Below are 144,179 nucleotides of genomic sequence, written 5' to 3' on the forward strand. Positions count from 1 at the left end.
ATTAATAAACAATGCATAATTGTGTTTGATATATACATCAAAACCCTGCATCTACAAGTAGATCTGAGCCAATGAAAAAAACCTCAAGGTAATTGATATGTTCATTGCAAATTTATATTGGAAATAAAATAGTTGGTTGCTAAATATTTATATTAGCCAAGGTGAAATTTTATGTTACCAGTGCTAAAACAACTGGAAACTCAGCAAAGAAATTAATAGGTAATCTTTAAAGAGAATATATCAAATGTCAGTACCTCCTAAAACAACCCTATCAATCTATAGCTATCTGTCTATCTATCTATCTATCTATCTATCTATCTATCTATCTGTATTTCTATTTATCTATGCTAGTGATGGGCGAACCTGAACTGTAACATTTGGGGTCTGAACCAGATACCTAGTGTCCATGCACAGACATTGAACATGGACTTCTCAGGGAAATCCATGTAACTGTTCGAGTTCGGCCACCTGGATAATGATTAGAGTTGAGCGCGGTTCGTGGTTCGTGGTTCTCCAGTTCTAGGCTCGAGTGATTTTGGGGCATGTTCTAGATCGAACTAGAACTCGAGCTTTTTGCAAAAGCTCGATAGTTCTAGAAACGTTCGAGAACGGTTCTAGCAGCAAAAAAACAGCTAAATCATAGCTTGGTTTCTGCTGTAATAGTGTAAGTCACTCTGTGAATCACACTATTATGACATTTCAGTGTATAGTGTGCGTGAACAGCGCCTTCAGATCACTGCTGTTTCTATAATGGCGATCGCCATTTTTTTTTTCTTGTCTTCCTTCCCTAAGCACGCGCGTGTAGTGGGGAGGGCCAGCATGTCAGCCAATCCCAGACACACACACAGCTAAGTGGACTTTTAGCCAGAGAAGCAACGGCATGTGTGATAGGATGTCCATGTCACATGTCCCTGCATTATAAAAACGGACATTTTCCTCCAGGACGCCATTATCTCTTCTGCGTCTTTGGTGTCAGACATCACTGTCGCAGCTCCGTCTTGAGTCCTATCGCTGATACAGCTGTATGCGCTCCATACACAGCGCTGGACAGCATAGGGATAGCACTTTCTAGCAGTCCTTTTAAGGGCTCAAACCGGCAGGGTCAGAGTTAAGGTGACAGGTCCTGAAAACAGAGACAGCGTCTGTGTAGCCAAGGTCAGGGATTTCCTCCCTGCATTTCCCTATTAGGAGGGATAGAAAGGCAGGCTTCCATTCCTCTACCCAGAGCCCCAAAATCCTGGCACTGTACCCTCCTGTCCTCTGCACACTCCAACTCATGATAACTAAGCCATTATACTAGCAAACACTCAGTGTACCTAGTGGCATCCTATACGTGGCTATTGGACTTTGCTATAGTCACACTAGTGCAAAGACATTTGCAGAGCGCGTCTGCCTGCATTGCACACTCCAACTCATGATAACTAAGCCATCAAGCACACCACTCAGTGATAACTACAGTCTAGAACCACTCCACTATACTAGTGGCACCTACACGCTTGGACTTTGCTATAGTCACACTAGTGCAAAGACATTTGCAGCACCTCTACACTGCATTGCACACTCCAACTCATATAACTAAGCCATTATACTAGCAAACACTCAGTGAACCTAGTGGCATCCTATACGTGGCTATTGGACTTTGCTATAGTCACACTAGTGCAAAGACATTTGCAGCACCTCTACCTGCATTGCACACTCCAACTCATTATAACTAAGCCATTATACTAGCAAACACTCAGTGTACCTAGTGGCATCCTATACGTGGCTATTGGACTTTGCTATAGTCACACTAGTGCAAAGACATTTGCAGAGCGCGTCTGCCTGCATTGCACACTCCAACTAATTATAACTAAGCCATTATACTAGCACACACTCAGTGTACCTAGTGGCATCCTATACGTGGCTATTGGACTTTGCTATAGTCACACTAGTGCAAAGACATTTGCAGAGCGCGTCTGCCTGCATTGCACACTCCAACTCATTAGAACTAAGCCATTATACTAGCAAACACTCAGTGTACCTAGTGGCATCCTATACGTGGCTATTGGACTTTGCTATAGTCACACTAGTGCAAAGACATTTGCAGCACCTCTACCTGCATTGCACACTCCAACTCATGATAACTAAGCCATTATACTAGCAAACACTCAGTGTACCTAGTGGCATCCTATACGTGGCTATTGGACTTTGCTATAGTCACACTAGTGCAAAGACATTTGCAGAGCGCGTCTGCCTGCATTGCACACTCCAACTCATTAGAACTAAGCCATTATACTAGCAAACACTCAGTGTACCTAGTGGCATCCTATACGTGGCTATTGGACTTTGCTATAGTCACACTAGTGCAAAGACATTTGCAGAGCGCGTCTGCCTGCATTGCACACTCCAACTCATTAGAACTAAGCCATTATACTAGCAAACACTCAGTGTACCTAGTGGCATCCTATACGTGGCTATTGGACTTTGCTATAGTCACACTAGTGCAAAGACATTTGCAGAGCGCGTCTGCCTGCATTGCACACTCCAACTCATGATAACTAAGCCATTATACTAGCAAACACTCAGTGTACCTAGTGGCATCCTATACGTGGCTATTGGACTTTGCTATAGTCACACTAGTGCAAAGACATTTGCAGCACCTCTACCTGCATTGCACACTCCAACTCATTATAACTAAGCCATTATACTAGCAAACACTCAGTGTACCTAGTGGCATCCTATACGTGGCTATTGGACTTTGCTATAGTCACACTAGTGCAAAGACATTTGCAGCACCTCTACCTGCATTGCACACTCCAACTCATGATAACTAAGCCATTATACTAGCAAACACTCAGTGTACCTAGTGGCATCCTATACGTGGCTATTGGACTTTGCTATAGTCACACTAGTGCAAAGACATTTGGAGAGCGCGTCTGCCTGCATTGCACACTCCAACTCATTATAACTAAGCCATTATACTAGCAAACACTCAGTGTACCTAGTGGCATCCTATACGTGGCTATTGGACTTTGCTATAGTCACACTAGTGCAAAGACATTTGCAGCACCTCTACCTGCATTGCACACTCCAACTCATGATAACTAAGCCATTATACTAGCAAACACTCAGTGTACCTAGTGGCATCCTATACGTGGCTATTGGACTTTGCTATAGTCACACTAGTGCAAAGACATTTGGAGAGCGCGTCTGCCTGCATTGCACACTCCAACTCATTAGAACTAAGCCATTATACTAGCAAACACTCAGTGTACCTAGTGGCATCCTATACGTGGCTATTGGACTTTGCTATAGTCACACTAGTGCAAAGACATTTGCAGCACCTCTACCTGCATTGCACACTCCAACTCATGATAACTAAGCCATTATACTAGCAAACACTCAGTGTACCTAGTGGCATCCTATACGTGGCTATTGGACTTTGCTATAGTCACACTAGTGCAAAGACATTTGCAGAGCGCGTCTGCCTGCATTGCACACTCCAACTCATTATAACTAAGCCATTATACTAGTATTTTTGCTGCCAGTTTAAGGGCTGTAGTTGCATTGTCAGGGATATTTATTCTTTATTATTCTGCTGTTAATAAAGCTAGACCACCACTGCAATCTACACCACCTCTCAATTTTTACTACCACATTTTCAGTGCGCAATCTTGTCGCAATCAACATGAGTGGCAAAATGACAGATGCTGGTGGAAAGGGGAAGAGGCGTGGTGGAAAAGGCAAAAAAGGTTTTGTCCGTGGGGAAGGTGGCAAAGCTCCATTATCATCTGCTGAAGATAGACCATCTACCAGCAAAAGTAAGATGTCTACTACTTACCGTGGACAATCCGATGTGCTCCCTTTTTTACGGACACGAACAACAGGAACAAAGGTAGATGATGGCCAAAAAAGGAAAATGCTTGAATGGATCTCAAGTGGTCCAACAAGTGCCCTCTCAGCCACTTTAAGTACCGCATTCAAAAAACACCAGTCCTCTGAGTTGTCATCCCAATCAAACTTGCTTTCTCCCAGCTCTGAAGTCTCCATCAGCCCTGCACAGTATGGTGGAACTGAGATGGCTGAGTCTGCAGAGCTGTTCAGTCACACTATAGCCTGGGAATCAGAGGTCTGCTCCCAAGCTACAGTGAGTACAGAACAGGAAATGGTCTGCAGTGATGCCCAGAACCTTTGTGACTCTGATTCAGGCCGTGAGGACCAAGTTTCTGAGCATAATGTTGACCCTTTGTCACAAACTGTAACACCTGTGGTTATAGACAATGAGGAACATACTGATGAAGATGAGACGCAGATACCCGATTGGGATGACAACTTAAATATTCGGTCAGGGCAAGAAGAGGCTCGGTCTGAGGGGGAGGGGAGTGCAAACACAACAATTGATGATGAAGTTCTAGATCCCACCTACTGTCAACCCACAGTCAGGCACTCGAGGAGGTCAACAGAGGTGGTGGAGGAGGATGCAACTGATGACGAAGTTACCTTGCGCCTTCCTGGACACAGTCGGAGTACTGGTAGCACGTCTACAACTGCATCCTCAGCCACCACTCTGCCTCTGAGAATTATTCGGGGTGGATCAACAGGTCGCATGGCCTCTAAGCCTTGCCTAGCCTGGTCCTTTTTTGACATAGAAAAAGATCGCCCAAATTATGTGATCTGTAAAATTTGTCATGGTTCTCTTAGTAGAGGTCAAAACCTCAGCAGTTTGACAACTTCTTCCATGAATCGTCACATGAATAAATATCATATGGCCCGGTGGGAAGCTCACCGTGCTGCAATGCGGCCTAGCGGAGCGAACCATCCACCGCCTGCCCCTTTCAGTGCATCCGCGCGCTCGTCATCTTCTAGGCTGTCACACCTGTTTTTCCACCCACAACTTCCACCACTGTAACCGCAACAGGCAGTTTGCTTGGTAGGTCGTCAGTTGGTTTGGAAGGGGAAACAAGTGAGTGTGTACAGCTCTCTCAGACATCGATAGCACCAACGTTGGATGAAGGCAACATCATGACTCCGCCTGCACTTTCCTCACAAACCTGCATTTTTCCAGGGACACCCTACTCAACACCGTCTACACACAGCAGCCAGATCTCTGTCCCTCAGATGTGGTCAAATAAAAGGCCACTTCCTGCGACCCATGACAAAGCTAAGAGGTTGACTCTATCCCTCTGTAAGCTCTTGGCTACCGAAATGCTGCCTTTCCGCCTAGTGGACACACAGGATTTTAGAGACCTTATGTCTGTCGCTGTGCCCCAGTACCAGATGCCTAGTCGCCACTACTTCTCTAAGAAAGGTGTGCCCGCGCTACACCAGCATGTCGCACACAACATCACCGCTTCCTTGAGAAACTCTGTGTGTCAACGGGTGCATTTCACCACCGATACTTGGACCAGTAAGCATGGACAGGGACGTTACATGTCGCTGACTGGGCACTGGGTAACTATGGTGATAGATGGTGAAGGGTCTGCTGCACAAGGTTGCCGTCCCCACGACTTGTGTGTCAATCCTCTGTCTGTCCAAGTTCCGCCACTGCTTCTGCATCCTCCACCTCATCTGGGTCCTCCACCTCCGCCCCAAGCCTGCCTGGTCAGGCCAACAGCGTTCTCACTGCGCAGAAGGAATCACGCACCCCTCATTACTATGCTGGCAGCAGAGCACAACGGCATCAGGCGGTCTTTTGCTTGACATGTCTTGGGAATAAGAGTCACACAGCTGAGGAGTTGTGGTCAGCTCTGCGGTCCGAGTTTAATAAATGGTTGTCTCCACTTAACCTGCAGCCTGGTAAGGCCGTGTGCGACAATGCTGCAAACCTGGGTGCGGCCCTTCGCCTGGGCAAGGTGACACACGTACCTTGTATGGCTCACGTGTTGAACCTTGTCGTGCAGCAATTTTTAACACACTATCCCGGCCTAGATGGCCTTCTGACCAGGGCACGAAAACTGTCTGCTCACTTCCGCCGTTCAAGCGCCGCAGCTGAGCGACTTGCATCGCTCCAGAAGTCTTTCGGCCTGCCGGTTCATCGTCTGAAATGCGATGTGGCGACACGCTGGAATTCGACTCTCCACATGTTACAGCGACTGTGGCAGCACCGCCGAGCCCTGGTGCAATACGTCATGACGTATAGCCTGGGCCAACGAGATGCAGAGGTGGGGCAGATCACCCTGATGGAGTGGTCTCAGATCAAGGACCTATGCACCCTTCTGCACAGTTTCGACATGGCGACGAATATGTTTAGCGCTGACAATGCCATTATCAGCATGACGATTCCAGTCATTTACATGCTGGAGCAGACGCTAAACACTATTCGGAGTCAGGGGGTGGGACAACAGGAAGGGGAGGAACTACAGGAGGATTCACATGCGCAAGACACAACAACATCACCAAGGTCCAGACGTTCATCATCACCAAGGCGCCAGGCATGGGACCATGGGGGACAGGGATCAACAAGGGCGCATGGTAGCAGGCGAGATGTTGAGGAAGGTGCAGGAGGACATGAAGAAATGGAGGACGAAGTGTCCATGGACATGGAAGACTCAGCAGATGAGGGAGAACTTGGTCAAATTTCAGTTGAAAGAGGTTGGGGGGAGATGTCAGAGGAAGAAAGAACGGTTAGCACCTCTATGCCACAAACGAAGCGTGGACTTGGTCCGCATGGCTGCGCAAGACACATGAGTGCCTTCTTGTTGCACTACCTCCAACATGACCCTCGTATTGTCAAAATTAGAAGTGATGATGACCACTGGCTTGCCACACTATTAGATCCCCGGTACAAGTCCAAATTTTGTGACATAATTCCAGCCATAGAAAGGGACGCACGTATACAGGAGTATCAGCAGAAGCTGTTACTCGATCTTAGATCGGCTTTTCCACCAAACAACCGTGCAGGTGCAGGGAGTTGATATAGAAGGGTTAATAGTTTCTCTATTTCTTCATTAAAGATTTATTGTTATTAGTAAGTATATCTGATGGTAGTTCATAGTCATGGAGCCTACGGAATAAGAGACAGGCTCAAGGATTATTATGGTCTCTAAATGTTCTTCTTATCTTCTTCTTATCTCATATGCATGACTCTACATTTTTGTTTTGCTAAAACTTAAAGGTCATATGAGCAACTAGTAAAGTTCAGCTAGAAGTTTTTTTCTTTTTCTTTTGCAATATCACATTGATCTGTAAATGGTATAAATAAACTGTACTTTCATTAAATAAACAGAGAAAAGACCAGCATCCACATGGATGCTGGTCTTTTCTCTCCGAGCGCTCGATCTGGATTAAGGTCTGAAGAGGCCTAATTCAGAGGACCTCACTGGTGATCCCATAAGCTGACTTGTGACAAAACAGAACAGCTACAACAGTTTTTGGTGCCCAACGTGGAGCCGTGGCCAACCAGCCTATTCGGAAGAAGTTTTGGGGACTCTTGAGACAGTGAAATTTCAGCTGCAGCAAGGTGAGAAGCTTTATTCTTACACTTTATTTCACTCTCTCTGATTTCCCGAATATTCTGGGTAAGGCTGTACACACGGTTCAAGAACTCTGGCATCACCAGTGAGTATTGTTTTTTCATGCATGTCTGAATGAGAGTTGAAATATAGAGTAATAAGATAATCTGTTGTCCGTCCAGTAACTGATTGCATAGATTGCATAGCACGGAATTTGGGACAGTCTCTGTATAATTACATTTGCTGTGTTGCTGTGTTTTGTGTTTTGCTTTGGTCATCTTTGCATCTTTGATGGGCAATACACTGGTCTAGGGATATGTGTTCATAAGTGGTTTCATATTAATGCCTGGATAAAGTAGGCAGGCAATAGGTTGTTGTATATTGATGAGAAGCCTCTGAATAACAAAGTGACAAGTAATTGAGATAAGAGACTTGGTGAAATAATATGTATGTATAAGTTTAATGGTTATAGGCTATACTGTGGACTGTGAAAAGATGTTCTGGTTGTGACATGTCACAGGGCATAGCCATATAGAGTATTTGAGTGGATACCTGACATATGTATTTTTTCCCATCAGTGTCCCAGTTGTAACTTTACAAACATGGGACGGTCTCGTCATCTTCAACAGTCTACCCGTACCAGTAGGACCGTATCTGGTGCTGGTAACAGCAATTTTATGGAATCTTTTCATAATTTTTTTTATGCCCTCCTTTGCAAGGCCACCAGAGACAACAAGTCTGACACATAGTCAACGGCTGGAGAGGATGATACAGGAGTATCTCCAAATGAACATCGATGCCATGACTTTGCAAATGGAGCCTTGCTCCTTTTGGGCTTCAAATCTAGAAAAATGGCCAGAGCTCTCCAGTTACGCCTTGGAGATTTTGTCGTGTCCAGCTGCCAGCGTTGTCTCTGAACGTGTCTTCAGTGCTGCTGGGTGTGTGCTGACAGATAAGCGCACGCGTCTGTCCAGTGACAATGTGGACACACTGACGTTCATCAAAATGAACAAGTCATGGATCCAGAAGGAATTTACTACCCCTGTGTCATCCTGGGGAGAGTAAATGCTTGTGGATTTGGAATGTGCTTGATGCAAATCAAAACATCCTGTTTGCAACTAGGGCACAAGTGCTGCCACTGAATGGGTGGGTGTGTGTGGGGCCCAATTTTTGGAAAAAAGGGAGACTCCGCTTGGAGTAACCCTTGCTTGATGTGTTTTTAAATGAAGCCAAGATGAACAGAGCTGGGATCAGGAAAGACTTTGCTACCTACCCCGGTGTCATCCTGGGGACGGATAAGAATGGCGTATTTTTGAATGTGCTTGATGCAAATCTAGCTGTGAAGTGTACAACTGGGGCACAACTGCTGCCACTGAAGGGGTGGGTGTGTGTGGGGCCCAATTTTTGGAAAAAAAGGGAGACTCCGCTTGGAGTAACCCTTGCTTGATGTGTTTTTAAAAGAAGCCAAGATGAACAGAGCTGGGATCAGGAAAGACTTTGCTACCTACTCCGGTGTCATCCTGGGGACGGATAAGAATGGCGTATTTTTGAATGTGCTTGATGCAAATCTAGCTGTGAAGTGTACAACTGGGGCACAACTGCTGCCACTGAAGGGGTGGGTGTGTGTGGGGCCCAATTTTTGGAAAAAAGGGAGACTCCGCTTGGAGTAACCCTTGCTTGATGTGTTTTTAAAAGAAGCCAAGATGAACAGAGCTGGGATCAGGAAAGACTTTGCTACCTACCCCGGTGTCATCCTGGGGACGGATAAGAATGGCGTATTTTTGAATGTGCTTGATGCAAATCTAGCTGTGAAGTGTACAACTGGGGCACAACTGCTGCCACTGAAGGGGTGGGTGTGTGTGGGGCCCAATTTTTGGAAAAAAGGGAGACTCCGCTTGGAGTAACCCTTGCTTGCTGTGTTTTTAAAAGAAGCCAAGATGAACAGAGCTGGGATCAGGAAAGACTTTGCTACCTACCCCGGTGTCATCCTGGGGACGGATAAGAATGACGTATTTTTGAATGTGCTTGATGCAAATCTAGCTGTGAAGTGTACAACTGGGGCACAACTGCTGCCACTGAAGGGGTGGGTGTGTGTGGGGCCAGGGCCGTATTTGCCACTAGGCACCCGTGGTCCCGTGCCTAGGGCGGCACGTTGCGGGGGGGCGGCACTTTCTGGCAGCAAAAAAAAAAAAAAAAAAATATATATAAATTTTTTTTTTTTATACATCCCCGCCTCCCGCCCCCCACCCCCCGCCCCCCGCCCCTCCCTCCGTTGCACTTCGCTGTGTTCTCGGGGGGGAGGGGGGGGTTGAGAGGGAGAGGAAAGGCGCACTTCTGTCTCTTTAAATACACGGAGGGCGCCAGGCATAGTGAGCTGATTAACCCCGGAAGTTCCATCGTCTGCACTTCCGGGTCAGAGGCGCGCGGGCGCGCCAATCATCTCACTGCCCCGTGCTGCAGCGTCCAATTCTGCAGACATCACACGCCGCGGAGGAGGACGCGACTGGAGCTGGAGCCAGCCGGCAGAGGATAATAGCAGAGCAGGGCAGCAGGCACCGGAGCAGGTATTCGTAAGGCAGAGCCTAGAATGTATGGGCACCTTACAGGTTAGTTGATGATCGTTGCGATGCCTCTTTTTGGCTGGGGGGAGGCTGGGAAAAGAGAGAGGCTGGGAAAAGAGAGAGGCTGGGGGGAGGCTGGGAAAAGAGAGAGGCTGGGGGAGGCTGGGAAGAGAGAGGCTGAGGCTGGGGGGGAGGCTGGGAAGAGAGAGAGGCTGGGGGGAGGCTGGGAAAAGAGAGAGGCTGGGGGGAGGCTGGGAAAAGAGAGAGGCTGGGGGGAGGCTGGGAAAAGAGAGAGGCTGGGGGGAGGCTGGGAAAAGAGAGAGGCTGGGGGGAGGCTGGGAAAAGAGAGAGGCTGAGGCTGGGGGGAGAGAGAGGCTGAGGCTGGGGGGGAGGCTGGGGGGAGAGAGAGGCTGAGGCTGGGGGGAGGCTGGGGGGAGAGAAAGGCTGAGGCTGGGGGGGAGGCTGGGGGGAGAGAGAGGCTGAGGCTGGGGGGGAGGCTGGGGGGAGAGAGAGGCTGAGGCTGGGGGGGAGGCTGGGGGGAGAGAGAGGCTGAGGCTGGGGGGGAGGCTGGGGGGAGAGAGAGGCTGAGGCTGGGGGGGAGGCTGGGGGGAGAGAGAGGCTGAGGCTGGGGGGGAGGCTGGGGGGAGAGAGAGGCTGAGGCTGGGGGGGAGGCTGGGGGGAGAGAGAGGCTGAGGCTGGGGGGGAGGCTGGGGGGAGAGAGAGGCTGAGGGGGAGGCTGGGGGGAGAGAGAGGCTGAGGCTGGGGGGGAGGCTGGGGGGAGAGAGAGGCTGAGGCTGGGGGGGAGGCTGGGGGGAGAGAGAGGCTGAGGCTGGGGGGGAGGCTGGGGGGAGAGAGAGGCTGAGGCTGGGGGGGAGGCTGGGGGGAGAGAGAGGCTGAGGCTGGGGGGGAGGCTGGGGGGAGAGAGAGGCTGAGGCTGGGGGGGAGGCTGGGGGGAGAGAGAGGCTGAGGCTGGGGGGGAGGCTGGGGGGAGAGAGAGGCTGAGGCTGGGGGGGAGGCTGGGGGGAGAGAGAGGCTGAGGCTGGGGGGGAGGCTGGGGGGAGAGAGAGGCTGAGGCTGGGGGGGAGGCGGGGGGGAGAGAGAGGCTGAGGCTGGGGGGGAGGCGGGGGGGAGAGAGAGGCTGAGGCTGGGGGGGAGGCTGGGGGGAGAGAGAGGCTGAGGCTGGGGGGGAGGCTGGGGGGAGAGAGAGGCTGAGGCTGGGGGGGAGGCTGGGGGGAGAGAGAGGCTGAGGCTGGGGGGGAGGCTGGGGGGAGAGAGAGGCTGAGGCTGGGGGGAGGCTGGGGGGAGAGAGAGGCTGAGGCTGGGGGGGAGGCTGGGGGGAGAGAGAGGCTGAGGCTGGGGGGGAGGCTGGGGGGAGAGAGAGGCTGAGGCTGGGGGGGAGGCTGGGGGGAGAGAGAGGCTGAGGCTGGGGGGGAGGCTGGGGGGAGAGAGAGGCTGAGGCTGGGGGGGAGGCTGGGGGGAGAGAGAGGCTGAGGCTGGGGGGGAGGCTGGGGGGAGAGAGAGGCTGAGGCTGGGGGGGAGGCTGGGGGGAGAGAGAGGCTGAGGCTGGGGGGGAGGCTGGGGGAGAGAGAGGCTGAGGCTGGGGGGAGGCTGGGGGGAGAGAGAGGCTGAGGCTGGGGGGGAGGCTGGGGGGAGAGAGAGGCTGAGGCTGGGGGGGAGGCTGGGGGGAGAGAGAGGCTGAGGCTGGGGGGGAGGCTGGGGGGAGAGAGAGGCTGAGGCTGGGGGGGAGGCTGGGGGGAGAGAGAGGCTGAGGCTGGGGGGGAGGCTGGGGGGAGAGAGAGGCTGAGGCTGGGGGGGAGGCTGGGGGAGAGAGAGGCTGAGGCTGGGGGGGAGGCTGGGGGGAGAGAGAGGCTGGGGGGGAGGCTGGGGGGAGAGAGAGGCTGGGGGGGAGGCTGGGGGGAGAGAGAGGCTGGGGGGGAGGCTGGGGGGAGAGAGAGGCTGAGGCTGGGGGTGAGGCTGGGGGGAGAGAGAGGCTGGGGGGGGAGGCTGGGGGGAGAGAGAGGCTGGGGGGGAGGCTGGGGGGAGAGAGAGGCTGGGGGGGAGGCTGGGGGGAGAGAGAGGCTGGGGGGGAGGCTGGGGGAGAGAGAGGCTGGGGGGGAGGCTGGGGGGAGAGAGCGGCTGGGGGGGAGGCTGGGGGGAGAGAGAGGCTGAGGCTGGGGGGGAGGCTGGGGGGAGAGAGAGGCTGAGGCTGGGGGGGAGGCTGGGGGGAGAGAGAGGCTGAGGCTGGGGGGGAGGCTGGGGGGAGAGAGAGGCTGAGGCTGGGGGGGAGGCTGGGGGGAGAGAGAGGCTGAGGCTGGGGGGGAGGCTGGGGGGAGAGAGAGGCTGAGGCTGGGGGGGAGGCTGGGGGGAGAGAGAGGCTGAGGCTGGGGGGGAGGCTGGGGGGAGAGAGAGGCTGAGGCTGGGGGGGAGGCTGGGGGGAGAGAGAGGCTGAGGCTGGGGGGGAGGCTGGGGGGAGAGAGAGGCTGAGGGGGAGGCTGGGGGGAGAGAGAGGCTGAGGCTGGGGGGGAGGCTGGGGGGAGAGAGAGGCTGAGGCTGGGGGGGAGGCTGGGGGGAGAGAGAGGCTGAGGCTGGGGGGGAGGCTGGGGGGAGAGAGAGGCTGAGGCTGGGGGGGAGGCTGGGGGGAGAGAGAGGCTGAGGCTGGGGGGGAGGCTGGGGGGAGAGAGAGGCTGAGGCTGGGGGGGAGGCTGGGGGGAGAGAGAGGCTGAGGCTGGGGGGGAGGCTGGGGGGAGAGAGAGGCTGAGGCTGGGGGGGAGGCTGGGGGGAGAGAGAGGCTGAGGCTGGGGGGGAGGCTGGGGGGAGAGAGAGGCTGAGGCTGGGGGGGAGGCGGGGGGGAGAGAGAGGCTGAGGCTGGGGGGGAGGCGGGGGGGAGAGAGAGGCTGAGGCTGGGGGGGAGGCGGGGGGGAGAGAGAGGCTGAGGCTGGGGGGGAGGCTGGGGGGAGAGAGAGGCTGAGGCTGGGGGGGAGGCTGGGGGGAGAGAGAGGCTGAGGCTGGGGGGGAGGCTGGGGGGAGAGAGAGGCTGAGGCTGGGGGGGAGGCTGGGGGGAGAGAGAGGCTGAGGCTGGGGGGGAGGCTGGGGGGAGAGAGAGGCTGAGGCTGGGGGGGAGGCTGGGGGGAGAGAGAGGCTGAGGCTGGGGGGGAGGCTGGGGGGAGAGAGAGGCTGAGGCTGGGGGGGAGGCTGGGGGGAGAGAGAGGCTGAGGCTGGGGGGGAGGCTGGGGGGAGAGAGAGGCTGAGGCTGGGGGGGAGGCTGGGGGGAGAGAGAGGCTGAGGCTGGGGGGGAGGCTGGGGGGAGAGAGAGGCTGAGGCTGGGGGGGAGGCTGGGGGGAGAGAGAGGCTGAGGCTGGGGGGGAGGCTGGAGGGAGAGAGAGGCTGAGGCTGGGGGGGAGGCTGGGGGAGAGAGAGGCTGAGGCTGGGGGGGAGGCTGGGGGGAGAGAGAGGCTGAGGCTGGGGGGGAGGCTGGGGGGAGAGAGAGGCTGAGGCTGGGGGGGAGGCTGGGGGGAGAGAGAGGCTGAGGCTGGGGGGGAGGCTGGGGGGAGAGAGAGGCTGAGGCTGGGGGGGAGGCTGGGGGGAGAGAGAGGCTGAGGCTGGGGGGGAGGCTGGGGGGAGAGAGAGGCTGAGGCTGGGGGGGAGGCTGGGGGAGAGAGAGGCTGAGGCTGGGGGGGAGGCTGGGGGGAGAGAGAGGCTGGGGGGGGAGGCTGGGGGGAGAGAGAGGCTGGGGGGGAGGCTGGGGGGAGAGAGAGGCTGGGGGGGAGGCTGGGGGGAGAGAGAGGCTGAGGCTGGGGGAGAGGCTGGGGGGAGAGAGAGGCTGAGGCTGGGGGTGAGGCTGGGGGGAGAGAGAGGCTGGGGGGGAGGCTGGGGGGAGAGAGAGGCTGGGGGGGAGGCGAGGCTGGGGGGAGAGAGAGGCTGGGGGGGAGGCTGGGGGGAGAGAGCGGCTGGGGGGGAGGCTGGGGGGAGAGAGCTGAGGCTGGGGGGCGAGGCTGGGCTTTGAGAGAGAGGCTGGGGGGGAGGCTGGGGGGAGAGAGAGGCTGGGGGGGCTGGGGGAGAGAGGCTGGGGGGAGGCTGGGGGAGAGAGAGGCTGGGGGGGAGGCTGGGGGGAGAGAGAGGCTGGGGGGGAGGCTGGGGGGAGAGAGAGGCTGGGGGGAGGCTGGGGGAGAGAGAGAGGCTGGGGGGGAGGCTGGGGGGAGAGAGAGGCTGGGGGGGAGGCTGGGGGGGAGGCTGGGGGGAGAGAGAGGCTGGGGGGGAGGCTGGGGGGAGAGAGGCTGGGGGGGAGGCTGGGGGGAGAGAGAGGCTGGGGGGGAGGCTGGGGGGAGAGAGAGGCTGGGGGGAGAGAGAGGCTGGGGGGGAGGCTGGGGGGAGAGAGAGGCTGGGGGGGAGGCTGGGGGGAGAGAGAGGCTGGGGGAGAAGCTGGGGGGAGAGAGAGGCTGGGGGGGAGGCTGGGGGGAGAGAGAGGCTGGGGGGGAGGCTGGGGGGGAGAGAGAGGCTGGGGGGGAGGCTGGGGGGAGAGAGAGGCTGGGGGGGAGGCTGGGGGGAGAGAGAGGCTGGGGGGAGAAAGAGGCTGGGGGGAGGCTGGGGGGAGAGAGAGGCTGGGGGGGAGGCTGGGGGGAGAGAGAGGCTGGGGGGAGAGAGAGGCTGGGGGGGAGGCTGGGGGGGAGAGAGGCTGGGGGGGAGGCTGGGGGAGAGGCTGGGGGGAGAGAGAGGCTGGGGGGGAGGCTGGGGGGAGAGAGAGGCTGGGGGGGGAGGCTGGGGGGGAGAGAGAGGCTGGGGGGGAGGCTGGGGGGAGAGAGAGGCTGGGGGGGAGGCTGGGGGGAGAGAGAGGCTGGGGGGAGAAAGAGGCTGGGGGGAGGCTGGGGGGAGAGAGAGGCTGGGGGGGAGGCTGGGGGGAGAGAGAGGCTGGGGGGGAGGCTGGGGGGGAGAGAGAGGCTGGGGGGAGGCTGGGGGGGAGAGAGAGGCTGGGGGGGAGGCTGGGGGGAGAGGGAGGCTGGGGGGAGAGAGAGGCTGGGGGGAGAGGGAGGCTGGGGGGAGAGAGAGGCTGGGGGGGAGGCTGGGGGGAGAGAGAGGGGGAGGCTGGGGGGGAGGCTGGGGGGAGAGAGAGGCTGAGGCTGGGGGGGAGGCTGGGGGGAGAGAGAGGCTGAGGCTGGGGGAGAGAGAGGCTGAGGCTGGGGGAGGCTGGGGGAGAGAGAGGCTGAGGCTGGGGGAGGCTGGGGGAGAGAGAGGCTGAGGCTGGGGGAGGCTGGGGGAGAGAGAGGCTGAGGCTGGGGGAGGCTGGGGGAGAGAGAGGCTGGGGGGAGAAAGAGGCTGGGGTGAGGCTGGGGGGAGAGAGAGGCTGGGGGGAGGCTGGGGGGAGAGAGAGGCTAGGGGGGAGGCTGGGGGGGAGGCTGGGGGGAGAGGGAGGCTGGGGGGAGAGAGAGGCTGGGGGGAGAGGGAGGCTGGGGGGAGAGAGAGGCTGGGGGGAGAGAGAGGCTGGGGGGGAGGCTGGGGGAAGAGAGAGGGGGAGGCTGGGGGGGAGGCTGGGGGGAGAGAGAGGCTGAGGCTGGGGGGGAGGCTGGGGGGAGAGAGAGGCTGAGGCTGGGGGAGAGAGAGGCTGAGGCTGGGGGAGGCTGAAGGAGAGAGAGGCTGAGGCTGGGGGAGGCTGGGGGAGAGAGAGGCTGAGGCTGGGGGAGGCTGGGGGAGAGAGAGGCTGAGGCTGGGGGAGGCTGGGGGAGAGAGAGGCTGGGGGAGGCTGGGGGGAGAGAGGCTGAGGCTGGGGGAGGCTGGGGGGAGAGAGGCTGAGGCTGGGGGAGGCTGGGGGGAGAGAGGCTGAGGCTGGGGGAGGCTGGGGGGAGAGAGGCTGAGGCTGGGGGAGGCTGGGGGAGAGAGGCTGAGGCTGGGGGAGGCTGGGGGAGAGAGGCTGAGGCTGGGGGAGAGAGAGGCTGAGGCTGGGGGAGGCTGGGGAGGCTGGGGGAGAGAGAGGCTGAGGCTGGGGGAGGCTGGAGGAGAGAGAGGCTGAGGCTGGGGGAGAGAGAGGATGATGCTGGGGGAGGCTGCGGGAGAGAGAGGCTGATGCTGGGGGAGGCTGGGGGAGAGAGAGGCTGATGCTGAAGGCGGGGGAGAGAGGCTGCTGCTGGGGGAATGGGAGAGAGGGGCTAATGCTAGAGACAGAGGACAAGGGTTGAGGGATAGTGCAATGACAAAATCGATGGGGGGAGTGTAAGGACTCAGAATGAGAGGGGGCAGCATGTGTGGGCTCAGTATGGAGTGGAGCAATGTAGGGGAGTCAATATCAAGAGTGGGGTAGTGTGTGTGTGTGTGGGGGGGGTCTCAGCATAAGCGCTAGTGTGGTGGTCTTAGTATGATGAATGGGGCAGCATGGAGGTGTCATTATGGAAAAGAGTAAGGCAGCATTAGGAGCTCATGGAGAGGGGCAGCATGCATGGGACACTGTGAGGAGGGGGCAGCATGCATGGGACATTGTGAGGAGGGGGCAGCATGCATGGGACATTGTGAGGAGGGGGCAGCATGCATGGGACATTGTGAGGAGGGGGAAGCATGCATGGGACATTGTGAGGAGGGGGCAGCATGCATGGGACATTGTGAGGATGGAGCAGCATGCATGGGACACTGTGAGGAGGGGGCAGCATGCATGGGACACTGTGAGGAGGGGGCAGCATGCATGGGACACTGTGAGGAGGGGGCAGCATGCATGGGACATTGTGATGAGGGGGCAGCATGCATGGGACACTGTGAGGATGGAGCAGCATGCATGGGACACTGTGAGGAGGGGGCAGCATGCATGGGACACTGTGAGGAGGGGGCAGCATGCATGGGACATTGTGAGGAGGGGGCAGCATGCATGGGACATTGTGATGAGGAGCTGCATGCATGGGACATTGTGAGGAGGGGCAGCATGCATGGGACATTGTGAGGCGGGGGCAGCATGCATGGGACATTGTGAGGAGGGGGCAGCATGCATGGGACATTGTAAGGAGGGGGCAGCATGCATGGGGCATTGTGAGGAGGGGGCAGCATGCATGGGGCATTGTGAGGAGGGGACAGCATGCATGGGACATTGTGAGGCGGGGGCAGCATGCATGGGACATTGTGAGGAGGGGGCAGCATGCATGGGACATTGTGAGGAGGGGGCAGCATGCATGGGACATTGTGAGGAGGGGGCAGCATGCATGGGACATTGTGAGGAGGGGGCAGCATGCATGGGACATTGTGAGGAGGGGGCAGCATGCATGGGACATTGTGAGGAGGGGGCAGCATGCATGGAACATTGTGAGGAGGGGGCAGCATGCATGGGACATTGTGAGGAGGGCGCAGCATGCATGGGACACTGTGAGGAGGGCGCAGTATGCATGGGACACTGTGAGGAGGGGGCAGCATGTATGGGACACTGTGAGGAGGGGGCAGCATGCATGGGACATTGTGAGGAGGGGGCAGCATGCATGGGACATTGTGATGAGGAGCTGCATGCATGGGACATTGTGAGGAGGGGCAGCATGCATGGGACATTGTGAGGCGGGGGCAGCATGCATGGGACATTGTGAGGAGGGGGCAGCATGCATGGGACATTGTAAGGAGGGGGCAGCATGCATGGGGCATTGTGAGGAGGGGGCAGCATGCATGGGGCATTGTGAGGAGGGGACAGCATGCATGGGACATTGTGAGGCGGGGGCAGCATGCATGGGACATTGTGAGGAGGGGGCAGCATGCATGGGACATTGTGAGGAGGGGGCAGCATGCATGGGACATTGTGAGGAGGGGGCAGCATGCATGGGACATTGTGAGGAGGGGGCAGCATGCATGGGACATTGTGAGGAGGGGGCAGCATGCATGGGACATTGTGAGGAGGGGGCAGCATGCATGGAACATTGTGAGGAGGGGGCAGCATGCATGGGACATTGTGAGGAGGGCGCAGCATGCATGGGACACTGTGAGGAGGGCGCAGTATGCATGGGACACTGTGAGGAGGGGGCAGCATGTATGGGACACTGTGAGGAGGGGGCAGCATGCATGGGACATTGTGAGGAGGGGGCAGCATGCATGGGACATTGTGAGGAGGGGGCAGCATGATGTGAGGACAATGTGCAGATCATATTTCATAATTGAGGAAGGTGTGGTGGGTATAATTTATAAGGGAGGGCAGTGTGTAGTTTATTAGGGGCAGTGTGACAGTCACAGTATATAAGTGGGGACGGTGGGAATATTTTATACTCATGCTATGTTTTGATGTGCCTGTGGTGATCCCCATTGGGGGGGGGTTAGTGCCCTTTGTTTCTCATTTATACTTTTTAAAGTGTTTTACAAAGTAGATCTGCCTTAAACAGATGTCGAGTGCGAAAACTCAGTTTTACGTTGTCACTAAGGGGCGCGACCACTTAAAGTGCCTAGGGCAGCATGAAGGCAAAATACAGCCCTGTGTGGGGCCCAATTTTTGGAAAAAAGGGAGACTCCGCTTGGAATCACCTTGCGGTGTTTTACATGACTTTAGAAGGGCGTGCCATGCCTATATCTGTGTGTCCTCCTCTTTTTCCTTGTCCAGCTGTTTTGTTTTCGAATGAGTATATGTCCTTGTCACTTTCCCATGTGTTTGTGTTGTGTTGTGAGTTGTTTGTCACCTTTTGGACACCTTTGAGGGTGTTTTCTAGGTGTTTTTATGTGTTTGTGATTGCCTGCCATTGTTTCCTATGCAGTTCGAGTTCGGTTCGTCGAACGTTCGACGAACCGAACTCGAACGGGACCTCCGTACGGCGAACCGACCTCGAGCCGAACCGGGACCGGTTCGCTCATCTCTAATAATGATAGAAGTGAAAGAAAAAGAATAATAAAGAAAATAAGGAATAAAGCAGGAGCATTATACTTAGTCTCCCTCCCCGCGGCTGTCACACTGCTTCCAGGTCTGCTCAATAACCCTCATATATATTCACTGCTTCCACGGTTAGTCCCAATGTCTGTGATTGGTTGCAGTGAGACTGCGCCCCCACTCTGTGTGACAGCGTCTGTGATTGATTGGAATCACACACACTGTCTGCATCCCTATTGTGGTGTAAAACTAAATAAATTAATAAATTGGCATTGGAACCCCTGGATATTGGGTTACCCAGCACAGATAAAGCATACAGCTAAAGGCTTCAGCCCCAATCCGTGTGCTTATCTTGGCTGTGTATCAAAATTAGGGTCCCTATGCTGCTTTTTTTAAAAAATTTTAAATAAATAATTTAAAAAAGCAGCATGCATCCCCCCCAATTTTAATATCCAGCCAAGATAAAACCGATAGCTTGGGGCTGGTATTCTGATGCTGGGCAGACCCATGGTTATTGGGCCTTCCCAGCCTAAAAATAGTAACCTGCAGCCGCTCAGAATTGTTGCATCCATTAGATGCGACAATCCCAGCACTTTTCCCAACTCATCCCAATTGCCCTGGTGTTGTGGCAATCAGAGTAATATATAGGGCTAATGACAGCTCACAGCTGCCACTAAGCCCTAGATTAGTAATGGGTAGGGTCTATGAGACCACCACATTACTAATCCTGTAAGTGAAAAGAAATAAACACAAACACCAAAGCACAGGCTAGATGAGTCTAGGAACAAGGACAGGTCAGGTACAGGATTACAGGCTGGATGGATCCAGTAACACGAACAGGTCAGTTACAATGTATGCAATCAGCCATATCTCATATTAGTATAACAACAAACTGTATAAAGCTGTACCACAGCATGTCTAGCCTTTTATGGGGTCATACTGTGCCTTCACATACTTCCAATGTACGGACTTGCTGAATACAAATGAGTTAATTACTTTGGAAAAATCTGAGCTCCTCTAACTTGGCCACTATTTTTCATTTTGCGCTGCCTCACTCCATTGCAGAGATATTCACTTTTTTTTCTTATGGAGCACGCTATGGGAAATCTCTGCTCTGCAGTCCAACTGGGCACTTCTTCAGAGTCTTCTCTGTGGCATGTGATTTAACTCCTCCCTGACAGTCATTGCCAAACACAACTTGGCAACTTATATAGAAGCTATCAGTGTCAGACACTACTGAGGTGCAATTAGCAGTATCTTTGAGAGAGGGGTTAAAGCTTGTGTCTGCAGAGATGACTGAAGAAATGCCCAATTGGATTGCAAAGCAGAGATTCCATGCTACACTAGAAAAAAATCTGAATATCTCTGTAAGAAAGTAATGCAAAATGCAAGAGAGCGGCGGAATCCAGGGAGCTCAGGGATTTTTATGATATATTTAAACTAATTTTTATAAACAAGTGACAACTCTTCTTTAAAGGGGTATTCCCATCTCCAAAATCCTATACTAATATATAATAATAATATTAGCAAATGCCTCCAATTAGAAATGTAATATATTTCTCCTGATATAGTCATGTCTCTTACCACATGTGCAGGGCATTCTAGCTTAGGTATCTATGATCACAACAACGAGCAACTAACTGACTGTCACTATATGAGTGGACATAACCATGGATACCTAAGCTGCAATGCCCTGCTCATGAGGTGAGAGGCATGGCTATATCAGGAGAACTACATTTCTAATTTCAGGTATTTGCTAATGTATTTACACCTAATACATAGTGGGATACGATCTTGGAGATGGGAATAACCCTTTAAAGTTTATCATATGAGATTTTGCTACTGTCCCCCAAAACCAAGGCCTTCTTAGAGAGAATCACCCATAATACAGTGGCATATGGAGCACAATATGGTTCTTCTGTGTGGACGAGACTTTCCATCTCCTATATCATGTCTATGATTACCTTAATATTTTACAGCTCCAAGGGATAATATAACAGTGCAAGGTTATCTCAATAATACTATTACTTATTGTTACCTCAGCATGTTTCATTCTCAAATGGTACAACAGATGTTCAGGATATTTCTTGTATTACAAATGCCCAGTTTAGCTTCTAAAAGATTAATTACCTTAAAAGTATACATCCACCATTAAACCGTCAGTAGTGAGGTAAATGTAACAGATCAGCACAAAAATTTCAAGAATTCCCTTTGATGGTTTGCAATTACACTGAACAAAAATATAAACGTAATGTGGCGCCCTGGACAGGCCAGGTCATCACAGAACAACACCAACACACCCCACACTCCCGGTCAGGCACACCGAAGTCAGACAAAAACCCTTGTTGCCTCCCTCCAGGGGCTGATGTCCACACCAGGAGGTGGGCCAGGTGGTTGGTCCCGCCCACCGAGGAGTTCACAGTCCTGGAGGCAGGAAGAGGAGTGCAGTTTAGGAGAGATAGAGTTTGGAAGTGAAAGTGAGAGGAAGTAAAGTGGTAAAGGAGCAGACAGAAAGTGGTCCGGGTGTGTGGCCCGGACGGATCAGCAAGGTTGGCAGACGGTGGTGACCGTCTGCAGGAGAGGACTATTGGAGCTAGCCGTAAGGACCGTGGACGGGCGGTGGCCCGGCGGTACCGGACCGGTACGCAAAGAGAAGCCAGCACCATTTGGCAGGGGCTTACGGACCCCGGCAAGGCTAGGAGTCGCCGTGAATTTGTCAAATCTGTTAGCGAAGGGAACCTCCTGGGTTTCCCAGCAGCCAAGTCCTGACAGAAGGCAACCGTCCAACCGAGAGAGGGAAACACAGTCAACGCCAAGGCTAAAGTTCCCAGGGCCAGAGCCTGCGGGCAAAAAGGGCTCCTTCAGCAACCTTCAAGCTGGGGAGCGGGTTACCGGTTGGAACCCATTGGAACCGTTACACTACAGAGGTGCAGGGAAAGGCAGTCACCATCAACCTGCCGGGAGGAGAAACACCGCAGCCGTCTGTGGGACCCGTCCATCCAGCCGTTTGTTTTACCGATGACTTTGTGTACATCATTGGCTGAGTGAGTACCACCGTGCCGTGCGGCACAGCGCTGCCCCCGCGACCCTGCATCGCGCCAGGCCCCGTAACCCGCCTGCCATCCATCCCCACCCCATCACCGGGCCCCGGGACAACCAACCCCCCTACCCACGGAGGGGAGAACTAACATCCAGGCTGCTCCCTGTCATCGCTCCCGGGATCCCCGTCCAGAGCAGCGGTGGTGTCACCAATCTCACCACAACCGTGGGTGGCGTCACGGACAATATCCAAATCCCCACAATCAATCCCCACCCTTTTCACTCACGAGCGAGGAATGCCGCTCGAGTCCCCTGGATCCGGCCCACCGCTCGAGCCACCACCGAGCAGCAGCCGCAGCGGCCGGACCCAAGCAGTGGGAGAGCGCAGCGTCCCCTCCTCTGCCCGCGACAGTAACACTTCTGTTTTTGCTCCCATTTTTCATGAGCTGAACACTAAGGGGCCCTTTTCACACTACGACATCACAAGCCGATGCTGTGATGCCGAGCACGATAGTCCCCGCCCCCGTCGCAGCTGCGATATCTTGTGATAGCTGGCGTAGCGTAGCGAAAATTATCGCTACAGCATCTCCACATGCACTTACCTGCCCTGCGACGTCGCTCTGGCTGGCGACTCGCCTCCTTCCAAAGGGGGTGAGTCGTGTGGCGTCACAGTGACGTCACACGGCAGGCGGCCAATAGAAGCGGAGGGGCGGAGATGAGCGGGACGTAAACGTCCCGCCCACCTTCTTCCTTCCTCATTGCAGACGGGACGCAGGTAGGAGATGTTCCTCGCTCCTGTGACTTCATACACAGCGATGTGTGCTGCCGCAGGAACGAGGAACAACATCGTACCGTCGCAGCAGCCAAAATAATAAAAATCACCAACACTACACCGATCATACGATACCGACGCTTTTGCGCTCAGTAATCGTAGTTAAAACGATTTACACACTACAATGTCGAGAGCAAAAGTGTGTCACTTTCGATTTCACCCCACTGACATCTCACCTGCGATGTCGTAGTGTGAAAAGGGCCCCTTAGATCTGAGGCTTTTTCTACTGTATGTACACAAAAAACCTTTTTCTCTCAAATATTGTTCACAAGCTTTAGTGAGCACTTCTGCTTTGTGGAGATAATCTATCAATCTCACAGGTGTGACATATCATGATGCTGATTAGCCAGAATGATTATTGCACAGGTGTGCCATAGGCTGGTCACTATAAAAGACCACTGTAAAATGATACAGGTAAAGTATATCTTTGTACTCTAAAATGGGCAGTTTTGCAGTATTGTGATGGTCTGGGGGGTTAGAAAATCAGTCAGCATCTGGTGTGACCACCTTTTTGCCTCACACAGTGCCACACATTTCCTTCACATAGAGTTGATCAGGTTGTTGTTTGTGGCCTGTGAAATGTTGTTCCAATCCTTTTCAATATATGTGCTAAGTTGCATTTTCACAGGAACTTGTACACGCTGTTGTATACGCCAATGCAGAGCATCCCAAACATGCTCAATAGGTGATATGTCTGGTGTGTAGCTGGCCATGCTAGAATTGAGATGTTTTCAGCTTCCAGAAATGGTGTACAGATCCTTACAACATGGGGCCATGTATTATCAGGCTGCAACATGAGGGGATGGTTGAGGATGAATGGCACAAAAATGGGTCTTAAGATCTTGTCACGTTATCTCTAAATAGCATCAATTAAATGCACCTGTGTTTGTTGTCCATAATATACACCTGCCCATACCATAACCCCCCCCCACCTGGGGGCCACTTGATTCACAACATTGACATCAGGCAAACCGCTCACCCACGCCATACATGTACATGTACACCATACATATATATACATATATATATATATATATATACATACATGTACGCCATACATGTAGTCTGCCATCTGCTCTGTACAGTGAAAATCGAGCTCAGGTGTCACATTCTGAACTGCCTCTGGATGTTTTATCCACTAAATGCCCCGACCAATAGCAAATACAGCATTAACCGCTTCATGACCTTCCGATTTTGCGCTTTCCGTTTTTTTTTGCCTTTCTTCCGAGAGACATAACTTTTTTAGTTTTCAGTCAATATGGTCATGTAAGGGCTTGTTTTTTGTGAAACAAGCTGTGCTTTTAAATGAAACCAAGAGTTTGACCATATAGTGTACTGGAAAACAGCAAAAATCAGGATAATTCATTCCTAGAGCGGAAAAATTGCAAAAAAAGTGCGATTGCACTATTGTTTTGATATATTTTATTCACACTATATGGTAAAACTGATCACTGTGATGCCTCAGGTCAGTGCGAGTTCATAGACATCAAATATGGATAGGTTTACTTTTATCTAAGGGGTTAAAAAAAATCTGAAGTTTGTCCAAAAAAAGTGGTGTACGTTTTGCGCCATTTTGAACGACCGTAGCGTTCTCATTTTTTGGGATCTTTGGCTCAGTGATGGTTTATTTTTTGCATCTTGAGCTTACATTTTTAATGATACCATTTTTGTGCAGATGCTACGTTTTGATAACCTGTTTTTGCATTTTGCGCAAAATTTGTGGCAACCAAAAAAATTTAATTTTGGCATTTGGAATTCTTTTGCCACTACGCCATTTACTGATCAGAGTAATTGATTTTATATTTTGATAGATCATGCGTGTCTCAATGTGGCGATACCAAATGTGTGTATAATTTTTTTTTAACCCTTTAATTTTCAATGTGTCAAAAGAAAGTTGATTTGAACGTTTAAGTTTTTTTATTTTTTTTTTTATTTTTTAAAACTTTTTTTAAACTTTTTTTTTTATTTCACTAGATTCCCTAGGGGACTATAACGATAAGCAGTCTGATCTTTCATTCATTTCCCCCGATCAGAGCACTATCGCTCAGACCGGGAGAAATGGTCAACTCTTGTAACAGCCAGTACTCGGCTTTGTTTACAGTACCTTAGTCATGTGAGCACAGAAGTTATCACATGATCCTGTGCTACCATGACAACCACCGGAAGTCACGTGATCACATCACGTGACTTTCAGTATCAGCCTATAAGTAAATTTTCACTTATTGACAGCGCCATTTGAGGGTTAAAAGGCACATGTGGATAACGATTCCGCTCGTGCCTGGCAGGCACACATGTCAGCTGTAGAAATCAACTGAGATGTGCGACGATCTCCCCCGACTGCTGCTATTACCACTATGACCGCTAGGATGTAATTTTACCACCCGCAGTCATTAAGTGGCTAAGGAAGCTGGGAGAGGGAGGATCCCACCAGATCGGCACCTCTGGAACGTAATTTTGGGCTGTCACACCTGAGGTCAACTAATGACCTACAGGCATGCCTGCAATGGCGGCCTGTTAAACCATGCCAAGAGCATTGTCTAAAAGGTGATCTGTCAGTGAAATAATGAAAGGTATAATGCATTGCAATACATGTGCATCACAAAGCACTATACCAGCAATCAGACCAATTAAAAGTTAATGTCCCATATAGGGACAAAATAAAAAAGTGAAAAAAGAATGTAGAAAATCATAAAATAAAGAACAAAAAAAAAGAAAAAAAATTATACTCATAAATAGTGATGGGCGATCCCGAACTGTAAAGATCGGGGTTGGTATCGAACACATAGTGATGTGTGGTGCCCCTGACTGTCAGGTGCCACTGGGTACTGCATCCAACCTCGGTTTTCTGGAAGACCAGTGCTGGTAAAACACCACTAAAACACCACAAACAAACACCACAACACACACACAAACCACGCCCATTTCTCCAGACTGGGTAACAGGCTAGAGATGGACTTGACGGGTGGTCACATAGAGGCTAGGATGCATCCAATCCACTAGTCAGAAACTTGGGAATGGGAGGGGCTAGTCAGTGAGTGGACGGACTACAGACATCTTGTCAGTTAGGAAGTGGAGTAGTAACCAGACACCAAGTCAGTCAGAAGTTAACATGCTGACCGGAAAGTGAGAAGTGACTACTGAGTAAAAAGGAGTACAGTTGCCAGGGAGAGTACGGAGAAGTACTCACTAGACCGAGCACCGGTGAACTACAGAGCCCTAGTTCAGGAAGATGCTTTATGGTCACCTGATAACAATCTGCCTGGTGAGGGGACCATCAAGGACCTCACTGACGTTAGTGTCCGGGGCACAGCAGCAGAGAGGGAACCTGCGAATGGGGACAGAGGTCCGACCCACCAGAGGTTTAAGCTGCCTGCCGTATGGGCCAAGACGGAGACAACAAGAGGGGACCCCAAAACTGCTTCAAGCTACGGAGACTCACCGACTACTACGGGATGCAAGGAGGTAAAGCTCACCAGTTCACTACACCAGCACTGGAACAAAGGGAATACCTAATTGGTAAAGACCAGCACAAACCGGGTGGCAGCAACTCCAAACCAGTAAGTAAAGCACAAGTTAACCTGCAGCACCTGTGTCATCTGAGGTCTTCCTACACGTCCGCACCCGTATACTACAACCACCATCATCCTCCTCTGGGGCCTAGCTTTACTTGTGGAGAGCCATTACACCTAAGCTACCCCATACCACCAGCCCCAGCAGTGAGAAACTTAGCAGTGGCAGTTCTCTACATATAACCGCACACTGAAGTCTCGAAAAACTATTTTTATTTTATTATTCTCCCCTGTAAATACCCCTTTTAAGCGACCCCCAGGGTCACGGAACCGGGCAACGGCCACCCAGTGAACTGTCCCAGTAAAGATACTGCCCGGGACCGAGTACCCCAAAGCCCTGGGGTGTGTCGGATCGTGTACACGATGCCGAACATGAGCTTTCCTGGGAAGCTCGTGTTACAGTTCGGGTCAAGTTCGGGTCCAGGGGCTGTAAAAAAAAAGCACATTATTAAAAAATATTATGATCATACTTACAGGTCCCACTGTGCATCCTGCAGACTCTGTTTCCCGGCCGCTTCTGCTTCCATGTCCGGTCATTGCTGTGCCCCCGGAAAGCACCATTGATTAAAGGAACTTCCATGACATGATAGCCATGTGACCAGTGTGAATATTGTACAGACATTGGCTTACAGACTGGTCACATGGCTATGACGTCATCGAAGGTCCTGTTAACTGAACTTTGACTGTTACTGTGCGAGTGTCGCATCGGCATCACCCAGTATGGCCGCACACTCTCTTGACAGCAGCGGTTGGCCTCATGTATTTCCATGCAGCTGAGGCGCTTGTGTCCGGAGAGTGTCAGTCTATGCAGGGTGATGCCGATGCGAGACTGCATGAGTCATACACAAGTGGAATTCCGGCCTCAGTGTCAGCCTGCTCTCACTCTGTATAGACGCTGTCTGTACAGAGTGATAAAGCAGAGCTGACATTGCTCTACCTGTTGACTGCTTCGGACTAAGGATTTTTTTATAATAAAGATGGAGTCTCTAAATGTTTTGTTAAAACATTTTTTTTTTGGTGTATTTTTTTTTATTGTTTACAAGAAATTCATGGTGGCCATGTCTAATTTGGTGTGACACCATGAATTTCGAGCTAAGTACCAGCAGAGAATACAAAGCTGGTATTAACACCTGTATTACCCAGCGTGCTACCGCCATCAGGGCCGCTGGATGAGCTGGGTAAAGCGCCTGGAAATGGCGCTAAGAAACAATGCGCCATATCCAGGGGCGGCTGCGGGCTGCCGAGAATCCCAGACCCCTGTGATCAAAATATGGCGGGAGCCCACATATTTTTTTAATTCTATTTTTAAATAATTGAAGAAAAAACTTAACGGCTTTTCTGTATTTTGCTTGGCAGCCAGGGAAGATGTGAGTGGCAGCCCATAGCCATCTGCTTTATCTGCGCTGAGAATCAAAAATACTGCGGAGCGCTATTTCATTTTTTTTAATGATTTTTTTATCTTTATAGTACTGTGATGTCAGGCAATCACAGACCCGGCACAGAGAATGGGCGTCTGTGATTGCCTATTGGATAAAGAGAAAAATAAAGAGAAAAATCAGAAAAACTGAAAATTTTGCAGTGGTCTCTTAATTTTCTCCAGAGCTGTATATATATATATATATATATATATATATATATATATATATATATAAATAAAATGTACACAATATATAGTTGTATAAAAATAAATAAATAGTTTGAAAAATGACGTAGTGCTTCACAGTATTTTTGATTCTCAGCGCAGATAAAGGGGATGGCTATGGGCTGCCACCCCCACCCATCTGCCTGGCTTTACCTTGGCTGGCAATCAAAATACAGGGATGTCCATTATATATTTTTTAATTATTTAAAAAAATAATAAGAAAAAATGCGTTGGCTCCCGCCGTATTTTGATCGCCAGTCAGGTAAAACCAGGGAGCTGGGGGCTGGGATTCTCAGCGTGATAAGGCCCAAGTGTTTGGGGTCCCCCATGCTAAAAATCATTGCCTTCAGAAGCCCCTGGAAATTGCGCATTGTTTCTTAGCACCATTTCAAGGCTCTTTACCTGGCTCATCCAGCGGCCCTGATAGCGGTGACACGCTGGGTAATAAAGGGGTTAATATTAGCTTTGTATTCTCAAATGGTACTAAGCCCGAAATTCATGGTGTCATGACAATTTAGATATGGCCATCATATTTTTCTAATAAACATTAAAAAAACACAACACAATTCTTTTTTTTAATAGAAATAAAACAAAAAATGTAGAGACTCCATCTTTATTATAAAAAAAACCCTTAGTCCGACATAGTTCACAGGTAGAGCCTTGTCAGCATTGCTTCATCTCTCTGTACAGACAGACATCTCTATAGAAAGAGAGGCAGTGAGAGCCATGTCAGCTCTGCTTCATCGAGTAGCAGGCTGACAGTGAAGGGATGATTCCACTTGCATCTCGCATTGGTATCAGCCGGTACGGCCTGATGCTCTCCGGACAGGAGCACCTCAGCTGCATATATTTACACCGCTCCTGTCAGGAGAGTGTGTGGCCGTACCAGGTGATGCCGATGGGACACTCGCACAGTGACAGTCAAAGTTCAGTTAACAGGACTTTTGATGACGTCATAGCCATGTGACCAGTCTGTAAGCTAATGTCTGTACAGCATTCACACCAGACTGGTCACATGGCTATGATGTCAAGGAAGGTCCTTTAGGCAGTGGCGCTTACCAGAGGGCACAGCAATGATCGGATGCGGAAGCAGAAGTGACTGAGAGACAGAGTTTGGAGGACGCGTTGCGGGACTTGTACTATAATGAGAATGTTTATTATTAATTATATTCTTTATTTTACAGCCCCCCCCTCAACATCCCATAACTGTAAAGCCCAAGTTCGGTGTTCGTACGCAAGTTTGCGTTATCTCGATCCCGATCTCGATCTTTAGAAAACGTTCGGGCAAGGCTCCCGATCCCGAACTTTAGGGGGATTACCCATCACTACTCATAAATATATATGTACATTTATGTAAAAATTAAAGAAACAAAAAAATACACATATGTGGTATTGCTGCATCCAGAACAACTCGATTTATAAAACTCACATTTTTTAAACTATTCAGTGATAACCATAAAAAATAACTATAAAATGTGGCAAAAAACTATACTTTTTCATCATACCTCAGAAAAAAGTGGAATAAAACTCAATCAAAGAGTCGCATGTGAATAAAAATATTACTGAAAATTTAATTTTCTCCTACAAAATGCAAGTTCATAGATTTTGAACGCACACTGTAAATGAAAAGCAATAAAGACAAACACCAAAAATAGTTCAAGTTACCTGTGATCACAGGTGGAGGACCATGGGAAGCTCCATCTGTGATCGCAGATAACCTGAGTGTTGTCACAACTCATTGCGCTGCTCAGTCTCTGCCTGAAGCTCACAGCACACAGTTATGTTCTATTGCACTCGCTGTCACTTCAGATGTAGCAGAGCTGGGATCGTCATTGGACCTGGGTGTTTGAGGGTTTAAAAAAGAGATCTTTTCGGTGTTTGTCTTTTTTTCTTTTCACTTATAGTATTAGCAATGGGTCAGTTTCATAGACCCTCCCCATTACAAATCTAGGGCTCAGTAGCAGCTGTGAGCTGTCATTAAGCCATTATTACCCCAATTGTAACCGCACCAGGGCAATCAGGAAGAGCCGGGTAAAGTACCTAGACTGTCACATCTAATGGATTTGACAATCCTGGACAGCTGCAGGCTGCTATTTTTAGGCTGGGGGTCCAAGAAGCATCTGTCCTCCCAGCTTTAGAATACCAGCCCCCAACTGTCAGGTTTTATAATGGCTGGGTATCAAAATTGGGGGGCACAACTCGCCGATTTTTAAAATGATTTATTTAAAAAAAAAATGCCGCAAGTGATTCCTCTTATTTTGATACACAGCCAAGATAAGCGCATGGCTGATGATTGAAGCTTGTAGCCTTATGCTTTCTCTGTGCTGGGTTTCACAATATGCGGGACCCTATACCAATTTATTTTATTTATTTATTTTTACACCAATCTAGTCTCAGATACGGTCTGTGATTGGTTGCAGTCAGACACGCTGTCACATAGGGTGTGGGCGCATCTAACTGCAACCCATCACAGACACCAGGAGTACCGGTGGGTGGGTATAAGCAGTGAATATGGATGAGTGATAATAAGCAGCACCGGAAGTAGAATGAGTAGCCACCGTAGCAGTTACAGCCACATGGAGACTCAGTAAGTATATTGCTCTTGCTCCAATCCACCTATCACTGCTACCACCATTTCTAAGCGTCGGATTCTCACCCCCATAGACTTATATGGGGACCAGCATTTGGCCAGATATCTGGCATCAATTCCAGTGTCGGGTTGATGGCGTGGTGGCTTCTTTCTCCTGCACCTTTCTCAAGTTGGTGTGTCCCCATGGCTTGGAGCTTCTGGGGGTCACGTCATGTTAGTCTCTCAGTCTCTGGTCTATACGGTGGGCAGTGTGAACCCTGTAGGATCGGTATTCTGTTCCAGTCCCTGGTTCTCCCGGTACTGCTGGTGCCTCCGGACTTCTAAAGTCAGTGAGGTACTGGATGTTCCCCTCACTATGCAGATGTTATCAGGTCTGCCTGGAACGTTTGCCTGACCTAGGGCTCTGTACCCTATCGGTGATATGGTTCCTGGAGTTCTCCACCGTACTCCACCGGCAACCACACGCCTGGGCCCTCAGATCACCATTACACTACCGTCTCAGTGCAGTTACGTCCGTCTCCTCTTACTTCCATGTACTAATTGTCTAACTGTCCATCCCCTCCCACCTGGTTGTCGTCTAGTGGACTGGATCGGCTTCACCCCTGGGTGGCCATCCATTGGGTCCAACTCTAGTCTGTCACCAGTCTGTGAATGGAGAAAACTGGGATTTTAATGTATTTTGCTATTACCGACACTGGTCTGCCAGGTTCCTGGGGGTAGGCCCTGCATCTTTGACAAGATGTAGTACTTTGTAGTGCCCTGATGGGTTCAGGGGTGCTACAACAGTCCTCTACTATTCAGCAAAATGGTGGCTGCAGCTGGCCACCAATTGGTGAACTTGTGAGGTCCCAATTAGAAAAAATCTGTATTTTCAAGGATACTCTGTAAGTACACCAGGCATACAGCTGATTTTGTCAGCAGAAGCCCCACATGGCCAAGAATTTATATTGCTGCAGCCTCTGCAGAAGAAATGTCGTACAGTATTACAGAGCAGACATTGAACAAACCAAACCCTTTCATAATGAATGACTAAAAACTTGCACTTTACATGTCTAATTTAACATAACAGCACAAAGATAATTTTTTTACATGTCTTATATTTAACATGATAGTACAAAGCCCATTATTTTGCCGTTTGGTTGCTTTTTTGTCAGCATGTCTTATTAGAATTTTTTGGTTTTAGTTCTTTAATGAACTTAATTGACCTTTTTACTTAATCATCTAAATATCTCTGTAGCTAAATTCTGCTTAATTTGTCTTAATATGTAGAACATAATATATTAACATACTCAACATCTGAACTTCGAAGTTACCAAAAGTTTAAAACTAAAAATGTACCTTACTATGCATTATTTCATAAACACTTGCTTTCTTGTAACCCCCCCCTCCCCAAAAAAAAAAAAATCTAGTTTTTGGATGATAGCTGCCTTTTCTAGCAAATAATGATTGTGCAGAGTTGATCTGTCTAAGCTATTAATGATACCCTCTTGAGTTTTTAATTATTCCTCCTGCAGTGTGTTACTCAATGAATTATGCATGGCTTAAACATACAGTTACATTTTGCATTTTAATGTATGCTGATCAAAAAGGTTTCCATCTGCATCCCAATTACTGAAGATACCTAATCAGGGTAAATGTGTATGTTGATTTATAAAGCATAAATGTTTTTTAAAGGTTTTTAAAGAATTAGAATTTTCTTAATATGAGATAGTTGTGATATAGTTTACTTTACTACATCTCTAAATGTAAGTTAAAGGAGTTGTATGGTTCAACTAATAAGATAAAAACGGACTTAGCTGACAATCTTAAGGGGGCTTTACACGCAGCAATATCGCTAGCGATATCGCTGGTGAAAGCACCTGCCCCCGTTGTTTGTGCATCACGGGCAAATCGCTGCTAGTGGCGCACAAAATCGTTAGGAGCCGTCACACGGACTTACCTTCCTAGCGTCGTCGCTGCTGCCGGAGAACTGCCTCCTTTCTAAGGGGACGGTTCATGCGGCGTCACAGCGGCATCACTTACCGGCCGCCCAATAGAATCGGAGGGGCGGATATGAGCGGCCGTAACATCCCGCCCACCTTTTTCCTTCCGCATTGCCGGCGGCCGCAGGTAAGCTGTAGTTCGTCGTTCCTGAGGTGTCACACGTAGCGATGTGTGCTGCCTCGGGAACGACGAACAACCTGCGTCCTCAACAATCAACGATTTTTTGAAAATGAACGACGTGTCAACGATCAACGATAAGATGAGTATTTTTGATCGTTAACGGCCGTTCATTGGTGTCACACGCAACGACGTCGCTAACGATGCCGGATGTGCGTCACAGAATCCGTGACCCCGGCGATATATCGTTAGATACGTCATTGTGTGTAATGGGGCCTTGTAATGTTCATAGGAGCCTCAGACAATTTATTGTTAGAGGAACTATTCAACTAATTATTGTCTCCAGGGGTAAGCCACCAATTGACATGCCTTGTGACTTCTCGTTCATTGAGACCACAGGAGTGCTCAACGAACTGAGCATTCCTTTGTATAGGAGAGTTACCCGAGATGGGTGACATCCATACAATTGGTAGAACCATTGTTTGGCCAACAACCATCTAGTGTTTATGGTGGGCTTAAGTGAGTTACCCAATACAAAAAATGATCTGTATATACATATCTATTTTTAAACTCTAACCAACTTTGTAATTTGCTTTATTTGAAAATACACTGATGAGTAAAAGGGTAACAATGTTTAGCCCCTTTGACATTCAGGCTCACTATCTCACCATCCACTACAACTTAGAACGTGAAACTACCATTATTTTATAAACAAGCACCTTGGCTATCTCATATATACAGTGCCTTGCAAAAGTATTCGGCTCCCTTGAATTTTTAAACCTTTTCCCACATTTCAGGCTTCAAATATAAAGGTAAAAATTTTAATGTTATGGTGAAGAATCAACAACAAGTGGGACACAATTGTGAAGTTGAAAAAAAGGTATTGCTTATTTTAAATTTCAAAAAAAAAAATAACTGAAAAGTGGGGCGTGCAATATTATTCATCCCCTTTACTTTCAGTGCAGCAAACTCACTCCAGAAGTTCATTGAGGATCTCTGAATGCTCCAATGTGGTCCTAAATGACTGATGATGATAAATATTATCCACCTGTGTATAATCAAGTATCCGTATAAATACACCTGCTCTGTGATAGTCTCAGTGTTCTGTTTAAAGCACAGCGAGCATCATGAAGAACAACAAAAACAACAGGCAGGTCTGTGATATTGTTGTGGAGAAGTTTAAAGACAGATTTGATTACAAAAATATTTCTAAAACTTTAAACATCCCAAGGAGCACTGTGTAAGCGATCATATTGAAATGGAAGAAGTATCATACCACTGCAAATCTACCAAGACCCGGCCGTCCATCCAAACTTTCATCTCAAACAAGGAGAAAACTGATCAGAGATGCAGCCAAGAGGCCCATGATCACTCTGGATGAACTGCAGAGATCTACAGCTGAGGTGGGAGAGTCAGTCCATAGGATAACAATCAGTCGTACACAGCACAAATCTGGCCTTTATGGAAGAGTGGCAAGGAGAAAGCCATTTCTCAAAGATATCCATAAAAAGTGCCATTTAAAGTTTGCCACAAGCCACCTGGGAGACACACCAAACATGTGGAAGAAGGTGCTCTGGTCAGATGAAACCAAAATCGAACTATTTGAACACAATGCCAAACGATATATTTGGCGTAAAAGAAACACAGCTTATCACCCTGAACACACCATCCCAACTGTCAAACATGGTGGTGGCAGCATCATGGTTTGGGCCTCGGACAGGGAAGATGGTTAAAATTGATGGGAAGATGGATGGAGCCAAATACAGGACCATTCTTGAAGAAAACCTGTTGGAGTCTGCAAAAGACCTGAGACTGGGATGGAGATTTTTCTTCCAACAAGACAATGATCCCAAACATAAAGCAAAATCTACTTTGGAATGGTTCACGAATAAACATATCCAGGTGTTAGAATGGCCAAGTCAAAGTTCAGACCTGGATCCAATCGAGAATCTGTGGAAAGAGCTGAAAACTGCTGTTCACAAATGCTCTCCATCCAACCTCACTCAGCCCCAGCTTTTTGCAAAGGAAGAATGAGCAATAAATTTCGTTCAACTTCACAAATGTGTCCCACTTGTTGTTGTTTCTTCACCATAACATTAAAATTGTTATCTTTATGTTTGAAGCCTGAAATGTGGGAAAAGGTTGAAAAATTCTAGGGAGCCGAATACTTTTGCAAGGCACTGTACAATTGACTTACAACTATTTAGCAGATTCTTGTCATGTCACTCCATTGTCACTGTTTTGCGTTTTGGTGGTTGGAAAAATCTTTTGCCTCCTGTATACTGCAAATTAAAATCTGTTCTCACATTCCCTAACAGCTCAATGTGTTATTAGGTTGATTCCCAAGTGAAAGGTCACTGGTTCAAATCAAGGAGCAGCCATAAAGATTTCCCAAGAAGAGTGAAATAGCCTCTTCCATCTCATCGATAGTGGTCTCATGAGCCAAACTTCATCATATGAGGGCCATTACATTTGATAGAGTATGAAATGAAGTCTGTCCTTCTATTCAAAAGAATAGAAGTGGACGTCCAGGCAAAATATCAGAGTCAACAAGTCAGCTTATCACAATGTCTATCAGTTCTGGGGCGATAACATATCTGTGGAGGTGGCTTGTATGCTTCATAATAGTGATATCACAAGCATCTATGCCCGCAACATGCGATGCACATTACACAAGTCTGGAATGGTGGCCCAAAAAAAGGTGAAGAAGCCTCGACTTCAATATTGTCATAAGAAGAGTTGGCTTGAGTTTGCCATAAAGCAGACAGTAGAAGATTGGAAATTAGTGATTTGGAGTGATGAGACTAAAGTTAATAGACTAGGCACTGATGGATGCAAATTGGTCTGGAAGAAACAAGGAAAAAAAGGGCTAAGGGATCGAGTAATTGAAGGAACTGTCAAGTTCAGTGGAAGAAATTTGATAATATGGGGTTGTTTTCACAGCCAAAGGCGTTGGATACTTAACCAGGATCAATGGTGGTCTCAATGCTGACCAATACGTGAGTATCCCACAAGATTAATTACTTTATACACTTGATTACTAGGGGTATCCAATCGAACACTTATATTTAAAGTTGATGAAAAAGTTGTACATACCCAAGTGAGTGGAAGAGTATACACCAAAATTGGGAGCGTGCAAAAGAGACCTGGGATCAGATTTCATTTGAGATATGCTTGAATCTGATTGAGAGCATACCCAGAACAATTCAGGCAGTGGTGAAAGTCAAAGGTGGATTTACATATTAAAATAATTTAAATTTAAATTTTTCAAAGCAAAACAGTAACAATGCAGTGACATGATTAGAATCTGCATATCTGATCATATGATAATTAGTGGCAAGTCAAATTTACATATGATAGAGCCAAGATGATTATCTATAAAATTAAGGTAATCTCACATTCGAAGCTGTACTGGATGTTGACATATGAAGCCTGAAATTCAAAAGTTTGAAACATTGTTACCCTTTTGATCATCAGTGTACCTTACAATTCTCTCTATATATCTAATTTCAATATCTGTTGTTTTACCTTACTTCTTGTCACGTTGGGTTCGAGTCTCAGCATTCAGTAGGATTCTCAGATGGGATATCTTCAGGATGATGGCCTTGCAGTTACCCTTTCTGGAAAAGGACATCATCAAGGGGCATACAATGTGGTCACTCCCCTTGATTCTATCTCTGATACCCCTGATGACATCCCATTTCAGCTCTGTAAAAGAAGCTGTGGGGCTGTGCTGTGGTCACATTTTCCTAATTCTGTGAATGCGATTGATTCCAGATATCATCTGGGGGCAGCAGTGAAAGAAGTTGTGAGGAATGACCACAGGGCCATTCTCCTGATGATGTCAAATTACAAAAATGGTTAAGGTTTAAAAATATATATTTATACAAGGTATTTTATGTATTGGACAACCACATTATGTCTGCTTCATGGTAATTTTTAAATAAATCACATTGTACATACTGAAGAGTTTATGCATATGAACCACTGTGAGAGGCTTTTTGAGTGATGAGCAGACTCACAGATAACTGGGACCAGCTGATCCCGGTGATCCAGTTTCTAAAATCTCATTCCAGGCCGGATTCCGGTCCCCATATAAGTCTATGGAGACCAGAATCTGTCTATTAAATATGTTAAAATGCTGGTAGAAAGGATAGGGGGATGGGAGCAAGCACGCTGTACTTACCGAGGCTCTGGCATGACTGTACACTGTTCCCAAGCCCAGCATTTACTTCCGATGCCGTGAATTAGGCTTATTGAATATGTACTGCTTTTCCCCCCCACCGGCATCTGTGATTCGTGGTAGACACGCAACCTCCCTGAGTGACAGCCTGTCTGAAGCTTCCAATCACAGATGCTGTGTGCATTTATCGTAGTATACAAATAAATAAAACAAATATCGTAGGGTCCCCCCATATTATGATACCAGCACAGATAAAGCATATGGCTACAGGCTGCAGCCCCCAGCTTATCTTGGCTGTGTATCAAAATCAGAAGAACTGCATGCGTCTTTTTTTTTTTTTTTTTTTTTTTTTATTAAATTAATAAATAAATAATGGAAAAAACTGGTGCGGTCCCCCCCAATTTTGATACACAGCAAAGATAAAGCCCAACAGCTGGGGGCTGGTATTCTCAGGCTGGGGAGACTCAGCCAAAAAATTGCAGCCTACAACCTCCCGGGATTGTCGCATCCATTAGATGTGACAAGCTCGGTGTTTTACTCAGCTCTTCCCGACTGCCCTGGTGTGGTGGCAATCGGGGTAATATAAGAGGTTAATTGCAGCCCACAGCGGCCACTAAGCTCTAGAGTAATAATAGCAGGCATCTATGAGACCCCCCATCACTAATTTGTAACTGAAAGTAAATAATTCCACGATACTGACCCATGGACAGCACCTGTGATTAATTGCAGTCAGATGCTGTCACACAGGCTGGGAGTGCGTCTGAGTGCAACCAATCACAGAAGCCATAATGGCCGGTGGGCGGGGAAAACAGTGAATATAGATGAGCAATAATTAGCGGCCCAGGAAGTGAAGGAGAGGCTGCGGGAGCAACGTACAGCCATGCCGGAGCCTCAGTAAGTATGAAGCGCTTGCTTCATTCTTATTTTCTTTATTTTCTTTTTCATTTTCCCAGTGCTAGATCTGGATCAATACCCGGAATCCCAGGCCTGGATCCGGCACCTGGGTACCTTTGAAACGGCGCCGATCCAGAGTTTTACAGTATGGACCTGCCCATCGCTAGAAATTTAGGGATGTACTACATGTAACTGAAGAAAAAGTGCATACACATTTATGGATCCTTTAAAATATACATTGAAAGATTATTTTAATTCGGCTGTAGCTATGTGCTCCGTATATTAAAGGGATTCTGTCACCAACTTTTTGCTACCCCATCTGAGAGCAGCATAATGTAGAGACAGAGACCCTGATTCCAGCGATTTGTCACTGAGCTGTTTGCTGTCATTTTGATAATATCAGTGTTTTCTCTTCTGCAGATCTTGTTGATTCTTGCTTGGTCCTGAATAAGGGGACTGGATCCCTGAAACGCGTTGAACTATGGAATAAAAGAATTATTAATCAACAATCTTTCTTATTGGCGATAGCGTGGTGTTAACCCCGATTCTCCTCCTCCTCGCCAGCACCGAACATTAACCCATGTAGGGTTGTAGCAGTGGCCGTCATCTTTTATGATTTCATAGGGGTTGTGACTTTCACAACCTTGCTAGGTGAGTGTTATTTCGTACCCACCACTATTTTTAATCTGGTAAGACCCTATTTGTGAGAGTAGCATAATAAAGAAACAGAGACCCTGATTACAGCAATGTGTCACTTACTGTGTTGTTTGCTGTCATTTTGATAAAATCAATGTTTTCTCTGCTGCAGATCAAGCTATTGTACAGCGCTCATAAATATGCTGGAGTACCTGGCAGCAGGTCAAGTAGTCCTCTAATGATAATCTATTGGTGATTAAATCGTGATTTTTATTAAACCTACACTAAGCAGCCCAGTAAGTGAAACACTGCTGGAATCAGGGTTTCTGGTGACAGATTTTCTTTAAAGGTTTTCATGCTGTCATTTTGATACAATCACTGTTTTCTCTGCCGCAGATCTAGCAGAGATTAGAATGCTGAGCCCTGAATTACCCCATCCAAAACTACTGAATGGCAGTTTTCTGTGTACGTTGTTCATAGACTGACAAGACACTTCTGGAACTCTTGAACTTTACTAGGCCCGGGGCTTGGAGCATGAGCTAACCTAACTGCTGAGGGGGACATCCTAGCAAAAGGACACTCTCTTTCTCTTGGGATTATCCGGAGCCCACGACGGCAGAGACCAGCACCTGGGTGCAGCTGTAAATCAGTGAGTAAAAGAACCGCAGTTGCCGACTCAGACTCTGATTAGCATACCTCCCAACTTTTAAAAGAAAGTAAAGAGGGACAAAGTGTGCAGATTTTGACCACGCCCCTACCCACACCCCTAGCCACGCCCATTTGGAAGTAAGGGTCATTAAGCAGATGCCCCGGATTGTTAATTCAAAAAAACATACCACAAATACGCAATAATCAGAGAAAATTGTTATTGCGCTCGTGCTACGAACACCTGCAGAAAAACCGCAGCATTTATGCTATATTTTTATTACATTTTTTATGGGTTTTAACAAAGAAAAATGATAAATTGCGACATTTTTTTACGCCATTTACCCATCCCCATCAATAGTCTGATCACTCTGTTGTTCGGGTCGTTACGATTACAGGGACACCAAATATGTCCATGTTATTTGCTGATTTGTGATGTTTATTATTTTATAAAAAAGTGTAATAAAATTACATTATTCTTTTTTTTTTTTAATTCTTTTTAGTAATTTTATTAGAAGAGAAAAGAACCTCTTTTCATCTCCCTCTAGAATACAGGACACAGAGATGCTGCTCTGTACAGAGGTGTTCTATGTAATCTGCTATGTAATCAGAGGCTTCATTGTAGGTTAATTTATGTAAAATCCTCCCTCTGACATCATCAATCCTAGTGGCTCCACAGCTAGGAAAGCTAGGAGCGCTCCTGGGCACATGTTTGAATCCAAGGTGGTGTAATAAAGAATTTTTTTTATAAATATAGTTGTATTTTTTTTTTTCATTTCTTTATAGTAGTTTTATGGGTACAAATGAATCTGACTCTTTCCTTCACCTTCAAAGTGATGCAGTATCTATCTATCCCTCTATCTATCTATCTAACCCTCTATCTATCTATCTATCTATCCATGTATCTATCTATTATATATCTATCCCTCTGTCTATTTTTTATCTATTATATATCTATCATGTATCTATCTATCCGTCTTTCTATCTATCCCTCTATCTATCTCTCTATCTATCCCTCCCTCTATCTATTATATATCTATCTATCATGTATCTATTTATCTATGTATCTAGATATCTATCCCTCTATCTATCATGTATCTATTTATCTATCTATTATCTATCATGTATCTATCTATCTATCCCTCTATCTATTTATCTATTAATCTATCTATCATGTATCTAGCTCCCTCCCTCTATCTATTACAAATCTATCTATCATGTATCATCTATCTATCATGTATCTATTTGTCTACGTATATATCTGTCCCTCTATCTATCTATCATGTATCTATTTATCTATGTATCTATCTATCCATCTATCTATCTATCTATCTATCATGTATCTATTTATCTATAATCTATCACCCGCTCTGCCTGTGGGGAGTGACACCATCCCAGCTGCCATAATATCTGCCCCGGTGAGGAATTCTGCAGCATCGGCTACTCCCTGGCCGCATACCACAGGCGGCATCATGACAAACTTTCCCCAATCACCCCGTTTTCCCTTCATTTACTGCACGCCTCTGGGCAGCTGAACCGGGCAAGGCTGCCCGTGTAATCGCCTGACCCGATCCTCAACGGCCCGGCAACGAGTAGTTTAACCACCTGCTCCATGGAGGCTGCAGATACATCAAGCAACAGTGGAAGTCTGGACCAAGAAGACGAATGACACCAGGGAGGGAGATACAAGAGGCAAACTACAAGGCAAAAATAGAAAAAAATGGTCTGTTATATATAATTTGGAGGTGTGCTTTGGATCATTGTCCTGTTGTAGTATGAAATTGGCTCTAAGCAAGCGCTGTCCACAGGGTATGGCATGGCGTTGCAAAATGAAGTGATAGCCTTCCTTATTCAAAATCCCTTTTACCTTGTACAAATCTCCCACTTTACCAGCACCAAAGCAACCCCAGACCATCACATTACCTGCACCATACTTGACAGATGGCGTCAGGCACTCTTCCTGTATCTTTTCAGTTGTTCTGCATCTCACAAATATTCTTCTGTGTGATCCAAACACCTCAAACTCCGATTTGTTTGTCCATAACACTTTTTTTCCAATCTTCCTCTGTCCAATGTCTGTGTTATTTTGCCCATATTAATCTTTTCTTTTTATTAGCCAGTCTCAGATATGGCTTTTTCTTTGCCACTCTGCTCTGAAGGCCAGCATCCCTGACTTGCCTCTTCACTGTAGACATTGACACTGGCATTTTGTGGGTACTATTTAATGAAGCTGCCAGTTAAGGACCTATGAGGCATCGATTTCTCAAACTAGAGACTCTAATGTACTTGTCTTGTTCCCAGTTGTGCATCGGGGCCTCCCACTTCTCTTTCTACTCTGGCTAGAGCCTGTTTGTGCTCTCCTCTGAAGGGAGTAGTACACACCGTTGTAGGAAATCTTGTTTCTTGGCAATTTCTCTCATGAAATATCCTTCATTTCAAAGAACAAGAATAGACTGTCGAGTTTCACATGAAATTTCTTTTTTTCTGTCCATTTTGAGAGTTTAACGGAACCAACAAATGTAATGCTCCAGATTCTCAACTAGCTCAAAGGAAGGTCAGTTTTATAGCTTCTCTAATCAGCAAAACTGTTTTCAGCTGTGCTAACATACTTGCGCAAGGGTTTTCAAGGGATCTCTAAACATCAATTAGCCTTCAAACACATTTAGCAAACACAATGTACCATTAGAACACTGAAGTGGTGGTTGTTGGAAATGGACCTCTATACACCTATGAAGATATAGCATTAAAAACCAGACGTTTGAAGCTAGAAGAGTCATTTACCACATTAACAATGTATAGAATGTATTTCTGTTTAATTTAATGTTAGCTTCATTGAAAAAAAAATGTGCTTTTCTTTCAAAAATAAGGAAATATCTGAGTGACCCTAAACTTTTCAACTGTAGTGTAAAGATAAGAGAAGTACTGATGAAAAGCAGCTGACAGGTTGAGGATATCCACAGAGTCCTTAAGAGAAAGGGATAAAAACCAAGCAGAAATAATAGAAGGTCAACGAGCAGTTTTTGCAGCGAAACATTGTGACATTCTATGGCTGGACACCACAGGACTGTCTGTCACCCATTGCACCTGTTCAGCTGCAACTTCAGTAATTTTTGGCAGTTGGACAGGAGTCCTGTTAAATGATTCTCACCTGACAGCAATGCTGGTTACTCTTTTTATTTAGCGGCTTTGTGAAAATCATTGCAAATGTGATGTTGCACCAGGCTAACTAATCAAAAGAAGAGCAAACGATTCAGGCAGGAATTAAGTGCTCCTCAGGGTTCAGATGGTCACAAATTATTGGTCTAGTTACTGGATTGTGTTCTTTCAATGGATTTGCACCATCTTTAGTTTCTTTAACACTAGAAGTCCCAGAGAGGGGAGAAAGGAACATTTCTACCTTTGGAACCCAGAGACGGGTCGAATGAAATGAAGGATTTTAGCTAACATCCTATAATCACCGTCTTTTGTTCTGTAATTAAGGCCATTACTGTCGCACCACAGGAGGTTGTTGTTTTCCATTCAGTTTAGCCATTTAGTTTCTAGTTGGTTCTGTTCAGTTTGGACTAAGGGTCATTTGACCCTCTTTCGGGACTTCAGGGTGAGCTCGAAATTTCTGGGACTTCTAGTGTTAATATCATGGAGAGGTGCGGGAAAAATGGCTGTAATTGCTGAGAACAGCACCCGACGAGCATACTTCACAAATGTACCCTATCATGCTGACCACTCAAATGAATGTAAAGTTAAACTTGCACAAGAGCCTCCCAAAAAGAGAGAAAGCGTCTCTATTTCATGAAGTTTAAAAATAAATAAATAAATAAATAAAATGTAAAAGTACATTTTTTTATCATAAAATGAAGGAGCTGAAAAAATAGAGAATAAAATAAGTTAATACCAGGAATATTAATAGCTATTTTTCCAATAAAATGATAAATGTAATTATACTATTCTGTTGCAAATAACTTATCAGCTTTCTTTAAAGCGTCTGACACTATTTTATGTAATTAACATATAGTTAAAATAGGATATTTAAAGATTAATATGACCTTCTGCTGGCATCTTATGAGTAGAATAAAAAAGATCAATACATACAAGGATATCTTTTGAAATGCTGCAATTTTCATATCTCAAATGGTATGTAATTACAACTTGAAACCTTTTATTAAGCAAAGAATTTGTCCAAGAGTTAAAAGGGTCAGTAATAGATCATAAAATTATCTGAAGGAAGCGTTTAAATGATTTTTCCTAATTATTTGACTGTCTTATTTTTCATGTAGTGCTCATCACATTATTTACCAAAAGCAAGTATCAGAAATTGTTGAACAGAGGTCACATTAGGGCTTTGCTGAAATGAGCAAAATTTAACTGATTACCCATACATGACAAGACCAGAATCACTTTCAAGATATAAGGATATTCTCCATTCCACATTGCATATATGGGATAATGCACTTCTGTAAAGTCAGATATTAACAGTCATTAAGGGGTAACCCATCAATTGAGAAAACGTGGCCTCAGACTACTTAGGATATATTCAATTTGAGTGTCTAGAGGGAAGTTGCTAGCTGTTGTATAAAGTTTGTGATTACAGAAACCTCACAGAAGTTAAACCCTTAAAGCAAATCTGTCAGCAGGTTTTTGTTCTATAATCTAAGGCGGGCTTTGCACACTACGACATCGCAGGTGCGATGTCGGTGGGGTCAAATTGAAAATGACGTACTTCCGGCATCGCATGCGACATCGTAGTGTGTAAAGGCTCGATGATATGATTAACGAGCGCAAAAGCGTCGTAATCGTATCATCGGTGCAGCGTCGGCGTAATCCATGATTACGCTGACGCGACGGTCCGATGTTGTTCCTCGTTCCTGCGGCAGCACACATCGCTGTGTGTGAAGCCGCAGGAGCGAGGAACATCTCCTACCGGCGTCACTGCGGCTTCCGTAGGATATGCGGAAGAAGGAGGTGGGCGGGATGTTTACATCCCCGCTCATCTCCGCCCCTCCGCTCCTATTGGCCGCCTACCGTGTGACGTCGCAGTGACGCCATACAACCCGCCCCCTTAATAAGGAGGCGGATCGCCGGCCAGAGCGACGGTCGCAGGACAGGTGAGTCCATGTGAAGCTGCCGTAGCGATAATGTTCGCTATGGCAGTTATCACAAGGATATCACAGCTGTGACGGGGGCGGGGACTATCGCGCTCGGCATCGCAGCATCAGCCTGTGATGTCGCAGCGTGCAAAGTACCCCTAAAAGCAGTATAATGTAGGGGTTGATAATCTGATTTTAGTGATATGTCATAGCCATTTAAAAAAAGTGCTTTATCAGCAGGACATTATCACTACAGGACTAATTGTTTCATGCAATTTAGTCCTCCTGCTCTGCATAACCCCACCACTGATTAGTAGCTTTCTGAACTATGGTCCCGACTTGTCTGACTGTATGTGAGTGTCATGCGCCTACTTCTACTTCTGAGGTGCAGTACCCTGTGGCGACCAGAGCCTCATGAGCGCCACGTATCCATTTTCTCTTGTGTAGTAGTCCCTCCTAAAAAAATCATAAGCAATTTTTTATAAGCAGCAGAGTGCAACAGCATATGATCACCATTCACACTGATGCGATTTTCCCGTGATTTAGATGAATCACTTTCAGAATCCCCAAATCTAGCTTTATGGAAACCATTTTCTTCCTCTCCTCTGACCATGTACTAAACCACATAAAATCAATGCTTTTAGAAATAATGGAATCTTATTGTGGGCATTATTGTTAATGAAATGATTGTATATAATTGGAGTTTAATCTAATTGATTTTGTGTTTTAGTACCTGATGGCAGTATTGGTTATGGGTCACATGTTGTTATAAGGACTGAGATGAATGAAGAGTGCAGACTTGAGAAAGGGGGAGGTCCCCCAAAACATTCCTGATTGCCGGTAAAGTGCCTCCGCCTCCTTTTTAACCTCCCTCAGTCTTTGTCCGCATATGGATTGCCCATACCATGAGTCTGACTGCAGCACGGAGGCTTGTTGAGGCCCGTATTGCACCACAGTCTGGATGTCTGACTTCACAGTCATGAATATAATGTAACAAAATGCCAAGTTACTGGATGTATATAAAGAAAATGAAATGATGTGCCATCTTTTGTATAGTGCAATACTTTGTACATACTTTTCTTATTGTTTGTATGTATGATATGAGCTGATCCTAAGGGCTCTTCTAACGGAATCCTCCTTACTAAATATGGAATTCTTTGCAGGATAAAAGCACAGCATGAATATTTAATAATCCCATCTATATTCCCTGGGCTGCTGTAAATATTTAAATGACAGAATAACTGGTGGTATGCATTACTCAGAAACAGAGGTTATCAATGTTATGTTGGGAATAAAATCATCTGAGCTATTGATCAATACTAATTGTTTGCAGTATGAGGCTTTCCATTTGAAATGACCAATGCTGGTAAGTAGCTTTCAAAAGTATTTGTTTGAGAGAACTGGATTCAGGAGTAACCATAATGGACTGGTCTTCAAATGCATTGTAACAACTGACTGTTTAATGGCACTTTACATTTTAAGTCCATTAAGAAGTTAATGAATCCCTGCTTTCTTCCTTCCTACATATGGGACACAGTAATTGAAAGAGTACCAAACTAAATAACCATCATGGTCTGCAATCAGCATAAAACAGTAACAGTTGTCCCTATATTTCTCATTTAAAGGGAATCCCCTACTGTGGAAAGCTTCAAGAGGAATCTCAAGACCCCTCTTTTCCAACAAGCCTACAACCTACAATAACCCTCAGTCCAGTACACGACTGAGCAACCACCTGTGTCCTCACCTATTGTACCCTCACCGATTCCCTGTAGACTGTGAGCCCTCGAGGGCAGGGTCCTCTCTCCTCCTATACCAGTCTGTTTTGTATTGTTAATAATTGTTGTACATATTATTATTATTATTATTATTATTATTTATTATTATAGCGCCATTTATTCCATGGCGCTTTACAAGTGAAAGAGGGTATACGTACAACAATCATTAACAGTACAAGACAGACTGGTATAGGAGGAGAGAGGACCCTGCCCGCGAGGGCTCACAGTCTACAGGGAATGGGTGATGGTACAATAGGTGAGGACAGAGCTGGTTGCGCAGTGGTCTACTGGGCTGAGGGCTATTGTAGGTTGTAGGCTTGTTGGAAGATATGGAACATATACCCTCGTTCACTTTTAAAGCGCCATGGAATAAATGGCGCTATAATAATAAATAATAATAATATTCTGTCAGCAGGTTTTTGCTATCTCATCTGCGAGCAGCATACTGTAGGCAAAGAGATCCTGAATCCAATGATGTATCAGTTAGATTACTGGGTGCAGCCTTTCTGACACAATCAACATTTTTAGATTTAGCCATTTAGCCATCTAATAGAGCTGAGAGAGCTGTCCTGATCACAACAGGCTCTCTATAGAGATTGTACATTGACAGTGAGGTTTTAATGTGAAGAGGAGGAGGCATGCCGGACTGTCCTACCATTGACTTTGTGGTCTCAGCAATCATAACGGTCCTGCTGCTTAAACAAATATACTGTAGCAAATGAACAACAGATTGGACTTTAACAAGACAGGCATTCCTGAATTCTCTGTTTTAATCCTTGTAGCATGCTGTATTCAGCTTACATAGCAAAAACCTGCTGACAGATTCCCTTAGGGTGCGTGCCCACCATCAGTATTTGCAGCAGTTTGGATGTAGCATACTTCAGCTGCATCCAAAATGCTGGGGTATACAGTACAAGAATAGTGGACGGAATTTCTAGAAATTCCGTGCCCACTGTGCTTTTTTCCGCAGCAAACACTGACCTGCAATGCATGTTTCTAGACTGCAGTATGTCAATTGTTTGCTGCGGATTCGCATGCGTCCTCCATAGCGAAAACACAAGCAGGAGACAGCAGCGCACTGAACACTGATGGTGCATACAAGCAGCTGAGGTCTCCTGCGTTCTCCTGTAGAGGAGATGTGCGGCCCCGCGGGTCAGGACCCACTGTGCTCTGAATGCAGTTAATCCTGATCGTGGGCACATACCCTTATATTTCCAGTTACACAGTGCCCTCATAACATTGTCAAGCATACAGTGCTTATTTAGTAGTGCTGGCCTCCTGATGACCTACATTACTATGCCAACCACTTTTCTCTAAAACCATGTGAGCCACTAAGCCTCTCATACCAGTATCAGGCACACAATACATTAGTATGTATATGCATGGCATACCACTCCTCTCTGACAAAGCAAAGATGAATGTGATTGTTGGTGGTAGAATGAATCAAGTAACTGCCAAAACTCACTATAATGATCGCACCCACATTACTTACATAAGTGATATCCCATTTACTTTGTAAGAGGAGTGGCTGTAGAAATATTGTGAGCACTGAGGCACAATTTATTACCAATGTTGCACACCAGCTGTCATGATGGTACTTGCTACATTATCATATGTTTTCCAAGAACTGTACTGTTGAGAATAGAGCAGAATTCTATGTTCTCTGCATCAAAATACACAAACGTGTCAGAGTTATGAAGGTTGAAGGCCGAATAAATTTCTCATCTGCTTTAAAGTCTCAAATATACTCACTTCAGACTCTTTAATATTAAACAAAGTGGAGTCACAAGCTCTTAAATAGCCTTCCTGAAATTATTTCTTATCTCTAGTTGGAAGACATACAACCTGTAAAGGGATTAAAAGATAAAAGAAACATTTTACTCACTTCTTCCTTCAAGAATTCTTGTGCTGTAGGTCCCTGCCCAGACCTTGGCTAGATCGCTTTCCCCCACCTGCTCCAGTCCTCTCTTTTGTCTTAAGTCATTGGCACTTTCTTCCCCTGGGTCTTCTGGTGGGAACAGACACTTTCTGGGTCTCATGTGTTCACTTTGGATCCAACACAAGTCATTGACATGTGTTGTGCCCCACTTGACTGTATGGAGCTTAGACAGTGGTGGGGCCCAAAACAAGACACCTGGAAGAAAAAGAGAGAAGTGGAGCCCGCTGGGAAAATGCAGAAGCACAGGCATAGGAAGGGTCAATGAGAAGTGAGTATAACATTTTATTATTTTTATAAATGATTCTCCAACTATTTGAAACCAACAAAATGGCAGCTGGACAGACATAATTTTGCTGGTTTTGTGCAAAGTGAATTATCTAAAATCCGCATTCACCTGAATTCTTGAATATTGGAAAATACTAAAAAAAATCTAAATGTTTAGCATCAACTCACTCTCACAAATTTCTTTAAAGATTTACAAACATTGAATAAAACAGCAAAATACCAGATCTGATATTCCCATTATTGGTGTATGTTCTCTACATTCTGTGTTATTCTTTACAAAGCTCAGAACGTCTTTATAAATAAGTATTACCATTTTTAAAAACTCTTTGTTAAACGTTATTAATTTTCCCACAATTTAATAGCAGTACAAAATCATAAAACATATGTCTTTTTTTTCCAACTGTACATAGATATAGAAGGAACTTGCCTTATTTACCAGCTGGAGTAAGATGCCTAATAAGCCACATGGGGTAGTGCACATCATTGCACAGACATGTGTCTCCCCCATTTAACTACATGAGGCTTACTTAGGAAGATACTGCCTAAAAAACAATCTGAAAACTGAACCAAAGTGAATGAAGGATCACTATATGGCATTAAGACTTAAGACAAATAAGGGTCTAAGACACATGAGTATAATATTTTCTCATCTTACCCCCACTCTAGTGTCTGTCAGAGACAGTAGGCTAAAAAAGGTTACCTTGGTCAGAATTTGTGCTAGACAGTAGACACTCTATCAGGCAGATTTCAGATGGACCATGGCCTTCACTCTTTAACCCCTGTAAAATTCCTGGTTATTTGTTGGATATCATTGCTAATTCTAGAGTGAACTGCAAGGACAGAATCATGAGACTCCTGGAGTACTAATAGTTAAAACAGGAGAGAAGCAAATACATTTGAAAAGAAGTATTGAAAAGGGCTAACTATTGAGGGTTACATATCTTTTTAACAAGATCTAAAGAAACAGAGTAGACAGCTATACCCTCAGGTAAACTAAAAACTTGTTTTAAGCACTCAGTTTGAGATGGGTGGAAAGTATAGGAGAGAACATTGGCTTTCATGCTTTTAGTACCAGGTCTAAATGTTACCACAAAGTCAAACATAGAAAAGAACCAAGCCCATTTAGCTTGCCTAGGGTTTAGTCTCAAGAAATGTAAGGTTTTTGTATAGTGTGGTAGCAGTGATTTATGTCTGGCATTGGCCGACATCAATTCTGACTCTGTTAATAGTATTGGTGTCCTCAGGATGTCAATACTGTTAACAGCTGTGGCAAAGCTCGGAGCCAGTATCACTTACTATGGCAGGCTTCAGGATATGTCACTGGATTGTGCCACTCACGTTCACTACAAGGATTGAAGAGGAAATAGCAGATGCACTAGATGCAGAGGCTTAATTAAGTGAGTAAATAGGCTTTTTGTTTTGTTTTTTTAATATACTTCACCACATTGTGGGTGAGTGGAGTCTTATCAATAACAGTAACTTTCATTAAAAAAACCATAAACTTAGCAAGGGTAAACCAAGAATTTTAGCTACTTTGGTATCCACAAAATTTGCTATACAAACAATAAATGCCTTAAGGTCCAGTCACACTAAGCAACTTACCAGCGATCCCAACAACGATAGGGATCGCTGGTAAGTTGCTAGGAGGTTGCTGGTGAGATGTCACACTGCGACGCTCCAGCGATCCCACCAGCAACCTGACCTGGCAGGGATCGCTGGAGCGTCGCTACACGAGTTGCTGGTGAGCTCACCAGCAACCAGTGACCAGCCCCCAGCGCCGCGTGGAAGATGCTGCGCTTGGTAACTAAGGTAAATATCGGGTAACCAACCCGATATTTACCTTGGTTACCAGCGCATGGAGCTACACGTGCAGAGAGCAGGGAGCAGCGCACACTGAGCGCTGGCTCCCTGCTCTCCTAGTTACAGCACACATCGGGTTAATTACCCGATGTGTGCTGCAGCTAAATGTGCACAGAGCAGGAAGCTGCGCACACCGCTTAGCGCTGGCTCCCTGCTCTCCTAGTTACAGCACACATCGGGTTAATTAACCCGATGTGTGCTGCAGCTAAATGTGCACAGAGCAGGAGCCGGCACTGACAGTGAGAGCGGCGGAGGCTGGTAACAAAGGTAAATATCGGGTAACCAAGGACAGGGCTTCTTGGTTACCCGATGTTTACTGTGGTTACCAGCCTCCGCAGAAGCCGGCTCCTGCTGCCTGCACATTTAATTGTTGCTGTCTCGCTGTCACACACAGCGATGTGTGCTTCACAGCGGGACAGCAACAACTAAAAAATGGCCCAGGACATTCAGCAACAACCAACGACCTCACAGCAGGGGCCAGGTTGTTGCTGGATGTCACACACAGCAACATCGCTAGCAACGTCACAAAAGTTGTTCGTTAGCAGCGATGTTGCTAGCGATGTTGCTTAGTGTGACGGGGCCTTTAAGCTACACAGATTTTCCTAGATAAGATAAAGAAACAGAAAGCAACAGTTTTGCAGGATCATAAGAAAATGTATGTGTGCCTAGGTAGGCATCCACAGACCCACCTAGGCATTGGCATATTTATGGCAGTGGTTGTAATGAGTAGGCATGCATCTAAAGTCCAGACTAATATAGAAGGGTTAACATTTTTCTCAGTCCTATATATTTTTTTTAAATAACTAATCTCATTTTGTTTAAGAGTTGTCCAGGTTTCATATTTAGTCTAATATTTTCTCATCTTATGGCCAAGTTCAACATTTGATCAGTATTTTATAAGTGCATCTCAATAAATTACAATATTATCAAAAAGTTAATTTATTTCAGTAATTCAATACAAAAAGAGAAACACATATTACATACATTACACACAGAGTGATCTATTTCAAGTGTTTATTTCTGTTAATATTGATGATTATGGCTTACAGCCAATGAAAACCCAAAAGTCATTAGCCAAGATCAGGAGTGGAACAATCAATCAAAAAAGTATGATAGAAACACGGGCATCACTTCTGTTTTTATCATCCACTACTGATTTTGGATTACCAACACTGATGTAAAATACTGACCAAATACTGAACGTGAACGTGGCCAATGAGCAGTTCTGAGAAACTGTGTGTTGTGGGTAGTATATTGGAAAAGTCATGCAAAAACACTGAAAAGAGTCAGAGCAGAAATTGTTATATGTGTAATGTGTAAGAGCACATTCACACTGCTGCCATTTCACAGACAAACCCTAGAAAAAAACCAAAATGAGCATATACCCTGTAATAAGTAAAAAAAGTAAACAATAATAGTATGTGTAAATAATATAAGGTACTTTGGTAATACAATTTTGATCAAAAGCATAAAAGCCATCCCAAGGTGATGAGATGTACCCAATCAGGACGGTACTATCTTGTCTTTAGTATTAAAGCCTCTCCCGCTGACGAAGCTACCAATGAGTAGTGATACGGATGGGGACTCTTTTACTACCAGACAATTCGTTTACTCATTTTGTGTAAATTTTCTTTGTTTCCTATTGATAGATCTTTTTTTGTGTATCATTGGTCTCTATCCTCCTTATAGGAACATTTTATTATCATTACTGTCCAACTCATCTGCACTTTATGCAATCTTCATGTGGTTGAATGACATTGAGACACACATTTGCACAAATATTTACTATTGCTGTATATTTATACATTACTATTTAGTGTGCACTATAAAATATTTTCTGCGCAGCTTTACCTCCTTTGTTCATACAATAGCTTCCTGTTGTTTTGCTTTGTGCTCCTTACTGGCCACAGTAATTTGTATTGTATTTCTCCAGTGAAGAGTGTGCCCCTATAACTTTCTATGGTTTCTGGAACACCACATCTCGAGATTAATTCCTTCAATAATTTCTCTGCAGTTGTTTTAACATTGGCACTTTTTACTGGGTAGGCTTCAGGCTAATGTGTAAAGCGATATACACATGCCAGGATATATACAAATACTCTTACCTTAGATAGTTGTATGAAGTCAATCTGCAGTCTCTGAAACAGGTAGAGTGGCTTGGGTGTTGTTTTCTTAGGGACTTTTACTATTTTTGCTGGGTTGCATTGTGCACAGATGAGGCAGGATAGTATCTGTTTGGAAGCAATGTGAATGAAATCAGCTGTGATTCAGAGGGAAGTTACCAAGTCACAGAATCGTTTTTATGACGTGTGAATTTTGTAGGCTCCCATATTCCCCTAGTGCTGGAGGGATTTTAAGAGATCTAGGATGACCATGACTGGGACTTGCTTACTCGCTGCCACCATCCTTTGTTCCACAGGCTACATTGACGTTGTTTCAGCAGACTCATTTGGCCTTCTGCTGCACTTGACCTCTAGGGATTAACCTTTTGTGTGTGCCTTCACCTAGATTATGCTGAGCTGAACTGGTAAAAACAAAGTCCCTATTTGCACTTTATCAGTATTATCTTTTGCCAGTCTACATGTTTCAGGGAGTGCCTTTAGCTCTGCCTCCTGCACTAGCACTAACCGTCCATCCAGATAGTATCTGGAGCCACCTACAAAGAACTTAAGATCTTCATTAGCAAGTGGTTGATCACTAACATGACACAATCCTACTGTTTCCTATTCCATTACTGCTAGACAATCCCACACTTGCTATACTTCAAATGTGTCATCTTTACTGGCTTCTAGCTGTGATAAAATACCACATTTTGGACCCATAGGAAACACAGGAAGCTGAATTCAAAACATTTCATCAGAATCAGATAAGATGGTAGAAGCATGTGCAGTTTTTTTTTGTTTTTTGTTTTTTTTTTTAAATCTAAGCAGGTGAAATCACACTTGCCACCCGATTGCAGGGTACACATTTGTGACTGTGTTTCTGATGTCCTATGGTAAGGATGGCAGAAAATCAATATTTTCCTTTCTATGGATTTTGAACTGTAATGTCCCATTTCACTACAGTTTCTAGGTCACAAGGTTTTGCTTGAGTTCCTTGTGCCAGAGCATACTTTACCAATCAATTTATTCCTGTGATTCAATTCTTTTAGTTACTTTCAAAAGGTCTTTTGGGTCCATGATTCTCCATTAAGGTCTGACTGTCTATTCTACATTCCATAATGCAAAACTTTATTCATACGTCAATGAATGCATGCATCAGTATATTAACATCCAGGGCTCACTGGGTTTGTACCCTATCTTTTCCCACCTTAGCTGTAATAACCGAAAGAATGTTTACACTATTTCTTTTTCTTTTGCTGTGTCATGTAGGTCAGCAATGAAGACTGCTCTGTTTGTTTCAATGTAGCCTATTCTTTCAGCACTTTACAGTACATCTCTCCAGACTGCACAGGCTGCTCATTTATTGAGTGCATTTGATCATCTGTCACGTCCATATCACTTCTGATTATCTGTCTAACTACATCACCTGCCTTTGCAGTCACCAGACTCTAGGTGTGCAGTACGGTACCCTTTACACTGATCCGTAAATTGTTCCATCTTCAAGATACTATCTCAATATGTTGTAGGCATATGTGCGAATTCACTTATTCATGGATATGGGTCACTCACTTGGCTGCATCTCAGAGGTTTCACACAAGAACGCACTTATTAAAAGTTCAGTTTATTAAGAGATACATAAACTGCTTCCTCAGGAACACAATATATCATGGATTTATGGTCCGTTACCTTTGCGGTATGCCCGGACAGGTTTGGATACACTACTCAAGCATGCCACTGACCCTGGCTAGTATTCCTACATGGAATTCAAGTTCAGTATCTCAAAGTATGCCTGCACAGGTTCGGATACAGTCCTCCACAGTAGTATCCCACTGACCCCAGCTAGTATACATAAACATGGATTTCAAGTCCATTACCTCGCTGTACTCCCTCAAAGGCTCAGCTATAGTCCTCAAGTTTCCTAGTAGACCTATGTCTGGCTCCACTCACAGACCCCGGCCAGTCTCAGGGAACCCTCTCTTCTCCCAGGGGGTACCTTCAGAGAGGCTTCAATATCTCTCTCCACAGTTTAGCAGCTTCTTCATACAGACTCATGTCATTGAACACATTCTCTTAGAGGCTGCTTCTCACAGACTGTGACACATTCATAGGTCAAGGTATGAAGATCATCAGACTCACCCGTGTCTCTAGCTGTTTTTAAACTTGACTATGTGAATATTTTAACAAAAACATAGGGCATTAGAAGTACCAGAGTGGACCTCAAGGTTTACACCATGTCGTTGTAGCTAGTTGCCATCTTACTGGGTATTAATAATATTAGCAAAAACCTAAAATTAAAAATGTAATATACTTTTCCTGATATAATCATGTCAATCACCTTATTTGCAGGGCATTGCAGCTTAGGTATCCATGGTTACATCCACTCACATAGTGAAAGTTATTTAGTTGCTCATGGTATAAATAATAGATACCTAAGCTGCAATGCCCTGCGCATGAGGGAATAAACATGGCTATACTAGGAGAACTATACTACATTTCTAATTTTAGGTATTTGCTAATATTATTATTACACCTACTACATATTGGGATAGGATCATGGAGATGGAAATACCACTTTAGCTATGCTCTACTCCGACAAGAACTAGGTACAACGATGCTACCATCGCCACAGAGGTACTGTACCTCAGCCAGCATCATAACCTACCATCATAGACTTTTCATATTTCCAACGGTTGTGCCGGAGTCCCGCTCCACCTGTGGGGAGTGAGAACACCTCAGCTGCACCATCACCACCTGCCCCGGGGAACACGCAGCGCAGCGGCGGCCCACATAACTGCAAAACCACAGGTGGCGTCACAAACTTTATTTTATTGTAAATATAACTCCCATCATCATCCCCTTTATTGAAGAAAGACACCGCCAGGGTCACGGAGTCGGGCCCCGCCACCGCTGACATCCCCAGACAAGTCCAGCCTGGTACCAAGTATCACTTAAGGCCCTGGGGCTGGGCGCATCAACTTTGGCGTCATGAACAGGATGTTCTTGCCCGCTATCACCAGGTACTGTGCGCCTAGATACTGAGTGTGGAGACACGAGGCTCAGTGGGTGCTCTTGTCCACTGGCCCAGCCACCTTTAGAAAGACAGCGTGGCTCAGGGCTCATCCCAACTGAACGCACGACCTCCTTAACCGTGGGCGGAACACTACTCAGACAACACAGGGTGAGGGAATCACAATATTAAGACTTTATTGGATCCCCAAAATATTAACGGCACATAACACATAACCAGCAAAACACACAAATGTAACAGGCAACAGAGTCTCACCCTTCCGCTGGCTCACCAGGGATTTAGAATGTCCATGCCTCAGAGGTTCCAGGGCTATTTACTCCAATCCAGCAGCACCAAGCTTTCGGCGGGCACCCACCGAGACTGGAATAACGCCAGATTTAGGAAGCTGTTTGAGGTCTGCAAAGTCTGTACCAGGTGACTGGATTGTCCCAACCTGGGTTTCTTCCTTAGGTAGTCCTTGGTATCACAGCCGAATCCTTGCATTCGATGCTGAAGTCAATGTAGTGATATAATCCAGGTTATTGCTTGCCAATCGGATCCGCAGGTCCTAGATTGGTAAGCATGTAGCAATAGTCTCCTTGAGCAATGGACAGTCCTCCTTCTTATACCCCTGAGCTCTCCATTCAGACCATTGGGGTCTTTAGGATTGGTGGAAAAGATCTTAATCTTAATCTGATTTTAATAAGACCAAATCTTATTGGCTAGATTTCAAGCTATATTCAAATATCCAAAGACAAGGGTGAGACAGGTATGTTACATCACATCTAGCAATTCACTTAGTAATACAATGGGAAGTTTGCATAATTGAGTTATCTGGGTGTCTGTCCTTCAGTGGCGAATACAATTACATGAGTCAACAAGAGTCTTGTAGAAACAATGAGGGATTATCCCCCATCTATAAACAAACTATCTTCATGTCTGGCTGGATTTTAAGAAATTTAACCCTTGCTAAGCATTGACAGAGTCCAGGTCGCCACATTCCTCCCACTTCTTAATATTAGCCAGACATGATAGGCTTCCGATCATCCTTCTCCACCTGTCGGGAAAGCCCATCCGCATTTCCATGGTTCTTGCCTTGTTTATGGGAGATGGAAAAATTGTAAGATTGTAATGCCAGACTCCACTTGAGCAAGCGTCCATTGTCCCCGGCAGTGCGATTTAGCCAACTCAATGCATTGTGGTCAGTGAGAACTGTAAACTCATTGCCATAGAGGTAGGGCTGCCTTTTTTTCAGGGTCCAGACTATGGCCAGGCATTCTTTTTCTATGGTGGCGTAAGCCCTCTCTCGGTCTAACAGTTTCCGGGAGAGGTAAGCTATCGGATGTTCCTCACCGTTGTCCCCCACTTGGCTAAGTATAGCTCCTAGTCCTGTGTCCGATGCGTCTGTTTGGACGATGAATCTGCGACGGAAGTCAGGAGCAGTCAGGTCTGGGCTTTTGGCTAGCCGGTCTTTCAATTGGAGGAACACAGTTTCACATTCTGGAGCCAGATAAGGTTACGGGCATATCTTTTGGTTGTAAGGTCAGTGAGCGGTTTTGCTACGGTACCGTAATTGGGGATAAACTTACGATAATAGTTTGCGGTTCCTAGAAACGCGCAGACCTGTTTTTGATTGACTGGGCGTGGCCACTGGGTAATGGCTTCTACTTTTGCAGGTTCGGGACGAATGCACCCACTTCCCCCCCCCCCCGATGTCCTAGGTATAGCATTTCGGCCATCCCCATTTGGCATTTGTCAGGTCGGATGGTGAGCTGGGCTTTGGCTACCCTCTGCAGCACCTGGGACACGTGCTGAGCATGCTCTTCCCAAGTGTCACTGAAGATAGCGATGTCATCCAAATAGGCCTGGGCATATCCCTGACATCCCTCTAGTAAATGGTCTACCATCCTCTGGACAGTGGCCGGGGCATTTTTCATCCCAAAAGGCACGCTGGTAAACTCAAATAGGCCAGAAGGGGTTATGAAGGCCGATTTCTCTTGAGCCTCTTTTGTGAGTGGGATCTGCCAGTATCCCTTGCTCAAATCAAGGGTAGATACAAACCGAGACCCCCCCTAACCTATCTAGTAGTTCATCCACCCGGGGCATGGGGTAAGCATCTGTAATCGTGACCTCATTGAGCCGTCTATAGTCCACACAGAAACGAGTACTCTTGTCCTTTTTTGGCACCAACACAACACTGGCAGCCCATGGGCTATGGGAGGGAACTATGACTCCCATATTTAACATGTCATCCACCTCGGTCTTCATCATTGCCAACACAGGAGGTGTCACCCGGTAGGCGGGTTGTCTTAGTGGGGTGGCTGCCCCTGTGTTGACATGATGCTGGACCAGGGGGGTTCTTCCAGGCTGACTTGTGAACAGGGATTCATACGTTCCAAGTATGTCTGATATCTGTCGCTTCTGTGATGGACAAAGCTGCTCCCACAGTGATACATCTTTTACCCCCATTTCCCTTTTGGAGTCCACTAATAGGTCTGGGATCTGGTCCAACTCTGGATCATCTAACTCTGGACAACAAACTGCTAAATTGGTGACCTCTCGTTCCTCATAAGCTTTTAGCCTGTTGATGTGGTAGGTACGGTCACAAACACCTGCTCAATCCAGGGCCACGGTGTAGTCAGTATTGCCACATTTCTTGGTAATGGTGAATGGACCCGCCCACATGGCTTGCAGCTTGTTTTTCCGTACCGGTACTAGTACTAGAACCTTCTGTCCACAGGCAAATTCTCGGAGTCGGGCAGTGCGGTCGTAACATCGTTTTTGCCTTTCCTGAGCCACTTCTAAATTCCCGTGGGCTAACGCCATGAGGTGCCTCATCCTTTCCCTAAACTTTTGAACATAGTCCAGTATGGGAACCTCTTCTATGGGGAAGGTGCCCTCCCGACTCTCTCGTACCAGCTCTAGGGGCCCTCGTACTTTTCGGCCGTACAGCAATTCAAAGGGGGAGAACCCAGTGGAGTCCTGCGGCACATCCCGGTAAGCAAAAAGGAGCTGCTGCAGGTTTTTCTCCCAGTCCCCCCCCCTCGGACTCCACATAACAGCTAATGAGCTGTTTGAGCGTTTTGTTGAAGCGCTCACACAATCCATTTGTTTCAGGATGGTAGGGGATTGTGCGCATGGGGCGGACTTCATGTTTCTCCCACAGGGTTTGAATCAGTTCACTTTGGAACTGTGCCCCCTGGTCAGTCAATACTTCCTGTGGAAACCCTACCCGGCTAAAGATGTCCAGTAGAGCTTGAGCCACGTGCTCTGCATCTATGGAGGTTAAAGCAACAGCTTCTGGGTAACGGGTGGCAAAGTCTACCAAGGTGAGGATGAATCTTTTTCCACTGCGGCTGGGGATGGCTAATGGGCCCACTATATCAATGGCAACTCTCTGGAATGGTTCTCCTATCAAGGACATGGGTTGAAGTGGGGCACGACATGGGGCTCCCCCCATACGCTGACACACTGAGCAAGAGGCTCTGTATTTTTGCACTTCTTGAGTGACCTTTGGCCAGAAAAAACTACGCAACAGGCGGGCCCGAGTCTTTTTGGTCCCCATGTGCCCAGCCGCAGGAACATCATGAGCTAAACACAATAGTTGGGGTCGGTATTTATGGGGTACCACAAGCTGATGTACACGGGTCCAGGGTTTTTCTGGGCAGGATGCGGGCTTCTCCCGATATAAGAGGCCTTTTTCCCATCTATACACCTCCCCCTGATTTCTTGCCCCAGGTTGGGCGACCGCACTACGGATAAGCTCTAGGGTGGGGTCTGACAGTTGGGCTTCCCTGAATTCCTTACGATCTATCTCCCCCCAGTCAATTGCCACAGTTGGGTCTGATGTACTCACATTTGTTGGCTCTGATGAGGAGGCTGAAGATTAAGGAGGAGGGTTCTCCTCTGATGGGTTGGAAGAAAGACCTGCACCAGGATGGTGTTTGGTTTGGCTGCGGGTGATAGCAGTGACAAACTGGCTGGATAGTCCTTGTCCTAGGTCATTTCCCAAAATTACAGACGTGGGGAGGCCATCCATGAGCCCCACTTCAACCTCCCCTTGGTCAGTTCCCCAGTCCAGCTGCACTCGTGCCAGAGGGATGTTCGAGCGCTGGCCCCCAGCAAGGGTGATGGTCACTTGGCGGCCAGGTAAATGATGTTCTGTGGGAACAGTATCTGGGCTGACCAGGGTGATGGAAGATCCAGTGTCTCGAAGTCCCTGAGCCTGTATATCACCGACCTTGACCGTCTGGATGTGGGGATGGAGGTTGGCTGGTGTACGGTTTCCGGCCTGCCGTAGGGTGTGGACTGGGTAAACCACTTCCTCAGCTGTTGGGGGTTCTCGGGAGTAGCATTCCTCAGGTCTCGTTGGTTCATCTCGGCATATGTTGACTGGTTGGACTGGCAGATGGGCTCCAGGCATGGGGCCCCGGCTTTGAAGACACTCTTTGGCCATGTGTCCAAGGCGCCCACATGTATAACAGTGCCGTGGGTTAGACAAGTCCCCGGCCCTGTTGGTAAACCTTTGTCTTGTTGGGGCTTCTGTGGGGTAATGAGTTAGTCCAGCACGTGAGTCTGGGGGTTGCTTGGGCCTCCAGCTGGGTCGGTTGGCTGTAAATTTGTCAGCCAATCGCGCTGCTTGCTCTGGGGTTTCGGGCTTCCTGTCAGCTACCATTCTCGGATTTCTGGGTCCATCTTCTCCAGCAGCTGTTCGAGCATGATCACATCCCGGAGGGCAGCAGCGGAGTGGGCAGCCCGACTATCGAGCCAGTGGTTACAGTGTCGTCGGAGTTGACTGCCAAATTCGACATACGAGACACCCTGGCGAGACATAGTTCGGAACTTAGTGCGATGTATCTCGGGTATTATGGTAAAAAGGGCCAACAAAGTGTCCTTAATAATTCCGTAGTCCAAGCAGTCCTGAGGCCCAAGTGATCGGAAAGCCTCCTGGGCCCGGACAGGCAAGCTTGTCCAGGTATTTGGACCACTCAGCTGTGGGCACCAGGTGCATACGCATTAGCACCTCAAAGTTTTGCAAGTGTTCATCTATCTCAGTGCTGGAATCATTAAACACTGTTACGTCCCTGTAACGAAGATGACTTCCTTGGTGGTGGTCTATCCTGGAGGTAGGTGCTGGTGGTAAGGAAATTGGAAATCCAAACACGAATTGCAGAACACCAGCCCTCTCTTCCCTTGAAGCTTCAGGCCCCAATGCAGTCAACAATTCCTTGACTCGGTCTGCTTGGGCTTGGTTTGTTTCCAGACTGTCACTGGATCTAGGATGAGATACAGGGTTTACCTCCTCTGATACCACATCGGCAGTGTCCTCATCATCCTCTGCATCATTCTGGGCATCCCAACAGACTAATTTCCGGATCAAGTCTGACCGAGTGTCAGGGTTCCTGTAGTCAATCTTTCGCATCTGGCACAAATCCTGTAGCATCCATTTACTGCTGCGGTCGTAAGTCCTCTCTGGTCCTTGTCCCATGGCTGAGCTGGTGGGGTTGGACATGGCAGTGTCCGAAACCTGAACGCCTCCCTTATGGCCCGCTGGGTATGCTTATGTGCCTCCCTGGTTGTTGAGCCCTGGATGGTGTCCGAGAACACCAGTCCTCTGCAGCTCCTCTGGATAACCCAGGCTGAGTAGTATCCCACTGCTGCCACCAATTGTGGAGACATGAGGCTCAGTGGGTGCTCTTGTCCGCTGGCCCAGCCACCTTTAGAAAGACAGCTGTTACGCTCACTGAGGAGCGGCGAGCGTCTGGAGGTGGACTCACTGGACCATGCACCAGACTCCCCTGAGAAGGCGACCAGCAGCGAACCCCTATACAGGGACTGTGCGGCGCCTCCCCAGAAGGCCTAAATGCATGGCAGCTAGGAACCGGTGTTAGGAGTCTCTGTACGGCCAGGCGTAGCTCGGGTACAATGTCCGCAGCAGGCAGGACACGGGTGTGGCACCGGAGATGATCACAGCAGGTGCGCCAGAGACGTTCACTGCGGGTATGTATAGATAGTGTCCACGGCAGGTATGGCACGGTAACGTCCACGGTAGGTATAAGTGGTGACGTCCACAGCCGGAATGGTATAGATGGCACTACGGTGAGACAAAGGATTAGAACCAGGTATCAAATGCACGGATATCAAATAATAGCACAAACGGGTCTGGACACTGGCAATGCACTAATAGAGGTGTTGCTCGGGCGCCTGCTGCCAGGGGAGGTGAACATAAATACCATATGGCAACAGGTGACCTCTGAGGTCACTTCCAGGTAATTGGGCGCTACCACTTTAAGAAAGGGGGCGTGGCCTCACGCGCAGCCTAGAATCAGACACTGCAAAACTGTGTGTGCTCTGCAGACAGGAAGAGGCTGAAGCAGCCCCAGGAGCATGATGTCCGACCCGGGAGTGTGCAGGAGCAGAGTCATGAGACCGGTAAGAGGAGGAACGTCGCTGCCGGAGGGGTGCAGGTGGGGGCCATGCTGGGGCTGGGCAGATGTGAGGAAGAGCGCCCCCCTCAGACTCTGGCGAATCAGGCGCTACAACAGCGTGGCTCAGGGCTCATCCCAACTGAACGCGCGACCTCCTTAACTGTGTGCGGAACACTACTCAGACAACACAGGGTGAGGGAATCACAATATTAAAACTTTATTGGATCCCCAAAATATTAACGGCACATAACACGTAACCAGCAAAACACACAAATGTAACAGGCAACAGAGTCTCACCCTTCCGCTGGCTCACCAGGGATTTAGAATGTCCATGCCTCAGAGGTTCCAGGGCTATTTACTCCAATCCAGCAGCACCAAGCTTTCGGCGGGCACCCACCGAGACTGGAATAACGCCAGATTTTGGAAGCTGTCTGAGGTCTGCAAAGTCTGTACCAGGTGACTGGATTGTCCCAACCTGGGTTTCTTCCTTAGGTAGTCCTTGGTATCACAGCCGAATCCTTGCATTCGATGTTGAAGTCAATGTAGTGATATAATCCAGGTTATTGCTTGCCAATCGGATCCGCAGGTCCTAGATTGGTAAGCATGTAGCAATAGTCTCTTTGAGCAATGGACAGTCCTCCTTCTTATACCCCTGAGCTCTCCATTCAAACCATTGGGGTCTTCACGATTGGTGGAAAAGACTGGGCTCTTATTGGCTAGATTTCAAGCTATATTCAAATATCCAGAGACAAGGGTGAGACAGGTATGTTACATCACATCTAGCAATTCACTTAGTAATACAATGGAAAGTTTGCATAATTCAGTTATCTGGGTGTCTGTCCTTCAGTGGCGAAAACAATTACATGAGTCAACAAGAGTTTTGTAGAAACAATGAAGGCTTAACCCCCATCTATAAACAAACTATCTTCATGTCTGACTGGATTTTAAGACATTTAACCCTTGCTAAGCATTGACAGAGTCCAGGTCGTCACACTGAGTGCTAATGAACTGGACCTGATAAACTTTGCATAGTGGCAGCCATTGAAAAACAACAGGTGCCCTGTGTGGGCCAAGAGTCGGAGGGCGTCCACCCTTCGTTGGCGGGAACACAGCTTGTCGCCAAAGAGCTGTGCCCGCCTCAAAGAAAGAAAAATGAAACTTAGGTGTGTGGCCGGGAGTTCCGTCAAGCTGATGGCTGGTCAGGAGAACTCCAGAGAGGAGAAAATTGAGAAAGGCATGGGGAGCAGTGAACCAGACCAAGGAGAAGTGGCTCTGAGTGCCCCCGGATGACCGGAGGACATGCCGGCACCGCTGCTGGTCCTGGACCTCGACTTCCTGGGAGAGGAGGTGAGGCTGCTGGGGCAGCGGTTGATGGTACCGCAATCCAATGAGGTGCAGGAGATGGCAGAACTGGGACATGTGCCCGAAGACCAGGCAGTGTCCAGCGCCACAGAAGAAGTGGCAGCAGATACCAGTGAACTGATATCCCCAGTTACCCCACTAGAAAAAGGCACCCTGGTGGGGCCCTTTCTGTGTCCCCCGGCCTGTGCACCTGAGAAGACATGGCCTCAAGCAAATTGGGATGGTTTACTGGTCAGCGGGAGAAACCTGGCCACCCCATTGCAACCCGTTCCCACGTTGCTATTGAGCAACACTGCAGGCAGCATTTGGCCCAGTACCGGTTGGAGCAGGAATGGCGGGAGGCACAGTTGGTAGAAATGGAGGCCCGAAACCTAGCCTCCAGTAAAGTGCTCCTAAAGTCCCGATCTACTGAAAGGGGTCCATGGAGACAAGGGAAAATCATCACATTCAACATAGACAAGGGTCGGGGATTCATTCGCGAACCCAGCCTAAATAAAGACATTTTCATGTCCCGAAGGGATATTGAATTTTACCTGCAGGAGGGTTACCCAGGACGGAATGCATACCCGGGCGATGTGGTGAAATATACCCGGCACCGGGGAAAACATGGGTGGTACACCCTGTATGTGATCATCCAGCATAAAGTAAATCCAACGCATGAGGATACAACATCTGCCAGATCTTGTCATCAGGGAACGCAGACAACCCTGACAACGGCTTACCTGGTACCCGGAGCCATTCCAGGATAGGATTCCAACATCTAAGTGAATTTTTGGAAATGCTAAAAAATATTTTTCTTTGCCATAATGTTTTCATTCCAGGTGATTAAGTTCATGGACAACTAGGTCACTGGACTATAGATGACCAGAACTTTGTTTGTTTATAATTAGCACCCGTTGTGCTCCACACCAGAATTAAAATACCACAGAATAAAAACCCATCCGGCTGGCAGAAGTCATGGTCAACGAATGCTCTGTCGCCAGCCCAGAGCCTATGTGGGGGAATTGTTGGAGGCGGGTCCCCCAAGGACTTATCTACACCTGGAGCAGTGTGATGGACACCCGGTTCAGGGATCACCCTGGACTGTCAAGAATATTAAGAATTTTTATTTCCTATTTTTGAGTTAAGTAACGTTCAAGTAATGCCTAAGTGACATCACAGCTGACAGCGTGACTCACTTCAGTTGCTGCGTGGAGCTGACAGAGAGCGGTCGTGGTCTGTGGCTGCTCCTGTCAGCTTCATGTAGCAGAGCTGAAAGCGTCGTGGGACCTCGTGTGGATTACATCAGACCTGAAGGGCTGTTTGGGGATTAATAAAGTAGTGAATTTATAATAATTAATAAAGTGGTTTATTCCAAATAAAGGATTTTTTGGGTGTATGTGTTTATTTTCTTTAACTTACAGGTTAATCATGGGGGGTGTCTCATAGACACCTGCTATGATTAACCTAGGACTTAGTGGCAGCTATGGGCTGCCAATAACTCCTTATTACCCCAATTGCCACCGCACCAGGGCAATTCGGGATGAGCCGGGTAGAGACCCGGGACTGTCGGATCTATTGGATGCGGCAATTCCGGGCAGCTGCTGGCTTATATTGTTAGGGTGGTGGGCTCCCCATAGCATGGCGCTCACCATCCTGACAATACCAGCCTCCAGCCGTGTAGCTTTATCTTGGCTGGTATCAAAAAAGGGGGGAACCGCAGGTTTTTTTTTAATTATTTATTTATTTATTTTACAGCACGATATAGACCCGCCCGCTGGCGGCTGTGATTGGTTGCAGTGTGACAGCTGTCCGGGTGGCTGCTTGCTGATATTTTTAGGCTGGGGGGCTCCCCATAATGTGGGGCTTCCCATCCTGAAAATACCAGCTTTCAGCCATTTGGCTTTACCTTGGCTGATACTGGTGTCAAAATTGTGGGGGACCACTCGCCGTGTTTTTAAAATTATTTATTTATTTATTTTACTGCACTGTATAGACCCGCCCACCGGTGGCTGTGATTGGTTGCAGTGAGACAGCTGTCACTCAGCGTGGGGGCTCGTTTGAATGTAACCAATCATAGGCATCGGTGGGCGGGGGAAGCTGTGAATACGAGATGGAATAATGAGCGACTGGCATTTTCAAAAGCAGGAGAAGCAGCCGCAGTATGATAGCTGTGCAGCACCACACCGGAGATCGGTGATTGGTGAATATGAAGGAGGGAGAGAGAGGGAGAGACCGACAGAGAGAAAGATAGAGATGAGAGAGAGACCGACCAACCGACAGAGAGAGAGACCGACGGACAGACAGAGAGAGACCGACATGGATAGAGAGAGAGAGAGACCGACATCGACAGACAGAGAGAGACCGAAATACCTGTGTTCTGTTTGTCAAAAAAGCATACAGAACACAACAAAAATGCAGTGCAAGCGCATTTTGGTTGTGTTTTGACACACCTCATTGATTTCAATGGGTTGAAAATGCAACAAAAACACACAAAAGTAGTAACATGCTGCTTTTTTAAACACATCAATTTTGTCAAATATTTGGCATCCAAAACGGGGAAGCATAACGCATGCATTTACACTGCTGTTTTAAACGCTGCGTAAATGCGAGAAAAAACGCAACATATGCACCACCTAAGAGTGAATCACTGTCTTATTCCAGCCTAGCTGCTCCTGCCTATCTAGAATTTCTCCCACACTACACAATGGTGGGTTATTTATAAGTTTCCATAATGTTTTAAGGATTTTCCTTTTTTATGGAATTTTTAATAAAACACCGATTTCATTGGGATGGGTGTGCCGCATATTTGCTTTTCTTTTGGTCTATGTGTTATGGGTAGTATATTAGGAAAGGCATGATAGCTAAAACTTATCATAACAAACATTTGAGAATTGGATGGCTGGTGGAACTTTCCAATACAAACTTAGCATCGAGTATTATTTGGTCTATAAATATTATAAAAAACACTGTTGGGCATCAAAAGGAATACCTAATGCTCACAGCCAGTGTGCAATCTTTTCTCTGAGTGCTCTGAGTGCTCATGAAAAGAAGGACTAGTGGCACAATTAAAGGGAACCTATCAGGTCCAATATGCACCCAGAACCACGAGCCGTTCTGGTTGCATATTGGTAATCCCTGCCTAACCGTCTCTGTATACACATAGATAAATACCGTATGTTAATGAGTGAGGGAACTAGTCCACTGGGTGTTAGTTCCCTTGCCAGTCGCCCCACTAGCATATTAGCTATGAAGCCGGGTGTACGCGTCCTGGTTTCAAACGAAAGTAGTGCGCATGACCCAAACTGCAGAGTCATGCACACTGAGCCGAAATTTCCCTTTGGACGCGATATGCAATATGCACCCAGAACTGCTCGTGGTTCTGGGTGCATATTGGACCTGACAGGTTCCCTTTAAACTTCACTGGTGATCAAGTTGTCTGATTTCAGGTTGGAGCAAAATAGGTACAACAAGACTCTCCACAGTTGTTAGCCAGATTCAGTTTTTGCTGTTTGGCTTTTTGTTGTTGATACGAGTGAGTTATGAAGATTGGACTCCACAGTAAAGTTAATAGAGCTGGAATCATCGTAGGACCTCGTTTGGATTTTGTTGGAACTGAAGAGGTGTTTTGGGGATTAATAAAGTGGTGAAAGAGGGTGTTTTTTTGTCTTTTATTTGAAATAGCTGTACTACCCGGCTTCGCCCGGGTTAATAACTGCTGTTAACAAAATAGAATGTATTAACAAAAATGTATTCTGCACACAAAAACCACAAAACAAATAGAAATGTAATTATTCAAAGGCAAAAACTAAGCTAATAGAAACATTTCTCAACATATATTTCAACATCCAAGATATTCCACACAGATTTAACCAAATTGGCCAAGTAATGTGCTCCATCTGTCTCTTTCCAGGTCTGTCGCTTTCCCTGTCTGTCTCTTTCCCCGTCTGTCTCTTTTCATGTGTCTCTTTCCAGGTCTGTCTCTTTCCAGGTCTGCCTCTTTCCAGGTCTGCCTCTTTCCTAGTCTGTCTCTTTCTCCGTCTGTCTCTTTCCCTGTCTGTCTCTGTCTCTTTCCCTGTCTGTCTCTGTCTGTCTCTTTCCCCATCTGTCTCTTTCCCGTCTGTCTCTTTCCCCGTCTGTCTCTCTCTCCATCTGTCTCTTTCCCCATCTGTCTCTTTCCCCATCTGCTTGTCTCTGTCTGTCTCTTATTTTGTCTGTCTCTATCTCTCTGTTTCTTTCCCCATCTGTCTCTTTCCAGGTCTGTCTCTTTCCCTGGCTGTCTCCCTGTCTCTTTGTTTGTGTCTTTTCCTGTCTGTCTCTTTCCCTGTCTGCTTGTCTCTGTCTGTCTCTTTCCTTGTCTGTCTCTATTTCTCTGTCTCTTTCCCCGTCTTTCTCTATCAAGGTCTGTGTCTTTCCCCATCTATCTTTGTCTGTCTCTCTGGCTGTCTCCTCCTTCCCTGTCTGCTTGTCTCTTTCCCTGTCTGCATGTCTGTCTGTCTCTTTCCCCATCTGTCTGTTTCCCTATCTGTCTCTTTCCAGGTCTGTCTCTTTCCAGGTCTGTCTCTGTCTGTCTCTTTCACCGTCTGTCTCTGTCTCTTTCACCGTTTGTCTCTGTCTGTCTCTTTACCTGTCTGTCTCTATCTCTCTGTCTCTTTCCTGTCTGTCTCTCTCTCTGTCTGTCTCTCTCTGTCTCTCTCTATCCGTCTCCCCACCGACATCTTATTACCTCACATATAAGCTTCTTATACTATGAATGTCTTTTGTTCCTATAGCAACCATTCACAGCTCCTACTAATAACCTGTAGTTCCAGAATCCATTTACTTTAATGGAGGCATGTTTTTTGGAGCATAACTGTAAAACGCGGGGTTAAATTTTCCTGTCAAAACATAGTCTCCGATGTTCCCTGGGTCACATGAGGTGTCTGTGCAAAATTTCGTGATTGTAAATGCGACGGTGCGGTTACACTTTTCGTTTCACTTTTTCCCCATTATGTAGATAGGGGCAAAATTGATTGGTAAATTGGAACGTGCGAGGTTCAAATTTCACCTCACAACATAGCCTATGACGCTCTCGAGGTCCAGACGTGTGAGTGGGCAAAATTTTGTGGCTGTAGCTGCGACGATGCAGATGCCAATCCCGGACATACACACACACACACACACACACACACACACACACACACACACATTCAGCTTTATATATTAGATAAGGGATTATTTTGGTGTTAGTGCTTATTTATTTTCACTTACAGATTAGTAATGGGAGGTCTCATAGATGCCTCCCATTACTAATCTAGGTCTTGGTGGCAGCTGTGAGCTGCGATTAACCCCTTATTACCCCAATTGCCACTGCACCAGGGCAATCATGAAGAGTTGGTAGAGTGCTGGGATTGTCGCATCTAATGGATGTGGCAATCTTGGGTGGCTGCAGGCTGCTATTTTTAGGGTGTGGGGCCCAATAACCATGGGTCTCCCCAGCCTGAGAATCAAAGCCCCCTTCTGTTGGGCTTTATCATGGCTGGGTATCAAAATTGAGGGGGATCACACACTGCTATTTTATATTATTTGTTTAACTAAATAATTTAAAGGAAAAAAAAGAAAGCCGCATGTGGTTCCTCTTATTTTGGTACACAGCCAAGATAAGTGCATAGCTGAGGGCTGGAGCATGTAGACGTATGCTTTATCTGTGCTGGTTATCATGATATGGGTGGACCCTATGACAATTTATATTATTTATTTTTACTGTACGATATAGAGCTGCAGACAGAGTCTGTGATTGGAAGCGTCAGACGCTGTTACTCAGCGTGTAGCGCGTCTGACTGCAACCGATCACAGACGCCGGTGGGCGTGGAAAGCATTGCCTATGCAATGAGGTAATGAGCGGTGAATTAGCTGCTGCAAAAACAGTTACAGCCATGCTAGTGACTCGGTAAGTATAGCCCGCTTGCTTTTTTATTTTTTTCTGTATTTTTTTTATTTTTTTCTTTTACCTGAGTGCCGGGTCTAGATCAAAACCCGGAATTCCCTGAGAATAACTGGCCTTAACTTGGCACTTGGGTACCTTTGAATCTGCACAGTCCAGCTCTGCCCATCACTAATCATTACGAAACTGATAATCAAGGGCCTGGTCATCTCATTGTGAGTCAAGGGCCCCAGCCAAAAAACGTAATGCAGTAGTCCTCAACCATACATTGCCTCTGGCATTGGTCTGTTAATTTGCTTTCAGCAAAAGCTACTCTGTCAGGTTCATCATATAGGAGCCCTAAAGCCTCATGAAATGAGGGGAGAGTTCTTGAGCATCAAGACGTAGAGAAAAAACCCAAGACTGAGGGGGGCTGACTTGTTCTCAGAACCAGAAAAATGTGGCCAGATTATGAAATTCAGGCGACAGTTTTCCCTAAAGGAAAAAAAAATTCTTATGGTCATCTGAAAATCTGTCAGGCAAGTTAACTTTGGGTTTACATATTGTCAAAGAGGGGTACTGCAAAGGCTTGGTCCTGAGCAATTTCAGAGTGTTGCAACCACTTGAAATAACTGTAAAATCTTGGAAATACCGGGCCAGGTCATGCATTTGATCTACCACCACATGGAGAAGATCCATAAATGGGACAATTAAAAGAATTCTGTCAGCAGGTTTTTGTACCTGATTTGAGAGCAGCATGATATAGGCAAAGAGACCCTGAATTCAACTATGTAGCACTAAAATTACAGAGTACAGCCATACTAACACAATCAAAATTTTCAGATTTAGCATGTAGCAGAGCTCAGAAAGATGCCACCACCCCAGAGATGCTTTCAGTGTAAAATACGTGTACACAGAATACCTCCCAACCGTCCAGGATTCTGCGGGACTGCCCCAATTTTAGAATCCGGTCCCGCAATTCCGCGGCTCACAGCTGATGTCCCGGCTCCTCTCTTCAGTGTAGTGAATAAGTTAAATTCTCATCTGCTCTGGATTATCGGGGTGGCCAGGACTTGAACAGTGAGCTCTTTGTCCATAGGCAGAAGCTCTAACACAGAGCCACTGCCTGTATAGGAAAGCATAGGAAGATTTGGTAATCTTGACCTCTGTATTGCAGTTGAGAAATCAGAAGCAGATTATTCAGCTGCAAAGATGGAGGGCTAGATGGAGGAATGGAGGGATGGAGGGAAGGAGGGAGGAATGGAGGAATTGAGGGATGGAGGGATGGAGGTATAGATATATGATAGATACATACATGATAGATAGATAGACAGACATATAGATAGATGGATAGATAAATGATAGATCGATAATAGACAGAGGGATAGATATATAATAGATAGATACTGCATCTCTTTGTAGGTGAAGGAAAGAGTCAGATTCATTTGTTCCCATGAAACAACTATGAAGAAATAAATACAATTTTTGTTTTTTTTCACCACTTTGGATTCAAACCAGCAACTTTCAAACATGTGTCCAGCAGCTCTCCTCACTTTTCTAGCAGATCTAAGCTGTTGAGCCACTAGGAATGTTGACATCAGAGCGAGGATTTTATATAGATGAACCTACAATGCAGCCTCTGATTACACAGGCCATAGAGCTCCATTGTACAGAGCATCATCTCTATGTCCTGTATTCTAGATGAAGAAGAAAAGAGATTTTTTTCTTCTAATAAAATTACTAAAAATAATAAAAGAAATAGAATAATGTAATTTTATTACACTTTTTTATAAAATAATAAACATCACAAATCAGCAAATAATATGGACATATTTGGTGTCCCTGTAATCGTAACGACCCGAACAACAAAGCGATCAGATTATTTATGGGGATCGGTAAATGGCATAAAAAAATGGCGCAATTTATTATTTTTCTTTATTAAGACCCATAAAAACTGTAATAAAAATGTATTGTTGAGGCCATGTTCACACGTAGCGTAAATGCTGCGTTTGTTTCTGCAGGTATCTGCATCACGAGTGCAATAACTTTTTTCTCTGATTATTGCGTGTCTGCGGTATTTTTTATGCATTGTCCCCTTATTTGATGCAAGTTTGTTGCAGATGTGAATCCTGAAGCTTATAAAGAAAAAAACACCAAAACCACAGAGTTCAGCAGCGTCTTTACACGCAAAAAGGGCGGAGATTTCATGACGTCTCATCCACTTTGCTTGGACAATTAGTCCATGTTCACACGTAGTATAAATGCTGCATTTTTTTCTGCTGTTTTTTGCACATGTATTCTTCTGTGTTTAATTATCCAAGCAAAGTGGATGTGATTCCATGAAAAGAGGTCGCTGAACTCTACAGTTTTGGTGCTTTTTTTTCTCTGGAAGTTTCTATGTGGAACTTAAAAAAACGCAGGAAAAAGCTTCTCTGTACAATAAAACACGTAAAACCGCAGATTCACATCTGAACCAAAAACGCATTAAATAATGGAGAAAAGGCATAAAAAATGCAGCAAAAATGGAATAATCAGAGAAGATTGTTATTGTGTAGTTTAGTGCAGACAGCAGCAGAAACAAAAAACACAGAATTTATGCAACGTGTGAACACAGCCTTAGGCCCGTTTCACACGTCAGTGAAAAACAGTGACGTTTTTCACTGGCGTGTAAAACACGCACATGTCCCTGCGTGTGCCGAAAATCACGGCACACGTGGGTTGTCTAAGTGCAATCCGGGCTCCGTTCTCCGTGGCCCGTGATTGCACTTAGAGATTCACTCACCTGCGCCCGCTCCCGCTGTCCATGGTGCTGATCGCTCCCGCGATGCAGCATCCGGCCGGCGGTGACCCCCGCAGCAGCTGCTTCCGGGTCGGCTGTGTCGCGCATAACGAATATGCGCGACAGTAATCAGCCGGCACAGAAGGAGCAGGGAGAACGGGCTGCAGAGAGCGCGCCTGAAGCCGGGTGAGTTAAAATGTTTTTTATTTTAAAAGTACGTTTTTTTCTGGCACGTGTTTCACGGACCACACCACTGCGTGGTCCGTGGAACATCAGTGATGCCAGAAAAAAATGGACATGTCTCCGTGCAGCAATCACGCACACGCGGGTACGCTGCAGGAAGACACGTGCAGTGACAAATCACTGACGTGTGAGCAGACCCATTCATTATAATGGGTCTGCGTATGTCAGTGATTCTGGTACGTTTAAAAAAAAGCACAAACGTACCAGAATCACTGACGTGTGAAAGGGGCCTTATAGGCACAAATAAGCAATGTCATATAATGACACATAAATATAAGAAAATTCTGGCTGCTATGACTATTAACGACCAGTCCGTGACATCTGCTGAATGACCCTTACTGCCAAATGGGTTTGGCTAGGGGTTTGGCTAGGGGCATGGTCGCATACTTTGTCCCTCTTTCCTTTCTTCAAAAGTTGTGAGGTATAGTACACAGTTATCTGCTAATCAAAGTAGGGCAGGGTTCCCCAACTCCAGTCCTCAAGGGCCGCCAACAGTGCATGTTTTCAGGATTTCCTTAGTATTGCACATGTGATAATTTAATCACCTGCACAGGTGATGATTCCAACACCCATGCAATGCTAAGGAAGTCCTGAAAACATGCACTGCTGGCGGCCCTCGAGGACTGGAGTTAGGTAACCCTGAACTACTGAGCGCTAACCTAGTCATAGGCAATGGTTATCTCCTGCATCACAAACAAACATTGCAGGTAAACAACAGCAAACAGTGTGATAAGAGAAGCATCCCTGAAACCTCTGTGTTAACCCCTAAGGCATACTATCTTCAGAATACAGAGCATAGCCTGCTGACATTTTATATTATAACCTCTGTCAGAGCCAATAGATTTAAAAAGGCTACTTCATGCAGACTCAGTCAGTGCTAGCCACTTCATGTTGCAGATTGCAGGGAAACCAGGCCTTCACCCTTTAATCCATGTCAGGCATCTGGTGTTATAATAGGGTCCACTTGAACAGAAATGAGACTACTTGTAGTCAAAGTAACTGAGTCAGTATCAGGCAACACAGTCCAGGCACAAAAGAAGACAAAGAATGGTCAGGAAAATGTCCACATCATTCCACATCATACAACAGGTATTCATGCTAGAAAACGCAGATAGCACAAGACAGAGCCTCAGAAGAGAAACTTTAACAGGCAGTTAGATTCAGGGGTTCAAGGGATTAAAGAGACCTGTCAACGTGATTTGGTAATGCAAAGTAAAGATGGGGTTGTAATGGCGCTGTGATACTGATTAAAGTGATAGCTTTAGTGAATAAATTTGCTTTGTTGCTTTTCTGTAGGCTATGTTTTCAAGTTGCATTTTTTCAGCTTTTTTTTGCTGCTTAGTTTCTGCAAATTAAATGCTGCTTTTTACAGTACTAGCCAAAGCTATGAGTTGTCAGAAATCTCATGTACATGACTGTTTGTTTTTTTTTTTGACTGATTTGGAAAACTGCTGCGTTTTTGAAAGCAGTAGTATGTCATTTTAGAGGTTTTGCAACAATTTTTGACCATAAAAAGCAACGGTAAACTGCAAACATGCTGTCAAAAATGTAGCCATGCATGTTTTCTGTGTTTTTGGTGAATAAAACTAATGTTACTAAACATATTCTACAGACACATGACACATATAATATGCACCAAAAAAATAAACAAAAAAACGCAGAAAAAAATGACGAAAATCCTGCTGTTAGTAAGCAGCTTCTTTACTGCCAAGAGAGTAAGTTTTGTCTGCTGAAATAACGACATCAAAAAAGCAATGTGTGAACACAAACTTCATCAGCGTTAGAAAAGAAAAAGCTTATTAAATTTTGGTGCACAGGTACGGACTGTTAACTGGGCCTTTTCCTCACTATGTGTGATTTCCCAGTTCTTCATCCCATCTCCGGTCTTTGAATGACAGGTCACTGTTTTTTCTGTAACCTGCCACCTCTTCTTGAAGAGGAGATATCAAACAGAGGTGACAGGTCACTGAAAAAAACAGCGCACTAAAATCTAATTAGCAAAAAATTTCACTACCATACATGGATATGGCATGTTCAAAATGCTGATATCTTATTACCTAAATAAAAGAAAATAGCACTTCCTACAGAATCAAATTAATAAGCAGGTACTAGATACAATACAAATGCAAACACGAAATGTTACCATAGTCTGCAAACACCAAATACAAGGTGGCCATAAAATAACCTAAGGTGTTTGGAGGCGTGTGCAGACTGACCCAGTGAACAGAATTGGCTGAAAATTGATATGTATGCTATTCAAGGCATGGGGAAACAGAAGGCATCTTAAGAAATGTTTTATACCAAAACTCACCACCAGGTGAAAAAGTGGTGCTGTACAGTGAGCGCGCCTTGCAAGTCAGTCTGCAAGATGCCTGTTACGGGGGGGCTGTCTGATAACCTAAAGGAGTATCAGACAGTCAGGGTCCACCGTGCAAAGACCCTGCTGCAGACTATGGCAGAGTGCAATACCTCTGTTAACTCACAGAAGGATATAATAAGTAAGTAAAGCAATTCCTCCCTTACTTGGAGGGTGTGTGGAATGATCTCTGTTAATAATCACAGAGACAAAGGCAATGTGTGCGAAATGGCACCTACCTAGGTCCGCTCTTCTAGTGGTGCAAAAGAGACGAACAGCAGCGTAAGCCGCACAAAGCTCCTACCTGCGTTCGCTCCACTAGTGTGCGAGGACACGAACCACTAGATATGGCACCTGCCTAGGTCCGCTCTTCTAGTGGTGCAAAAGAGACGAACAGCAGCGTAAGCCGCACAAAGCTCCTACCTCTGTTCGCTCCCCTAGTGTGCGAGGATACGAACAACTGCCAGACGCAGTATAAGGAACGTTACCCTAGCAGCAACGTCCACCTACGAGTCGAACCACAAGGCCCAGCCAGACCATGTGCCTCAGGCACCTGCCTATGTCCGCTCCCCTAAGAGGTAAGGATACGGACAGCAGCCGAAGCTGTAAGGTATAAGAACGCTACCCTGCCGGTAGCGCTCACCTAGCATAGACAGAGGAATGCCTAGAGGAACACGCACAGAGCGTCTACTCTTATGCATGAACCAAGAGGACTGAGCGCCATGCGGCATGTGTCAGGGTCTTATATAGACTCTGTGCCTCATCCAAGATGGAGGACACCAGAGCCAATCTGCTGCCAGAACGACAGGAGTGACGTCATGCTGGCCTATCACCGAGCACGACATCACAAGCACATGACCAGCGACCAATCGGCATAGAAGGTGTCAGAGACATGTGACCTCGTGTCAGCGATGATGTCACCCGCACATGTGCAATGGCTCCAAGATAGGACTTAGTCTCCGGCGCTCGCACATGTGCAGTAGCAAGAAATCTGGACTTAGTCTCCAGCGCTCGCACATGTGCAGTAGCAAGAAATCTGAACTTAGTCTCCAGCGCTCGCACATGTGCAGTAGTAAGAAATCTGGACTTAGTCTCCAGTGCTCGCAGCAACCGTAACAGTACCTCCCCCTCAAGGGCCCCCCTCCCGGCGACGCAGGTAATCGGCAACTAAGTCAGGAGCATGGACAGCCTCCTCAGGCTCCCAAGAGCGATGTTCCGGGCCGTAACCCTCCCAATCTATCAAGAAGAACCTGCGCCCTCTAACCATCTTAGAACCAACTATGGCTCGTACCTCATAGCTAGAGCGAGAGGAATCAGAGGCAGGAGAGTGCACTTCACGAGCGTGAGGTAAAATAGCCGGCTTTAGCAGTGAGACATGGAATTTGTCATGAATCTTAAGATGGACGGGTAACTTCAATTGGTAGACTACAGGATTTACCTGTCGAAGAACCTCATAAGGACCCAGGAAGCGAGGAGCAAATTTGACAGAGCTCACTCTAAGTCTCACGTGTTTTGCAGAGAGCCACACAAAGTCCCCTGGAGAAAAGACAGGAGCCGGGCGACGAAACCGATCGGACACCGTCTTCATACGGTCCTTAGCTGCTTGGATCGACTCTTCAGTCCGATCCCAAACCTCTCTGGCATTAGTTGCCCAGTCGGCCACAAGAGGAGGAGGTGCAGCAGCGGGAAACGGTACCGGTACCCTAGGGTGTTGCCCATTATTGAGTACGAACGGTGTCTGCCCAGTGGCCTCAGCCAGCGAATTGTTAAGGGCAAATTCTGCCCAGGGTAGGAGGGAGGACCAGTTATCGTGGTTCTCAGCAACAAAGTGTCGAAGGTATATAATCATAGATTGATTGGTACGCTCAACCAAACCATTGGTCTCCGGATGGTATGCCGAAGAGAGATTCAACTCAATTTGCAGAAGGCTACAAAGATCTCGCCAGAAACGGGAAGTAAATTGCGGGCCTCTATCACAAATGATACGATCTGGCATCCCGTGAAGCCTAAAGACATGCTTGAGGAATAGTTTGGCTAGTACCCTGGAAGATGGGATTCTCGATAACGGTACGAGATGAACCATCCGGGAGAAATGGTCCATAATGACCCACACAAATCTATGTCCCTGTGAACATGGAAGATCACCCACAAAGTCCATGCCTACCACCTCCCATGGTCTATCTGGCACTGGTAAAGGATGCAAGAGTCCAGCCGGTCTCTGCCGTAATGGACGGTTGCGAGCACACGAGTAGCAGGAACCGACATATCTCTTGACGTGGCTGGCTAAGTGTGGCCACCAATACCACCTCTCCAGTAACTCTCGTGTCCGCCTAATACCAAAATGCCCACCCACCTTTGAGGTGTGGGCCCATGACAGTATATCATTCTGTCGATCAGGCGGAACAAAGGTCTTGCCCGGTGGGATTTGGTCTAACGTCACAGGGGAGAGCGTATGAAAAACCCTGGAGGGAAGGATAAGACGAGGTTCGTCAATCTCCTCCTGGGTAGAAAGCATAGAGCGAGACAGGGCGTCTGCCTTGTTATTCTTACTCCCAGACAGATAGTTGATGGAGAAGTGAAAGCGGGAGAAAAACAAGGACCAGCGGGCTTGGCGAGGATTCAGACGCTGAGCGGTTTGTAAGTACGTCAGATTCTTATGGTCTGTATAGACCTGGAAAGGATGTTTCGCTCCTTCCAGCAAGTGACGCCACTCCTCCAAGGCTAATCTCAAGGCGAGCAGTTCCCTATCCCCAATGGTATAGTTTCTCTCTGCTGGTGAAAAGGTTTTCGCAAAGAAGAAACACGGCCTTTTTCTACCTGCACCGTTCTTTTGATACAAGACCGCACCAGCACCCACTGAAGAGGCATCAACCTCTAAGAGGAAGGGCTTACTCTCATCGGGTCTTTGAAGAACGGGAGCAGTTGAAAAGTGTCTTTTTACTGCCTCAAAAGCCTGAGATGTCTCAGTAGACCAGGCTTTGGGATTAGCACCTTTCTTAGTCAAGGCCACCAAAGGGGCCACCAAAGTAGAAAAATGGGGTATGAACTGCCTGTAATAATTTATGAATCCTAAGAAGCGTTGCACCGCCTTCAAGGAATGAGGTTCGGACCATTGCAGGACAGCAGAGAGCTTCGCAGGATCCATAGCCAGGCCCTCTTGTGAGATAATGTAACCCAAAAAAGGCAATGAGGACTGCTCGAATACACATTTCTCGAGTTTAGCAAACAATGAGTGCTCCTTTAAACGGGAAAGGACACGAACAACATCCTGACGATGAGTCTCCAGATCAGGAGAAAAAATCAGGATGTCGTCCAGATACACCACTACTGAGGATAACAGTAAATCCCTGAACACATCGTTTACGAAGTCCTGAAATACTGCGGGTGCATTACATAACCCAAAAGGCATGACGAGGTATTCATAGTGACCGTCTCGGGTGTTAAAAGTGGTCTTCCATTCGTCACCCTTTCGAATTCGTACCAAGTTATACGCACCCCGCAGATCCAATTTTGTAAAAACTTGAGCTCCTCTCAATCTATCAAAGAGCTCCGAAATTAAAGGTAATGGGTATTTGTTCTTTATTGTGATTGCGTTGAGACCCCTGTAATCTATGCAGGGACGCAAATCACCCTCTTTCTTCCGAACAAAGAAAAACCCAGCTCCCGCGGGAGAGACAGACTTACGAATGAACCCCTTCTCTAAACTCTCTCTTATATAGGTCGACATGGCCTCCGACTCAGGTATCGACAGGGGGTAAACCCTGCCTTTAGGTGGAACCGAACCTGGGATAAGGTCTATGGCACAGTCATACGGCCTATGGGGTGGAAGAACCTCAGCACCCTGTTTGGAGAACACGTCAGCGAAATCCAGATAGGGTGTAGGTATGGGAGAGAGATCAGTAGATGCAACCGCAATGACCTTAGGTGGTAAGGGAAGACATCGGGACTGACATTTCGAACCCCAACTAATAATGCTGTCAGACTCCCAGTCAATGTGAGGAGCATGAGTCCGAAGCCATGGGAGACCCAGAAGGATGTCGTCTATACCCTCAGGCAAAACAAGAAAAGAAATCTCCTCTATGTGACCCTGAGACAGGGAAAGGCGCAAGGGAACTGTCCTCAATGTAATGGAGTCAGACAACATAGTTCCATTAACAACACGGACAGGAATAGGCGCCTCTAACATGATAGAGGGAATATTGTGTCCCTTTACAAATCCTGAGGACACAAAAGTCCTGTCAGCTCCGGAATCCACAAAAGCCATAATAGGCCATGTATTCTCAGATAACGAGAGCTGACCTGGGATACAACACTTAGAGGGTGCAGAAGACGTCTCTAGTAACCCCCCTCTAATGGTTACTAGGCCAGGGAGTTTCCCTGACGACTAGGACACTTGTTGGCATAGTGCCCAGCCTGACGACATACGTAACATATAGGAGGACCAGACTTGCGTAGTCTGGAAGACGTATGACCTAACTCCATAGGAGTGGGAGATGTTTCAGATGCTGAGGAAGATGGTAGTGGACCCTCAACAACTGGAATAGCCCGATGCTTAGGGCGTGAGGAAGAGACCTCGAGTCTACGTTCCTTATGGCGTACATCGATCCTCGTTGCTACTGTGATCAAGTCCTCCAGAGAAGCAGGGACTTCACGAGTAGCAAGAGCATCCTTGACATAGCCTGCCAACCCTCTCCAGAAGATAGGAATCAACACCTTCTCTGGCCAATCTAGTTCTGCCACCAGAGTTCTAAAAGCAATGGCATAAGAACTAGGGGATAACGAACCCTGAGATAGATCTAAGAGTCTCAGGGCCGCATCATGGGTAACCTGCGGACCCATGAATACCGCCTTAAGAGCATCAAGAAAGTCTTGATGTCTCAGAGTAACCACATCAGAGCGCTCCCATAGGGGAGTCGCCCATTCTAAGGCTTTGTCCTGAAGTAAGGAGATGATAAAGCCTACTCTGGACCTCTCCGTAGAGAAGCGAGAAGAGTTGATCTCTAGGTGTATCTGACACTGACTAATGAAACCACGACATGATCTGGCATCGCCAGAATATCTGTTTGGCAGAGCAAGTCGAGGATCATGTGCAGATGTCACCATGGTCTGAGGTTTATCCTCTATACTCTTGAGCCGTGACTCAAGTACTTGTATGTAACGGTGTAACTGCTGATATTCTGCCATAACTGCCAGACCCTTGGCTCAGTCCTAATGTTACGGGGGGCTGTCTGATAACCTAAAGGAGTATCAGACAGTCAGGGTCCACCGTGCAAAGACCCTGCTGCAGACTATGGCAGAGTGCAATACCTCTGTTAACTCACAGAAGGATATAATAAGTAAGTAAAGCAATTCCTCCCTTACTTGGAGGGTGTGTGGAATGATCTCTGTTAATAATCACAGAGACAAAGGCAATGTGTGCGAAATGGCACCTACCTAGGTCCGCTCTTCTAGTGGTGCAAAAGAGACGAACAGCAGCGTAAGCCGCACAAAGCTCCTACCTGCGTTCGCTCCACTAGTGTGCGAGGACACGAACCACTAGATATGGCACCTGCCTAGGTCCGCTCTTCTAGTGGTGCAAAAGAGACGAACAGCAGCGTAAGCCGCACAAAGCTCCTACCTCTGTTCGCTCCCATAGTGTGCGAGGATACGAACAACTGCCAGACGCAGTATAAGGAACGTTACCCTAGCGGCAACGTCCACCTACGAGTCGAACCACAAGGCCCAGCCAGACCATGTGCCTCAGGCACCTGCCTATGTCCGCTCCCCTAAGAGGTAAGGATACGGACAGCAGCCGAAGCTGTAAGGTATAAGAACGCTACCCTGCCGGTAGCGCTCACCTAGCATAGACAGAGGAATGCCTAGAGGAACGCGCACAGAGCGTCTACTCTTATGCATGAACCAAGAGGACTGAGCGCCATGCGGCATGTGTCAGGGTCTTATATAGACTCTGTGCCTCATCCAAGATGGAGGACACCAGAGCCAATCTGCTGCCAGAACGACAGGAGTGACGTCATGCTGGCCTATCACCGAGCACGGCATCACAAGCACATGACCAGCGACCAATCGGCATAGAAGGTGTCAGAGACATGTGACCTCGTGTCAGCGATGATGTCACCCGCACATGTGCAATGGCTCCAAGATAGGACTTAGTCTCCGGCGCTCGCACATGTGCAGTAGCAAGAAATCTGGACTTAGTCTCCAGCACTCGCACATGTGCAGTAGCAAGAAATCTGGACTTAGTCTCCAGCGCTCGCACATGTGCAGTAGTAAGAAATCTGGACTTAGTCTCCAGTGCTCGCAGCAACCGTAACAATGCCTGTAACTTTGCTGGATCGAGCGCTGTTAGCGCGGCTGTTTTATGAGAATGCCAGCAATGCTACAGCTGCAATGAGAGCCTTTCGTCGTTTGAAAGACCTTCACACGGGTAGCGGTCCAATGGCTGTCAATTCGCTGAGACAGATGATATATTTTGAGGCAACAAGGTTACTGAGTGTTCAGCCAGGGTGCAGGCGACGACCGGTAAGCAGAGAGGTTGTGCAGGACATTGCCACTGCCGTCGTGGAACAACCCTGCAGAGAACAGCAGTGCACGCAGTGTTTCTAGGAAATTGGGGCTCCCGTATAGCACAGTGTGGAAAGTTCTCCAAATGGTTTTGCAGGCATAACCATACAAAATTAGCCATCATTAACAACTCTTCCACGTGACAATGATGCCTGCATGACATTTGCATTCATGTTTTCATGACTGGAAGTAGATTCTAATTGGCCTTGGAATGTTCTGTGGTGCGTCAAAGCGTATTTTTACCTCAATGGAACGGTGAACATACAAAACTGTTGTATATGGGCTACGGAAAATTTGCATGTGGTCAAAGGGGTTCCACTGCATTTGCAAATTGTAACCGTTTGGTGTGGCTTCACCTCATCATTCATCCTCAGACCATTCTTTTACGAAGACATGAGGCCAACTAGGGTTGCTACCTGTTTCGTAACAGCAGCGAGATACCAGGCAATGCTAGAAACAACAGTGACAGAGGCTTCAGACGACCACCAACTCCAAAGCGGCAGAGGCTTTAGACAACCACCTTCATGCATGATGGAGCACCTCCTCACATCGCAAAACGTGTGAAGAACGTTCTGCATGCACATTTTCCTGATGACAGGAGTTTGAGCCGCTCCTTCCCTAACGCATAACTACCGCGTTAGCCGGATCTCAATCTTTGTGATTTCTGGTTGTGGTGACACTTGAAAGAGCGTGTTTATCGGGGAAATGTTGACACCCTGGCTGACCTCAAAGATTGCATCATTTTGAGCACATTTGTTTCCATTGAGCACATTTGTGATGTCATTGGTTGGAAATGGCAAAGTTAGCTGCCAGCAGCTTGATGCTTTGTATGACCAATTGCATTTAGCATAGCAAAACATTCCTCAGACAACAATTAATGACCTCCTTGATAGCATGCAAAGGTGTGTGAGTGTATTTCTGGTGGTCATTCTTAATACTGAAAAACATGTAGATATTTTGAAAATTTTATTCCATAAATTAATTTCCAGAGGGTTGTAATTTCTAAAATATGGTCACTTCAGGGGGTTTCTGCTGTTCTTGCACTTAGGGGCTCTGCAAATGAAGTTTGCAAACTATTTTGCCACATTCAGGAGAAATTGCATAAAACATTTTGGATCTGTTTTGACCTATTTACCTTGTGAAAATTTGAAACCTGGGACTACAAGAACATTTTAGTGGTAAAAATGTAATTAGTTTTTTCTTCACCGCCCAATAGTATTAAATTTAGTGACACACCTGTAGTGTCAAGATACTCACTGCATCTCTAGATGAATTTATTGAGGGATGTAGTTTGTAAACGGGGTCAATAATGGAGGGGCTCTGCTTTCATGGCATGTCAGGGGCTCTGCCAATGTGATATAGCATCTGCAAACCATTCTAAGTAAATCTGCACTCCAAAATGTCACTCATTCTCTTCTGAAATTTACACTGTGCCTCAAAACCACATATGGGTTATTGGCGAACTCAGAAGAAATTTTGTAACGTTTTCTCCTGTTACCCATTTTGAAAATTAAATCTTTGGGTAAAAACATTTTAGCGGCAAAATGCTAATTTTTATTATTCACAGCACAGTGTTATACAATTCCATAAATCACCTGAGGGTTAAAATTGCTCACTGTACCCCATGATAAATTCTACAGGTGTAGTTTCCACAATGGTTCTCTTGGGGGGATAATTTTGCTATTTTGGCATGTCATGGGATATTCAAATTTGATACTGCGTCTACAGTCTGTTACAGACAAAATAGCGCTCCTTCCCTTCTGTGTGCCCAAACAGTAGCTTTCCACCACATATGGAATATCTCTCTACTAAGGAAAAATTGCACAACAAATAGTATGGTGCACCTTCTCCTGTTACCCTTGAGAAAATGAAAAAAATTGAGATTAAAGCAACATTTTATTGGTAAAAATGTATTTTTCTCATTTTCATGGCTCAACTTTATAAAATTCTGTGGGTTCAAGGTGCTCTTGATACCTCTAGATAATCTTCTTGAAGAGTGTAGTTTCTAAAATGGGGTGAATTGTGTTTTTTTGAACTGTTTAGGCTCATCAGGAACTCTGCAAATGCCACATGATGTCCTTCCCTTGGTAAGCTCTGCCATGCGTCCAAACAGCAGTTTAGCACCATATATGGAGTATTACTGTGCTCAGGAGAAATTGCACAGTAAATTACCATTGTAAAAATGAAAAAATGTGGAGGTAAAGCAACATTTGTGAGGTTAAAAAAATAATTTTTTTCATCTTAATGGAGCAATGGTATAAAATTCTGTGAAGCACTTTGGGGTTCGAATTGTTCACCACACATCTAGATAAAGTCCTTGAGGGGTCTAGTTTAAAAAATGGGGTCACTTGTGGAGGGGTGCCACAGTCAGATCAATGCATCTGCTGCCGAGACACCCCATCCTGTGACCGTCCTGAGCTGTTCCACTGCTCCTTCAGTATGGCTGACCCTTCATCCTATGACCCCGCTCCACCACTACCACCTTGATAAGCCATATGTGGCTTGTAAGAGGCGCCCCCATTTTACCCCCAGTTTTGGGGGGTAAAAAGTGTGTCTTATAATCTGGAAAATACGGTATGTAAAATAAAGTACTTTCCTCTTTACCCCTCTACCTCCTCCCCCCTTATTTTCCCCATGTTTCCCTACACTTTCCACATTGGACTAACAAGTTTGACATTTGTACTTCTAAGCTCAATATATTGAAATGTGCTTTCCATATTGTTTTCTCGTAAAGTTAAAAGTTTCAATTAAAAAGATATTTAAAAAAAATACTATAATGCGCACAGCATAATTCATAAAATATTCATCTAGTATAGTCAGTAGCAAACTACTCAGCAGCCTGAGGAATAACTTATTCCATTCATTTAAAAAAACATGCAAACATATAAAGGATACATTAATAGTCTATGTGCAGTAAATGGAGGGTGCACCCTTCTAACATACAGATATAGAGCATCAAGAGGACAGCAGAGCTGAGTGACAATGATTGAAAGCTCAAATTGGCAGCTGCTTCATTCATGCAAAAGGGAGACACAGCCAGTTTGGTTAATTGAATACCAATTAGTAATGATTTACAGTACTAGGCAGAAAATGTCATCTATTTCTGGAGCAGACAGTTTAAAAAGACCATCTGAATGTATCCACATAAACATGTAGCAAATATATATTTGATAAAAAAAATTCTATCCTCTTTTTCTTTAAAGGGAAACTGGGACATGATTCATCACGGGCAGTATAAATCAAAGACTAGCTCCCTCATACAATCGAAGCTAGGACTAAACAATCACTTTGGCAGCAACACCTGTTGTGAGACCGGTTTGCTAGGTGTCTACTAGTGATGAGCGAGTACTAAAAAGCTCGGGTGCTCGAGGCTCGGGCCGAGCATCCCAAGATACTCGTGTACTCGGCCCGAGCACCGAGCCCAATGTTATCCTATGGGGGACCCGAGTATTATTCTGAAATGACCACCGGCAGCATGTAGAAACCATAAAACTGTAAATTAAAAAAAAAAACGTGCGTGTGTGTGTAAGCGTGCATATATATATACACGCGGAGTGGAGTGCGGGAGGGGCCGTAGCCGAGCGGGGAAGTGTCGGGCTAAAGGCACGGTCATGCTGTGAGGGCCGGCCAATCACTGCAATTCCACAACAGGGCTGTGGCATTGCAGTGGTCTGCCAGCCAATCCCTGCATAAGGGCTGGCTCTAAAAAGAGCGCCAACATGAAGACCACGAGTACAGCACGAGTATTGCGAGATTACTCGGTCCCCGCCGAGTAGCCCGAGTACAGTGATACTCGTGCGAGTACCGAGTAGTAACAAGCATACTCGCTCATCACTAGTGTCTACGCTACATCGCATTCCAATATCAAATGAATGAGGTTGCATTGACACTTCCACGGTACTGCACTGACAACAAGTTAGCCTACCCTGAGGATAGCAGTTAACCTAAATTGTACTTCAATATAGATGAAACACCTAGAAAACTTTTGTCCCACAATAGGGTTCACAACCAAGTCACCATGTAGTTCTGTAAAGGAATGGATAACTTTTTAGCACCTCCTCTAAAGATTTATTGTATAATGTATATTGACCGGTTATTTGGATGTGTTCAAATCTCATGTGGGCTGTTGCATTCTAGTAAGTCTATCACTGATGGTTAACAATTGGGCCAGCCCATGGTTTTGGAGCCAAAGTGGGTTTTAGAAAGTTAGTTCCTTTTTTAGATGCTTGTAATAAAGTTCTGAAGGAGATGGTTTTCTATTGCAAACCAGTAGTGATGGGCGAGCATTACAATGCTTAGGTGCTTGGTACTCGTGAAGGAAGGTACAGATGCTGGGCATTGAGGGCTCTACACTCCTTCGCCCAAGAGAGCAAGTGCTTGTAGACTGCTTTGGGCGGGGTATGCTACACTTACTTTACTCTTCAGGGTAGCGTCTTTCACCCTGAGGCTGGTCGCATCTTGGATATATTAGATAGACAAAGGACACTAGAGAATTCTTGCCAAAATAATTGTAAACCCTTTATTAATTCTTCCACCTGCATGACAAACATAGCCACACTTTTCCGATGCTGCTGCCGCTGTTTACTGAGATACTCCGTCTGACCAATCCCGCTTTATGGGACCTAGTACTCCACTTTCCACCTGTTCTTTTCTCTGCAGGTACCCATGGTCTGTAGGCTCCTTGGAGGATACTTTTGAGTTCCCCTATGGACCCAAGTTACAAGGTCACATCCTCACTCCAATAACCCCTTTGCAGAACTCCTCACTTACAGGCTTGTCTCTACAACCAACCCACAGGCCATCTGTTACTCCTCTCACCTTTGGTCTCAGATCCTACTGTGACCAGGAAGTATCTGATACTGCTGTATCTATTGTTAAAAAAGTCTACCTACATAACATTCATACACTTTACCTTACACTACATCCTACTTAACATTCTCCACTCTGCTACTCTAACAACCCATGTTCTACGCTACAGCTTATCTGCCTAATACACTTTACCACACATTGCTAACACATTAATAACATAACATAACAGATTGCTCTTTTAATTACCATATACACTGGAGATCAAAATTAGAGAACAATGTATGATCAGTTGCTTTTTTCAGAAAAAATGTAATCTACTTTGATGAACATTTGAAGGTTTTTTGTAAGGGGTACACCATGCCAATAGTGTTTTACAAAAGATCCAAAATTTATCCACATAAAACCTTTATTTTAATCAAAATATGATGATCATAATTGGAGAATAGCAATGACTAGCACAGGGAAAGATTATAAGTAAATTTTATGAAGGTAACAACTGTCAGCAATCAGTAGGAAGTGTACAGGGCTTTGCTTTGAATGACTTCAACACATCTGTGGCCAGCGTCGGACTGGCCCAGCGGAGCACTGGAGAATCCTCCGGTGAGCCCCCGGGGCCTCCACGCTTTATATGGTGTGGGGTACCACGGGCTTGTTACCGTGGGCTGGGTGGGCAGGGATGTTTAGCAGGCAGACTGGGCCCCCATGCTCTGATGAGCCCCTAGCCTTTCCATCATAAATTGCAGTGATCGCACAGAGTAATTTGTGTGATCTCTGCAGTTTCCGTGGTTTTAGCAGGACCTGTGGTGACATCACAGTCATGTGTCTCACCACAGGTCCTTTCAGTGTGTGAGTCATCAGGCCTGCACAAAATGAGGTGCGCACAGGAACTGCAGACTGCGCCTCTCATATTCAAATGTACGCGCGTCTTGTAGGCACGCGTTCATTTGAACAGTGTGGTGCCAGGACTGAGGCAGAGGAGTTCCTCAGCACCGTTCCGGCATCCGTCATCACCGGTGCCACACGGAAGAAGAAGACACGCATGCACCGGGTAAGGGCTTCTGCCTCCCTCTGCTGTGAGCCTCCCCTTACAGTGAGCCTCCCCCTTGCTGTGAGCTTCCCCCTCGCTGTGAGCCTCCCCCTTGCTGTGAGCCTCTCCTTTGCTGTGAGCCCCCCCTGCTGTGAGCCTCCCCTTGCTGTGAGCCTCCCCCTGCAGTGAGATTCCTGCCTCCCCCTGCTGTGAGCCTGCCGCTGCTGTGAGCCTCTTCCTGCAGTGAGCCTCCCCCTGCAGTAAGCCTCCTGCCTCCCCCTGCTGTAAGCCTCCCCATGCTGTGAGCCTCCTGCCTCCCCCTTGCTGTGAGCCTCCCCCTGCAGTGAGACTCCCTCTGAAGAGATACTCCCCTTGCTGGGAGCCTCCTACCTCCCCCTGCCTTGCTGTGAGCCTCCCCTTTGCTGTGAGCCTCAACCTGCAGTGAGCCTCTACCTGCAGTGAGTCTCCCCCTGCAGTGAGCATCACCTGCAGTGAGCCTCCTGCCTCCTGCTCCTATGAGCCTCCTGCCTCCCGCTGCTATGAGCTTCCTGCCTCCCGCTGCTGTGAGCCTCCTGCCTCCCGCTGCTGTGAGCCTCCTGCCTCCCGCTGCTGTGAGCCTCCTGCCTCCCGCTGCTGTGAGCCTCCTGCCTCCCGCTGCTGTGAGCCTCCTGCCTCCCACTGCTGTGAGCCTCCTGCCACTGTGCCACCCATGGTGTAGAAATTGGGGGAAAAGTGAGGAATGTGCTCTGGGAGTGATGAGCTATAGGTGACTGTGTTTTTTTTTCTCTATCAATAAAGGGAAGATTATTTCCAGTAAAGCTTAAATACTTCAATATTTAACCCCTCCCTGTCCTGTGACTATTACACTGCAGCAAATATGCTGAGTAATCACCTATTCTAAGACCATGTGCCCATGTTGGATATTTGGTCAATATTTTACCTCAGTATTTCTAGCCAAAACCAGGAGTGGCAAAATCAGACGAAAAGTCTAATAGAAACACCTCTGCATTTTTAACACACTTCTAGTATTGGCTTAGAATTACTGATGTAACAAACTGACCAAATACTGAGCGTGTGAACGTGGCCTAATGATAAGTGATAACTTATTCATCTGTGGGGACCAATTGCTCGACAAGCACCGATCGTGCAACTTTTATCCCCTTGAAAGTGGAGCTGATGTCCGACTCGTCCCCGGATCCATTCTTTCAATAAGTGATCACCTACCTAACCTGTGGACCGGTGATCACTTGTTTTCACCAAAGATCCCCCTTACTGCAAACTACTGTAACAGTACATCAGTTATTGTGTGTGCACAGGAGATGTACAGGAGCCGCCTGTGTTTCACAGTCAATGCTCCATTATAATGGGGATATTGGCTAACAAGTATTTGCATATCGCTTTCGGGTTGGCCCCAGGAGTCAACTCCTCTGATGGGCCCCAGACACCCCAGTCCGACGCTGTCTATGGCCACAGGACATCACTAGTCTCTCACACTTATCTGATGTGATTTTGGTCCACTCTTCCTCCTTAGTTCTATGACTTTTGTGGGTTTCTTAGCCATAACTTTGTCACCAAGGATTTTCCAGAGGTTTTCTATTGGGTTTAGATCAGGACTCTGGGCTGGCCATTTCATTGTCTCAATGTTTTTTGTTTCCAAGAACTGCTTTACCCGTTTTTCTGTGTGTCATGGGGCATTGTCCTGCATGAAAATTGCTGGCTGCTTGAGTAATGAAAGCAAGTAAGGAACCATATGTTGTGGAAGAAGGTTCTGATACACACTTGCATTCACTCTGCTATGTAGCTGTATGAGATGTCCAACTCCTGCTGCAGAAAACATTTTCCAAACCATGACACTTCCTCCACCACCTTTCACTGACTTCTTAACACACTTATATTCTTTCCTGTATAATGACTTGTATATAAAAAAAAATTAACTGGAGAGATAAACTGCCTTCTCCAATCCTTAAGGCTGCTTTACATGCAGCGACATCGCTAGTAATGTCGCTCGTGAAAGCACCCGCCCCCGTCGTTTGTGCATCATGGGCAAATCACTGCCCATGGTGCACAATATTGCTAGGCCTCCATCACACATACTTACCTTCCTAGCGACGTCACTGTGGCCGGCAAACTGCCTCTTTTCTAAGGAGGCGGTTTGTGCGGCGTCACAGCAACGTCACATGGCAGGCATCCAATCGAAGCGGAGGGGTGGAGACCAGCCGCATTATTGAAACGCCTACCTCGTTGCCGGAGGATGCAGGTAAGCTGTTGTTCGTCATTCCCGGGGTGTCACACGTAGCGATGTGTGCTGCATCAGAAATGACGAACAACCTACGTCCAAAATGACCAACGAGATCTTTAAAATGAACGACGTGTCAACGATCAACGATTAGGTGAGTATTTTTGATCGTTAGCACTCACTCGGAGCTGTTATACGCAACGACGTCGCTAACGACGCCGGATGTGCGTTACGAATTCCGTGACCCCGACGACATATTGTTAGCGATATCGTTGTGTAAATGGGCCTTTAGGCCATGTTCACAAATAGTGCTATTACTACAATTTTGCACTCTCATTGCTTTCAATGGTCAAAAAATACTGGAAAAAACGCTGCAGGAATGATGAAAGCATTTACACGCTTTTTCTTTCAAAAATGCAGCATTTTTCCATTTTAGTAAGGAAAAAAAGGAATTGTGTACATGAAATATCTATATTTTTTACCAATTTGCAAGTGTTAAGGGGGCCATAAATTTACAGTGATGCAATCTAATTGTGCATCTACCTTAACCCCGTCTGCATCCAAATCATGACTCATTTGTTAGTAGCATGCATACTATTCTTCCATACAGACCAGAGAAATGACACGGATCTGCATACAAGATATGATTGGTTTAATTACGGAAGTAGACAAACATTTAAAAGGAATCAGTTGGCTGGGGGCCAATAATACGTAACACGTCTCCTATTGGGTAAACTATCATAGAGCTTATTCTGTGATATACAATATACTGTAATGTACAATGCATTTCCTCATTTATATTAAGCTATGTCAGCATGATTCACTTGTCACATGAAAGTCCAGACTGTCTGGCGAGTCATATGATGTCTGAATGCAGATATAGGTGTGGTACACAGTTCAAGTACTTATCTTAAATCCTGGTTTTTGAATATCTTCATATAACTCTTATATACTCTTAATACTCATAATCCTTGTCCATAAGACAAGGAGTGGGACTACTAAACTGGTGAAGCCTATGCAAGGCCTATCAAAAAATTGAAAGCAGGGATTGCAATACACCCTTGAATACATGTAAAGGATAATCTCAGAATACATTTTTCCCCAATTAGCAGGATTTGGACTTTAAGACTGGTAAAGTGTATGCACTATGTGCAAGGTTAATGAAAAATTATAAGGGGAAAAATCAATACACCCTTGAAAAAACGTGGAGTAGGGCTTCTGAAAACATTTACATTTCAGAGTGGACCTTTTTTGGCCAACAACCAGGAGTTCCGGAAGCACTACTCAGAATGCCAGTGGCACAACAAGGACCTTCAGACATCTCACTCCAGTTTCGCTCCAACTAAGATGGGCAGCAGTTCCTCCTGTGCTGGCTCAGTGCATCAGAAAGCCCCAAGGCATCAAGTAGATTGAAGTAGTGGTTTTCAAACTGTTTTTTATCTCCTTGGATACCTTTGCCAATGAAAATGTATGAACCATGTAGGGGAAACTTCTCCAACACATTCGGGAGGAACGAACACCACAAGTCCTAAGTCCATTTATTCACACAAGAGGTAAATGTGGGCCTTTCTCCTGTTGTATGAATGCATCTTTCTTTTCTTCACATTCAATTGAGATATATGTGACACTTAAACCTTAAGATTAGAATGACCAGATCCATATTATACTTGTTACATAAACTTTTTTACTATGGTCCCCAACATTACTATAAACCTACAATCGACTCATGTTACATATAAAGAAAAATAATCTCCAAGTGGATTTATTATATCACATTATTAATAGAAAAATTATTTTTTTATGGATACACAAGTGCAGATAGTGCTATATAAAAACAAACTGTACGTTTAAGGTGAACAACACACAGGGCAGTGTGACCTAGGATCCACACATGGCAAATTCATTAGACCAATATTATTCATACATATGGTGGAAAATTGTTCAACACCCATAGAGCAACATAATTATATATACACACAGTAATATACAGTATTTGGGTCAATAAATTTACAAATAAATAATTAGATAAAGTGCTTGTTTATAGTGCTTCATTACCAGTCTCATGTACTGTCATATTGCACATTTATCATATTGCACACATCCCAAATGTTATTCAAAATTGTTATCATAGATCATCCACAATCACAATTGTGTGTATATATTACACATAAAATAGCCCAATTTCTAAACTGGTGCTCAGATCCTGAATACACTCTCCAAAATTCCACTGTTAAACATAAAGATGGCTCATTATAACAGATTCAGTGGGTAGAATACAGTGTATATGGGCAATCTCAATCAGCCCAGCAGTATCCCCATTCAACCTGCTATTAAAAACAATATGGGGAATCTCACCCCTCAAGATAAACACCTGATGTTGCCATGCCCGGTCTCTGGTCACACCGCCCCGCACCCCAACGTGTTTCGTCGCGACACTTGCAGGCATCAATTACTGCTCCTTCCTTGTTTAAGTTGATTCCATGGGTTTTTAGTGCCACAGGGGTCACAATAACAATTTTTAGAGGGCAATCAGCCAGACCTTACTTGATGTTTTTTTGAGGGCCAGCAACCAGCCCTTGGTACTTGTTCCCTAGCTGCCACTTTTAATCTCGGTGTGCTGTCCCCGCCTTACACCAGCACATGTCCCATACCGTCACCTGTGCCCTCACCAAAGCAGTCACTGGGAAGGTCCACTTAACCAATGACACATGGACAAGTGCTCGTGGCCAGAGATGCTGCAGTGCTTTATGGCACACTGGGTAAACCTTGTGGAGGCTGGGACAGAGTCAGGCCCTGGTTCGGCATACATGCTACTGATGCCGAGGATAGAGGGCTTTAGCTCCCTGCGAGTTTTCCCAGCCTCCTACATCAGTAGCTGTACCCCGCCTCCTCCTCTTCCACCATCTGTGAGTCGTTATCTACAAGTATGTCCTCCATATAATTCACAAGCTGTAAGCACTGCAGCACTTGCTGAAGCAGCAGCAGGGTATGGTGAAACTACTTAGGTGAAAAACAGCACACTGCCACAGGGTTGAAAGTTATAACAGACCAGACAGAACCGTGACTCTCGCTGATTAACCCACAACCAGGCATGATCGTGTGCGATAATGGCCATAACGTGGTGGTGAATCTGAAGCTTATCAGGCTGCATATGTACCTGGCCTAGCCATTGTTGCTCACCTTGGTGGTTCAGTGCTTTCTGAAAACATACCCAGATTTGCCTGAGCTACTTGTAAAGGTACGCTGCATGTGCAGCTCAATTCTGTCTTACAGCCTTTCCTGTGACCCTCACGTTATACACATTTTGACCTACACTAACTACTGGTTCTTCACCCTTCTCGACCAACTCTAAAAGGAGAACTTTCCATCTCTCCTTCCTGAGGGGGAGGGGCTAGTAAAATGGTACAATAACAGAAGGCCCTAGTTGAACAATTTGCACAAAAATTTACCATCTGACAATTCAGTCGGCAGAGGTTATAGTTCCTTGGGCAACTAAGAAAGAGAGATGAGGGAGACACACTAGGTCCCACAGAGGCAAGGGAACACAATCAAAGGATAGGGAAAGTTTCATTAGATCCTCCCAGCACCCAAGCCTTGATGTGAGGTGTATTCTGTCAAGGAGGGAAACGTTTCTGAAGATGATGAAGGAGAACCTAGCCGACCACACCAGGGTGCTCTGTGATTCCTCTGTGCCATGCAAATATTTATTAACCATGCTGGACACAAGGCATGAACTGGCACCTCTATGCCTTGAAGGTGAATGATTATGATAATCAGCATAACCGTTTTGCTTATTTCTCCACTCAAACGCTCACTGCTCAAAATGAAAGAGTAAGCTATGCATGTGGACCTTATGTAGATGAAGAAAGTACAGTACACTGCGTGCTATGTGCTTACATTTCCTGACTGCTTATCCTGGAAATGTTGTTATTTAGGCTTGCAGAATAAAAATTGTATAGGGGCTATAGCCCCTATTAAAAAATTTAAAATCTACATCTGCGTTATGCAGAGAATGTTTCTTCATAAATACTTGGAAGGTGTGCCGGTTGCTAGATCACCAAGTGGGTGTGTGTAATGTATCTACTGCTGTTTTTGCATGCAGCCACCTCCTTCTTTCTTGATTGACAGGGCTGATTAGCACAGAGTGAGTATGAGCACTCTGTGCACAGAGGAAAGAGCAGTGTGCATGTATGGTCTAGACCTCAGACAATAAATACATGAAGAGTATTCTATAGGATCTTCCATTCTGTCAATCAAAAGAGAGGGAGACAGCCACATAAAAATACCAGTGGTAGGAAAGGTTTATTGAGCCTCTCTGCTATGCAAGGGTACACCTTCACAACCAACCAAGGAAATGCACTGGATAAATATATTTAGTTCACAAAATGTTTATTAGAGATTAAAAATTAATAGGGATGATTGAATACCAAAATATTCGACTTCGCGAATATCCGACGAATAGGTCGCCACTATTCGACTATTCGCAAATATTCGATGCACAATGTAAGTCTATGGGAAACCCAAATAATTTCACATTGGACCTAACGGCGAGCTGTGGTGACTAAGGAAAAGGCTGAAATGGATGGGAAAAGGCAGAAACAGTATGGGCACAGCGTGTAGAAGATGCGTGACTGCATTTCTGGTGTCTTGGAATAACATGCTCAAAGCAGCACGCGGCTTTAACGTAGTCGCCAGAACAGCTCTCAAACCAAAGTAAAAGAGGGGAAATTGATAAGAAACAGTTTGTAGTGCCTAATCACTTTAAGGGTATGTGCGCACATTGCGTTCTGGCGAGACGAATAAAAAGCAGCGTTTTGTCACTGCATGTGCATTTCAAAAAGCATCCAAAACGCTGCATTTTAGATGCATTTTGAATGCATTTTGGATGCATTATTGACAGTGCGGTCACACTCGGCTCTGCTACATCCCCATAGAGCATGGCTGACTGCGAGACAGAGCCGCACGATCAGAATGAACTCGGATGAACTTCACCCGACTTCATTGTCATCGCATGGCTCTGTCTGTGTGCCACGGCCTGATTTGCGATCGCAGGTGAAGGACTCACCGATGACCGCATATCCCCTGAGTGACTGAAGTGAGCCGTGCAATCAGCGGTGCCATCACTCAGGTTACCCACTGCCACCGCTCTCAGGTGGAAGACTCCAGCTGGCCACGGGTAACCTGCGTGATGGCACCGCTGATCGCACGGCTCACTTCAGTTGCTGCATGGAGCTCACAGTGAGCGGTGGTGTTCTACGGCCGCTCCTTTTAGCTTCATGTAGTAGAGCTGAAAGCGTCGTGGGACCTCATGGGGATTACGCCGGATCTGGAGGGGTGTTTGGAGATTTTAATGAAATGGTGAAAGAGGGGTGTTTTTTTTTTGTCTTATATTCCAAATAAAGGATTTTTTTCGGGTATATGTGTTTATTTACTTTCACTTACAGGTTAATCATGGGGGGGTCTCATAGATGCCTGCCATGATTGACCTAGGACTTAGTGGCAGCTATGGACTGCCATTAACTCCTTTAGTACCCCGAATGCCACCGCGCCAGGGCAATTCGGGATGAGAAGGGTAGAGTCCTGGGACTGTCGTATCTAATGGATGCGGCAATTCTGGGCGGCTGCTGGCTGATATTTTTAGGCTGGAGGGCTCCCCATAATGTGGGGCTCCCCAGCCTGAGAATACCACCTTTCAGCCGTGTGGCTTTACCTTGGCTGGTATCAAAATTGGGGGGACCGCACGCCATTTTTTTTAAATTTCTTATTTATTTATTTTACTCCACTACATAGACCTACCCACCGGCGACTGTGATTAGTTGTAGTGAGACAGCTGTCACTCAGTGTGGGGGCTCGTCAATACGAGATGGAATAATGAGGGGCCGGCATTTTCTAAAGCAGGAGAAGCCGCTGGAGCTTTGTGACAGCTGTGCAGTGCTGCGCTGGTGATCGGTCAGTTATCGATGGGAGTATGAGAGGGGGGAAGAGAGGGAGAGACTGAAAGACCTGCATTCTGTTTGTCAAAAAAGCATGCAGAACGCAACAAAAATGCAGTGTACGCGCACTAACAAAGCACTGCACTAACACTGGTCTTATAGCTGGGTCCGCATTCACTGTTTTGCAGCCTGGTGATTTATGGAGCTGATAGCAGCTACAGACTACTGTCTTCAGCCCTTAGAAGGACTATTTAGGAGTTTGCAGCATGAACGCTATCACTGCACTGTCACTGGCCCTATAGCTGGGTCCGCATTCACAGATTTGCGGTCTGGCAATTTATAGACCTGCTAGCAGCTACTGGACACTGTCTTCAGCCCTTAGAAGGACTATTTATTAGTTGGATCTACGAACACTCCCCCGCACACAATACAGTCTATCTACACCGCCAGCTCCCCAATGACTGCATGTTCACAAAATAGCCGCTGGCTTATATAGCCCCTATGACGCAGTGCGACCAATCACAGTAACATCACATTACTGTAAGGGCAAGCAACGTCAGATGTGCTCATTGGCTGGAAGACAGGCGCCAGGAAGTCAGAAATGAAACTGAAATTATCTGAGCGGATGCTGTTTTATTCGTCGGATACTGAATGGTGCGAATAGCCTGCTATCAGTCGGATACTGAATAGTGGCGAATACATTCGCTCATCCCTAAAAATTAATTAAAATATCATACAACGAAGATATTAGAATGGAGAGAGTATACAAGTGAAAAAATTCCCTCGGTTAGTCCCATTAAAATTCATTACATTGTTAATGTGATATACATAATATAGAGGAAATAATTTAGTCCATATAAGTAATTGGTATAGCGTCAAATTCAATCATGTAAGGGATCAGGTCTAATTCATTATGAATATAAATATTAAATAAATAAATTGATAATTATATCGTGCTGTAGATTAGTATTATAATACCGGATAGAACCCCATATCAATTGTATACAGTTGTTTAAAGGGATTATTCAGATTATGAATAAGAAGATCTATGCAATGTATTATTCTATATAAAATGGGTCTTGTCAGGTGAAATTAAATATAATTTCATATAACAATAAAGTGCAAAGTGCTAATATTCAGTATAAAATTGCTATAAAAAGATACACATACAGACCATACAGGATTAGAGAATACATTGTGTATGACATAAGCCAGAATAATCAAATGAATAGTAAATATTTAACATCACTAAAGATTGCCGTAAGGTTTTAGTACATACCAGGGACCCCAGGGAAGCTCCCAAAGTGCGTTTCACTGTCTTTCTTAAGGGAAAACTAAAATGACCAAGTGGGTGTGTGTAATGTACCTGCTACTGGTTTTTGCATGCAGCCGCCTCCCCCTTTCTTGATTGGCAGGGCTGACTTGCACAGAGTGAGTATCAGCACTCTGTGCAGAGACGAAAGAGCAGTGTGGATGTATGGTCTAGACCCCAGGCAATAAGTACATGAAGAGCATTCTACAGGATCTTCCCTTCTGTCAATCAAAAGAGAGGGAGAGAGCTGCATGCAAATACCAGTGGGAGGAAAGATTTACTGAGCCTCTCTGCTATGCAAGGGTACACCTTCATTAGCATTTGTAAAAAAAAAAGTGGATATTCTGGATTTTCAATTTTCAAAGCAAATGGACGGTTTTATAAGGGCTATACACCCTATAGTAGAATCTGTTTAGTTTAATATTAAGTTCTGGGTGACAGACTCAATTTAATATAGATACTTAGAAATATGTTTAGCTATATACTTGTATAAATAAAATATAAGGCGCTGCAACAAAATCCACTAAGCTCCATCATTTATTTAAGATCATTTAAGAGATGAACACTCATCAGGGATATTTGTGATTTAAGGAAGCCTTGCTTGACATTTGGTTATTGACATTTTAAACTGTTACTGATGGATAAGTCAGCTGGAAAGGTACCTTGAATTGACATTGAGAAGAATAAGTCAACCATAAGTGAACTTGTAGACTGACAATTTGGTGTTCTATATGGAATTTTTAAGGAGGGTTAATCCAGGTTGTAAACAAATGCTGTTTAAGCAATATTGAATTAATGATTGTCCATAAGCCAAAGGGATTGAAAGAGTATAGCTGAATAAACTGCCAAGGTCATTTACTGAAGAAATTAAATCTGAAAACCTTAACTGCGAAAAAAATCAGGAAAATAAAAGAAACATCATTAAAATAAAACAGAAATGAATAAACAAATCCCCAATTATAATGCATATTTATTGGAGAAATAGAAATTGAAATTTTAGCCATGTCTATGACACTTGCTGGCAGAAGAATTTTAAATAAGTTAATAATACCTTAACCCCTTCACGAACTTTGACGTACATGGTATTAGTAAAAAGTCAGCTCAGGGTGCAAAAAATAAGCCCTTACACTGAAAAAAAAAAATACATAAGTTTGATATCTGCACTAGTGTACCGACCTGGAGATTCATATTGGCAGATCAGTTTTCCTTATAGTAAACACGGTAAGTAAAGAAAAACTTACAATGTGGAATTGCACTTATTTTACAATTTTAGTGCAGTTGGAGGTTTTTTTCCTGCTTTTCAGTGCATGACATGTTAAAATGAATGATGTCATTCAAAAATACAACTTGTCTCACAAAAAACAAGCCATCATTTGGCTATATGGACAAGGGCAATAGGTAAGAGCATGGCAAAGTGCCAGAATTTACGCATTTGACGGATGCACCACATCTGAGCACGTTACAGGCTACTCTTTTTAGGCTGGGAAGGGCCAAATAATCATGGGCCTTCACAATCTATTAAAAGCAGCCTCCAGCTGTCTGCTTTACCTTGGATAGTTATCACAATAGGCGGTACTCTTTTTTTTTTTTTTTTTAATTATGTAAATAAAAAATGTTAAAAAAGGGAATGGGTATCCTTTATTTTTGACAACCAGACAAGACAAAGCAGTCAGCTGAGGGCTGCAGCCCTTAGCTGTCTGCTTTACCTATGCTGGCTGTCAAAAATAAGCAGGACTCCACATCTTTTTTTTTAATATATTGTTCACAGCAGAGTACATGCATCTTCCCCATGCTATAAAGTTTGTTGATTGTCTGCACTGCATCCTTTCAGTAAACTTTATTAGTATATGAACAGTACCTAAGCTCAGACACACTTTTTTTTTAAAAGTCCGTGTTCGTGTTCGAGCCACCAACACCCTGTGTCTGGTATGAACCCCAAACTTTGCTCTTCAGATTCGCTCATCCCTAATCATGAATCCTTCCCGACTGATCAATGTCTTCACAGCAAATGATCTAGGTCCTGATACAAACCTTGGCCCTGATTCATCTTTTGTGTTTTTTCAAATCACATTTCTTTTTTGTTTTGTGGTATTTGCTGACATTTGATGCGCCAAATAAATCAAAATAACACGCATGATTCATGGATTTAGCATAGACTTAAACATGGACTTTTTCCTGTCATGTATAATTTTTACGGCATTTTGAACAAAAATTCGCAACTTTTTCAAAATGTCCCAAAAAGATACAACTTTTTGATTAAGTGTAGGCTATAAGGTAGTACAGTTCGCCAAATGTTTAAAAATGTGCAATTGATGAATAAGAGGAAAACATCTGGAATTGCTAGACCTCACACACAAAGCGAAAAAAATTAACAAACAGGTGAACACATATGAAACAAATTTAAAAAAGGCGCAAATTGAAAAATGAATTATTAACAAATAAAATAAAGGCACAAAACACTGAAAACTCGACAAAAAGGTACAAAGCAAATGATAAATCGGTACCTTTGCATTAGATCTATAGGTTTATAAGGTTCAAGCTTCTTTTCAATACAAAATGTTCCAGATATTACGGTAATATGCTCACTGCATTAAATGTTGTGGGCCTCGTTGTAGAGGATAAATCATCTTAATGTAAGTCCTATGTTTGAGTTCAAGCCCCAATAGTGATTTCTGTTGTTGGACTCAGAGTACTCAGTTACAGTACGTACTTGACTAGGGGAAGATTTCGCAAAAAAAGAAGAGATCTATTCAAGAATACAGTAAATGAAAACCACAATAAGTCCGGATAACCTATGATATTTTGCACTATACCATGTGCATCATGAGTGTAGACTCTAATAATAATAATAATAATAATAATAATAATAATAATAATAAAAGATAAAAAATCACAAGGTGCCACCAAAATTAGACTTAGTAACAAACTTCTTGTAAAAAGAGAAATATCAACAAAAAAGCGTCAGCTACTAGTCATGATCCCTATGATATCTGTCTTTTTATGTTTTTTTTAAAATCCTCACTTTTAAATTATACCATATCTAATATATTTCCTCTTGCTCCAGCAGTTGACATAATAATCTCATCTGGTCTTCAGTGCAGAATTTAGTATCCCAGGTAACTTTATTCTGGAAATCATGACAGTAGCGTGTCTAGAAGTTCTATATCTTTTTAATCAGTTAGTTTTTCTTAACATTTTTTAAAAAGAAGGCTACAGTTTAAAATATATATACAGTATATATAAAATCAGTGGTGTACCATGAATGGTGGTAAACCACGGGGTCTGCTAGGGAGCCCACGAAACAGGGGAGTCCGGTGCCAGCACCAGTAAGAGGCCCCCTCATTACTCGGCATCACACTTTCAACTGTATCAACATCGCAAATGCCGAACAGTTGAAATTGATAGAAGAGGGAGCCATCTGCTCCCTCCTCCATCATTCTTCCTCTGTGTCCGGGCTCTGACATCTCAGTAGTGTGCATGATAACATCACTATATCATGCCCACTCCGGTAAGATGTGCAGCACTTCAGACTTCACGTTGCAAAGACCTGCACAGAGAGGGAACGAGGAGAGGTTAGCTTTTTTTTTTCTTCAAATCAATGAGTACACTGTGGGGACCATTTTACTGATTGCAGCACTGGAAGGCAATGTTGGGCACATTATACTGTATGACACGCACCGTGAGGCACATTATACCATATGGAAGGCTACATGGGGGCCATTATGCTGTATGGAAGGCTATGTAGATCCCATTATACCATATGGAAGGAAATGTTGGGCCCATAATATTGTATTGAAGTCAATGTGGGGCCCATTATACTGTATGGAAGGCAATGTGGGGTGCATTAAACTGTACGGAAGGCAATGTGTGGTGTATTATACCATATGGAGAGCAATATGGGGTACATTATACCATACTGAAGACAATGTGAGGGTCATTATGCAGTAAGAAAGGGAATGAGGCGCAGTTACCATATGGAGAGAAATGTTGGTGCATTATGCCATGTGGAGGGCACTGTTAAGTGCATGACACCATATGGAAGGCTATGTGGGGCACATTATACTATATGGAAGGTTCTGTGGGTTGTATTATACCATATGGAAGACAATGTGAGGTTGATAATGCAGTATGAAGGGCAATATAATACGCATTATATCATATGGAGGGCACTGTTAGGTGTATGATACCATATGGAAGTCTATATGGGCCCATTACACTACATGGAAGGCTCTGTGGGGCCCACTACATTACATGGAAAGTATATGGTGCTGATTATACTATATGGAAGGCTATGTGGGGCCCAATATACAATTTGTAAGGCTATGTGGAGGCCATTATATTATTTGGAGGGCTATGTGGGGGACAGTATACTACACTGAGAGCAATGTGGAGGCCATTATACTATATGAAGGGCTATGTGGGGGCAATTGTACTGTTTGGAGGGTTATGTGTGGCCATTATACTAATTGCAGTGCTATGTGAGAGCTCTAATTGTTTATGGAGGGCTATGTTGCGGCCAATATACTGTTTGGAGGATTACTGGGGCCATTATACTGCTGCAATCAATTATACAGTGTGAAGGTTTGCGTGGAGTTCATCATACTGTTTGGAGAGCTGTGTAGGAGCTATTATGCTATTTGGAGGGCTGTTTGGGGGCCATTATTTTGTTTTGATGGCTGTTTGGGGGGGCATTATGCTGTTTGGAGGACTGAGTAGGGGCAATTATATTGTTGAAAGGGCTAGTGGGGGCCAATATATTGTTTGCCTGGCTAGCGGGGTCCATCAGGCAATGTGGAGGGCTGTGTTGTTGCCATCATACTGTGTGGGAGATTGTGTTGGTGCCATCATACTGTGTGGAGGAAGGTGTTGGGGTTATCATACTGTATGGAGAGCCTTACACTGTATGGATACTTCATGGGGGAAATGGAAGGAGTAATTAGGGGCTTAAATGGGAGGAAAATTACTTTGTAAGGCCCTGTGCGCACTGGAAAATGGAATTTTCTTAAAATTCCGCAGGGTCTGAAAGATTACCGCACCCGCGGTAAAAAAAGCGGCAAACCGCACCCAAAAACCGCATGCGGTTTGCTGCGGTTTTACCGCGGTATTGTTCGTGGTATTGCCGCGGTTTTGCTGCATGCGGGTTGGTACATGTGTTTTATTGCATTCAATGCAATAAAGGACATTGAAAAAAAAAAAAAATAATGATTTCCTTCTGAGATAGATAGTAGATAGATAAATAGACAAATAGAAGAATAGATAGCGGGATAGATAGATAGGGGACAGATCGCTGCATTTCTCCCGAGCGGTAGTGAGTTCACATTACCGGCCGTGGGAAATGCCCTGTGGTTACCTCTGCTGTCTCGCTGCGAGGCTGCATTCAGCAGTGTGTCAGTGTCAGTCGCGGCTGGGAGGGGGTTAATAAAAGGGTGAACGAGGAGGCTTATTTGTGTTTTATTTAAAATAAAGGATTTTTCGGTGTCTGTTTTTTCACTTTACTTACGGGTTGATCATGTCAGCTGTCACATAGACGCTGCCATGATCAAGCCTGGACTTAGTGGCGGCGATCCGCCACCATTAACTCCTTATTACCCTGATTTGCCACTGCATCACGGCAACAGGAAGAGCCGGGGACACTCCGGTACTGCCGCATAATGGATGCGACAGTCCCGGGGCAGCGGCGGGCTGATATTCTCGGCTGCGGGATGGGGGGCATTAACCCTGCACCTCGCCCTCCCCAGCCTGAGAATACCGGGCCACGGCTGTGTGCTTACCTCGGCTGGACGGTAAAAATACAGCGGATCCCACGTGTTTTTTTTTTCTATATTTCCGTTTGATTTGTATGTGTATTCTATATGTCTGTGTCTGTGTGTGAGTGCGATCTGTGTGTATTGTGTCTGTGATCTCTGTGTGTTTACTCTCTGCTCCGCTTCCTCTTCCTGTCATAATGACATCACTTCCTTGCAAACCGCAGGGCAGTGCTGAACATTACCGCAGGTAAACCGCGAAATACCGGAGGGAATAACGCAGGAAAATGCAATGAACCGCACAGAATTTGCTGCCTGCGTTATTCCCTGTGGGATTTCACGTTTACATTGCAGTCAATGGAGTGAAATGCCGCAGCGACGTGCGGAAAAGAAGTGACATGCAATTGTTTTTGCTGCGGGAATCCCGCAGCAAAACATGCAGCTGTCAAAATCTGCATAGTGCGCACAGCATTTTTTTTTTCCCATAGGTTTTGCTGGTGATTCACTGCAGAGATGTTATGAACATTTTCTGCAGCAAAACTGCAGAAAATCCGCAGCAAAAACTGGCAAGTGCGCACAGGGCCTAATAATAATATTTGGTATGGTCACAGAAGAGCATGTCTCACAACTTTGCAACCCTTATTTTGTTTTTATGGGAGGCAATTAGTACCTCTGCTATGGGGCCTCATGATTGCTATGTATGCCCTTGAACAAATCCTAAATCACCTCTACCTCAAATATAGTATTGGAATTTTACACAGAATAAAAAATTGTAATACCGTAAATACTGTATATCTCAAACATAGAAATCAATAAATTAAATATTTTAAAATTAATTTACCATTCAAATATCCTATGTGCTTCTTTATGGTCATAAACGAAAGAATAGGAAGCATATAGTTCAATGGTGACTTAAAGGAGGAAAAAGCTTTGTCTACTACTTTAGTTTAAATAGAAATCAATACAGCTGCCAGCTTATAAATCATAACTGCACTATAAGACAGGCAAGTGTGCGGAAAGACGTTTTAGATTTTCTTTTAATTAAAAATGAACATTTTATTTTTTTGACTGTTCAATGACGCAACACTTTTTTTTTCCCGGAAACCCATAACATTTTTATTTTTATTTTTACATGGCATTCACTGTACAGGAGCTTGTTTGCAGGTTGACTTGAAATTTTTAACCCCTTAAGATATGGTTTATTTACGATTTTATCTATTCTCTCTTTTTTCTTTGCATTCCAAAAGTTATTTTTTTATCCTTGTACTCCTATGAGAGTCTGTTTTTTCCCAAACGTGATGTAGTATGGAATGCCACCATATTGGATGCATATATCTTACTAATAAACTTTTATTAACTGTTTATGGAGAGAATGATTAAAAGAGCAATTCTGCCATAATTCTGTCCTGAACGTACACTAGTACAGGAGGAATCAGCTGCCGGGGAAGGAAAAAGCCCAGCACTGAAGCTGGGACAGGTGAATAACAAATGTATACTGTATGTATTAAGCGAGGCCACATATGTTTAGTTGTCATGTGACTGCTTGTATGCAAATCACATATCTGTGGTTTCTTTCCGCCTGCACCAGCTCTCACGCGCTGTGATTGTTCACGTCTGCGGTCATTTAATTACAAACTTTGACAACTCCTTCAATGCTCTTAAAATAAATACAAATGTAATAACAATTAACTTGTCAGACGGCATAATTCATGTTATTATTAATGTAGCCATGTATCACCTAATCTTACAAGTTATAAATTGTTACATGTGTACAGGATCAGAGCCAATCACAGCAAAAGAATTTATGACCTGAAGCACTATCAGTAAATAAATACATTACCAGATGCACCAGCAGTACAGAAATATATCATTAGAACCCTCATCAGTATAGAAGCAAAGCACAAAAACCCTCATCAGTACATAAATACAGCACCAAGACAACCACCACACAATGGTGAGCAAAAGAGTAACAATGTTTTGAACTTTTTATTTTCAGGCTCCATATCTTACTATTGACTACATCTTTGCGTGTGAGACTACCTTAATTTTATAGACAATCACCTTGACTATCTCATATATAAATGTGACTTCTAACTATTTAGCATATGATTAGTTATGCGGTTTCTTGTCATGTTACTGTATTGTCACCGTTTTGCTCCTGATGTTTAATTTTTTTTTCTTTTTTTATACTATAAATTACAACCTGTTCTCACATTCCCTAATAGCTCAGTGTGTTATTAAGTTGATTCCCAAGCAAAAAGTCACTGATTCAAATCAAGGAGCAGCCACAATTTCCCAAGAAAGGAGAAATGGCATCTTCTAGCTCATCGATAGAGATATATTATTTTTGTGCCTTATGTCCTTATGTAGGGAGCCGAGCTCCTGAAACGCGTAGACTCAAGCTACAATAAAGGAACATTAAATATCTTCCCGTCCTTGTGCCTGGTGAATAGCGCGGCAGAAAACCCCTTCTCCATTATTACTCTCTGTTATCTACCACGGGGGCTGCAGCAGAATTCAATTAAATACCACATGCCTATATAGGAGTTGTGACTGGCACAACTCTTTGAGGACAGTGCAAATCTTCCACTTCTCTTGGTATATATCGGGTAAGACCCTATTGCTATTTCTATTTCCACAGTTTTTTCTAAGGATGACAAACATGACATAGGAGGTGGCTTGTATACTTCATAATAGCAAGATCACAGATGTTCATGTAAGCACTGTGCGATGCCTGTTACACAAGTCTGTAATGGTGGCCCAATAAAAGATGAAGAATCCTCGACTACAATATCTTCATAAGAAGCTTCGACTGTAGTTTGCAAAAAAACACAAAAAGTAGACATTAGACGATTTGAAATGGTTGATTTGGAGTAATGAAATAAAAGTCCATAGATTGGGCTCTGATGGGTACAAATGGGTCTGTAAGAAACAAGGGGAAAAGGGGGCCAACGGATCTAGAAATTGAAAGAACTGTCAGGTTTGGTGGAGGAAGCCTGATGATATGAGGCTGTTTCATTGCCAAAGGCGCTGGATACCTGACCAGGATCAATGGTTGTCTCAATGTTGAGCTATATGTGAGTATCCTACAAGACAAATTACTTTGTACACTTGAGAACTATGGGTTTGAAAAGCATGACAGTGTTTCAGCAGGACAACGACTAGAAACATACGTTGAGATTGGTGAAGAAATGGCAATGACAATGAAGTAGAGGTGCTGGATTGGCCCCCACAGTCCCCAGACTGCAGCCTAATCGAACCCTTGTAGGTAGAGCTGAAGAAAAAGCTGAATACATACCCAAGTGAGTTGACTAGTATGCACCAACATTGGAAAGTGTAGAAATGTCCTGGGATCAGATTTTGATCAAGAGATGCTTGAGTCTGATCTAAAACATGGTCAGGATTCAGGCCAAAGGTGGATTTACAAAATAATAATAAAATAATAAAAATTGTAATCTAGATTTTTTAGGGAAAAACAGTAATAATGCAGTGACATAACAATAATCTGCATAACTACTTATAGTCAAAATAACTGCAAGTCAAATTTATGTATGCGATAGCAAGATGATTGTCTCTAAGATGAAGACAGTCTCACACCCAAAACTGTAGTGAAAGGTGAGATATGGAGCATGAAAGTCAAAAGTTCAAAACATTGCTACCCTTTTGCTTGTTGGTGGATGTCACCAGAACCCCCATCAGTACAAGAATACATCATAAGAACCACCATTAGTACAGAAATAGTGTATATCACCAGAACCTTCATCATTCTACTGTATGAGTAAATCACCAGAAGCACCTTCAGTACATGAATACATCAGCATGACCACCATCAGTGCATGAATACATCACCGGAATTACCATTAGTATTTATTTATTGTTTTTTATTTTAAAGACATACAGTGCCTACAAGTAGTATTCAACCCCCTGCAGATTTAGCAGGTTTGATAAGATGCAAATAAGTTAGAGCCTGCAAATTTCAAACACGAGCAGGATTTATTAACAGATGCATAAATCTTACAAACCAACAAGTTATGTTGCTCAGTTAAATTTTAATACATTTTCAACATAAAAGTGTGGATCAATTATTATTCAACCCCTAGGTTTAATATTTTGTGGAATAACCTTGTTTGCAATTACAGCTATTAATCGTCTTTTATTAGACCTGATCAAGCCGGCACAGGTAACTGAGACTTCAAGACTTTAATCTTGAGCTCCTTCCACAAGTTTTCAATTGGGTTAAGGTCAGGAGACTGACTAGGCCACTGCAACACCTTGATTTTTTCCCTCTTGAACCAGGCCTTGGTTTTCTTGGCTGTGTGCTTTGGGTCGTTGTCTTGTTGGAAGATGAAATGACGACCTATCTTAAGATCCTTGATGGAGGAGCGGAGGTTCTTGGCCAAAATCTCCAGGTAGGCCGTGCTATCCATCTTCCCATGGATGCGGACCAGATGGCCAGGCCCCTTGGCTGAGAAACAGCCCCACAGCATGATGCTGCCACCACCATGCTTGACTGTAGGGATGGTATTCTTGGGGTCGTATGCAGTGCCATCCAGTCTCCAAACGTCACGTGTGTGGTTGGCACCAAAGATCTCTATCTTGGTCTCATCAGACCAGAGAACCTTGAACCAGTCTGTCTCAGAGTCCTCCAAGTGATCATGAGCAAACTGTAGACGAGCCTTGACATGACACTTTGAAAGTAAAGGTACCTTACGGGCTCGTCTGGAACGGAGACCATTGCGGTGGAGTACGTTACTTATGGTATTGACTGAAACCAATGTCCCCACAGCCATGAGATCTTCCCGGAGCTCCTTCTTTGTTGTCCTTGGGTTAGCCTTGACTCTTCGGACAAGCCTGGCCTCGGCACGGGTAGAAACTTTCAAAGGCTGTCCAGGCCATGGAAGGCTAACAGTAGTTCCATAAGCCTTCCACTTACGGATGATGCTCCCAACAGTAGAGACAGGTAGGCCCAACTCCTTGGAAAGGGTTTTGTACCTCTTGCCGGCCTTGTGACCCTCCACGATCTTGTCTCTGATGGCCTTGGAATGCTCCTTTGTCTTTCCCATGTTGACCAAGTATGAGTGCTGTTCACAAGTTTGGGGAGGGTCTTAATTAGTCAGAAAAGGCTGGAAAAAGAGATAATTAATCCAAACATGTGAAGCTCATTGTTCTTTGTGCCTGAAATACTTCTTAATACTTTAGGGGAACCAAACAGAATTCTGGTGGTTTGAGGGGTTGAATAATAAATGACCCTCTGAATAAACTTTTCACAATTTAAAAAAAAAAAAAAAAAAGAAATAACATTCTTTTTTGCTGCAGTGCATTTCACACTTCCAGGCTGATCTACAGTCCAAATGTCACAATGCCAAGTTAATTCCGAATGTGTAAACCTGCTTAATCTGCAGGGGGTTGAATACTACTTGTAGGCACTGTATATAGTGTCATCATATTCCACAGTGCTTTTCAGGCATCATAATCACTGTCCTTATTGGGGCTCACAATCTAAATTCCCTTTCATTCCGTCTTTTCACATCAGAACTATAATCATTAAATGACTAAATCATCAGTACTACCACCAGTACATGAATATATCACTAGGACCACTATCCAAACATGAGTTCAACATTCAACGATCCGTCATGGTAAACAATTGTAATGTCAGACCCATAAATATTTGAATCGCATAAATCTACAACTCTCAATAAGTCCTTAACAATAGTAAGGAGATAGTGGGAGTTGCTGCTATCAGACATATGACTGCGGACTATATAGGAGCCACAGTATTGCAGTATCACCAATAAATATTTACTGTACATCCAAGTACCTTATAGATGACAACTTCTCTGATTGGAGTTGTTCTTTCTTTACCTCATCTTGTCCAAATGTCATGATGACTTTTTACATCCACAGCATGCCCTCCCCTTTCCATACTGGACCCACTCTTCACACTGTCCTCTCACAGTGTCCCCCTCATATAATGCCAAATATCTATAGTGCACTCCCCCTTCTTGGCTATCCATGCCTTGCTGTGCCTTCACACTGTCTCCTATGCTACCCTGTCTCTTTTCTGTGCCCACTCTCACATTTCCTTCCAGACTTTTTTCACATTGTTCTCCTTAGTAGTCTCCTCATACTTTCCCTCCTCCCTCATACTTCCTGCTCACACATCCGCCTTCTTACCATACTGTTTGTGCACCCATTCCCCCTTGATCCTCATACTGTTTCCTCACACATTTCTTCCCCCTTGCTCTTCATACTACATCCATAACCATCCTGCCCTTGATCACAATACTGATTTCTCACATCTTCACCCTCAATTTCCATACTGTTGCTTCATACATCCCCCTTCCCTGTACTGTTTCCACACTCATTCTGACCCCTCACTCCTCAAATTGTTTCCTCACACATTGCCCCATCCACTTGCTCCCCATATTGTGTTCATAATTCCCATCCCCGCCACACTCACCATAATGTTTCCTCAAACATTTCCCCCTCGCTCGCCATGCTATGTCTGCACCCAGTCCCCCATATGCTCACTATCATGATTCATCACACATTCACCCTCACTTTCATACTGTATCCTCCTACATCTCCGCTCCTCATACTGTTTTCTCACCCATCCCCCCTTGCTCCTCATACTGTTTTTTCACCTATTCCCCACTTTGCTTACCATACTGTCACTTTAAACACCCCCTCTCATTCCTCATATGTTGTCGGCACCCATTCCAACCCCTTGGTCACAATAATGATTCCTCACACATTCCCCCTCACTTTTCACACTGTTTTCTCATACATCCCCCCTTCCATATACTGTGTCCACACTTATTCCTCCCCCTCGCTCACCATACTGTTTCCTCATACATCCCCCCTACCTTGCTACCCACATAATTTACTCATTTCTTACTCCCTAGCTCACCATACTGCTTCCTCACAAATTCCTCGCTCACTTTCTATAACATCTCCCCTGTCAATAATGTTAACAAACACATTCCCCAGCTGCTTCCTATACTGCTTTCTTATACATCGCCTTACGCTCCCCATAATGTGTCTACACTCATTACTCCTTCCCCTAGCTCACCATACTGTTTCCTTATACATTCCCTCCCTTTCACTACATATACTGTGTCCATACCCATTCTCCCCTGCTCGCCATACTGTTTTCTCATATATCTTATCTCACTATGTTCACTTAGATTCCCCCGTTCCATACTGTTTCCTCATACTATACATTCCCCTCTCACACCCCATACTGTGTTTGCTTCCTTTGGATGCTGCACCCATGCCAAATGCCCCACATGCCCCCCCAGATGTGCCCCTGGCCTCAGTGTACCCTATGTGATGCATATACAGTAGTCTTCTATGTGGTGTAAATACATCAACCCTAGTGTCTCTTATGTCTGACTAGATGGGCGCAGACTTACTTCTATTGTATGGAGTGAAGCTGCACTTATCTAGTCAGATTCTGTCCAGCAGAATGCATATGACATATTTGCGGACACGTGTTCGCCGTTACCAGCTTTGACAGCAGAGAATCCTCACAGCCCACAGTGCAGGTGATTATGAGGATTCACAAGTCTGCAGTCACAGAGTGGCTCTAGATTTGTCATTTTAGACCAGACAATCCCTTTAACACATGCAACATTTCCTACCAGATCCCCATTTCTTTTTATAAGTTTATACATTACTTCCTTTGCATTGTGCCCTTGTGCTTATTTTCAGCAGTTCCTTCCATTGTCATATTGGGATACATTGCACTCTTTTGGCTGGTTTGATTCTATTTTGTATGTATATTTATTTGCACTTGCACTTTGAATTGATTTGTATATTTTTGGTGACTATCCCTTCACTAGTACTGTATAGTAGTGATTGCTTGTTTCTAAGAAAAAAAGAGGAGCTCACCACTTGATATTAAATTTGACTGAAAGGAATCATCAATGGTGGATGCATCTGTCGCGCCCCAGGGCAGCCGGGCTGCTCGCATCTGGACGGTCCGTGGCTCAAGGGGTTCCGGATCCGGGGGCACCGTCCACCAGTTTTAAATGAAAAAAAAAAAGAAAAATAAAGTCCGACTACACCACTCGCGGTTTGCGGCTAGGGATGGTAGAGCCGCCGCTGCGGGTTCCCGCTGAGGTTGATGGATGGGGGCAGTGTGGATGGTGGAGCCCTCCACCAGCAGGGCTTTTCCCCAGGGGTAGGTGAAGGCTTAACGTGGAGGTGCAGCACAATGAAGCAGTCCAGACAGAGAGTGAAATTTGATTGTCTATACTTACTGGAGTCGCGCCCTGGGGACGTACTGGATCACTGGTGTGCCTGTGTCCCTTATAGCTGTGCAGCCAACCTGGTGCCACTTTCCCACCTTTGCACTACTGTGTATGTGGGTCCTCCCTGGCGTAGAGCACTTGGAGGACCTCCAGGTGTCTGGGTCCTGCCACAGGCAGCTTGGACTATTTAAGGGTATATGTTCCGGTTCTCCCTTTGCTGCTGATGCCTTGGACATTAGTGGTGGCAGATGAGTCCTGAAAACCCACCCGCCTGGCAGAGTTAACATATGGCTTGAAGTCCTGGTCTGTTCTGGGATCTGAACCCCGTGCGTGCAAAGTACTGGGAGCCCTGGACGTCCCCCACAGGATCCCTCTGTCCTTGGAGCTTGCTCTCTGTCTCCAGCTACTTTTCTCTTCTGAGTGGCTGATCTTTCTACTCAGGTCTTTGCGGAGTCTTTGCGTCTTTCATTGTGTCTCCTTTGTCTGTCTTGAAACCTTTCCTTTTACTACCGCTCACTTGTCTCCTCAATGCCTACCTCTTTCAACTCCTTTCTCTCTCCCTGTCTTCCGCTTCCTGGTTCTAAGAGGGGTCTCCCACCCTGGTTGTGAGTGTAAATGTCCTAGTGTGCTAGTGTCTGTACTGACTGGCACAGTCATGTAGGACCCGAGCTGTTACCTTGTTGTTACCTTGTTTTTGTGACACCTGGTTACCGCAGGGGCGTCACACATCCTTCTGGTTGCTTGAGAAAATATATTAGTTTTCATTAGAGATACATTGATAAAGAAAAGAGCCTATGGGGGAGATATAAAATTCTGATGCGTTGCTGGCGAAAGCACCCTTAGCCATAGTATAATAAATGAGTAACAGGTTCATATTCAACCTTGAAGAAAGTAATTACACTAGCATGAAGAAACAACCAATAGTGAATTGACATTCCAGTAACAGACACAAAAAAACAATAAAAAAACACACACATATATACCTATATATATATATATATATATATATATATATATATACACAGTCATATGAAAAAGTTTGGGCACCCCTATTAATGTTAACCTTTTTTCTTTATAACAATTTGGGTTTTTGCAACAGCTATTTAAGTTTCATATATGGGCACCTCAACATAAGAGTGACATTGATATTTTGTAGATCCTCCTTTTGCAAAAATCATAGCCTCTAGTTGCTTTCTGTAGCTTTTAATGAGTTCCTAGATCCTGGATGAAGGTATTTTTGACCATTCCTGTTTACAAAGCAATTCCTGTTCAGTTAAGTTTGATGGTCGCCGAGCATGGACAGCACGCTTCAAATCATCCCACAGATGTTCAATGATATTCAGGTCTGGGGACTGGGATGGCCATTCCAGAACATTGTAATTGTTCCTCTTCATGAATGCCTGAGTAGATTTGGATCATTGTCTTGCTGAAATATCCATCCCCTGCGTAACTTCAACTTCGTCACTGATTCTTGCACATTCAAGGTATCAAGGTTCTCTGGTCTGATGAGACCAAGATCGAGATCTTTGGTGCCAACCACACACGTGACGTTTGGAGACTGGATGGCACTGCATACGACCCCAAGAATAATATCCCTACAGTCAAGCATGGTGGTGGCAGCATCATGCTGTGGGGCTGTTTCTCAGCCAAGGGGCCTGGCCATCTGGTCCGCATCCATGGGAAGATGGATAGCACGGCCTACCTGGAGATTTTGGCCAAGAACCTCCGCTCCTCCATCAAGGATCTTAAGATGGGTCGTCATTTCATCTTCCAACAAGACAACGACCCAAAGCACACAGCCAAGACAGCCAAGGCCTGGTTCAAGAGGGAAAAAATCAAGGTGTTGCAGTGGCCTAGTCAGTCTCCTGACCTTAACCCAATTGAAAACTTGTGGAAGGAGCTCAAGATTAAAGTACACATGAGACACCCAAAGAACCTAGATAACTTGGAGAAGATCTGCATGGAGGAGTGGGCCAAGATAACTCCAGAGACCTGTGCCGGCCTGATAAGGTCTCATAAAAGACGATTATTAGCTGTAATTGCAAACAAGGGTTATTCCAAAAAATATTAAACCTAGGGGTTGAATAATATTGACCCACACTTTTATGTTGAAGAGTTATTAAAATTTAACTGAGCAACATAACTTGTTGGGTTGTAAGATTTATGCATCTGTTAATAAATCCTGCTCTTGTTTGAAGTTTGCAGGCTCTAACTTATTTGCATCTTATCAAACCTGCTAAATCTGCAGGGGGTTGAATACTACTTGTAGGCACTGTATATGTATATATATATATATATATATATATACTGTATATATAGATTATTCTGCTATTGTTACTTATAGGAATTTATTTAGGGCGTTCATTAAAGATTTCCCCTGTCCCACTTCTATTTATTGTGGGACGCTGAAACTGCACTTGTGTAATGATGTAAGTCTGTATAGGTTACGTGCCAATTTGCAACTCTGAACTGATAACGGTCTTTCTTTTACAGGTGCTGAAGTGGTGTGATATGTGACAATGGAGCCAACGGAATAAAGACCAGTCATCAAGTGGAAAGGTGTGAGCAGCCGGGGAAGTCATCAAGCGAATACGTTATGCATATGAAGATGGTCTTGGCTGATTTTTTCCACAGACCCCACACTAATCATGACATTTTGGGCTATGTGGCCAACGGTTACTCTGCAATTTTCCAAAATGTCAGCTTCTACTTGTTGGATTGTGTGTTCATCGATAGCTGAATGGGGTTGCCCTGCAATTGGAGCTGTTTCCACTGAAGTTCAACCGCATTTGAAATGATGATGCCAGTTCTTGGCTACATCATATGATTGGGAATCGTCACCATAAACCTTTTTCACCTCATTGAATGTCTACCTTGGTGTGTGGCCTTTCAAGTAAAGGAACTTGATGACTGCTCTGTATTACATTGGTTCCATTATCACACATCACACCGCTTCGGCACCTGTAAAAGAAAGACCATTATCAGTTCAGACTTGCAAATTGACATGTAACTAGTGATGGGCGGACCCAGAATGTAATAGTCCAATCCATGTGGGTTCAAAAGTCCCCGAGCACTGAACTCAGGCCCAGAGTTCTTAGGGAACTCCAGGTAACGATCTGGGTATGGCAACTCAGGTAATTACATTTTTTTATTTATTTATTTTGACAGCAATATAGACACACACAGACCGCGTCTCTTATTGAAAGTGGTAAGAAACACTGTCATACAGGAGGGTGGTGCGTCTGACTGCAATAAGAAACTTAGGGACTGCTGGTGGATGGGGGAAGCAGTGAATTTGTATGAGGTTAATGAGTGGCCTCAGAAGTAGCGTTAGAGCTGCACGGCGACTTTTAAGTGTAAAGCGCCTGGTCTAATCCCCCTTTCCCTTCTACCATCATTTTTAAGCTCGTCATTCGGGTCCCAATTGGCTTTTATGGGGACCGGCGTCAGGCCAAATATCTGGGATCAATTCTGAGCCTGAACTAGGTTATTTCTTCAACCCGGTTGGACTCGCCAGTCACATGTATCTGCGAGTCCACCCATCACTTCACATAACCTATAGAGACTTATATAGTTACACATGTTGAGTTTCTGCATCCTGCGATAAAAAGAAGTGGGTCATGGAAAATCTTTAATGAACACCCCTCGTATGTGAATTGACTATTGGTTGTTTCTTCATGCTAATGTAATTACTAGAGTTGAGCGCGGTTCGCGGTTCGAGGTTCTCCAGTTCTAGGCTCGAGTGATTTTGGGGCCTGTTCTAGATCGAACTAGAACTCGAGCTTTTTGCAAAAGCTCGATAGTTCTAGAAACGTTCGAGAACGGTTCTAGCAGCAAAAAAACAGCTAATTCCTAGCTGGCTTTCCGCTGTAATAGTGTAAGTCACTCTGTGACTCACACTATTATGAAATTTCAGTGTATAGTGTGCAGGAACAGCGCCTTCAGATCACTGCTGTTTGTATAATGGCGATCGCCATTTTTTTTTTCCTTGTCTTCCTTCCCTAAGCGTGCGCGTGTAGTGGGGAGGGCCATTATGTCAGCCAATCCCAGACACACACACAGCTAAGTGGACTTTTAGCCAGAGAAGCAAAGGCATGTGTGATAGGATGTCCATGTCACATGTCCCTGCATTATAAAAACGAGTATCTGCCCGTCCGGACGCCATTATCTCTTCTGCGTCCTTGGTGTCAGACATCACTGGCGCAGCTCCGTCCTTTGTCCTATCGCCGATACTGCTGTATGCGCTCCATACACAGCACTGGACAGCTTAGGGATAGCACTTTCTATCAGTCCTTTTAAGGGCTCGTACCGGCAGGGTCAGAGCCATAGGTGACAGGTCCTGAAAACAGAGACAGCGTCTGTGTAGCTAAGGTCAGGGATTTCCTCGCTGCATTTCCCCATTAGGAGGGAATAGAAAGGCAGGCTTCCTTTCCTCTACCCAGAGACCCACAACCCTGCCACTGTACCCTCCTGTCCTCTGCACACTTCAACTCATTATAACTAAGCCATTATACTAGCAAACACTGAGTGTACCTAGTGGCATCCTAAACGTGGCTATTGGACTTCTGTATAGTCCCAGTAGTGCACAGATATTTGCAGCACGTCTGCCTGCATTGCACACTCAAACTGATAGTTACTAAGCCATTATACTAGCAAACACTGAGTGAACTTAGTGTCATCCTAAACATGGCTGTTGGACTTCTGTATAGTCCCAGTAGTGCACAGTTAATTGCAGCACGTCTGCCTGCATTGCACACTCCAACTCATTATAACTAAGCCATTATACTAGCAAACACTGAGTGTACCTAGTGGCATCCTAAACGTGGCTGTTGGACTTCTGTATAGTCCCAGTAGTGCACAGATATTTGCAGCACGTCTGCCTGCATTGCACACTCAAACTGATAGTTACTAAGCCATTATACTAGCAAACACTGAGTGTACCTAGTGGCATCCTAAACGTGGCTGTTGGATGTCTGTATAGTCCCAGTAGTGCACAGATATTTGCAGCACGTCTGCCTGCATTGCACACTCAAACTGATAGTTACTAAGCTATTATACTAGCAAACACTGAGTGAACTTAGTGTTATCCTAAACGTGGCTGTTGGACTTCTGTATAGTCCCAGTAGTGCACAGATATTTGCAGCACCTCTGCCTGCATTGCACACTCAAACTGATAGTTACTAAGCCATTATACTAGCAAACACTGAGTGTACCTAGTGTCATTCTAAACGTGGCTGTTGGACTTCTGCATAGTCCCAGTAGTGCACAGATATTTGCAGCACCTCTGCCTGCATTGCACACTCCAACTCATTATAACTAAGCCATTATACTAGCAAACACTGAGTGTACCTAGTGGCATCCTAAACGTGGCTGTTGGACTTCTGTATAGTCCCACTAGTGCACAGATATTTGCAGCACCTCTACCTGCATTGCACACTCCAACTCATTATAACTAAACCATTATACTAGCAAACACTGAGTGAACTTAGTGTCATCCTAAACGTGGCTGTTGGACTTCTGTATAGTCCCAGTAGTGCACAGATATTTGCAGCACCTCTGCCTGCATTGCACACTCAAACTGATAGTTACTAAGCCATTATACTAGCAATTTATGCTGCCAGTTTAAGGGCCGTAGTTGCATTGTCAGGGATATTAATTCTTTATTATTCTGCTGTTAATAAAGCTAGACCACCGCTGCAATCTACACCACCTCTCAATTTTTACTACCACATTTTCAGTGCACAATCTTGTCGCAATCAACATGAGTGGCAAAATGACAGATGCTGGTGGAAAGGGGAAGAGGCGTGGTGGAAAAGGAAAAAAAGGGTTTGTCCGTGGGGAAGGTGGCAAAGCTCCATTATCATCTGCTGAAGATAGACCATCTACCAGCAAAAGTAAGATGTCTACTACTTACCGTGGACAATCCGATGTGCTCCCTTTTTTACGGACACGAACAACAGGAACAAAGGTAGATGATGGCCAAAAAAAGAAAATGCTTAAATGGATCTCAAGTGGTCCAACAAGTGCCCTCTCAGCCACTTCAAGTACTGCATCCAAAAAACACCAGTCCTCTGAGTTGTCATCCTAATCAAACTTGCTTTTTCCCAGCTCTGAAGTCTCCATCAGCCCTGCACAGTATGGTGGAAGTGAGATGGCTGAGTCTGCAGTGCTGTTCAGTCACACTATAGCCTGGGAATCAGAGGTCTGCTCTCAAGCTACAGTGAGTACAGAACAGGAAATGGTCTGCAGTGATGCCCAGAACCTTTGTGACTCTGATTCAGGCCGTGAGGACCAAGTTTCTGAGCATAATGTTGAACCTTTGTCACAAACTGTAACACCTGTGGTTATAGACAATGAGGAACATACTGATGAAGATGAGACGCAGATACCCGATTGGGATGACAACTTAAATATTCGGTCAGGGCAAGAAGAGGTTCGGTCTGAGGGGGAGGGGAGTGCAAACACAACAATTGATGATGAAGTTCTAGATCCCACCTACTGTCAACCCACAGTCAGGCACTCGAGGAGGTCAACAGAGGTGGTGGAGGAGGATGCAACTGATGACGAAGTTACCTTGCGCCTTCCTGGACAGAGTCGGAGTACTGGTAGCACATCTACAACTGCATCCTCAGCCACCACTCTGCCTCTGAGCACTAGTCGGGGTGGATCAACAGGTCGCATGCCCTCTAAGCCTTGCCTAGCCTGGTCCTTTTTTGACATAGCAAAAGATCGCCCAAATTATGTGATCTGTAAAATTTGTCATGGTTCTCTTAGTAGAGGTCAAAACCTCAGCAGTTTGACAACTTCTTCCATGAATCATCACATGAATAAATATCATATGTCCCGGTGGGAAGCTCACCGTGCTGCAATGCGGCCTAGCGGAACGAACCATCCACCGCCTGCCCCTTCCAGTGCATCTGCGCGCTCTTCATCTTCTAGGACTGTGGGGACAGCTGTCACACCTGGTTTTCCACGCACAACTTCCACCACTGTAACCGCAACAGGCAGTTTGCTTGGTAGGTCGTCAGTTGGTTTGGAAGGGGAAACAAGTGAGTGTGTACAGCTCTCTCAGACATCGATAGCACCAACGTTGGATGAAGGCAACATCATGTCTCCGCCTGCACTTTCCTCACAAACCTGCATTTTTACAGGGACACCCTACTCAACACCGTCTACACACAGCAGCCAGATCTCTGTCCCTCAGATGTGGTCAAATAAAAGGCCACTTCCTGCGACCCATAACAAAGCTAAGAGGTTGACTCTATCCCTCTGTAAGCTCTTGGCTACCAAAATGCTGCCTTTCCGCCTAGTGGACACACAGGATTTTAGAGACCTTATGTCTGTCGCTGTGCCCCAGTACCAGATGCCTAGTCGCCACTACTTCTCTAAGAAAGGTGTGCCCGCGCTACACCAGCATGTCGCACACAACATCACCACTTCCTTGAGAAACTCTGTGTGTCAACGGGTGCATGACTGGGCACTGGGTAACTATGGTGATAGATGGTGAAGGGTCTGCTGCACAAGTCTTGCCGTCCCCACGACTTGTGTGTCAATCCTCTGTGTGTCCAAGTTCCGCCACTGCTTCTGCCTCCTCCACCTCATCTGGGTCCTTCACCTCCGCCCCAATCCTGCCTGGTCAGGCCACCAGCATTCTCACTGCGCAGAAGTAATCACGCACCCCTCATTACTATGCTGGCAGCAGAGCGCAACGGCATCAGGCGGTCTTTAGCTTGACATGTCTTGGGAATAAGAGTCACACAGCTGAGGAGTTGTGGTCAGCTCTGCGGTCCGAGTTTAATAAATGGTTGTCTCCACTAAACCTGCAGCCTGGTAAGGCCATGTGCGACAATGCTGCAAACCTGGGTGCGGCCCTTCGCCTGGGCAAGGTGACACACGTACCTTGTATGGCTCACGTGTTGAACCTTGTCGTCCAGCAATTTTTAACACACTATCCCGGCCTAGATGGCCTTCTGAACAGGGCATGAAAACTGTCTTCTCACTTCCGCCGTTCAAGCGCCGCAGCTGAGCGACTTGCATCGCTCCAGAAGTCTTTCGGCCTGCCAGTTCATCGCCTAAAATGCGATGTGGCGACACGCTGGAATTCAACTCTCCACATGTTACAGCGACTGTGGCAGCACCGCCGAGCCCTGGTGCAATACGTCATGACGTATAGCCTGGGCCAACGAGATGCAGAGGTGGGGCAGATCACCCTGATGGAGTGGTCTCACATCAAGGACCTATGCACCCTTCTGCACAGTTTCGACATGGCGACGAATATGTTTAGCGCTGACAATGCCATTATCAGCATGACAATTCCAGTCATTTACATGCTGGAGCACACGCTAAACACTATTCGGAGTCAGGGGGTGGGACAACAGGAAGGGGAGGAACTACAGGAGGATTCATATGCGCAAGGGACAACAACATCACCAAGGTCCAGACGTTCATCATCACCAACGCAGCAGGCATGGGACCATGGGGGACAGGGATCAACAAGGGCGCATAGTAGCAGGCTAAATGTTGAGGAAGGTGCAGGAGAACATGAAGAAATGGAGGACAAACTGTCCATGGACATGGAAGACTCAGCAGATGAGGGAGACCTTGGTCAAATTTCAGCTGAAAGAGGTTGGGGGGAGATGTCAGAGGAAGAAAGAACGGTTAGCACCTCTATGCCACAAACACAGCGTGGACTTGGTCCGCATGGCTGCGCAAGACACATGAGTGCCTTCTTGTTGCACTACCTCCAACATGACCCTCGTATTGTCAAAATTAGAAGTGATGATGACTACTGGATTGCCACACTATTAGATCCCCGGTACAAGTCCAAATTTTGTGACATAATTCCAGCCATAGAAAGGGACGCACGTATGCAGGAGTATCAGCAGAAGCTGTTACTCGATCTTAGCTCGGCTTTTCCACCAAACAACCGTGCAGGTGCAGGGAGTGATTCTTCCAGTTGTAACTTGACAAACATGGGACGGTCTCGTCATCTTCAACAGTCTACCCGTACCAGTAGGACCGTATCTGGTGCTGGTAACAGCAATTTTATGGAATCTTTTCATAATTTTTTTAGACCCTCCTTTGCAAGGCCACCAGAGACAACAAGTCTGACACACAGTCAACGGCTGGAGAGGATGATACAGGAGTATCTCCAAATGAACATCGATGCCATGACTTTGCAAATGGAGCCTTGCTCCTTTTGGGCTTCAAATCTAGAAAAATGGCCAGAGCTCTCCAGTTACGCCTTGGAGATTTTGTCGTGTCCAGCTGCCAGCGTTGTCTCTGAATGTGTCTTCAGTGCTGCTGGGTGTGTGCTGACAGATAAGCGCACGCGTCTGTCCAGTGACAATGTGGACAGACTGACGTTCATCAAAATGAACAAGTCATGGATCCAGAAGGAATTTACTACCCCTGTGTCATCCTGGGGAGAGTAAATGCTTGTGGATTTGGAATGTGCTTGATGCAAATCAAAACATCCTGTTTGCAACTAGGGCACAAGTGCTGCCACTGAATGGGTGGGTGTGTGTGGGGCCCAATTTTTGGAAAAAAAGGGAGGCTCCGCTTGGAGTAACCCTTGCTTACATTGTTTTTAAAAGAAGCCAAGATGAACAAGTCATGGTTCAGTAAAGACTTTGCTACCTACCCCGGTGTCATCCTGGGGACGGTTAAGAATAGCGTATTTTTGAATGTGCTTGATGCAAATCTAGCTGTGAAGTGTACAACTGGGGCACAACTGCTGCCACTGAAGGGGTGGGTGTGTGTGGGGCCCAATTTTTGGAAAAAAGGAAGACTCCGCTTGGAGTAACCCTTGCTTACATTGTTTTTAAAAGAAGTCAAGATGAACAGAGCTGGGATCAGGAAAGACTTTGCTACCTACCCCGGTGTCATCCTGGGGACGGTTAAGAATAGCGTATTTTTGAATGTGCTTGATGCAAATCAAAACATCCTGTTTGCAACTAGGGCACAAGTGCTGCCACTGATAAGGTTTCTGTGTGGGGCCCAATTTTTGGAAAAAAAGGGAGGCTCCGCTTGGAGAAACCCTTGCTTGCTGTGTTTTTTAAAAATAATCCAAGATGAACAGAGCTGGGATCAGGAAAGACTTTGCTACCAACCCCGGTGTCATCCTGGGGACGGTTTAGAATAGCGTATTTTTGAATGTGCTTGATGCAAATCTAGCTGTGAAGTGTACAACTAGGGCACAAGTGCTGCCACTGAATGGGTGGGTGTGTGTGGGGCCCAATTTTTGGAAAAAAAGGGAGACTCCGCTTGGAGTCACCTTGCGGTGTTTTACATGATTTTAGAAGGGCGTGCCATGCCTATATCTGTGTGTCCTCCTCTTTTTCCTTGTCCAGCTCTTTTGTTTTCACATGAGTATATGTCCTTGTCACTTTCCCATGTGTTTGTGTTGTGTTGTGAGTTGTTTGTCACCTTTTGGACACCTTTGAGGGTGTTTTCTAGGCGTTTTTATGTGTTTGTGATTGCCTGCCATTGTTTCCTATGCAGTTCGAGTTTGGTTCGTCGAACGTTCGACGAGCCGAACTCGAACAGGACGTCCGTTCGGCGAACCGACCTCGAGCCGAACCGCGACCGGTTCGCTCATCTCTAGTAATTACTTTATCCCAAGTTATATATGTCCCTCTGTTACTCACTTTTTTATGCTATAACTATTTTATGCTATAACGCCAGAAACATGCCAGAATTTTATATGTCCCCTTCGTCTTTTTTTTTTCTTAATGGATTTTCATTAAAACCACATATTCTTTATAAAGCTACGGTCTAGATGTGCTGAATTCTTCCTCTTTTCCTAAAAATTTTGTATATTTCATTAAAGCTGTATCAACTCAGTAACTTTGGGAATATGGATTCAGTACATTACGTATGTGCACTAAAGGGTGCTGAAAGTCCATATTTAGAAAAGCGCAATTCAAATGTTTGTGTCATGATGTGACTACAGGATAGTAGAGACAATAAGGATAGGGATAATAAAGACCCTAGGCTATCTCTAACCTCAAGAATATCCCAGCTGGTGGGGATGCCTGGGTCTTGTACTTTGATATCCTCCTGAGAAAATCTGATCTGATTCCCCCAACCTCTCTTGGGGAAGAAAGGAGCAGAAATGCAAGGGAAAACACAGACAACAGTTACAGGGAAAACAGAAGCTCAATCACACCACACTAATGCAGGAATTACACTAGAGTACAAAAAGTAAAAAGCCAGTCAGGCAAAGAAACTAAAAGGAGTAGAAATAAGTAAGGAAAAGAAAACATTGAACAGTGCACTCCTACCTCAGAAGCAACCAACAGTAATGTATGAATGATTCCTCCTCTCCAAACCATGATAGAAAAACTATAGCTGGCACTACCTGAATAGTCCAGCCATTTTATGTAGGAGGAGAGCAAAAATGACTGGTTCTCCCACAGAATGTGACTAAATAAGTTTAACATACTAAACCGGCAGAGAATTACCTCTTGCTAACCTCTGGAGAGCAACTAGTCTTTGTGTCGACGCCCATGTCTCCCTGCACTGATCACAACCATCAGTGAAGTTAACAGGAAGCTTGCAGAAATTTGAGGATTCCTCAGACCTCTGACACCGTCATGACTAGAGATGAGCGAACCGGTCGCGGTTCGGCTCGAGGTCGGTTCGCCGAACGGAGGTCCCGTTCGAGTTCGGTTCGTCGAACGTTCGACGAACCGAACTCGAACTGCATAGGAAACAATGGCAGGCATTCACAAACACATAAAAACACCTAGAAAACACCCTCAAAGGTGTCCAAAAGGTGACAAACAACTCACAACACAACACAAACACATGGGAAAGTGACAAGGACATATACTCATGCGAAAACAAAACAGCGTTACGAGGAAAAAGAGGACGAGACACAGATATAGGCATGGCATGCCCTTCTAAAATCATGTAAAACACCGCAAGGTGACTCCAAGCGGAGTCTCCCTTTTTTCCAAAAATTGGGCCACACAGACACCTTATCAGTGGCAGCACTTGTGCCCTAGTTGCAAACAGGATGTTTTGATTTGCATCAAGCACATTAAAAAATACGCTATTCTTAACCGTCCCCAGGATAACACCGGGGTAGGTAGCAAAGTCTTTCCTGATCCCAGCTCTGTTCATCTTGGATCATTTTTAAAAAAACACAGCAAGCAAGGGTTACTCCAAGCGGAGTCTCCCTTTTTTTCCAAAAATTGGGCCACACACACCCACCCATTCAGTGGCAGCACTTGTGCCCTAGTTGTACACTTCACAGCTAGATTTGCATCAAGAACATTCAAAAATAAGCCATACTTAACCGTCCCCAGGATGACACCGGGGTAGGTAGCAAAGTATTTCCTGATCCCAGCTCTGTTCATCTTGGATCATTTTTAAAAAACACAGCAAGCAAGGGTTTCTCCAAGCGGAGTCTCCCTTTTTTTTCCAAAAATTGTGCCCCACACACACCCACCCATTCAGTGGCAGCACTTGTGCCCTAGTTGTACACTTCACAGCTAGATTTGCATCAAGCACATTCAAAAATACGCTATTCTTAACCGTCCCCAGGATGACACCGGGGTAGGTAGCAAAGTCTTTCCTTATCCCAGCTCTGTTCATCTTGGATCATTTTTAAAAAACACAGCAAGCAAGGGTTACTCCAAGCGGAGTCTCCCTTTTTTTCAAAAAATTGGGCCACACAGACACCCACCCATTCAGTGGCAGCACTTGTGCCCTAGTTGTACACTTCACAGCTAGATTTGCATCAAGCACATTCAAAAATACGCCATACTTAACCGTCCCCAGGATGACACCGGGGTAGGTAGCAAAGTCTTTCCTTATCCCAGCTCTGTTCATCTTGGATCATTTTTAAAAAACACAGCAAGCAAGGGTTACTCCAAGCGGAGTCTCCCGTTTTTCCAAAAATTGGGCCACACAGACACCTTATCAGTGGCAGCACTTGTGCCCTAGTTGCAAACAGGATGTTTTGATTTGCATCAAGCACATTCCAAATCCACAAGCATTTACTCTCCCCAGGATGACACAGGGGTAGTAAATTCCTGGTGGATCCATGACTTGTTCATTTTGATGAACGTTAGTCTGTCCACATTGTCACTGGACAGACGCGTGCGCTTATCTGTCAGCACACACCCAGCAGCACTGAAGACACGTTCAGAGACAACGCTGGCAGCTGGACACGACAAAATCTCCAAGGCGTAACTGGAGAGCTCTGGCCATTTTTCTAGATTTGAAGCCCAAAAGGAGCAAGGCTCCATTTGCAAAGTCATGGCATCGATGTTCATTTGGAGATACTCCTGTATCATCCTCTCCAGCCGTTGACTATGTGTCAGACTTGTTGTCTCTGGTGGCCTTGCAAAGGAGGGTCTAAAAAATTATGGAATCAGCATAAAAATTACCTTTATTCCTAAACTTGTAGGAGCAAATATCTCACTCCAAAGGCACAAGTTAGGTACTGAAAGCCATCACTGTAAGTGGTGATAAACACCCTAGTCATGTGGGCTAGCCCAAATAGGCAAGCGCATACAGTGAGGCCACTAGAATAACAAACACATGAAAAAAACTAAACATACATAAAGGAAAGAGGTATTGCTTATAAGCAAAGGACAATGGTCCAATTGGCAAAAAAACGCAATATACAAAATAATACCTAAAAAAACAATAGCATTACAATGCACTCCATACGCTGACAATGGTCAGTCATATACATAGACGAAATGCAAACAATATTTAGGTATTAAAAAAGGAATGGTCTCACCCAATCCCTTTTGATGGAGGGACACGCAGTCTCTAGATCCTGAGTAGTGGATATGTCCGCCATACACTGGCCCTACTACCTCCTGGATACAAAATAACAAAAGACTGCTGCCCCAGACTTCCGTCCTAACAAGGACGGACCACAACTAGGTCTCAAGCTGGACCCCTATGCTGACCCTGATGACATCCCGGCGTCCCGACGCGTTTCGTCACTAAGACTCCTCAGGGGACATGATCGTCTTCAGTCAGGTCCTTACTGCCAGCCCTCACCAAACCATAGTGTCAAAGGTTCTGGCATGGTCGAAAATGGGGTCATTTAAACCTGTGAGTGATGTCATTGCTCCAATCAGAAGCCACATTCCACCTGATGTTTAATTAATCACAATCAAGTGGATATCCTCATCTGGGTTTGGATTAATCAGTGTAAAGCACACCCCTACCTGGGTGTATAGCTGCAACAGGTGTAGACTCAGGGGTCCTCCCCACATCTCCTCCAATCATACGTATATTTACATACTGCCATGAGGCACACCACATGTACGCCGGCATCATGGGGGAGGGGGGGGCCCCTTCACAGGGCAGGTGTTACCTCACATCCGGCCAGGGACGCCTATCTAGTATGCAACAGCACCAGAGGGGAGGAACTTCCTCTCTGTTCGAATGAGAGTCCACTTCCGGCCGGGGAGGCACATGTCGTGTGCACCAGCATCAGAGAGGAACTACCTCTCTCCTCGAATGAAGATACATATTCGACCGGGGATGCACATCTCGTGTGCACCCTTCTCAGGAGGGAGGGACTTCCTATGGGCCGTGGTCACATGATCGGGAGATTCCCGCATCACTTCCGGTCCCCGATGTCAAACATTACAGTCCACTTCCGGCCGGGGATGCACATGTCGTGTGCACCAGCATCAGGGCGGAACTACCTCTCTCCTCGGATAAAAATACATATCCGACCGGGGAAGCACATCTCGTGTGCGCCCTTCTCAGGAGGGAGGGACTTCCTGTGAGCAGTAGTCACATGATCGGGAGATTCCCGCATCACTTCCGGTCCCCGATGCCAATCATTACACCACACGGGGCAGCTCCCGTATGCAAAGATAATAGGGGAGGTGCTTCATTATGCGTGAACACGTCATCAGTGAGGAGCGTAGGACTATGTCACATATTCACACCCACTCTAAGGTCCGATATGGAGGTGAGAGGACCGCCCCCTCTCCATGGGGATACAGTCCAGTCGGCGTGTATGTGCCAAAACATGCAATACCTCCCACCCCCATACGGAACAACAACAGGGGGCAGGAAATTGCACAGAGACATACAGCCAATAGGCCTCATCAGACAAATCACCACACTTCATATAGGTATGTTTAGGGAGTTTCTCCGAAACCTGAAGCTCTTCACCATAACATTACACTAATAAAATCCATTCCATTAGGAAATACGAATCCACAAGGTGTTGTTACATTATCACAAATGCATGCAGCTGGTTTAACAGATACATATACAATACTTGTGATAATTTAAGATGAAAATTAAGGAAGGCAAGAATGGATTTCCTGCCCTAATTCCAATGTGAAGGTAAGAAAGAAATAGGTGGCAGCGAAAAACTCTCCATATGAAACTAAATAAAGCTGTTGAAAAGTAGCTGCTCATTTAGGCCTTTGGGGGAGAGGGTTTCTAGTTGGAAGATCCATTTTGTCTCCCTTTGCAGGATGAATCTATCCCAGTCCCCCCCTCTCTTAGGTCTCAGGATTTTGTCAATTCCAGTGAATCTCAGGACACTGGCATCTCCGCCGTGTTTTTCGATGACGTGTCTAGCCACCGCCGTGTCCCTACGATGTTCAACATCACCAAGGTGCTCGCCAATCCTACGTCTGAATTCACGGATGGTTTTTCCGATATATTCAAGACCACAGGTGCAATCAATCTTATAGACAACCCCCTGTGTACGGCAGTTGATAAAGTGCCGAATAACAAACTCTCTCTGGTTTACATTACTTCTGAATGTTTTGGTGGTCTGTATCACCGGGCATGCAATACAGCCCGAGCACTTAAAACATCCCTTAACTCCTCTTGTCAACCAATTCTCCTCGACTGATCGTGAAAAATGACTATGGACCAGCCGGTCCGAGAGGGATTTACCCCTCTTGTATGTAATTTGTGGTCTAGTCGGGAGAATCGGACACAGATCCTTGTCCATTTGTAAGATGGCCCAGTGTTTACCCAATATTCGGCGTACATTATCCGCCCCGTTGTTAAAGGTAGTTATAAATCTGGTGATGCCAAACTGAGACTCCTCCCTTTTTTTAGGGACCAGAAGTTCAGTTCTAGGCCTTTCCCTAGCAACATTATAGGCTCTTTTAATGATGGTATTAGGGTATCCCCTCTCCTGGAATTTAACTCCCAGGTCATTCGCCTGTGTGTGGAAATCACCGTCTCTGGAACAGTTTCTTCTAACACGAAGAAACTGTCCCTTCGGTATACCCCTTTTTAAATGTTGTGGGTGGCTACTGTCCCATCGAAGAAGGGAGTTAGAGGCTGTTGGTTTGTAATAAGTGCATGTCTGCAGATTCCCCATTAGATCTTTCTGAATGAGAACATCCAAAAAGGGGAGGGAACCTCCCTCCTCAAAAGCTGATGTAAACCTTAGACCAATAGTGTTCCTATCCAGACCCGCCACATAGTCAGACAATTCATCCCTGGCGCCATTCCAGACCACCAGGATGTCGTCTATGTAGCGGGCCCAGATCTCAAAACATGATGTTACCTCCTCCGTTTCAGATGTAAAAATCATAGTCTCCTCCCACCAGCCCAGGAGCAAGTTGGCATAGGATGGGGCACAGGGGCTCCCCATCGCGGTGCCCCTGAGCTGGTGGTAGAAACGGCCATCAAAAAGGAAAACATTCTTGGTCAAGCAAAAGTCAAGGAGTCTCAACACAAAGTCATTATGTTGCTGATACTGAGTCCCCCTAGTCGAGAGAAAGTATCTCACTGCCTCCATCCCTTTATCATGTGGGATGGAGGAGTAGAGAGCCTCGACATCAATGCTGGCAAGAGTAGCACAAGGTCGAACACTGATACCCTCCAGTTTACGTAGAAGGTCAGGTGTATCCTGGACATGAGATTGCAGGGCCAGGACAAAAGGTCTCAGGATTTTGTCAAGATATATTCCACAGTTCTGTGTGAGACTGTTAATCCCCGAGACAATTGGTCTCCCTTTCAGGGGATTCAATCCCTTGTGGATTTTGGGGAGACAGTAGAAGGTAGCCACCACAGGATTTTTTTGGAGCAAGAATTCGTATTCCGTTCTGTCAATAACTCCTACCGACAGACCCTCATCCAAAATCCTTCTCAGCTCTTCCATATAAGTCCTAGTGGGGTTCCCTGGTAGAGTCTCGTACGTATCCTTGTCGCTCAACAACCCCAAGCAGAGCTCAACATATTTGTCCTTATCCATGACGACCACATTGCCACCCTTGTCTGAGGGTTTGATGACAATGTGGTCGTCGCTCTCCAAATTTTTCAAAGCCTCAATCTCCAAGCTATCAAGATTGTACCTGGAGTAGGAGCCTGTCACTGAAAGACTCTTAAGCTCATCCGTTACCAACCGTTCAAATATATCAATTGCTGATAAATCCCCAGCCAACCATTCCTCAGTATTTAGACCAGTGGAGAGAAATCCTGCCATCACCATGTAGTAAAAATAGCAATCCAATTAAGGTTAGGTTATAGAATCAGCATAAAAAAAAATAAGAAACAAGGGCAGAGGGAGAGGCAGGGGTGGATTTGTACCTGGGGAAAGGGTGGACTTCACCTCCCCCACCCAATCCTTTGAGCCCCATTTTCTGAGGAACCGGCAGTTCCACAGAGGGAAATGACACCAAGCATTGAGATCATCAATTTGTCCCAGAAAATACTCAGCCCAATTGAAATAGGTTTATTAAAAAAGGGATTATCATTTGTACCAACCTCCAATTTTGATCACTTTGAATCCATCAAAGATCTCAGCCTATTTCTGAGAAAATTAAGGTGGAGGAAGCATTTTCTCAGGCAGGATGCCAGGGTCTGCCAAGATCTTGACATCCCCTCTGATTTGCTTCCAGATGTAAGACTCCTGAGTAGTCTGGGGGAAGAAGACCCCAATTTGAGGGGCCTTGGCCCCTTCACAAATCTCAAAAATAAGAGCTCAAAGATGCCGCCTACTGCTGGGGATTTATCAGCAATTGATATATTTGAACGGTTGGTAACGGATGAGCTTAAGAGTCTTTCAGTGACAGGCTCCTACTCCAGGTACAATCTTGATAGCTTGGAGATTGAGGCTTTGAAAAATTTGGAGAGCGACGACCACATTGTCATCAAACCCTCAGACAAGGGTGGCAATGTGGTCGTCATGGATAAGGACAAATATGTTGAGCTCTGCTTGGGGTTGTTGAGCGACAAGGATACGTACGAGACTCTACCAGGGAACCCCACTAGGACTTATATGGAAGAGCTGAGAAGGATTTTGGATGAGGGTCTGTCGGTAGGAGTTATTGACAGAACGGAATACGAATTCTTGCTCCAAAAAAATCCTGTGGTGGCTACCTTCTACTGTCTCCCCAAAATCCACAAGGGATTGAATCCCCTGAAAGGGAGACCAATTGTCTCGGGGATTAACAGTCTCACACAGAACTGTGGAATATATCTTGACAAAATCCTGAGACCTTTTGTCCTGGCCCTGCAATCTCATGTCCAGGATACACCTGACCTTCTACGTAAACTGGAGGGTATCAGTGTTCGACCTTGTGCTACTCTTGCCAGCATTGATGTCGAGGCTCTCTACTCCTCCATCCCACATGATAAAGGGATGGAGGCAGTGAGATACTTTCTCTCGACTAGGGGGACTCAGTATCAGCAACATAATGACTTTGTGTTGAGACTCCTTGACTTTTGCTTGACCAAGAATGTTTTCCTTTTTGATGGCCGTTTCTACCACCAGCTCAGGGGCACCGCGATGGGGAGCCCCTGTGCCCCATCCTATGCCAACTTGCTCCTGGGCTGGTGGGAGGAGACTATGATTTTTACATCTGAAACGGAGGAGGTAACATCATGTTTTGAGATCTGGGCCCGCTACATAGACGACATCCTGGTGGTCTGGAATGGCGCCAGGGATGAATTGTCTGACTATGTGGCGGGTCTGGATAGGAACACTATTGGTCTAAGGTTTACATCAGCTTTTGAGGAGGGAGGTTCCCTCCCCTTTTTGGATGTTCTCATTCAGAAAGATCTAATGGGGAATCTGCAGACATGCACTTATTACAAACCAACAGCCTCTAACTCCCTTCTTCGATGGGACAGTAGCCACCCACAACATTTAAAAAGGGGTATACCGAAGGGACAGTTTCTTCGTGTTAGAAGAAACTGTTCCAGAGACGGTGATTTCCACACACAGGCGAATGACCTGGGAGTTAAATTCCAGGAGAGGGGATACCCTAATACCATCATTAAAAGAGCCTATAATGTTGCTAGGGAAAGGCCTAGAACTGAACTTCTGGTCCCTAAAAAAAGGGAGGAGTCTCAGTTTGGCATCACCAGATTTATAACTACCTTTAACAACGGGGCGGATAATGTACGCCGAATATTGGGTAAACACTGGGCCATCTTACAAATGGACAAGGATCTGTGTCCGATTCTCCCGACTAGACCACAAATTACATACAAGAGGGGTAAATCCCTCTCGGACCGGCTGGTCCATAGTCATTTTTCACGATCAGTCGAGGAGAATTGGTTGACAAGAGGAGTTAAGGGATGTTTTAAGTGCTCGGGCTGTATTGCATGCCCGGTGATACAGACCACCAAAACATTCAGAAGTAATGTAAACCAGAGAGAGTTTGTTATTCGGCACTTTATCAACTGCCGTACACAGGGGGTTGTCTATAAGATTGATTGCACCTGTGGTCTTGAATATATCGGAAAAACCATCCGTGAATTCAGACGTAGGATTGGCGAGCACCTTGGTGATGTTGAACATCGTAGGGACACGGCGGTGGCTAGACACGTCATCGAAAAACACGGCGGAGATGCCAGTGTCCTGAGATTCACTGGAATTGACAAAATCCTGAGACCTAAGAGAGGGGGGGACTGGGATAGATTCATCCTGCAAAGGGAGACAAAATGGATCTTCCAACTAGAAACCCTCTCCCCCAAAGGCCTAAATGAGCAGCTACTTTTCAACAGCTTTATTTAGTTTCATATGGAGAGTTTTTCGCTGCCACCTATTTCTTTCTTACCTTCACATTGGAATTAGGGCAGAAAATCCATTCTTGCCTTCCTTAATTTTCATCTTAAATTATCACAAGTATTGTATATGTATCTGTTAAACCAGCTGCATGCATTTGTGATAATGTAACAACACCTTGTGGATTCGTATTTCCTAATGGAATGGATTTTATTAGTGTAATGTTATGGTGAAGAGCTTCAGGTTTCGGAGAAACTCCCTAAACATACCTATATGAAGTGTGGTGATTTGTCTGATGAGGCCTATTGGCTGTATGTCTCTGTGCAATTTCCTGCCCCCTGTTGTTGTTCCGTATGGGGGTGGGAGGTATTGCATGTTTTGGCACATACACGCCGACTGGACTGTATCCCCATGGAGAGGGGGCGGTCCTCTCACCTCCATATCGGACCTTAGAGTGGGTGTGAATATGTGACATAGTCCTACGCTCCTCACTGATGACGTGTTCACGCATAATGAAGCACCTCCCCTATTATCTTTGCATACGGGAGCTGCCCCGTGTGGTGTAATGATTGGCATCGGGGACCGGAAGTGATGCGGGAATCTCCCGATCATGTGACTACTGCTCACAGGAAGTCCCTCCCTCCTGAGAAGGGCGCACACGAGATGTGCTTCCCCGGTCGGATATGTATTTTTATCCGAGGAGAGAGGTAGTTCCGCCCTGATGCTGGTGCACACGACATGTGCATCCCCGGCCGGAAGTGGACTGTAATGTTTGACATCGGGGACCGGAAGTGATGCGGGAATCTCCCGATCATGTGACCACGGCCCATAGGAAGTCCCTCCCTCCTGAGAAGGGTGCACACGAGATGTGCATCCCCGGTCGAATATGTATCTTCATTCGAGGAGAGAGGTAGTTCCTCTCTGATGCTGGTGCACACGACATGTGCCTCCCCGGCCGGAAGTGGACTCTCATTCGAACAGAGAGGAAGTTCCTCCCCTCTGGTGCTGTTGCATACTAGATAGGCGTCCCTGGCCGGATGTGAGGTAACACCTGCCCTGTGAAGGGGCCCCCCCCTCCCCCATGATGCCGGCGTACATGTGGTGTGCCTCATGGCAGTATGTAAATATACGTATGATTGGAGGAGATGTGGGGAGGACCCCTGAGTCTACACCTGTTGCAGCTATACACCCAGGTAGGGGTGTGCTTTACACTGATTAATCCAAACCCAGATGAGGATATCCACTTGATTGTGATTAATTAAACATCAGGTGGAATGTGGCTTCTGATTGGAGCAATGACATCACTCACAGGTTTAAATGACCCCATTTTCGACCATGCCAGAACCTTTGACACTATGGTTTGGTGAGGGCTGGCAGTAAGGACCTGACTGAAGACGATCATGTCCCCTGAGGAGTCTTAGTGACGAAACGCGTCGGGACGCCGGGATGTCATCAGGGTCAGCATAGGGGTCCAGCTTGAGACCTAGTTGTGGTCCGTCCTTGTTAGGACGGAAGTCTGGGGCAGCAGTCTTTTGTTATTTTGTATCCAGGAGGTAGTAGGGCCAGTGTATGGCGGACATATCCACTACTCAGGATCTAGAGACTGCGTGTCCCTCCATCAAAAGGGATTGGGTGAGACCATTCCTTTTTTAATACCTAAATATTGTTTGCATTTCGTCTATGTATATGACTGACCATTGTCAGCGTATGGAGTGCATTGTAATGCTATTGTTTTTTTAGGTATTATTTTGTATATTGCGTTTTTTTGCCAATTGGACCATTGTCCTTTGCTTATAAGCAATACCTCTTTCCTTTATGTATGTTTAGTTTTTTTCATGTGTTTGTTATTCTAGTGGCCTCACTGTATGCGCTTGCCTATTTGGGCTAGCCCACATGACTAGGGTGTTTATCACCACTTACAGTGATGGCTTTCAGTACCTAACTTGTGCCTTTGGAGTGAGATATTTGCTCCTACAAGTTTAGGAATAAAGGTAATTTTTATGCTGATTCTATAACCTAACCTTAATTGGATTGCTATTTTTTCTAAAAAATTATGAAAAGATTCCATAAAATTGCTGTTACCAGCACCAGATACAGTCCTACTGGTACGGGTAGACTGTTGAAGATGACGAGACCGTCCCATGTTTGTCAAGTTACAACTGGGAGAATCACTCCCTGCACCTGCACGGTTGTTTGGTAGAAAAAGCCGAGCTAAGATCGAGTAACAGCTTCTGCTGATACTCCTGCATACGTGCGTCCCTTTCTATGGCTGGAATTATGTCACAAAATTTGGACTTGTACCGGGGATCTAATAGTGTGGCAATCCAGTAGTCATCATCACTTCTAATTTTGACAATACGAGGGTCATGTTGGAGGTAGTGCAACAAGAAGGCACTCATGTGTCTTGCACAGCCATGCGGACCAAGTCCACGCTGTGTTTGTGGCATAGAGGTGCTAACCGTTCTTTCTTCCTCTGACATCTCCCCCCAACCTCTTTCAACTGAAATTTGACCAAGGTCTCCCTCATCTGCTGAGTCTTCCATGTCCATGGACAGTTTGTCCTCCATTTCTTCATGTTCTCCTGCACCTTCCTCAACATTTAGCCTGCTACTATGCGCCCTTGTTGATCCCTGTCCCCCATGGTCCCATGCCTGCTGCGTTGGTGATGATGAACGTCTGGACCTTGGTGATGTTGTTGTCCCTTGCGCATATGAATCCCCCTGTAGTTCCTCCCCTTCCTGTTGTCCCACCCCCTGACTCCGAATAGTGTTTAGCGTGTGCTCCAGCATGTAAATGACTGGAATTGTCATGCTGATAATGGCATTGTCAGCGCTAAACATATTCGTCGCCATGTCGAAACTGTGCAGAAGGGTGCATAGGTCCTTGATGTGAGACCACTCCATCAGGGTGATCTGCCCCACCTCTGCATCTCGTTGGCCCAGGCTATACGTCATGACGTATTGCACCAGGGCTCGGCGGTGCTGCCACAGTCGCTGTAACATGTGGAGAGTCGAATTCCAGCGTGTCGCCACATCGCATTTCAGGCGATGAACCGGCAGGCCGAAAGACTTCTGGAGAGATGCAAGTCGCTCAGCTGCGGCGGTTGAATGGCGGAAGTGAGCAGACAGTTTTCGTGCCCTGGTCAGAAGGCCATCTAGGCCGGGATAGTGTGTTAAGAATTGCTGGACAACAAGGTTCAACACGTGAGCCATACAAGGCACGTGTGTCACCTTGCCCAGGCGAAGGGCCGCACCCAGGTTTGCAGCATTGTCGCACACGGCCTTACCAGGCTGCAGGTTGAGTGGAGACAACCATTTACCAAACTCAGTCTCCAAAGCTGCACCCAACTCAGCCGCTGTGTGACTCTTACTCCCAAGACATGTCAAGCTAAAGACCGCCTGATGCCGTTGCGCTCTGCTGCCAGCATAGTAATGAGGGGTGCGTGATTCCTTCTGCGCAGTGAGAACGCTGGTGGCCTGACCAGGCAGGCTTGGGGCGGAGGTGGAGGACCCAGATGAGGTGGAGGAGGCAGAAGCAGTGGCGGAACTTGGACAGACAGAGGATTGACACACAAGTCGTGGTGACGGCAAGACTTGTGCAGCAGACAATTCACCATCTATCACCATAGTTACCCAGTGCCCAGTCAGCGACATGTAACGTCCCTGTCCATGCTTACTGCTCCAAGTATCGGTGGTGAAATGCACCCGTTCACACACAGAGTTTCTCAAGGAAGCGGTGATGTTGTGTGCGACATGCTGGTGTAGCACGGGCACACCTTTCTTAGAGAAGTAGTGGCGACTAGGCATCTGGTACTGGGGCACAGCGACAGACATAAGGTCTCTAAAATCCTGTGTGTCCACTAGGCGGAAAGGCAGCATTTTGGTAGCCAAGAGCTTACAGAGGGATAGAGTCAACCTCTTAGCTTTGTCATGGGTCGCAGGAAATGGCGTTTTATTTGACCACATCTGAGGGACAGAGATCTGGCTGCTGTGTGTAGACGGTGTTGAGTAGGGTGTCCCTGTAAAAATGCAGGTTTGTGAGGAAAGTGCAGGCGGAGACATGATGTTGCCTTCATCCAACGTTGGTGCTATCGATGTCTGAGAGAGCTGTACACACTCACTTGTTTCCCCTTCCAAACCAACTGACGACCTACCAAGCAAACTTCCTGTTGCGGTTACAGTGGAGGAAGTTGTGCGTGGAAAACCAGGTGTGACAGCTGTCCCCACAGTCCTAGAAGATGAAGAGCGCGCGGATGCAATGGAAGGGGCAGGCCGTGGATGGTTCGCTCTGCTAGGCCGCATTGCAGCACGGTGAGCTTCCCACCGGGACCTATAATATTTATTCATGTGACGATTCATGGAAGAAGTTGTCAAACTGCTGAGGTTTTGACCTCTACTAACAGAATCACGACAAATTTTACACATCACATAATTTGGGCGATCTTTTTCTATGTCAAAAAAGGACCAGGCTAGGCAAGGCTTAGAGGGCATGCGACCTGCTGAGCCCCCCCGACTAGTGCTCAGAGGCAGAGTGGTGGCTGATGATGCAGTTGTAGACGTGCTACCAGTGCTCCGACTCTGTCCAGGAAGGCGCAAGGTAACTTTGTCGTCGGTTGCATCCTCCTCCACCGCCTCTGTTGACCTCCTCGAGTGCCTGACTGGGGGTTGACAGTAGGTGGGATCTAGAACTTCATCATCAATAGTTGTGTTTGCACTCCCCTCCCCCCCAGACCGAGCCTTTTCTTGCCCTGACCGAATATTTAAGTTGTCATCCCAATCTGGTATCTGCGTCTCATCATCATCAGTATGTTCCTCATTGTCTATAACCACAGGTGTTACCGTTTGTGAAAAAGGGTCAACATTATGCTAAGAAACTTGGTCCTCACGGCCTGAATCAGAGTCACAAAGGTTCTGGGCATCACTGCAGACCATTTCCTGGTCTGTACTCACTGTAGCTTGGGAGCATACCTCTGATTCCCAGGCTATAGTGTGACTGAACAGCTCTGCAGACTCAGCCATCTCAGTTCCACCATACTGTTCAGGGCTGATGGAGACTTCAATGCTGGGAGAAAGCAAGTTTGATTGGGATGACAACTCAGAGGACTGGTGTTTTTTGGATGCGGTACTTGAAGTGGCTGAGAGGGCACTTGTTGGACCACTTGAGATCCATTCAAGCATTTTCCTTTTTTGGCCATCATCTACCTTTTGTTCCTGTTGTTCGTGTCCGTAAAAAAGGGAGCACATCGGATTGTCCACGGTAAGTAGTAGAGATCTTACTTTTGCTGGTAGATGGTCTATCTTCAGCAGATGATAATGGAGCTTTGCCACCTTCCCCACGGACAAACCCTTTTTTTCCTTTTCCAGCACGCCTCTTCCCCTTTCCACCAGCATCTGTCATTTTGCCACTCATGTTGATTGCGACATGATTGTGCACTGAAAATGTGGTAGTAAAAATTGAGAGGTGGTGTAGATTGCAGCGGTGGTCTAGCTTTATTACCAGCAGAATAATAAAGAATAAATATCCCTGACAATGCAACTACGGCCCTTAAACTGGCAGCATAAATTACTAGTATAATGGCTTAGTTATAATGAGTTGGAGTGTGCAATGCAGGCAGACGTGCTGCAAATATCTGTGCACTACTGGGACTATACAGAAGTCCAATAGCCACGTTTAGGATGCCACTAGGTACACTCAGTGTTTGCTAGTATAATGGCTTAGTTATAATGATTTGGAGTGTGCAATGCAGGCAGAGGTGCTGCAATTAACTGTGCACTACTGGGACTATACAGAAGTCCAACAGCCACGTTTAGGATGACACTAAGTTCACTCAGTGTTTGCTAGTATAATGGCTTAGTAACTATCAGTTTGAGGGTGCAATGCAGGCAGACGTGCTGCAAATATCTGTGCACTACTGGGACTATACAGAAGTCCAATAGCCACGTTTAGGATGCCACTAGGTACACTCAGTGTTTGCTAGTATAATGGCTTAGTTATAATGAGTTGGAGTGTGCAGAGGACAGGAGGGTACAGTGGCAGGGTTGTGGGTCTCTGGGTAGAGGAAAGGAAGCCTGCCTTTCTATTCCCTCCTAATGGGGAAATGCAGCGAGGAAATCCCTGACCTTAGGTACACAGACGCTGTCTCTGTTTTCAGGACCTGTCACCTATGGCTCTGACCCTGCCGGTACGAGCCCTTAAAAGGACTGATAGAAAGTGCTCTCCCTAAGCTGTCCAGCGCTGTGTATGGAGCGCATACAGCAGTATCGACGATAGGACTCAGGACGGAGCTGCGCCAGTGATGTCTGACACCAAGGACGCAGAAGAGATAATGGCGTCCGGACGGGCAGATACTCGTTTTTATAATGCAGGGACATGTGACATGGACATCCTATCACACATGCCGTTGCTTCTCTGGCTAAAAGTCCACTTAGCTGTGTGTGTGTCTGGGATTGGCTGACATGCTGGCCCTCCCCACTACACGCGCGCGCTTAGGGAAGGAAGACAAGGAAAAAAAAAAAAAAATGGCCATTATCCATACAGCAGTGATCTGAAGGCGCTGTTCCCGCACACTATACACTGAAATTTCATAATAGTGTGAGTCACAGAGTGACTTACACTATTACAGCGGAAAGCCAGCTAGGAATTAGCTGTTTTTTTGCTGCTAGAACCGTTCTCGAACGTATCTAGAACTATCAAGCTTTTGCAAAAAAGCTGGAGTTCTAGTTCGATCTAGAACAGGCCCCAAAATCACTCGAGCCGCGAACTGGAGAACCACGAACCTAGAACTGCGCTCAACTCTAGTCATGACAGTAAGCGATGCTTGAGAAAACTGACTTGTAACAATTTTTAAATGTTTTTAGTTTTTGTTTTTGCCCTTGAATTTTAATTTTTGAAAAATAAAACTGATATATTTCATGTACTTTGGGTGTATAAATATCCATTCTTTGATGTGTCTCTTTACTTGGTGGACCATGTTGTTCTAATGTATCTTTGCTGTGACTGTTTACACTTCTGATTTTTCTTTAAAATATTTTTCAGTGAAAGTTTTATCCACTGTGCTAATAGTTAATACATAACTGTACTTCATGTTTCTTCTGCCCAAGTATACAGTATACCTTACATTTATCTACATTAAACTTTTCTTGTCTTTAGTTGGCACAAGCCTCCAGCTTATCTAACTTCCCCTGAAACATTCAATTATACTCTTCTTTGTTGATTATCTTTAAATACCTAAATTTGAAATTTCCGTATGTCCTAAATAAGGTTACCAGTAAATATATGTCAAAGAAAATTGCCCAATACTGACCCCTGAGGGAATTGACTGTTAACTTTGACCCAATTATAAGAATTTTGATTAATAATCACCCTCTGTTTAATAAACCTGCATCAGTTGTTAACCTTATTACTTACTGTATATCTTCCGCTAGTCCAATTGCTCTAATTTTATGTACCAACCTTTTATCTGGCACTGTATCAATTGCCTTCGAAAAGTCCAGATTGCCAACATCAACGGCGTTACCCTGGTCCTGTCAGGAATGTACCTTCTCATAAAAGATTATCAGATTAGTTTGACAGGACTATTCACTCCAAAATGCATTTTGATGTTGGGATATGTGGCTGCCACGGGGTGTAAGAGGATAACAGGGGATTGGGTTGGTAGAGGGCTCTAGCTGTCCATAATCCCAGACATACCTCAAGTGGTGAAGATGTCTGTGTTACCTTCCATGCCCTGCTCCTGGCAAGTAATGATCTCATACCCTCACTCTCTCACCCCAGGATAGGACCGGGCCAGGAGTGGTTTAACCCATAGATAAAGACAAACGGAGAAATCAAAAACTCTATGATATAGCTAGCACACACAAAGATATAATGCAATATGTGATAAGGAGGAAATACACAGCAGGGAGGAAATAATCAGATAACAAAAGGATTTCCACAGCACACCAAACAGCACACAATAAATCACCAGCATCTGGAACACAACCGCACACAGTCTGGTGTAGCAAAAGCTATAGTTGGCATGGCAAGACATGCTATGTCATCTTAAAAAGGCGAGGAGTAACTATAATATATCTTCCACATCATGGGATCCAAGAGGTAACCAGCTGTCTATCAGAGATTTACGCCTTCAAGTCTGATCACTAATGAGCACACAGATGGTCGACGGCCAAGTCTTTTATTGCACCAGAGAAGGCATACTGTGGAGTGTCAGATTCTGCAGTGTGAACAGCGTCAGATGCCACCATGATACTCGATGAGTTTAGAGCCAAACACCGAGCATGTGAAAGAGGCTTTTTTATTTCAAATACTCCAGGATAGCAAATTTTAGAAAACTCTTAGATTTCTTTTTTGTAAAGCCTGCTTTATACCTTTCAATTCTGCATACGATATCGTATGCAATGTGACACGCCCCATCGTATGTGCGACAGTTTCAATTTGTTGACTGTGTCGCACAAACTAATATTTGCTGTCAAACGTACTTACCCTTCCATACAACCTCGATGTGGGCGGCGAACATCCACTTCCTGGAGTAGGAGGGACGTTCGGCGTCACAGCGACGTCACGCGGCAGCCGGCCAATAGAAGCGGAGGGGCGGAGATGAGCGGGACGTAAACATCCCGCCCACCTCCTTCCTTCCGCATTGCCGGCGGGAGCAGTGGGACGCAGGTAAGATCTGTTCATCGTTCCCGGGGTGTCACACACTGCGATGTGTGGTACCTCGGGAACATTGAACAACCTGACGTGCAATTTTAAGGAAATGAACGACGTGCATGCGATGAACGGTTTTACGTTCAATTGCAATCGCATGTAGCTGTCACACCCTGCAACAACACTAACGATGCCGGATGTGCGTCACTTACGCCGACACATCATTAGATTTGTTGTAGCGTGTAAAGCCCGCTTAACTCTTCCCAAATGTATTTACCTAAGCTCTTTCTTGGTTCTGCAAGTATTGACCCTATCAACAGCAACTGAGCTTTCTGAAAAATCTAAACTAAAGGCAGATTCCAACTCCAGCCTACCCACTATTCTTAAATAATACTGGACGAGATAGAAAACTTAGCAGCATTAAATTAAACAGGATCACTGAACAATAACCTTGAACCAATATTTATCTATTGGGCTGCTCACATGTTAGATTTTTTCCTTGGACAGTGTCTGTTGAGGAAAAAAATTGCTGCATGTCTGAGATTGATCCAAGATTTGCATCGCACAAGGCAATGCAAATCAATAAGTCCATGGAAATCATCAGACGGCATTTGAGTGCAGTTCAATTTCCAAGAACTTCCAAAATGATAAAGATGGACATATTATTTTCTCCATCTTCATCTTATCTGAGAGACTCTTATCACACAAACCTTGATCACAGTGTCAATTGCATAATCGGCTTGATTCTCAGGGATGAGAGAATCTACAACCATCTGTACCTGCCTTTATTTGAATGGACACTGTCATGCCTTGGGATTTAATCTCTTGACCTTGTACTGTGTGATTAGCTTCCTTATCTGCTGAGCCAGAGCAGGTTCATTTGTTTCATTCTTTTTCGATCACCCATTGTTTTCATTTGTTCATTTAGGATCCTGTTACACATAGTGAAGCACCACCGGTCCCTACTAGCGATCTGACCAGGCAGGGATCACTGGATTGTCGCTACATGGTTGCTGGTGAGCTGTCAATCAGGCAGATCTCCACAGCGATCAGAGATTAGCCACCAGCCACCAGCTCCCTGCTTACTCAGAACGGGCGCTCGGTGGTCTCCCGCTGTCAAACACGCCGATGCGTGCTGCACAGCGGGAGATCAATGAGTAAAAAATGGTCCTGATCGTTTTGTCATGATCAGTGACCTCGCGGCAGGGGCCTACTCGCTGCTGCTTTTTGCACACAGCGATAATGCTAGCGAGGTCGCTGATACGTCACAAAACCTGTGACGTTTCAACGATCTCGCTACCAATCTCGCTGTGTGTGACAGGGGCTTTAGTGTGCCTTATCTCATTGCAAGTGTGGCTATTTATTCCTTCCCTTTGCTGGTCTTAAGTGCTGGCTATATTCTTAAGTGGATCATGCTTGGAGCTCCACCCACATTGCCAAGTGTTTATGCTTGTCAGATAGAGACCAGCTAGGTTTGCTACCACTTATATCTACTACGCTTTTCTCCAGCCAATAGTTAGGTAGTAGAAGGTTATTTTTTTTTGCAGTAAACACTTATGCTTTGCCATTTCATATTCATGTTTTATATCTCATTACCTTTTGTTTCCTTTAATCTGCAAGGCTTTGTTATCCTGTGTTTTATTGCTACATCTCCTTCTGGTTCCCTAGGCAGTACAAGGAATGCTCAACGGCCTTTCAGGCAGCCAGATCTGAGTTGTTATTGCCTTGATTTGCAGGCAGGGTTATTTACTCAGGTGGCACTAGGGTTTGTGCACCTAAGAACTTCAGTCTGTTCAGGAACCAGTCAGGCCAGGTAGCTTAGAGTAGACCCTGATTTCCCTGGAAAAAAAAAACGTAAGTGTAACATTATATTTGGTCCACCTCTTTTTGTTTGTGCTGAAACATCATTATTAGCTGCTGTCCTTTTCTTTGGAAGTAGCAGATATACATGTAATATCACAGTGGTGATTACTGCTGGACCTGTGGTTATTAACTAATCACCAGTAGGGTCTCATTAAGAAAAGAGGTGGTTTAGTTAGGGGCAATTTCTTTAAACAGGTTCAAAACAAGCCATTTGGAGATAGGTGATAACTTGCTTATTGGTAGGTGTCACAGCCTCGATTGAAATGTCATGGAATTTTATGCTGAGTGCTGTGCTTGGTAGCACCATAGGAAATAAATGGAGCATAAGTTGAGCAAGTGCGCTGCCACTCCATTCTAATGAGAATAAACTCATTCTGCTCATCCGTGTGGGTCTCAGAAGTTGCCCCTGATTACAGTTAAGTGGATTGATCTGCATAGGATTGAGTTCCTGAAATTCAAGGTTACATGCAAGTTCAAACATTTTGATATTCAACTTCTTGTCCGCAAACCCCCCCCCCCCCCAAAAAAAAAATAAAACTTGCCTGGCACCATTTTACAAAGTATCAGGGAGCAGGCAAATGTCATTTTGCATTACTGCACGGTCCTCCCCATATTGTTGTGCAGCTATCACATATTCTGGACTGTAATATATTGTAAAGAGGTGGTCAGTACCTGGGGCATCACATATCAGCAATTCCCAGTGCAGCACATGGCATTTTACATCTCCAGAATCAATGGGTAAGCCTTTCTCTTCTGTAAAATGTAACTCTCAAGGTCAACATGGTCTTCTCTCTCTTTTATAGTGTGGAAACTCTTTGAATATGTGGTGTTCTTTCTTTCTTCTATTGAGTATAAGCCATCATTGTCAGCAGAGTCCTTTCTCTGCTCTTAACATGTATTTTCAGAGCAATTACAAGCTTAGAGTGTAAGCTGTAGGGCGCTTTTCCACTTGCGTACCTCTTCTGATGCAGGAGCATCGGAATGGATATGCTAATGAGCCTCTGCTGTGGGTGGCAGCTGAGGGTCATGCGACTGTGATGCGATCTTGCGATCACATCACAGGAGTGGAGAAGATGGAGGGAGCACTTTCTTCTTATCTCCTCCGCTGCCTGTCTCTGCATGCACCGCACTGCAATCACATAACATGTGAGTGCAGTACGATTTTACACACACATGAGCCGAGACTTGGTGCAAAACGCACATGCTGCGATTACACCGAGAGCCCGATTCGTGTGGAGAAAAAACGGGACAGAGGATACTGTCTCATTGTTTAACACTGGTGAGTGTATAATCCGATTTTTTTATCAGATCGCACTCGCACCAGGAAATCACAGATGGAAAAGCGTCCGTAGAGTGTAAGCTCTTATGGTCAGTGGGAGCCTCTCTTGCTTTTGTAGAGTGTAAGCTCTTATGGTCAGTGGGATCCTTTCTATCTCCTATGGAGTGTAACCTCTTATGGTCAGCTGGGTTCTATCCCTCTCTACTAACCCCTACATGTATTTTCAAAGCAATTACAACCTTTCCAGTATTGAGATTCGCTCATTTTTATTTACCACAAATTTGTATTTTTTTGGAAAATTCAGTGAAGTCGGCAAATTCAAATTTTCAAAGATTCACTTATCTCTACACCAATCAATATGCTATCTCCTTTCCTGTGGCTAAGTGATAACTTGTTTTCACCCGACAACCCACAACCCGCTTAAGAATTTTACTTTTACTCAACTGAATCCACTGCTTTTTTTTATTAATTAATGATTATGAAGATGCATAAATTAGTGAGCGCCAATAAAGTCAATGTCTAGTACACACTAGAAGGAAATTAGTGAGAATTGAACTGTGAAATGATCTCCATCATTCTGCAGTTTTACTTGATTGGAATTTTCTATCATTACTTTTCAGTTTTAGTAATAGATTTAGGGGTAAATCATGCATAATACTTAATGTCTTCATGAGGAAATTTCTAACTATACTTAACTTTTGGCAATCATTACAAAATATTGCTTGATTCAATAGAACAATATCTAAAGGTATTTATTCTCCAGTTAGATATGTTACACATTTTATTTTAACAGTCAGTAGTCAAAATGTGTTTGTGGGATTAATATTGCATTCATGACTCATGCTAATCTCTACATTCAGATCTTTGCTGGCAATAGAGGTTATTTTAGGGCATAAATTAACATGTTTAGTGGGAGTTTACTACTACATGAAATTGATATAAATACAATCATATTTCATTTAAGATTGTGTGATAGAGATATCCAATTTTGCTTTTCAAAACAATGACGTTTTTTATACTCCTTTCTCTATTGGTGTTGTTCTTTATAGACAGGGGATTAACAATCATGGTCGCAAAGGGTACGATAGTGAATGGGCCCACCAAGGCCATCTCCTATTTCGCTTGGATGTTCATCCTTTGACACACACATTGACATGAAATCTACTCCGTAGCAGAGACGCGCCGTCTCCTTGACCCAGAATACACACTTCCAACCAATTAAAGGCCAACAGCTATATCAGCGAGCCTGTCACAGATGACACATAGCAGAGATGAATGCGCTGCCCATGGTGGGGACACCGAAGTCAGCTGCCATCTTCTGTGCTTGCTGTAGAAAAGACAAAACCCAAGAGAAAAACACAAAATGAGCCTAAGTTGCTAAACATGCAATAGGAATAAGTTCACACTGGGGCCATTTCACAGACAACCAAAAAGAAAAACACAAAACAAGTGTTTTTTTGGACTCTGTAGAAATGGGGGAGTGGTTCCTTCCCTCTGAGCCAGGCACTCCATCTATATGGACAGGTGCTGTAGCCGGAGCAGTGCTTCTCTGCCCTTTATTGCATTGATGTCACTGATGCAAGGTAAGGTTTTAATACTGGGTACACCTTATCAGTGTAGGATGTTTTTTACGCTTTTTGATCAAACAGTGTTAGCCAAGTGCCCTATGTTATTTAAATTAATTATTAATATTTAGTTATTTACTTTAGTTTGGGATATTTGCTCATTTTGTGTTTTTTCTCTTCGGTTTTGTCTGTGCCATGGCCACTTGTGAAGGTTCTCATATTGCACATATACCAATTTATGCCCTGGCTCCTTATTTTGTTTTGGCTATAAAAAAAGATTTGCATGTCATGGTATCTGGAGAAAATTAGAAGAACCATTTGTTTCTTTTAAAATGTGTTGGAGATGAGTAGCAGAACTGGGGACATTATGACAGGAAGAAACCCAGGATGGTGAACATTATTACTGGAAGGGGCCTCAGATGGGGGACACTATTAGTAAAAGTGGCCAAGGATAAGGGACATTATTAAATAAAGGGACCAGGATGGGGGACAGTATTATAGTAAGGACCACACAAAGTAGGGGACATTATTAAATAAAGGGGCCAGGAATGGGGACATTATTACAGGAAGGGGAAAAGAATGATGGACATTACTACAACATGTGGCCAATGATGGAAAACATTATTATTGAAATGGACCAAGGATGGAGGACATTACTAAATAAAGGGGCCAAGATGGAGCACATTACTGTAGGAAGGGGCCCATGATAGAGGACATTATTACAGAAAGGGGCCCAGGATGGCTGACATTATTAAGTAAAGACTGAGGATAGAGGACATTAATTCAAGAAGAGGCCCAGGATGGGGGATATTTTACCAGGAAGGAGACCAGGATGGGGTACATTAGTAAATAAAGCAGCCAGCATGGAAACATTATTTTAGAAAGGGGCCAGGTTGGGACATTATTAAATGAGGGGAAAACATATATGTATAGGATTAGAATGCTA

The sequence above is a fragment of the Anomaloglossus baeobatrachus genome, chromosome 2 (assembly GCF_048569485.1).
Source record: "Anomaloglossus baeobatrachus isolate aAnoBae1 chromosome 2, aAnoBae1.hap1, whole genome shotgun sequence".
Classification (NCBI taxonomy): domain Eukaryota; kingdom Metazoa; phylum Chordata; class Amphibia; order Anura; family Aromobatidae; genus Anomaloglossus; species Anomaloglossus baeobatrachus.